Here is a 144,179-nt window from a genome sequence, read left to right as displayed (position 1 = left end):
AGTGGCTGGCTGTGTTAAGCTAGTGCAATGTCCATTGAATGCTATGCTGAGAAAGCAGGCTTTAAAAGGTGGGGAGAAAACAAAGGTACTCATCACACTTGCAGTGTGGAACTCAATAGTCTTGGAGTTACAGACGGCTGAGATGATATTTTACTAAATAATATATTTAAAGGAAGATGTATCTTTGATAAAAAAATGCAATTTTCACAAAACAGCATGCACCTCATAGTAAATCCATGTATTTCATAAGAAAACTTTCAAGATAACCAATAGGAAAAATATCACCTCTCAAACATAACTCACTAATGGTTAAAATAGATAGGCTATTTGAATATTTGATGACTAAATTCTACCCTAGAAGGCTCTCCTTCCATTTTTCATTTCCTTCCCTCTCACCGCCACCACCACCACAACCACCACCTTTTTCCATCCAAAGAAGAGGAGAGTGCTGGGAATAAAATGCTTAAGGTGCTTCCACTATATATTCTCTATACATTTCTTATACTTCACATCAACCCTTTAATTCTAGATTATTTTGTATCTTGTCATGTTTTGTCCTGTTGCAGTGCCTTCCACAGCAACTTCTGTGTGTAAGAATTAGAACATGTGATCTGTTTTCCTTTCCATCACAATTTTTTGTGATTAGAAAATGGGATCAGACAACATAATCTGATCAGTACCCTGTCCCCAGTCATTAATCATGGTGTTTCTTTTAACATCTCAGTGTCTGTGCAGGCTTCTTACTCCTGAAGAGGACAGACAGTCATGAGAGAGATTGTTTTACCACTCCTTAAAATTTAACCTGTAGTTAATAATGTACTCCTATGAGAGACCATGAAAATTAGTCTCTACGGTGGGATAAAACTGAAACCAGTTTTGAGTTTCAAAGTCACCAATGAATCAAGAAGAGTGAGAAAATACATTTGAGGAACCATTTCCTTCAAGTCTTGCTCTTGTACAGAAACTAGGTTTCTTAAAATATATCTGTAAGTTTTACTCCCTTGATAAAATTAATCAAAGCTCTTCACAGAAGCATTTTTCATACATTTATAGGTTGGGGGTTTTTTTGACTGCAACTTTTAGTGGGAAGAAAAAAATGGGAGACTAAATTTTCCTCAAGACTTTTCACAAAAGTTTTATTAATATAATTATCTTTATTAAAATTTTTGTCTACAATGTTAACTAAAATTAACCAATAACTTGTAGAAACATCTGTGGTAATGGATTCAGTTCAAAACTAACAGAAAATGCTTTAACATATTTTGTTAGTATCTCTAGTTTTGTGCACACTTCAAAAACTTGCATTGGCTCAAATGAAGCACTGGTATGTTATCTGAGCCTTACATAATACATGTGTTTCTTTTCCAAAGGGGAAAGTTGGTCTTATGGTTTGGGATTATTGATAAAGAAGTAGTACTTATTTTGGGCAACAGCTGGGGCTGGGCTATGTTGATAAGAAGTCTTTGTATAAGGGCAATGTATGATTTATTTGGATGTTGGGTGGGTTTTTTCTTTTCATTTTTAACTGCTGCTTATCCAGCTTCTTTAACGATAAGACTTCATCCATTCTGAATCCCAGAAAAGCATATTTTTGTCCAGGCTTCTTTTCTCTGTTGAGCGGCATGGAACAGCTGCTGGGGAATTCTAACCTAGAATAAAAGTGGCTTGCACTCCCTCCCTCCCTCCCTCCCTCCCTCCCTCTCTCTCCCTTATTCCCCCCAATAAGAACTACTTTGCTTTGAAAGCACACTAATTATTCTGGAATAAAGTAATATATATTCTATGATATAGTGTTCCCATGGGGGCGGAGGTATGCTGAAGTTATTACTGAAGAATACTGATACAGTTACTGCAGTTAGTTTACCTATTCAACTTTACTTGCTTTGGAAACAAACCCTTTCCCCCTTCCTTTTAGAGAAGAAAATAATTATGAGCAGGTGAAGAGGAGGGAAATGGAGGTCCTCAATTTTAACATGAAGCCTGGCAGTTTCGTGAGTTACATCTCATAAAAGTGGGAGTTACGAGTTTGCCTCAATTATGAACTTGACGGGTATTTTTCTTTTCTCAAGAAATATCAGCTCCTTATGATACAGTAAAGCAAGTGCAAGAGTGAGGAAATTAGTTGCCCAGCTGAACTGTTGGTCCAGAGAGCAAGATGAAAGATTTTGCTTCTTTGCAACTGGCTCTAGGTAGGGAAATCTTCTATAAAATCCTGACCCCTTCTCAACTGGTAAGAACAGTTACTGAAGTAATGAAGATGAGTCATGCAAAGCTGCCATATGGCATACTGAGTAGTTGAGGAAAAGGATTTCTATTATCTTATGAAAAAGCATCTTTTGTTTGGCCATGGTACCTTAAGCTCTTCTGAACCAGACCATGCTGATCTGTGCTCCCTGCAACAATCTGGCGTTTTGTAAGACATTGCATTTCAGCTGAAATCAGCACAGGTGCTACACGGTTTCTACTTATCCAATGTTAAATTCCAAGTTGTTGGGATCTTGGAAGTTTCCTAAATGTATTTTCGGGGAAAAAAAAAATAATTACATGTAGATGGCACGTGTCATCTTGCTGGGATATCGGAGGAGACAGGTTTCCTCCTTAGCACCTGCAATACATGGATGAAAACCACATCTTACTGGATCATATTTTGCAGGAATACACTGAGCTGGGAGAAACCACTGTCCTAGAAGAAGGATCCATTGAGATTTCTCACATCGCTTTTATTCTTTTTCTTCTCCATCTTCTTTCTCTCCGCACAAAGTTTAAAGATTTTTCCATTGATTCGAGAAAATAGTGGAACTGCTATGTACAAGCTTATAATATAAATTGAATAGGGAATTTGACACAATTTTTGTGTTAAATCCCACTCCTGAAATTGCTGTCTGATTCTGGTGGTGTGCTGGTATGTTTTCCACTAACTCCACTCCCTCTAAAAGGAGCTATCAGTATGAAATTGTGGAAGGGGTATCACAAAACCTCTTATGAGCATGGGCGCAAATAGTTTGTCTTTGCTAATTAATTTTTACAATTCCATGCCCTGAGGCTGATCCAAAAGATTGGAATAAACATCATAAATGAAATAATATTTTTTACTGACAAAACTGTTAAGCTTAGAGGACACATATCCTGCAGAACACTTGATCCCACAGAAGACTTCACAAATCCCATGCTTAGGATGATATGAGGCCAATGCTTTTGACTTCTAAATGCAAACCAATGGCAAGTAGCACACGCACCCTCTGAACAGCGTAGCAGAATTATGCAAAAATAAAAGATAAATGTGTGATAGCAGAAACAAATGGAATGAGGGCTCAGATGACTATAAGGGGAAAAGGCCAACTGTATTTTTTTATTGTTACAATTAACCTTTTATTATTTTAAAATATATCAGTTCTTATGTAAAGAAACCATAGGACATAGCATTAATAGGGCTGTAGGTCAAAGTCAGTTTTAAATTCAGAGTGTGATTTTTAGGTGTTGCCTGTTTCATTTTTCAAGGACTCACCTTCCAGCTTTTGTGCCACGACAGCACTAAAAGGTTTGGTGATGCCAGCACCACAAGATGGTGTTGATGGCTGGCTGTCTGGACACGTTATTTGGCTATGACAAAGATCAGATCAGACATGAGGACTTTTTATGCAGTCAGACATGCAAACTATGAGACAGAGATCAGCCAGAGGCCTTTAATACCTATGAGACCTTGACTGCATGAGCACTGAGGAGAAATTGCCAGGCAGACTTTGGAAGCAGAACTATTACCCATAATTTGATGAGTCTAGAAGATCCTTAACGTTGGCTCAAACTCAGGTAAGAAGCAGCAAGATATTAAAAAGCCTCTCAGTTACCAGAGCCAGAAGACTGTTTAATTACTCCCGTTTGGGGGTGGATTTTGATCACACTGTTGTGTTTCTACTGATCTCCATATATTTGTTTCTTTCTGTTCTTCCCAGACCTCCATAAGCTGGATTAAAGGCTAGTATGATTGATACATGCAAAAGGTTGAATTCATCAAGCACCAGATTGGGGTCAGAAGGAATTTCCATTAAAAGCAAACTGGAAATAACCTGAGGAAGCCTGGAGGAGGAGCTGAGGGGGAAGGAAGAGGGGGCTGAACAATGAAATATTTCTCCGGAGCATTTGGAACGGATCACTCTCATATTCAAACTATAAGCAAACCACTTTGACATTGCAATTTGGATGACTTTATTCCAATATAGTTTCTGAAGTACTCTGGTATTCTTTCTTAAGACATGTAATGCAGCATGGAGAGGCCATAATTTCAGGACTCGGTTTGCTAAGGGAAAGAAAATGTCAGGACCCAGAAATGTGCAGGGGAAATTAAGACAGAAGGCACCTATGTTTTATTCATTTCCACAAGAAGTAGAAAGCTCCAACCACTCCTTTTATTGGAGGGTGAAGGCAGGAAGGATTTGTTTTTCTTTATTTTTAGGTAATTGCTTTCATGGGTTTGTTTTTAATGGTTTTCTGTGATGTTTCACAGCTAAGTACTTTACAAATACCCCTTTAGCCAGGTAAGTCTTAAATAAAGATACAGCCTTTAACTGCAGTATTATTATATGGCACATTCATTTGAAAGAGTGATGCACAATCCCTTTAAAGCTCACTCACTGCTTTAATTTCCTTCATAGAAACTGTGCCTTAGACAGGAGACATATGTGGAGTGAGATACTGGACCATATGCCAAGCTGACCAAAACTAACATAACTCCATTGACTAACGATGCTAATGTAGTGTGCGCTAGATGAGAAAACAGCCATGAAATATGATTAAAACATTGTCAGAACTCTTTTCAATTCTCCATAGTCATCCTTACACCAGGTTCATGGCCAACTCTAGCAAATCAGCCAAGAAGGGGATTTCTCAGTATCGTGATCTAAAGTGGTCATTGTGGCTTAGTATCTGGAAATGCAGGAGAGCACAGTTGAGAACATAGCCTACGTGAGAACAAAGAGGCTCTGTTAAGGCCACTGAGTGAAAGAAATCTGTGAAGCTCTTGATGTGGTTCACTTTAAATCATAACCACAAAACATTAATAATAGATTTTTTTCCATTACCTTTTCTGTTGTCATTGGGGAATTTCAACCAGAATGCTTCCTGGATACTCCAGGGACCAGTTTTTGCTGGAAAGTCTACTCTATACTGCACAATATACGGCAAGCACTTTGTATGAATGGCCTTTTGCATCTGTAGCATGTGGAAGCAGGGTTAGAGATAAGTTAATACTTGTTTGATATTATCATCTGTGTTATCATCATCTGGTGTACAGTTAAGAAAGTACCTGAAATTATTCTGTTACCACCTGGCATTTTCTGGCACAGTAAAATGTTGAATTTGGTCAATACAAGAACTGCACAGAGAGGGTCTAAACATATTGTGAGATTCAACTGATGCTGCACGATCTGAAATGTCTTTGGTACTATGTATGTATCCCCACTGGAAAACCGGGGGGGGAGGAGAAATTTTGAAGAAATAGATTTAGAACTTCAAAAATTATCATTACTGGTTTTAATTTGTCTGCAGAAGTAATTTAAGTAAACAGAAACATAGTAAAAGTAAGAATTGAAAAAGATGCAGTACATTAAAACCAAGCAGTATCAAACATTGCCAGTTTTCTCTCAGAAATGCAATAAATCAGTGACTGATGAAACCAAAAAGCTCAGTTTACAGACCAGATTATGCAGTCCGTACAGATTTATTGCTTTTGGATTAAAAGTAATCACGCAACATTTGTAATCAACAGAAGAAAAAGAAAATGTGATGCTTGTAACCAGGAAGGAGCGGAATTAATTGCTACATATGTTTATGCACCCTCAGTGACACTAATCATTCCTGACACACAGGTATCAGGTCACAGATGTTATTTTTTTCCGGTATTTCTACACACACACACTTTTGTTTTTAAAGTGAAAAACTCCTTTCTGGCAAAGTTAGTATTGAAGAGAAAAAGCATAATGTTTCATTTTAAAGTCTGATAGGAAGCCAGTTTAGGGACATGACTGCAGCACGTTATGTTGTGAACTTGGAGACCTCAGCTGTGGAATGAATCAATCTGGATTCCTCAGCCCCCTGCTCAGCACAGGGGAAGGGCGGGACTCCATTGCTTCACTTGCAGCATCCCTGGCAAAGAGCTCCTGGAGCAGCCTTCCTTTTGGCTCTGGGGAAAAGGCCCTCGCAGTGTCAGCCTTTGGAGAAGAGGAGCAGTGCTCATCAAAATGCATAAGTTAAATAATCAAGTTAATAAGAAGCAGGGCTAATACAAAATGGGGAGATGATCACTGGCACAAGCAAGTGGCCATGCTACGCATCTTACAGACAAGGTGACACTGTGAGTCTCTTGATAGAGAGAAGTTTTCAAGGAGACTTACAGTCCTACACTTTGCTTTCGTAAGTCAATAGGTGTGATGTTTTTCATGGCCCTTGCTTGATCTCTGTTAATAGGGAGATATGCTGTGTAATAGAGACCAGTGTTGAATTTAGGGGGGGGAAATTAAAATTTTTTGTTTGTTTTGCTCAAAACAAAGGGGAGTGAATGAGGGAATAAGCTTATGTTAATATTGTATTAAAGTTAACTTTTTTCCACTGAGAGACTAGCAGACATAAACAAATGAGTTCTGCCTGAAATGAAATTCAGCAGGTGACTATTGGAGAGTTCAGGTTTTCCCACTGGGTTGCAACTTCTGTTATGGAAATTGAGAACATAAATGCATAACTGCTCCAGAATTCATGAATCTGATTTAACTCTGTGTGATTTATTAAGAGCTGGAAATTGAAACAATTCTGCTGACTGGCTTATTTTGATTCGTGGTGTGAAATTCCTTTCCTGGGTTTAAAAAGTATTTGAAAAATGTAAGGTAGAAAAAGAATAGCTCAAGCTTTGACAAGAAGCCCACTAAACTGTGATTCTGTACCAATAAAATTAGGATACACATCAAAAGCACTAAGTGAATTACCTTTTAAAATCAGTTTAATGTGTGAGAGAATGGTGTGTCACTGTCCAGAGCTACATGACCAGATCACTGGAGCCTGAGGGAAAAACCTTGTTTGAAATGTTTTCACTGAGGTGAATTACAGCTAGCTTGGAGAAAAATATCTGCTAACTTTTTTTGTTTTGTTTTTTTTTTACTCTGTTTCAATTGAAATCTCTGGCTTCCTTCACAAGGAATAGTAAAAACTCCAGAAACTTACCATGTGGAATACAGGACAACTTTTTGGTTTGACTTGGTTAATAAACTATGTAAAAAAAATACTGCTAGGAAGGAATTATGACCAGTGTATAAGTACCATGAAAGAGGATTTGAAGAAAAATTGAACCCCGATACTTGGGTATGAACCAGATCCTGTAACCCAGGTTACAGGATTCGCTTATGGACTGAAGCTTAGCTTGATGATGCAGCAGGTTCCTGGGAACTGCCCTCTAAAAAAACAAGACGGTCCTCTCTGTATCCCAGGAGCTCAGCAGGCACTTGCAAAACAGCAGAAACGGGAATTGTGCTGAAGTTGTGAAAGTAGAAAAGCTACTAAAAAGACCATAAGATGAATAGCAAAGTGATAGACACATTTTATTGTTTCCTTTTATGAGAAAATATCACAGAAATTATTTTCAGCTGATTTATGGGAGTTCACTGACACAGGCCAGAACAGTTAAGATAAATATGGACTTAAGGAGTATTATTGTTTGTTCATTCCCTGGCCTCAAGTATTCTGCCTGTTGATGGGTCCTCCACATAGAGATGGACAGTCTGTGGGTCTTGCAACTCTCAAACTATGGAGCTGGATTCTGCTACTGAAGTAGCACTCTGAAAAAAACAGGGAATGCAGCATTTATATATATATACACATAATATTACATAAAAATAATCCAGATCAAAACAGATGCAAGAAACAGCGCATACACGTTAATGGTTACAGTAGGTTTGCTGGCTTGGAAGTAAAATGGAATAACTGACCTTTTGTTTCCACATTTACATTTGTGGCAAGGTATTTGTATCAGCAGATGTAAAAGAAAAAGAAACTTGTTTTTATTAATATACTGATTAGAGCAAAAACCAGCATTTATTTGTGTTAGTGCATAGACACCCATGCTGATAGCCCATGACCTGCTGTGCTAGGAGCTGCACAAACACCTGCTGAAAGTCCCCGAAAGATCTATTTGGAAACATGTGGTTGGGGTTTTGTGGCTTTTCACCACAGTTTGTTTCAGAGACTGGAGGGAAGGCTGGAGCCCGCTTCATTTGTATGTGCTGTAACAACCAAATCCACTTCGGGAGATGTGCTGCTTCAAGTGGATTGGTAAGGTTAAGACAACTTAATTTGCGCATATAGAGAAGCCCAAGCCCAGTCCTGGATCCACAGACTTGGCTAGCTAAGGGTGCAAGATGGAAATGGGTGGGAGAAAGTGAACAACTGGTATCCACAGTTAACAGAGGAGAGCTGAGGAGAGGAGACTTGGCCTCAGTCTTTAACATTTAACTAGGTTACAGGCTGACCGGTTGAAATCCCAGGACTGCTCACAGCAGTGAAGCTAAGAATTTGCATAAGTGTTTTCAGGAATGGGGCCTGAGCTATCTACCCGGCATCAAGGAGGAAATCGGTAGCAGTGTTGTGAATTGAACCCAGATTTCCTGAACTTCCACTCAGTCCCTCAACCAGATGACTAGGCCTCCTCCTTCAGAAGGAAAACGTTACTTTAAAATAAATCCAGAATTTCATGTTGTTTAGCATTATATCAAGAATATTTTGAAAATTTGTTGAATCACAATTTTTTTCTTATGGACACTTTTACACTGTTTTCTACCAACAGAACGCTTCTTTAACCCTACAGTTGCATGGTTTCTGACCTAACATAACAAGAGGCAACATTGCTTGAAACTCTTTCATTAGCAGCTAGAGAGCAATGGCTTGCAACTCTCAGTCTTCCTGAAGAACTTCATTGAAGCAAGCTAACAAATATACTGAATAAAGAAGGGAAACATTTTGAAGATAAAATATTTCAAATACTAGCAGATTAAACACTTACTGTGAAAAAAGCAAAAGCCTTAGGAATAATAAAAAAAAAGATCCAGTTTGTTATATCATATTTATAATATTGCCTCGGAACAATCTATCTATTTTCTTTCTGAGAATATTTTCAAGCAGTTGTTTTTGAGCAATTTTCCTCATATGAATAATCAGTCTTTTGAAGCATGACTCCAGTGTAAGGTCAAAGTTGTTTTTTATATTCTCCAAGCAGCTGAATTGCTCTCTGCTTATGTAATACAGATGTCAAGCTGCTTGAAATACTTGTGCACTTTTATGAGTGCTAAGAAAAAGAAGGAAGTGCTCTCTACAGCATTAGATTTTGTTAATTTCAAATTTCATTTCTCGTTAAAAATGAATTTGTAAGTCTCACCAAGCTCATGCTTGTGCAAAAACTGCCTTCCTTACAAACAAAATGCAGTAATTGCTAAGCTTTTAGCAATGACCTTTTGTCAGGATTTAACTGTGCTTACAGTGGGGTGACAATGTTCTTCAATTTTTAGTGAGCAAATTTCAGGCAATTTGGAGTCTTCCCTGAAATACCCTTGAATCTGACAGACAATTGAAAGTTTGTTTTTCGCCTTGTAAAACACATCCCACTGAGCCTGTGTAGGCTTCGTACCATTGAGATTATGTAAGTTTTGTCTTTTAAAAGACATAATTATTACAAGATTAGGAGTAACAGGGATAGTGTACAGCATGTTTCAGCTGGGGCAGGTGGGAGAGGAGGGTCAGGTATCTGACTTTGTGTAAGCTTTGGAGTTTGCCTGTAATAGGCCAAGAACAAATTTACAGCACAGCTTCACAGGTGGGCTTGTACAGCCCATGTATGCTGGGGCAATGCAATGTCTACATGACCAAAAGGCTGAACCTAAGATAATCATCGCTATTGTTAGGGGTCCAGACCCAGCCTTTGGCAAATTGCCGTTTAATAGTGGTTAGACTGCTCCCAGTCACACAGGGCTATTCAGTATATCGCATGGAATTACTGGCTCAGATTTCCACTAGCTTTGCACAGTTGTCTGCTGTTCTGTGTAGATAACTCTAAGTTTTGCAGTGAGACAGTAAATATTTTCCCCCCTCTTCCCAAGTAATGAAATTCTAGAAAAACAGAACTAAGAAGCTTTGCAGAATCTCGTTGATATCACTGGTTAGAGCTGGGAACAGAAAACCAGTTTGCTGGTAAAGCCACAGAGCTTTCAGCTACACACAAAAAAATATGCTCCTTATTTTTCATGACTAGAATATGGGGTGTGTTGTGTGAACCTTACTTCCACATTAACAGCACCTTCACCTGTTTTGATTGTAACAATTTGATCTAAACAATGTAATTGTAAATTACACCTTCTCAAGAGGACCCAAGAGTCACCTTTTGCTAGAGATCTGTACATTTAATCTCATCGCAGAAATCAGAGTTGCTTTGGTAATCTGTTTTATTCATCTTTGCCTCATCTTCTTCTTAGCATGAGTTTGACTTTGACAGGAAAATAAGGAATTTGAATTGGAAACTGCTGCTGCCAAATTTCTCAGTGTTGTAATTTGGGTGGTTCCTGTCCTCTTTCTAGTTAATATTCAGCTCAAAACACATCTTCAGTAGTACACAAAATCTCCCTTTTACTTTGGGAAGTAATGCATGAGAAAAGTTTAATTTCATCACAAAGAATCTTATTTAGCAAGGTGTATACTCACAAAAAATGTCTACATTTGATAGCTGAACTGGAATTAAATCATAATATCTGAACCATATATCTCCACTTTGGACAAATTATAATCTTTTTTCATTTTTGTTTAAAGAACATTCTTTGGAAAGCAGATTTCTTCATAAACTAGCTTTCCTATCAAAAGGTTGCAGCTCTAACAGGAAAGCTATATTTGTATAACAGCCTAAAATATGGCTCATTTCTTAGCAGATGATGTACAGAAGGCAGTATCTGTCCATTCTGGGAAGTCCAAAGAAATAGAATCTGCCATAGCTGAATGTAGCCTTAAGGCTGTAGAAGGAAACTAACTTCAGGAACAGAAAATTGACCCAGCAGGGGCAATAACAAGATTACAGAAGAAACAAACTCACAACTTGAGAAAACAGCATTGTTGCCAAAAATAAATTAGAAAAATCAATTAGAGATGGAAGATAGGGACATATGGGTGGATATTCTGAAGGAATATCTAGAGACACAGGGAGAGAATCAAAATGGAAATAGAAAAAGGAGGTGTGATACTAACACTGCTTCATTTAGACCTTGAAATGAGATGTACCCACATTTAAGAGCCTGAATTCTGTATATGTCCAATACAAGGAACATTGAAATTGGCTGCCTAGGTAGTTGCCTAAAATAAGACTAAATATAGCCTGAAGTATCTCTGAAAAAGAGTCTTTGGGAGAGTCTGGTTGTGAGAAAGAAACATACTTATTCTATCAGCACTAATAGGCTGATGACGTAAACTGCTTAATGGTGTTTGGTTACTATAATCTTTGCACCTATGGAGGGAAACAGCAGAAGAACAGACTAAATAAAATCGAACAATCAGGAAAGAATTGATGAAAACTAAGGTGATAGAAATGAAAAAGAATATATTCTCAAGAGATTTAAAGGCAACAGAAATGACAGTTTAGGTGCTGATTTGAGAATTGTTGGGTTTAATAAAGCCATTTGGCAATATGAAGTGAGAAAGCAGACTCTGATGTTGCCAGAAACAAGAACAGAGAGAGCAGAAAAATTTAGGAGGGTAAAATGGAGGATGACATTTGAGTCAAACATCTCATTAAAAGAAGATAATTGGAAGGGGAAGGGAAACACAGACAGAAGTGTGTTTTTCTCTTCAAAGCAAACAAAAAGTTAATACAATATAAAGGAATAAAAAAAAACATGCTGAAGAAAGGCCAAAACTTTAAAGGGAAGTTATGTTCCCATATTTATGAGATTGTATCATGAATACAATTTGAGCAAGGATACTTCCCACTAAACCCAAAACTTTAAATGATAGTTCTTCAAAATGTTTTCCAGTGCTTTACATTTCCTGTAATGGAAAATGTTATCCTTCATTAAAGCCCAGCTAGACTGTCAGTATTTTCCATCATCCTCTATTTTCTACTAGGTCTATATTATAATTTAACAACATTCTTGATCTTCATTTTCCCATCAGTCCTGAAGAACTATACCAATTTTCCCTTCTATGTTTTCATCAGTATGGAAAAGACTCCTTTCCTCTATGTGGAGTCCAAACCCAGAATACTTGCCAAAACTCAAAGAAGTACGAAAAGGAGAGGTAAGGAATAGACATGACTCTTCTGTGCTTTACCCCCCTGCAAAAGTCAAACTGACAGTAGAAACACACGTCTTTCTGAAGTCTTTCCCTAAATATCTCTAGCTGTGACTATCATGTATTCTGTTACTGCTCATTAATCCTATTAAAATATCATCTCATAAGCCCTAGTTCATATGAATTCTACATTGACTTAAGCGCAAAGAGGTGTTTGCTTTGAGAAAGTCCCTTCTCCAGGCATTTTTAAGGAAACTACAGACAGAATGGGAAATTAAATTTAACAGTGACAGACTCCCAGGAATTACAGTGTGTGTATTGCCTCATAAAACCAGCCCCGATGCTTCAACGACATTAATTCTGGCTTTCCTTGAGCACAACGCTTTGCAATCAGCATACACGTTCTTCAGTAAACTGCCACTCTTTCTGCTACCTCGGCTGCTTAGCCACTGTACATCATCAGCACACGCATTTCTAATTTGTCACTCACAGAAAATGCATAGCACATGAAAACCACTCTCTCAGCCCTAACAGGGTCCAGAATATTACACACAAGTGGTAAATTATTCTGGCTGCTATAGTGGCTCCCTGACATAAGCATCTAGTTTGTATCTCAGTTTGGGGCATGAAGCAAAGCAGCGGTTCTGAAATGAGTTCATTATACCATCAACAGAGTTGCTTTTCGAGGGCCTTCAGTGGAAAACTCTGCTTGCTCAAGTTCAGGTACCTGTTGTAGGACAATCGACCTAAACTAATAGGTGGCAGATTCAAACACAAAACAAACCATAGCAAAGCAAAGCAAAACAAAACAAAAATACTATATTTCTTCATATATTACCTAGCTGAGTTGTGGAATTCTTTGGGGATCCTAAGAGTTTATATGGATTCAGAAAGCAACTGAGTAAAGTCCTAGAATAAAAAGCCCACTGAAGGCCATTAAGCATAAGAACATTAGCGAAGCATTAGGTGATTTCTCAGTTACAAATTGCCGGAGACTGAAAGACAGTCCTGGGGGGAAGTATCCCTACACACCCATTCTTAAGTTCTTTCCTACGCATTGGTCAGAATAAAAGACAGAGTTCTGGGCAAAGCTTTGCTGTCGTCTAGGAAGGCAATCGTTATGTAAGAGAACTTCTCCAAATGGTGAAAATTTGCATGAGGGGAAAATGCTAAATCAAGTAAATTGACCCCTTTCTCATCCTCTACTACATTTTATAATTGGCTGATTTCACACTATTCAATTTTCTAATACAGTTCCTTTAAAGTAATAAACAACTTTTTTGGTAACATTTAGAGTCAATGAACTGAAAATCATACGGGATTCCTTGTTTCTAGATTGGTATTTAAATGAGCCTTTTAGGGATACCAGCATCAAGCAGAACTGTGCCATCTGCTACTCTCTGACCAGCTTTCCTTTCCACTCTCTCATCTGCTCACTTGCCCCTGTTTCTGTCAAATGCCCATAAGCAAGCTGTCTAAAGGGGTGCATGTGAGCACAACAGGGTATAAAATCATAAATGACACAATCAGAGAGAAATGTAATATCAGCTCAGAAGAGAAGGTGCTGGCAAAAAGAGATTCTCACACTCCAATTTTCTTTTCCCTCTTTCATTCGTAGTATCTGTAGCCAAAGCTTGAAACAGGAATAGAATTCACCTCTGTTGGATATCCCCTTCACTTCATTCCTAAATTAGCTCAACTGTTTCATATATTATTCACACAGTTAATTGCAGGCATTTCCAAGACTTAGGTAGATTAGTCACCTGTGTTTGTGTGTTTGATTTACAGCTTCTACTCAGGTTTTACATAGCAAGACAAAAAATAAAAATCAATATTAGAAAGCATAATCCAGGAACTAAAAATAGGCTACAGCATGTATTAAGTTACAAGAACACTTCTATGGAGTTATAGGATTTCTATAAGTTGACATACATAAAGTGTGTTTGGCCTTTTGTCTTCTAGAGAGTTAACATGCTTAGGTAATCCATTTTATCTGGCATGCCTTTTCACTATTGAATCTGCATGAAATCTCCCTAAATTCTCTTTATGACTTTCCAAAAAATAATATGAGCTTTTTGAACGTGGCCTTTTTTAATGTCTGGAATGTGTTTTCATTTTCTAAGTGTTTTTCAAGGTTGCAATTCATTAACTAAGAAAGTTTTGGTTACAGAGACAAATCTCAAGAAATGAACCCAAGTGAGTAGAGTAAGGGTCCACGTATGGCATGTCCTTTTGAAATCAGAGATCTTTCTAACCAATTTCATTCTAGATGCTGTTTTTGAATCCTACAATGTGAACTTCTTCCCTTTGGCAAAGTCAAACCGATAAATGATGTCAGTGAAATGAAACTCCAGCACGTATGAGCATGGAATTTCTATTACTGCCCCCTTTAACTTAAAGGGGGGTTTTGCAGCAGAGCTAGGAATGGACCCACACGCAGTACAGGGGAAAGTTGAAGCTGTATGTTCTGCATTTGCTCCCATGAGCAGTTTTGTGCATGAAATTTTGTGATTAACGGCCAAATGGAGAATCTGGGTAAAAACTGGATAAGCTGGCCTCTAGCACATGCAATTCTCTCCTTGCTTGAAGTACTGCCTGTGAGAACAGACAGTGTGGGAACCGGCCGGGAAGAAGCTGGGAATCCTCACTGCAAGACTGGGGCACACCTTGCTGCCCTGCTGTTAGGCACAGTCACTCTGATCTCAGCTGTCCATCAACTCCTCCCATGGATCCTTTACCGTTGCAGAGTCAGCAGAGAAGAAATATGTGACTGTACTCCTATCTGCACATATCTACACATGCCCAGTTCACACTCTAGGTTATTAATTTTTAGCTGTGGTAAACATGGGTTTTCAGATAGAGGTGATGGGCAGATATCTGGGGAAGCAGAAGGCCTTAACCTCCTACAGCTCTTTGCATTGCTGAATTCGGGCTGGGGTCTTGAGCTTTTTGTTTCCTCACTGCAAGGTCCCATCCAGCCTACCAAGGCAGCAACTGAAGCAGTGTTTTGGTTAAAGTGTTTGGACAACAAACTTCCTTGTGGTACTCAGAAACCTTGTTATCGAGGACCAAACTGAAATACAAAAATATTAACAGGAACAGCGAAATAAAACTCCCAGCTTGCTAGTGAGTATATTCCCACTGAAGCAAAGTTGAGCTCCACAGCCACTGGGGGAAGAAGTAAGCTTAAACCAAGAACAGTGCCCTGAGGTCAAATCGAAGAGAATATTCAGCCACCCTCCTAGTAGAGCGTTGTCTAAACATGTCCAGTACTTTATAATACTGAACACACTGTATATTTTAAAAGAATACCCTAAAGCTTAAGTCTATGCATTCAAATGTTTGCTGAGCTTTTTATCTTTGCGTAGTTTTGAAGAACACCAGCAATAACTGTATTTCAGTAATGAATTTAGACGTAGCTAATCAGTCCATTATGCCGTAAACTTGGCATTTAAAACCCTTAAGTATGCCGGTCTAATTTTGGCAGTTAATTTTCCTCTTTAGCACATTTTTACAATTTCTTTTCAAACCAGCTTTCCAGATATACAAGTTCCCCAAATGCTACTTCCAGTGTAAATTATCAGCCTTTCCACATTTAGGCACTGGAGATCAAGCTTTGCAAAACAGCCCTACATAAAAGAAGGAGAAATAAAACTCTGGGAGTTGCAGAAAAGAAATGTTTAAACTTTATGTCTTAGCAGCATATTGGGGTTAAGCAACAAAATATTTTTGGAAACTTTTTTTGCTTGGAAACATAAAGAAACTCTCATTTCAGTAATACCTCAGGGAGGAAAGAGGAAAATTTCCTTCAAATATTCCTTTGGAAATTAGAAAATGCAATTTTCAAACTGTTCCTTATCATTCTCTAATGTCCATAGGAGACAACTTATATGCTGTGCTTTAAAACTGTTTTCCCCTTTTTTGGTGACTAGAAATAATTTCTGTAGCATAAAGATACTAGACTTCTCCATGGATGCATCTTGGTGGAGATGGCCACTTGCTTAAAGGCATGGGTGGCATTGTCCATACGAGATACAGATGGGTGTAAATGGAAGCCAGATTGGCCATGGAGATCATTTGGACCCAACAGAATGTTTTCTCATTTCCTTGTTTATTGTTTGGAGCACATAAGGAACATCTGTGTTTAGAGGAAGGTTGATCATAGTGCAATTAGTTCAAATATATATTTTTAATTTATCTTCCACCCTTTCTAGATGTCAAGAATAACATACAGATGATACTGATACAGTGTAATAATTCAGCTGAGGTGTAAACTCTTAGGAAAATGCTGTATGGGCTTAGACACTGTGTATTTAGAATTATCCTGATATTTATCATGGAATACTGTTACTTTGCTGGAAGCACTCAGGAGTAAAATGAAAAGTAAAAATACAGAAACTGTAATACATTTCCCTTCTTGGAGGATTTTTCCCCCAAAAAATGGTTTCAGATTTACATTTTATAATTCCACATAATAAGGTTTATCAGACTGTAAGTGCACTGCTATTTGGAGAATTGATACAATCATATATCCAGTACCTGAACCATCCCAAAATGGAAGTTATTTGTTGAAAACAAACTTCTTTTTAGCTATCTAGAATATTTACTTCAGGGGCTTGATTCAGTCACCCAGTGCCATTTGAGATGCTGTACAGCATCCATCAGCACTGGGCAGGCAGATGCCATATGGGGTTTGCAGGAGACCTCTGTCCTCGAGCACAACAGGATGCCATGAAGGATACCCTCTGGTACTGCGTACGCATGTGTAGGAAAGTGAGTGGAGCCCAGGGCATTCTTGTCCATTAGTAATTCACAGACTTGTAAACATATACGGTCAGATGTGTCTGTCCCAACATACCCTGTCCCAACTAAACTGGCCAGACGTAAACAAAAATGAGCAATGTTAGTCAATAAAAAAAAAAATCATCATTGCAGATTTCTGCAATAGGTTTCAGTGGCTCTTACAATTTCTGTGATTCCTGAGTCAGAGTGCTTTTTAAAAATTTGCATTTTTTCCTTTGCTGTCTTCCAAGAAAAAGTGATCCAAAATAAATCTCTTCAGATTACTTCAAAGTACTGATTTCTGCTGTATCTGAGCAGCTCTAGGGGCACAGAAAAGCACAGCAGAAGGCTTCAATGATAAAATGACTATTCAATTATCAGCATTTAAGTAGAGTATCTCCGTGTCCAAGAACAATTATGAAGAAAAAATGACAAAATGTTCATGGTTGGATAATATGTGTAGTGCTGCATCAATTTCTGTACTTCTTCTGTATGGGACAGAGTTTGGCTAGGAGTGCAAGTTCTCAAGGTTGGCTGAGATTTCTTCTTGTTCTGAGGGGAGAGTACTTATGCTAATAAAATGGTCTGGGAGAGGAAATAAGTTACTTTTGTCCTATTTAATCACCAATGCCGATCACCAAAACTGATCACCAAAATTTTTACTGCTTCTGTGTCAATTAGATGATAGTTAGATTTCTGCCATAAAGGCTCCCTGTGGTCTCCGAAGACTCATAATGACTCTGACTTTACCATGTTAATATCATGGCATTTCTCTGATCTGTGCTGGGAAGATCTTAATGGAAAGAAACAGTTATGTATCTGCGTAAGTTCCTCATCTTAATCTAGATTCAGTACACAAAAGCTTGTACTATAAATGCTGGAACAAAAAGGCAATGTTTTCATAATGGTGTTTCATCACTGTAAAGTAAGACATTTCCAGGAAGTCATTGCACTTACTCTTAGGTGGTACTGGCAAATGTGAAATCGAAAGTCCAGCTGGAGCACTGGAGCAGTGCATAGAGCCAGGTGGACGTTTAAACATGCCCTGCTGGAATCAGAGCAAGAAGAAAGAAAAGTAGCAGTTTAATATGCTGATCCAGTAATTTCCATGTTTGATTTGGCCACTACTTTACTCTGATAGGCTTCTTCTTTGCCTTATAGCTGAGACAATCTTCTACCATCCGTACAAGCATGGAAGCCATTCAGAACAGGCAAATGTAATTGGGTCAAGAAATCTAAGCCCTAACGCAGGATTTAGGCCCGAGTAAAAAGGAAGTTTGGCTGCGGTCTGCCACCATGAGGCCACGGCATTTTCAATTTGTAGTACAACTGCCACCGATTTTTTATTGTGTTGATTAGAGTTTTAATGTCTAGAAACAGTTGTATACATACAGATATACGAGATGAAGCATCATATTCCAAAAGAGCCAATACAGTTGAACCTGATGCTCTTTACAGTCTTAGTACTGCTCAAAGATATATTTCATTAAACCATTAAGGAGAATCCATCCAGTTCTACACTCTACAGCTTATGGAGAGCAAGGTTGTGAGGACCTGAGAAAGAGGACAAGAATTAGCTTGCTCAAAGTTCAGGCAGGTTTTTGCCAGCAGGTTTTGTATTTTGTGGGCTTTGAAGGCTGTTACAGCCTCTGTGCCTGTGCAGCTTCTACAAGGACAAAGTTAACTCCTATTCTTTCTATGCAAGGATCATCTTGTCAAGTGCACGTCTCATGTTTTTAGCCCCCCGTGCATTTTATTCCCATGCAGAGTGTGGGTCATCTGATACATGATTCAGATCTCTTCTGTAAGGAAAACAGGAGCAGTATCTGACGTTTGCAATATTCTGGTTGATCAACTGTTCCTAATTTCCCCAAATTGTTCCTTTTTCTAGCCCCTTTTTCCTTTGTTCTGTAATTAGGTCCACATGTTTCTATTTTTAACTCTTCTAGTCCTCAGGCCCAAAACATGTTTCTGTTTGTAGATGCTGCCCTTCTTTGAACTTTTGCCTCCCTGACTCAGCTGCTGAGTGTCCGAGCACTGAACTACCCTAGTGCCATGCGTGGCTTTGCCACACTCACTCTCTGCGAGCTGAATTCACCGTTTTGGGGCTTTGACCACCTCAGCACCCCATCACAGCCAGCAGGAGAGAAGGACAACGTACATGGGAGGGTGGATGGGACTGCAGTGATGGAGGCCGCTGTGTCCAACTGTCCATCGTTTTCACCTCATCAGTAGTTATCGCAGGGCTGATGTGAGCCAGGGCCTTCTCAGGAAGAACAGAGTTTCAGCTGTTTGCAGTCCTCTGACTCTTTATGTAGCATGCAAATGTTTTTGCTAGTATTTTACTGTGTAGCCATGAAAAGTGAATTTGAAAACAAACGGAGCTATTACAGGGTAACTTCGCAAAAGAGAAGAAGCACCTGACGGGAACAAGGTGAGGGTAACTGAAGAAAGAGAACAGGAGGAATTGCAGCAGAGGTGAGTGAATAAAGCAAAAGGGAGGTAAAAAGAGAAAGTGGGAAACAGTACAGCGAGGGGAAGAGAAGAAAGTACAAAGAGGGATAGCAGCACTACAGTGAGCACGGAACAAGCAAAGAGATACTGGGAAGAGAAAGGGAAAAGGAAAAAAAGATACCATGTAGGAAAAAGAGAGAGAAAAAATCAAGGGGAAATGGATACAAAGTGAGTGAAAGAAATCACTCTGCATGGTTTTTTTGGAGCAAACAAAATGCCTGAAAGATTTTCAGGCTGCTCACAAGGCTGTTCTAACAACGCTGCTAGCAGCACCCTCACGGGCTCCGATACCCCTCCAGGAGGTGCAGTCCCAGCCGTGATCACAGGTTAGATGTGCCCTTGTGCTGGGACACCTGGCTCAACAGCAGCTGATTTAGGAACCAGCAAGTACAGGATTGCATGGGAAGGATCTAACTATATGATCAGAAGTAGGAAAACTGAAAACAAAAGGGAAAGCGGAAAAGGAAACCCACAAGAGAGTTAATCCAGTCTCAGAAGCTGTGTGGCCCCGTGCTCAGCATTACTCATCAGCCTGTGGGAGGAGTGCTGAAGTTATATTTTTGTCTAAGAGGTTATTGGCTGGGCATTCTGTCACTCCAGCAAGGAGGCTGTGTGTGTGTGGAGCACGGGCTTGGGCCAGACCCTCCCGTCCCGTCCCATTCCGTTCCTGCTGCTCATCCAGCTGCTGTGATCTTCCTCGTAAACAAGTTGATTATTTGTTTTAGGGGATTTTTTTCCCTCTTGCTTGCTTCCAGATCCCCATTTCTTTTAACATAACAGGAAGGATATCAGACACCTTCAAGATTTGCATTTTTTCCAGTTAGCATGGTGTTTTTCCTACTTATTTTTCATAGAAGGTATAAGGAAGAAAATTTTCCAATTGCTTTTTCCTATTTCTTTTCATTAGTCACTGTGTCATTGCCTGTCTATAGCTGTCCATTACAGCCTTATTACTTGTCTCCAGCAGAGTGTAAATAGTCTCTGTTTACCTGGTTCCTACTTTTGTTCCTACTTAAAAAATTTCCAGTAACCTGAGGGATGTCTGCATTTCACTGTGGGTATCATACCTGTGTTACAAAGATTACTAATGGAAGACCACATAAAAAGAATCACTTTTGTTTCATCTTGTGGTGGTGTTCTGTGAGCAATTCCCTCATTGCTACCTTTCTAAGACGAGACAGAATATTTGTCATGAGTACATGACAGAGACAGAAAACACTCATACATTTTTCTTTGAGAGATTGTTTATTAAAGATTGCCTATAGCACTTGTCTCTACATTTAGCAAGTCAGACATACGCTTAAAGATTCTTTTAGGAAAAAATATATTAAATTAGAAAATAATTACAATTGTAGAAACTCATGAAAAGACAAAGTAAGCGGTAGTGGGGTATTTCAAGCAGAGAGAAACCACAGGAATGTAGTACCAGAGGGCAACTGTGAGGATCTCCATGGGATCTTCATTTTCCATATACATGGTATACACGTTTAGGTTCTATACATGGGAAGAAAAACAAGTGTTTGCTTAAGGCAAGCTGCAAGGCTTTTTTTGCAATTGTTTAACAGCATAAAACTGTGTTTAATATGACATCATTTCCATCTTTGCATTTCTGATGTCAAGTTAAGATCATATTGTACCGGTGTAACAAGCTGACTAGAAAGGACAAGACCTTTGCCTCATGCATCTTTGCATCATGATGCAGCATTGCCATGTCATGAAACCGAAAACACAACTGAGGAGGCTAATTTGAATTAAAGAGGTAGCAAATTTTAATAAGAATTATAGACAGGTTCAGATCCCACTCTGCCACCAGTGATGGAATCAGACCAATTCAAAGAGGATCTTAACTAGGGAAAGAAGATTTTCAGAGACAAACAGCTAATAGTTGCATAATTTCCAGCATATTTCAGTGATTGTTTTGTCCCTTCAAAAATTTTCCTGACTGGGTTCTGGAAAGGTACTATAATTCTAAAAGAATGTACAAATCTTTTTGTTAAGACATATTTTTCTCTAAGGTATGCATAGAGCAATTTTTGCTCATTATACTCATTATGTCCTTGTGAGGTAGGAAAAATCCTACCTAAAAAATGTCTTGTTTTCCTGTCTATAAATCCAAGGTAAAAAAGTGAGAGTAATAATACAACTGTGCAATGCCATGCAAAGAGAGAAAAAAAGAGATGGTAGTGCAGTGGTTTGCTCAGACTATACAGATATTATCCCAAGAAAAAAGTCATCACTTAAAAGTTTAAAACCCATCTTTTGTTCTAATACTTAGGCATAGTTCTTTAGTCATGTTTCCTGATAATAAGCTTACTCCAGCACGGTGAAGAAATGGGCCTGTGTATGAAGTGCTAAATGCAACCATGCACGAACCTATCGCTTGCAGCCTGGAAAGCCAACCGTATCCCGGGCTGCATCAAAAGAAGCGTGGCCAGCAGGTCGAGGGAGGTGATTCTGCCCCTCCACTCCGCTCTGGTGAGACCCCACCTGGAGTACTGTGTCCAGCTCTGGGACCCCCAACATAAGAAGGACATGGACCTGTTGGAGTGAGTCTAGAGGAGGCCACGAAGATGATGAGAGGGCTGGAGCACCTCTCCTGTGAAGGCAGGCTGAGAGAGTTGGGGTTGTTCAGCCTGGAGAAGAGAAGGCTTCGGGGAGACCTTATTGCAGCCTTCCAGTACCTGAAGGGGCCCATAAGAAAGCTGGAGAGGGACTTTTTACAAGGGCATGTGGTGATAGGACAAGGGGTAATGGCTTTAAACCGAAAGAGGGTAGATTTAGATTAGAAGGAAGAAATTCTTCACTATGAGGGTGGTGAGGCACTGGAACAGGTTGCCCAGAGAGGTTGTGGATGCCCCATCCCTGGAAGTGCTCAAGGCCAGGTTGGATGGGGCTTTGAGCAACCTGATCTAGTGGAAGGTGTCCCTGCCCATGGCAGGGGGGTTGGAACTAGATGATCTTTAAGGTCCTTTCCAACCCAAACCATTCTGTGATTCTATGATTGTGAAATAAAGAACAAAGAGTATAAGATTTTAAGTGGAGAAGAACTAGCAGGATAGAAACGTCATTGAAAATTCTTCCCTTTCCATTTAAAGGGGCGTTATAGAGAAGACAAAGTCCTAGCTGGACGTAAGGAAAGACTGCTTCACTATCAGAGTGGCCAAGCACTGGCACAGGTGCCTGGGGAGTCTCCATCCTCAGAGATTTTCAAAATTCAACTGGTCAAAGCCCTGTGTAAGTCTGCAATTAGCCTTACTTTAACTGGAGTTTCAACTACAGAACCTCCAGAGGTCCCTTCCAACCTATTTTTTTCTATGGTTTTGTGATTCTGGAATATCTCACTAAAATCAGTTCCTGAAGAATTCAAAGTAGCAATAGGTACAGGTTAAATCACAGACTACTGCGTGTGCTTTCCTTATGTTCCAACAGAGCCAAGAAATGAAGGGAGGGCAAGAAGGGTTAATATTTTACTGCCAGCAGCTGGCATTGTATAAAGAAGGGCAAAAGTGAATAGTTACTTTGGTTTGCCTAAATGAGTTGTTGGCATATGCAACTGCCCACTTTTAAAAACAGATGTATTTTGTGGGCACAATTTAACATCCATCTTACTCCATGGCTGTGTGTAATATTCTCATGGTCATGCTGTCACTGAAAAACCTTTAATGCTGGCAGTCTGATGCTGAAATACAGTATGGTTACCATGGAGGGACAGAGTCCTTCCTCACCCAGTTCAGGAGGGAGCCACTTTCCAGTGACAGTTGTGCTCTGCAGGGGCCCTCATATTTCCATCTCAGCTCACTGGGACTACTGAGCATTTGCTTCACAGATGGCCTGCACATGCATGACAAATCTAATGTATTCTGGACGTACTGTGCACATGCAGCAGCCATTTGTCCTGGACTTCTGGGTGTCAGGCAGCCTGGTTCAGCTATTGCCCCAGCTGGCCTGCCTGCCATCTGGAAACCCCCTGACACACAGCCAGACTCTTTTCCCTCTTTTCCCTACCCCCTTACTCCTTCCCTGCCCACCCTCTTTCGGTTAACTGTGCACCGAGGAAGCTTTGGAGGGGTGAGCTCTTCAATTCCAGAGCATGAATGGCCCGTGATCTTGGCACGCACGGGAGCCGGGCAAGGTTAGGGAAACAGGTCCATGTACCATTTCCCACAAGGCACAGCTGTATAAAGACTGGGCGAAACTTACTTCTGCACCACTGCTTAAAATAAGCAGTAGGCTGCTAGAGCAGGTGTTTGGGTTTTTTATTTAAGGTAAGCGTGATGTGGCTCGACTATAAATGAATGGCTGTTTCTTGAAAAGCACTGTTTTTCCAAAGGAGGGCGCTTATCTCTAGTAAACTGGTATGGGTAAACAGTCCATTTTAAATGAATTTTTCCTTACAGCAAATGATCCTAGTCACATAGTCTTGTGAGCATTTTCTGATCTTTTTGCACTAAGCAAAGGCCAAGCTTGGATCTCTGCAGTTGTTGACCCTCAGGCTAACAGTGTTACTCTATGATTATACTATTTAATGTAAAATATTGATGACTGAAGAAAGGTTCATTATCAAACCAAGGTCTATGCTGTCTTCTGTCAGCATGTACCCTGGCAAAGATCCCAGAGTCAATGTGAATTTCGTGCAATTACATCCAAAAGCGGCTAAATCCAAACATGTGGTGCCTTCTCAGCTTTTCTGTTGAGAGGAAGAGACGGAGAGAGGGGTTAAATTTCAAGTCCCAGAATTGTAGGATAAACAAAGCAGGAATCCTCTGATTGACTGTTCCATTTCTGGGGTCTTCTGGCAGCAGGCATAATTTACAGTGTCCTCTGAACTCATCAATGGAAAATTGGCATGTCTGCCATCTACACTTGTGCATCTGTTATTCCGTTTCTTTTGAGATCACTAACCACCATTAGGAATCTGGAATAAATATGTACCTAGGAGAAGTAAGAAAAATTACTTGCCAAGTCCTGACTGTTACTTGGAAACTTTTGCACATGTAACTAGAGAGAATATTACAAAATGATCATGGGTTGTTTTACAGATTTCAAAAGTGAAGAAAGCACTTGAGTCACCACCAAGAAAAGAAAAACAACCCAAGAGGAAAAGACCACCTACAACTGATGAGGGGCCAGACACCTGCCTTTAATTGAGTGCCTAAAGAAAACAGTATATGGCCACCCTTTAATTTGTAATGAGTTCTGACTTGCTTTGACACAAGCTGTGTGAACTGCCATGTGTGCTGTTAGTTGACGGTAAGAAGGAAATTCTTATGCTGGAGCATGTTGTGTATCTGTGCAGACCTGAAGCGTGGTCCAAAATGTGAAAATGAGAATAAAATCCTGCCTGGCTGAACACAAAATGTGAAAATGTGCAGTACAGGGTACACCGGACAGGTATACTAATCTTATTGGTTGAAGGGCAACAGTGTAAGTGCCTTTGTAACAAAACTGCTCATTCTGTGTCTTTCTCCTCCTTCCTGAAGCTAATGAGGGAGAAGATAGTGATTTTATGATCTGGAAATGTATTTTATGGAAAAATACATTACTTGCTTACCTGCTTGTAATTGAAGGAAACACAGATGCAAAAACAGAACAGGTCAACCTTAGCCCTGAATTTTTTTTAACTCAGGCTGCCTCCCTCCATCGTTTCCTACATCATTGTATTTCTGACACTTTCTCCGGAAGAGTTTATCCTAAATATATTGTGGCCAAGATCCTAGCCCGCTTTGCATCCCTACCTTTCTATCACTGCTAGAAATATTACTGCCCTTCTATCCTACTGAATTAGAAAAAAGCTGTCGTCTGTGACTGCTTTCTCCATCACCTCACACATCTAGCTCTTCTCCGCTCTCCTCTCAAGCTATTTCCAAGACCTTGTTCCACTGCTCGAACAGCTTTTCTCTCTTCCCTCATCTCTCCCCATCACAGCCTTCTCTCTTCTTCCTGAATGCATGAGCGCACACGCACTTTCTGCCAAAATCACCTTCATAGCTGCTCATTCTGCCTGTCAAACCTGCTTCCTCAGGCCCTTCATTGCCTTCCCCTTCACTACCTAATCTGCTTAAGCTCTTACTGAAAGCCAGTAAGGTCTCTCAGCTCTGCCTTCCTGCTCTGCTCCCGCAGATTCCCCTCTTGCCAGCCATGCAAACTGCCCTTTTAGCTGCCTCTCGCACTGGCTCGCCTGTTGCCATTAATGCTGCGCTCCTACACAAAGAATAACGGTTTTATCCTACTGTACAAAAGCCATGTTCTTGTCCTCCTCTAAAGGGACTAAAGAGTAGCTGGATGAATACTGCCAGTATCTGGTCTATTAATTAAATAATTTGCTATGGTTTGAAGAGTACACTACTTTTTAAGCCAGCGCCATCACATAATTCAGTCAGTGAACCTACTAATTCACGTTAACACCATTACTTCACTCATGGGCCTTTTCCAGTCCTCCTTTCTTGTGTTGCTACACATTTGGCATCTTGATCTTGAAAATATTTTCCTTTTACTTTGCTGTTGTAGTTATTGTTGTGCAGTATCTGCTACAGGTAGCTCGAGATAAAGAAGAGAGATGCAATTCCTGAGAGAAAAAAACACAACTCTAGAGTGAGCATAGCTCAGAGAGGAAACTTACCATCAGTTAATTGACTTTAGGCCAGGTATGGATTTATTTCCTTTGCAGTTTACTTTGTAAATCCAAAATCCCTGAAAGACTACAAGCTTTGATTTGATACAAGGATTTTTAAACCCAGACAATGATGTTACTTTATCATAATTTATGCTTACAGCCTCGTGTTAAATTGCTTTGGACTTACTTCAGAGAACAAATAATGTCAGCTGTTCATTGTACATTTTGCCTTACATAAGAAGGGTCTTGGCTAAATGCTGTCATGACATTTCTGGTCTAAATCTGCTCTTCCTTTAAATCAGAATCCATCAGATCATAGTAGTATGGGATCAGGATGAGGAACAAAAGTAGCCCTAGTTATGTGTAATTTTAGATCTGTAACAGTCACCAGATGACTCACTTGCATGTTGACATTGCTGAGTTAACAAATAAAGCCCTCAACCTTTCAATTACATCTGTTTGGGAAGATCCCTAGTACAAAGTTGCACTGGAGCCGGAGAAGTTATTCTTGCTATATATTTAGGTGTAAATTAAAGCATAGTTCATTTAAGGCTAAAGTTTGAGTGTATTTCCATACGAAGCGAGAAATATGAGCTTAGGTTTTTAGAGTGCTTTGTATTTGCAAGCTGCTCTCATAAAGGTAATTAGTTTGCAAGAGATCTCCTGCATGCTTGATATGAGAGACACGAACAGGTCTTTCATCATGCTCATTATACAAGAGTAATCTTTATATCAAGTACCAACTGATAATGTTAATAGTTACGATAAAACACAGTATAATGAGAAGTGCCTTCCAACAAAACTACAGTAAATCATGCAAAGCAATTGACTTAAAAGGGCTATTCTGAATCCTTTCATTATACTTTTACAAAGCAACATCACTGCAAGTTGGATTTTGTAGTAAGTGTACAGTGCAGGAGGCCTTGCGAAGGAGGAAAATTGGGCTTTGCATTCTGCTAGATGAAGACCGCTTAATCTTTCAGAACTTCCCAGCCATGGGCAGAGATATCATTTTACAGTGACTATTGTATGAGAACAAATGCAAAGGCTTTTAGATAGACCTCTGTGCAGCAGTGATGCCAGACACTATTTTCTTCTCATCTTACACATTAAAAGATGATGTAAAACAGGATGTAAATGATCTTGAATTTTCTGAACATACTAGAAGGTAATTTTATTTAAAGAGAAAGCATTATTTTAAAAACAAAGGATAGATTCAATCTTAAGAGTTACATGCCAGATTGGTCTAATTGAAAGATAGGAAAAATATTTTTAGGTTATCTTTAGTTTGATTCTTTGTTTGACTCTTTTTTAATAAAACATCAGTTTCTTCTGCTGCTGCTTTAGTATTTGGAGAACGGTCTCCAACAATTTCTTCTAAGCGTAAAATTGAATAGAAAAGAGTTTGTAGGTTCCAGAGTACGAGTAGAATAATAAAGGAGAGAGCTTGTAGGACAGGTCTACAGTTATGAAGTTTTCCCATTTTTGTTTCCATAAGACAGTCATGAAAAAGGAATTTTTTCAGTGTATGCATTCCATACACAAAAAATAGAAAAAGGGGCTCGAGGCAGATGGGTTTCAATGATTCAAAGTCCAGTGAACTCAACTGACAGACTGCTGCTGACTCCTGCAGAATTATTGTTATCATTTGTTTTAGATGAATTTCACATTTCATTTTTTAATTATTTTAATTTTTTAACTATAAGATACATTTTAAATCAAAATAAACACACTAAATCTCATAAAAATGCTATGTGGGGTTTTTTTTAATTACCACTATAGGCTTTGGGTATATCTCAGTGTCAAGAGAGGTTATTATTGTTCATTCTGAATGTTCTGAAAACAGAAAGGATAGGTAAAAAGAAAAGGAATGTACTTTTCTCCAGCTTCCACGCTGACGAGTTTTGTTGTACCAGATTCTTTTGTTAATGTTGTTCCCCTCTGCGTTATTTTCCATTCCCTGTTGCACAAATGCTGTATAGTCCAGATAATCTCCCAAAAAGAAGAACACTTTCTCACCTTCCAACTATTGAGAAAGAGGTATCGATACACAGAAGGAGGAATATACAATAATGAAAGACCCTTAAATTCAGACTTCTCAGCAGAAGAATCCTAGGAATAACTGAGACAACAAGGAGTCCTGAGATACCCTCTTCCTCTGTCCCACATTTCTCCAGCACATGCATTTCAGCTATTGTATGTCCGACCCCTCGGTTAGTTTCCTAGGATACTCTGACCACATACATGGAACTGTCTGGGCCCTGAGGGCACTGTTAGACCTGAATGTCCCTGCCCAGTCCCCTGGGGCTCCCCCCACCCTGCTCACAGCCCAGGACACCATCTCAGCTCCCTGGGGCCATCAGCCCCTGCCCCAGCGATGCCACAGAAGGGCTGGTCTCCAGCTCCCCGCAGCCCTGCCGGGCCCAGCCATGGGTCAAGCTGAGCCGGGCCCACGCATGGGCCCACGTCCCAGCCCATCCCCATCCCCAGGGCCCTGCCCATCAGTCTCTGGACCTGATCCTGGCCCTGACCTTGGATTGACTTCCCAGCTTGACCCCAGACCTGCCTCATCACCATGATACTGCCTTGTGGTCTGGACTTCTGGTTAGGTCTGGCCACCACCTCCAGGTCCATCCTGCTCCCTCGCTCAGGAGGGGCAGGCCCTGCCGGCCCTGGGGTCACTCCCAGCTGCCCTCCCTCAGGGAGCAGCCCTCTCTTACTGCTCTCTGGCAGTAATTTCCCCTCCATAAGGAACCTAAATATCCTTTTGCTGTGTGTTGAATTTCCACCTTCCTGAGCTGAGGCACCTACACAGTGACCCACCGTCAGCACGGCAGGAGCAGTGGCACGGCAGGCAGCGCAAGGCTGTCAGCACAGCCGGGAAAGCATGAGGCGGCGTGTACACCTTTGTCAGTGCTGGCCAAAGACCTTCAATGCCCACGCACGGCAGAGCAGGTTAAGAGACCCATCCAAATTAAAGCACATAGACCTCAAGAGACAGGAGGATAAAGAGTCATAGAATCATAGAATCATTAAGGTTGGAAAAGACCTCTAAGATCATCGAGTCCAACCATCAACCCAACACCACCATGCCCACTAAACCATGTCCCTAAGCGCCGCATCTACACGTCTTTTAAATACTTCCAGGGATGGGGACTCAACCACTTCCCTGGGCAGCCTCTTCCAATGTTTAACCACTCTTTCAGTAAAGAAATTTTTCCTCATGTCCAAAGGTAATCCTTCAAGGAACATGCTAGTGGAACGTTTATTGATGCTACATATGTTTCACAAAAGGTCCAGGGAGTCACTGTGAGAGGGAGTTATGTGCTTTAACGCCTAATAACCTGTGTTTTTTTCAAATGCACCTGCAAACTGCCAGAAAATCATCAAATATAAAAAATACATATATTCTCATAAAGAACAGTAGTCATTTGCACTGTAATTGGCAATTACAATGTCCCACAAGATTTTTTTTCCTCAGAAGATGACAGTGCTGTTCCTGACCAAGAAGTGAGTATTGTCTCAAGAAAAGCTAGGAAGGAAATGGGACATTTCTCAGAAAACTCTAACTCCCAGTTACCTTGCCGCTGGGACCCAGATTGTTCTTCTGTGGAGAAGGGAGCTGTGATGGGTGGCTAGAGCTGCCAGACTGGCTACCTTTGCACCGTGGAGGCTGTTGGACACCTTAACCTGAATTTTGAATGAAAGCAGCTGTAAAAAATGATGCTTGCAGGGAAAAGAAGAAAATCAAGACAACTAAAGCACGCTTCCAGACATTTCCAGGCTTTCCACTTTAACCAAGCTGACTGCCTTACCAACTACCATTCTCCCAGATTTCTGCTTTGAATATGTGCCTTAGTCAGTGTTAAAGACTGTTATTGTTAATTACATGTGGAAAGCCTAAAGCTTCAACTTTGAGAAACAGATGAAGTTTGTACCTGACTGAAACAAAATATCTATTCTAAGCAGAACTAAATGAAAATCAGGGATGTGTACAGAGCATAAAGTTTTTGCTAAAACTTCCATAAAACATGCAAGCTTTCCAGAAAACCATGTTCTAACACATTCAGTTCTTCTAAGTCTTGAGCTATACAAAGTCATGTTTAATCAGTATAGCACTAGTAGCTCCGTGTTGCAAAGACTTGTGGGGTTTTTTTAATGTTTCATATTGTAAGTTTTGCAATTTTTCTTTTTTTAAACTTGTATCTCCTAAAACCATGTATGTCCTGGAACATCAACAGTGAAAAAAGAAAAGTTTCCAAACATAATTATAGAGGGAAGCTAAAAAACACAGTAAGAATGTCTTAATACATTAGAAACAAAAACGAGAAATTAGAACAAGATTGCAAATCGCTTTTTATTAAGGATAATGATTTCAAAGAAGAAAGAAAGTTGATTTATATGTTTAAAATTCTGGTGAGACATCAACATGGTTTACCTATTCACTTTTCAGAGTAATTCTTTTCAGCCTGTGGAGACGAAAAACTGGTCCTTATCTCATTAACTCTATCAGCAGTGGCATCAGTGTAAGTTTAATCAGAGTCATGCCTCCTGGAATGGGAATGCTGCACTTCAGTACTGATTCAGTTGCCAAAACACAGGTGTTTAGGGACATTTGAGATGCCCTAGGGATCCCACCTGGCCTCTAACTGCTGATCCAGAAGGACACAAGTTTCCCATAGGACCTTTGCCAGTGCTGCCAAGCCTGCATGGATGTCACAGCTACTCCAAGGCATTTCCAGTGACACAGCGCTCTTCTGCCTAGGCAACTTAATCCTGCTGTTTTGGACTGACTCTGTACAGCACGAAGCCTTCTGAATTGCTGTTGTAATCAGCAAGTAAGAGCTGGGTTGCTTTTAGCTTTTCTACTTTTTGAGCCTTGAGGTTTTCTTTATGCAGATCACCTGCCTGTTTAGCTACAAGTAAAAAGGTCTCAGTGACCTTGAGTGGTGAAAAGAATTAGTAGATCTTTAAAATGAAGAAACATGCGAGCCAACAAAAGTTTTTTAAAGTGTGATATATGCTGCATACATCCTTATTTACGAAGGGCTGCATGAGGAAAAAACATGCAAATGTTTTATTGGTGAGGAAGGAAGCTGTTTAAGAGACTTGACACCCCACCCTTAAATAAAAGTCAGAAAAACATAGCTGATCTGTCTTAAAAGAGAAAAACAGCTCCATTTTATTGACATTTCTAAAAGCTTTTCATGAACTTCTCTAGGAAAGCACAGAAACACAAGCCTTGCACAGTGACTGCACGCACTCGGGAACCGAGGCAGGTACTCCTAAAGGGTTTTTTTAATTTTGAATGTCATTAATTGGTGTGTGAATTAAAACAGCTATGTGCATATAGCTTCCAGATGTTTTATTCTCCAGGTTTACATGGTTTTCTGCAGACCAGCTACTTCTGTGGGAAAAGAAAGCTTGGAAGGAGGAGTTCTGTATGACTTTGTTTCACTGAGCCAGTAAACCTCACTGGGACAGTGGCTAATGTTGGCCACTCTCCATCACAAGGAGGTCTACAATGACATTATAGACTTTTTACTTCACTGGTGGAGGGTGTAACTGCGTAGAAATCCACAGGAGAAAAAGAAGGAAAAGACAAGGAATAACAAGACAAGAACATTTGGAGCTGGAAGGTGTGGTGAGAGGAAAGGCTTCCAAAAGATAGAGAGGTAAAGCCAGAGAAATTACTCAATCCTTAGGCTGCTCTGGAAGGCATAAGGCAGAGCAAAGCCTCCCTCTCAGTCATTAGATGCCTGGTGCCACACAACTGCTTCGAGAAAATGTGCTAATGAATTGAACGCAGTGAAAGAAGACAAGGTGAATACATAGTAAAATGCACCTGTTGACAACTACTTTAGTTATGAGTATGAAAGTGCTTTATAAAGTAATAACTGTTCAGTAGCAAACTTAAAATAAAAATAATGGAGGTTTAATAAGAGTAATTATGTCATTGTTATTAAAGGTTTTAGCATGTTTTAAATTGAAAGCTTAAACTCCCCAGCAGAGACCAAATTATTTGGCCAATTCTGCAAATACATGTTTAACACTTTCTGGCTACTTTATGTTAGTTTGACACTGTAAGGGAAGATGGTGCTCAGTCCCCTACATGTACATTGTATGCAACATAGTGGTTTTACCTTGGACTAAATTTAGTCTGGGTTGCTGGACACACCACCCCCATCACATCTGAATCTGCCAAAAGGATGCATTGTTGCTCTGGGTTGTTGTCTCCATTAGGAGCTGGAATGCGTTTGGTGTGCAGCTGGAACAGACCATCTGCCTTAGGTGCCTCTGAAATGAAACCTGTTCAGAGGTCCTGAAACCACCCTGAGAACAGAAATGAAGTGCAGCAAGTGGGGGCAAGCAAGGGAGTTTGCTTCGAAGCTGTACTACTGCTCTGAACCGAAACAGAGCTGTAGAAAACCCTTTGCTCCTTTTCCGTACTAATTCCCTTATAGTCTGAGTGTGATCCAGTTTAGGTTACAAATGATCTGGAGAAAGAGCCATGCAAATTTATGACAATTTAGAATAGTTTAATAGCGTAAGGTATTCAGGATAATGCTTGTATCTCGTTGCCTTGTGAGACAGGCAGGACCGCATGGAGCTCTGGTCTTCTGCTGGTTACAGCTACAAACAAGCCATGGAGCCTGCTGTGGAAATAAAGGTGTGATGGTAAACCAACAGAGGGGAAAGCCATGAGGTGACAGACGCTTCATTAGAGGAGCTGGGTGAGAAGCTGGGATGTGGCAAAGCCATTCTTGCTGGGCTGATTCTGGTTCTCATGTATTTATCCTTACTTCTCCCTTCCTCTTTCCACTGGGAGAGAGAACAATAAATATGGAACAGATATGAGCAGGGCAGGAGAGAAAACTTTCGCTCTCTGCTGAAAACTACTGATGTTCACAAGAAAATTTTCGATTGAAAATGTTAACTGTTCGTTATAAAATCAAATTTAAGCTTTGAAAAAGAAATAAAAACAAGATGCTGGCAGCTATAAAGAAAACATCAACAGTTTAAATCTGCCAAAACTGTGAAAAAAAAATAGTTCTCAGCTGAAAGTATTTGGTTTTTTCAAAGAAATTTTTGTTATCTTTTAAAAAGGAAAGCACATGTTCACAGGGTCTGGGTGTTTTTCTGTGAAAACTCCCAACTTTCTGAAGGGATGGAGGTGTGGGAAACAAAAAAAAAAAAAGATGTGCTGGTAAATCTTGAGAAATTTCTCAGTGACCTATGTAAATGTTATCTTATACAGTTTTGTGACTACATTAGATGCTTTTGCTACATTTTTTTTCCCCAAAAAAGCTTAAGGAAGTAATTTTCAAGTCAGATTAAATATCAGGACTCATTCTTTGCTCTTGAACAGCCTCTTGCAAGGGTAACAGATTTGTTTGCAACCCACTGCAATGACTGGAAATTTCGAGGGTAAATTTGAGCAAGATATATGCTTATGTCTGTTTCCATTTAAATTTAAATATGTATTTCTGTGCTTGTTCTTACCCAGTACTGTGATGCTAAGCGGTTCTCCTGTCTACAGATGTCAGGAGTTACTTGATATATTGGGATATTTGTGATGTTCATCTTTAAAGAGTTGGATTCCAGCGCTCTCCCAGTAGTTCAAGCAGCGTCACAGCTTTGCAGGTACTGCTGCTTCAGCAGATGTCAGGAAGCTGTGTGCTTGTCAGGTACCATATGGAGATTCCCAGAAGAGGCTGAGCACTCTCAATTTTATTGCCTTCCCGGAGTTTCAGGTCACTGAGGACCATGCAAAACTTTAGCAGATTTAATAATGATTTTTTTTTTTTTTTTTTAATTATAGAGCCAAAAGAAGTAGCAACACGTGTGCTGGCTCCAATATTTCCATTTCAATCCAGCCCAGCTTCTGAGGATGTTAAGTGCGTGGCTTGTTTTGGACTTTGGAATTAAAAAGAGTATCTGAATAAAGCTTCCTTTTATTTGAGAAGAGAAGCATTCTTTTGAAACTGTCTCAAATATCATACTTGGCTGCCAGCACATTTTGGGAAAGACAGGTGAGAAGTGAAGCACATTCCTTCCATTATGCCTTTTGCCACAGTGTCCTGCTTTATCATCTGGGCAATTACATGTCTTTGAAAAAAAGCTCAAATACCATTACAGTTTTGACGTAAACCAAGACAGAAAAAAAAAAATTAAGCTTATTACATTAAAACTTTATCTCTGCTTCACTTTGGTAGGACTAGAATAGTATTTAAGGAAAGCAGCAGATATTTTATCACTATATGGGGCCTGATTTTTTCTTAGACCATGGGATGACTCTTAACACACCACAATTTCAGTACAAAAGGGTGAGAAATGGGAGCAATTTGTGGGGTCAGTTGAAGGTTGTTTCAAGTGTAAATAATTCCTTTAAATTTGTGAGTTACTTTCAACTGGCTTTTGCACATCAAAGAAGCTATTTCCTTTTATTATTAAAAGTATGAGATGGATACATGTGAAAAACCTCTGCATTGGAATGTGTTTTGGAACAATCTGGGCATATAGTACTTCTCCTAAATTGTTTACATCAGTATCCTATATTGAGGGCTCAGGTACCATAGTAATAGATGATTTCTGAAATGGCAGTGAACAACTGTGCTCAAGGAATAATGCCTGCCATCATAACTGCTGCATACACCTGGTCTGATTTTCTTTTCATACATTTAACTGATATTTTTCTTCAACAGTTATACACAGTTTTTAATAACTACCTAAATGAACACAGTCTCTATATGAAGTGTCTTGTGCACAAAATGCATTAAAGAGTCAAGCCTGCCTTTGGAGGAGTCTTACAGTCATACGATATTTCATCACAGTGCTGAAGATAGAGAGGGCCTTTAACAGCAGTGGAATCACTCCTACTATTCTACTTCACATATTTTGGGGTGGGTTTTTTTTACAGTTTGCTAGGTTTCACTATCACATGTAAGTTTTTTCATAGTCCTGTGCATGCTTCAGTTACCCTGTTTATGGTGCTCATGCTGTTTATGGTGCTCAGTGTCACAGCAGGGATTAACAGGCTCTTCATGAGGGTGTTCGTGTAAGGGGAGCAGACACAGGATTGTTATATGCTGGTTGAACAACGCTTACATTGCATGCCAGCTGTTCCTCAGGCTTTGCAAAGAGCTTATACCCATCTCAAACCCCACTTAAGCCCTACTTTGATTTTTTTCCCTACATCTCCAGCTAGGAAAAATTGACAGTGACATCTCTGTACAATAGCTGAAGATCTGAGAAATGCTAATACCTGTATAAGAAACTGACTTTTTAAGAGTTTGGGAAAGAAATGTAATAACCTCTGGGACACTGAAGTTAAGAACTGCTGTTATTGCAGTTTTTTTCAAAGCAGCCTTGTTGAACAAAATGCAAATAGTCTCCTCCCCCCTTACTTTTGCTAGTCCCCCCTCCACTTACATTTGCTGTTCTCCTGCTTATGTTACAGACCCCTTCCAGAGATAGTAAGTTCCTGGCTGCATTCTTCTTAATTACGACCTCATAACAACAGAAGACTCATCTTTTCTGGGGAAAGCTTCTTCTCAAATAAAAAATGAGTCTGTGGTGTGGAGTATCTGCTGCTTTTATACACCTACCCTTGAGAGCTGTTCCTGCTTTGCTTGTAAAACCAAGGCTTGTAAAACCAACTGGAAAAACTTCTGTGCTGTACTTGACAACAGAGTCAACGTGTCATAAGTAGGATTGGTGATTATAGTTTTCATAGTAAAATCCAGTTACTGAGTGGCAGTGTCCTATATTTTTCATTTTCAAGACAAATATTAACACTTTTTAAAGCTGTAGCTGTGCTCAGCACATGCTGTCTTCTCACAAGCTCTCCTCTCCCATCCACACCAGAGGAACTAGTTGTAGGTGAAACCAAGGGGATGAGAGGATTATGGGAGGTTGGAACTGTTAGGTTGTTTTCATTTGGCTGGGTTTTTATTTCAACTTACACTTATTCAGAAAAGCAATTAGACCCATACTCAGGGCCTGCCTTTTCTTGAATTGGGGCTTTAAAAACGTAATGTTCTTTTAGTCTGTAATCAGCTGTGTCTTCTTTAACTAAACTTTACTAAAGTTCTGTGAGTCATTTTGGAGGATCAGACCCTGGGCCTGTAGGATTTCTCCTGATTCTTGACAGATATTCGTGGTATAGTGTAATAATATCTCCAGGAATTTTCAAACCTCTACCTCCTTATGTCTGTCAACAAGTTGCCTGTGCACAAAAGCCCTTTGGCACATGCAGATGAAATAGTGAGTTTGAATGCCTGACTTTCAGTCACGCCTGCGTGTGCAGCTGTGTTCATTCCGTCCATAGACAATGCAGGGAAAACCTGGAAAAAATTGCCGTAACAGGGGAAAAAGTTTCCCTGACAGATTAAATTTAAGGTGAGAATGAATGAGAACAAACGGCAGGTCTACATTAGTTATGCCAGACTGGATACAAAGAGATAATGTTATTTCACCAAAGTACAGTGCAGCCACATAGCTGGCTAGTGGACAGATAAGAGAGGAGCCTGGGACATATGAGTTTTCCTGAATTTTATCAGTACATAGGAGAAGACCTTATTTCTTGTGCAATTAACTGAAAGGAGAGTATTTTCTTGTGCATACCTAGAGTCTCAGCTTGATACAGGCAGCCTTGAAAGAGAATCCCCTTGAAGAGACTTTGCTGAGAGGAGTTTATATTAGCTCCCACTTGAATTGAAAGCTATTCCACCTGCTATCTGGCAGAAAGGCAGTGTGCATAATTAAAAGCAGACATTTCAAAGACTATGAGTACCCAGCAGGGTTTTGAATACTGAGAGTAGTGAAGGGTTCTACCTCATCTACACACTGTTTCCACCCTTTAAGGACTCTGGAGAAATCAACTAGCAATATTTGGTTATTATTAATCCTTCTTACAATGGAAAGAGCACCTCAAATAATTTTTGATGCCAAGAATCTGTTGTTACAAGCAATTCACTAAGCAGGCTCAGACACTGTGAGTCCTCCCTAGTTAAAGCTTCTATGGTTTAATTTATTCCAGAGACTGGATCAGCAATGGTGGGGAGGTGAAAATTCTGTCTTTCAGGATTCAGTTTAGTGGGAGTGAGAAATTGTTTTTCTTTCCAGGCTCAGAAGAGAAGCCGATTGCCATAGAATAAGCTCTTCCTAGGGAAAAGGTTTTATTGGTATCACAGACAAATTTGTATTTAAGGTTACTAATTCCAAATTACTTTCTTTCAACAAAGCCATGTTATTAGATACTACAGATTTATAGTTTTTTCATCCCAGATGTAGTCTGTGTTTGCTCATAAATTATCTGCTCTGAATAACTGATAACATTGCTGAGCGAGGGAGTCTAACATATTCAAAGAATATCTTTTTTAATAGAATAAGTAGTAGCAATGAAACACAAATGAAAATATAATTACCTGCCCACTATAAGTTTTCCGTACTAGGATACCTAGTCAACAAAAATTATCTTTGGTTCAGAAATGGAAAACTGTTGTATACATTGAAAAAAAACCAAGTATTCAAAGAAATCACATGCTGATGACATCCCTTATTGGCCATATAGTACAGAACTGTCTTTTTCTTCTAAGAATGTGAGAACTAATCACCAACTAGTGAAAGTGTATTTTATGTTAATAAACTTAATTAACACCAGACAAAGTTTTCCTTTCATTCTTTCTCATTACAAGCCAGTCCTCAACAGAGACATGGACTAGATGACCACTTCACACCTCTCCAAGGCTTATTTTTACGCCTCCAAATTCAAGTGAACGATTTTTTTAAAGTATTCTCCCTTCACCTTAGAAATATTATATTTGGACTGCTTTCCCCACATGAAAGAAATTCATACATAGTCTCCCATTCGGTCATTTGAGCGTAAGTAATACTTTGCTGTCTTGACTATTTTGTCTGCAAACAATACTGTCTTTTTCTCAGAAGGTCTGATTCTGAAATGTATAAACCATGTAATAAAATAGCATTGATTTTAAACAGTCATTCATATGAACATATGTATTTCCATATGAATAGGGTTGTAGAATCAGGCCAGGATCATGCAAGTCACCCCGTAAGGATGTATTATAGGATTGGAGATGAATAACTGCATGAACCTGTAAACCCCATTGTATTCTTGACTGTATTTTGAATCTCCTTTTGTATTAAAGGTTCACAAGTTATAAAGACACCCTATGAGAATTGCCAGACAGTGCTTTAATAAACATAGATCCTGCCTGAGCAACCCTTCTACACACGCATAAAACCAGTTCATTTCCTCTAGTATCTGATTTCAGCTGACGTTGAAACCTGTCAGTGCAAGGAACTAGCTAGCTCCCTGCACAACCAGGACAAGAGCAATGAAACAAATTTTAGTTACTCTGTAAATGAATAAATACAACTATTCAGGTAATAATAGTGGATTACATCGGTGACATACCAGAACAGGACTTCCCTACTTCATCCTTTTTCTCTCCACCATCCTAGGTCACTTTCTACTACAGCCTTGTTTTTCTCCATACTGCCAACTTGGAGATCTCACATGCCTGAATACTCCCCAAAAAGCAGCGCAACTTTAAAACTTGCAGTGGTTCATTCCCTGCTCAACTGTTAGGGAGCTATGTAAGAGTGGTCAGTGGTGATGGAGAGAGGAGAGTTTATCCTGGCAATTCAGGGCTGCAGTGAGCACTGTAATCACTTGCAGAGGCTCTCCAACCTTGTTACCTCTGCTGCATGGTGCAACAGCACCAGGCAGTCAGCAGCCAGAGTAACCTTTGGCAGCCTAAATGCTCTTAGACATACCCAAATGAGAGACAATGTTTACGTAGCTGCACAAGTGGGGAGAGTCCTGATGTTTCTTTTATGGAGTACTTTAAATGCTGGGACTTACTGCAAGAGTGCTCTATGTCTTTAGATATGTGAATAATAGATTAGTTGTTTGTATATGGCAGTCAAAAATAGGTGGCTGGCTAACAGAAGAGTTCCTGAGTTTTATGAGATCAATAAAACTTGTTGTTGTACAGAGCACTTGGCTTTCACTAGTAGTCTCTTACATCAGCTTTAATCAGGTTTCTCCCTGCATCGTTGTGGGGGAGGCAGTATTATGAGTTTGTTCGGCAGCTGTTACAGAAAGTCCAATGTAAGTCCAGGCTTAATGGTCCACTGGAGTGAACGGGGCTTATGGATGCACTTGAGTGCTTTGCTGAACTGGGGCCAGCCTGGGTGACAACACCTCGCCAAGGAGCCAGGCACCCGGTCTCTCTTTCTTTGGAGACATTTCCATGGTGCGAGATTGGTTTTTTCCTTTCATGCGTTGTTTTTCTGTTGTTGTTTTTCAATCGGGAATAAGCTCTCCAGAATTAAAATGTGTGATATCCTCTTGTATATGGAAAACTTCATAAATAAGAACACATGCTTCTAGTGCAGAGGCATTAGAAAAGCATTTCTTTTGAAAACAGCAGTTAGAGACTCTTCATAACTCTCCTCTCTTTCTTGGATGATGAAATGGTTGCGCACTGAGACCTGAGGTGGGAAGGCCCACTAACCAGTTCCTTCCTCTATAAAATAGACACTAAAGAGGAATTTGATCCAGATCCTCTCTTCTGCACATTCCACCACACACCTTGGGTCTGAGCTCAAAACCACTGAGGTCATCTGGATGACTCCTCTGCAGTTCAGGGAATATTGTATCTGGTGCAGACTTGGAAAATGCCAAGGAGTCATTCCTGGTTTTGCTAAGCATGTGGGCTGTTCTCATTAATCATGGTCTTAGAAACAGACAATCAGTGCTACGTTTAAACTAAAAATTTAGAGAAAAATAGAAAAGAAGGTCAGAATAAACAATGGGCCCATTTGCATTCAGATCTCATTTTTCACATCACCAAAATATAAAGCAGGGCCTAAGAGGAAGAAAGATTTAGTGCTGGCTTCCTTCTAACAAAGCTGTGACTAATGGCATTATACTTTTTTATTTTATTTTTTAAACGAAAGCTAAAATGAGGGAACAGGAGAAAAAAAATCCTTACAAACAGAGCTTACATTATGCTCGTGGCCTCTCAGGCAGCCTGCACAATGGGTGCCTCCCTTAGCCCTTCCTCCTGTAGGATGGATCTCCTCCAGTTTCCCTGGTTCCTTGTTGTTAAAACAAAGACTGCTGTACGCTGTGCATCTTTTCACTGATGAGATTGTATTTTTTGCATTATTTGGGAACCTGGATACAAGTCCACACCTCCAGCAAAACAAACAAACAAAGGAAAAAACACAATGCTCATTTTGCAATGTCAGCCTAGATAAAACAACCTTTAGAGACATTTTACTCATCCTTTTGCTCTGAACAAAAACAGCAGAATGAGGTTCTGAACAGGCTGATCATATACCCATGCCATTTTAATTGGGTTTGAGTTGATGGGTAGCAAAATGAATTTATTTACTGCATTATAAAATAAAACATAGTTCAAGACTGAATGTAGCAAATTACCCTCCCTTTCACCAAAAGTAAAACTTATGTTTTGAAGTAAATTTGTTTTTGAAGTGAAAATTCTTCTTTTTAATGGTATATGACCGTTTAAATTACCTTATTTAGCTGGATAAAAACTGTTTTAGTTGAAACCCTGGCTTAGGTGAGTCAGTAAATATTTGTACAACTAACATCAGTAAAGGAAAAATTATGCAAGGCAAGTTTGCTTTTGTTTAGGCAAACAGAATGATAAAAATAAAATTGTGTCATGTAAAATTAATGCTTAGTGAAATCTTACTTTTTCAGGTACTGTTATAAGGCAAAGCTGTAGATCTGTCAGCATAGTCCTAATATCAAATGCATGAAATAGAACCTTTTCAGTATCATAGTAATAATATTAATAGATTCAAGAGGCACATGCTTTCCGAAATGTAATTTCATATGTAAGAAAACTGTTCTTGAATTGGTTGGGTACCAAAGAGTTCTTTTGTTCCAAGATTTGGGAACAAATTGAGGTAGAGATGCAGGAGAAGAAGATAAAATATGCTAGCTGAGATCTTCCAGGACAACTAAAAAGACTCACCTTTTCACAGGTTTTCCACAATCATCTCTGATTTGGAATGATAAATCCACATTGCTGGGATTTTCCAAAGCATACCATTCCAAGGGATTACTAAACATATTCCTAAATTATTTGGGGTTTTAGAAAACTCCATAGCCATTTCTCAGTGACTTTCAATGGCATTTAGGATTTCCAGAAAGGCCTCAGTCACTTACCTGGAATGTGAGTGTGAGAACCCGCGGAGAAGGTTTTGCTGCCATTTCCCAAAAGCTCTCATATAGGTAATTTGTAGGTACTCCAACTCCAGCTCATTGCAAGTTTGGATGCTTATGGAGTTTGGGTAAGGGTCTGCCATATTCAACACATCCTGAATAATCCCAAGAACTAAAACAAAAGAAAAGAAAATCTGAGTTCTGAAAGATTTCTCTTTTCCCTCAGTTTCAAGGCCCCTCAGTGTACTGTGGTTCAGCCAGGAGGTCCAGCTGACATGACACCAGCCTGCCTGCTCACTTCTTTGTGTGTGCATTGATCACCGGTGAATCTGCAAGCCAAGGGGCTTAAAACCTGACTCCAAACACAGTAAAAAAAAGAGAAGGACAAGGCCCTGAGGCAGTATGAAGTAAGGGGGGGGGTGGGGGGGTGTTCAATCAATGGTTAATGAGGGGGCCAGAAGATCCTTAGAGGCATCAACGTTGCCCCCTTCCCTGCTGACAGGCAGCTGTCCTGCATCTGCACCTGGGGTGCAGCAGGGTCTGCGCGGCGAGCAGGGTGACTGGAGGAGGTGGAGGGGCCAAGGCAGCTCCTCGCCAGCCCCAGCCTCAAGGACAGCGCTCCCGGCTCTCACAAATGCCTTGTCCAGGACTGCAGCCCAGTCTTCTCCTGTCTTACAGGCTGTCAGTAGGTTTCAGAGGAAACAATTTATTATAATGGGGGTCACTGTGTTCCCAGGTCAGTCTGATATATCCGTCCTCGGCTACTCACGGAGGTGACTTTCTGTCCCTGTTGAAATGAAAACAGCCTTGTTACTGGGCTCGCCTGGGCTCTAGGGGATTGTTCCTCCAGCCCAGGCTCTCCATGTGACTCCGGCCACAACACCTGATGTTACAATATCAGCTTTTCTCAGCTGCTTGACTTGGAAAGAAGAGTAAGATTAACTTCCCTGTGCTGCGGTGCCATGCAGCAAATGACTCTGAGAGTCTCAAATCCTCTGATAAAGAGGACCTTGGAGAAATAGATGCCATCCAGGCTCCTTGCCTGGTGTAAATCCCTTTATGAAGAATTTCACCTGTTATTAGTCTGATTTCATGTTTATCTACTGAATTTGCGTAGCTTCCTGCTGTGACTACTTGGTGGCCAGAGAAGGAGTAGAGAAATTTGCAATAAAAAAGCATAGCAGTGGCAGGGTATAAAAAAACCTAGCTTTTGAAAATGCTTATTTACCAAACACAGTGCTAAAACCAGAATGTCTACAGATTTTTATGTATATACAAGAGGCACTGGATATTTCAAGACCACTTTACTGCGGGCCTTCAGCTTGGAGAGTTGTCCAGTTTCCAGAAAATTTCTGATCAAGAGTTGCAGCCTCTTAAATCTATGGAAGCAGAAATTAGCCTTTCCAGGTACCAAATCTGTATTTATTTTCAGTTGAGGAACTTTTATTGTTGTTGTGCTAAACAACAAGAAAAGGTCGTAGCCCTTCAAAACCACAAATAACCTGTAGCCATTAAGCTGAAGGCAACTTCTTTATTTTGTGAAGTTATTTTTCAGCAATTGGTCTCCTGCTTTCCAACAACAAGTAGGCCTCATCTCATCCCTGCTCCCTCCACAGCTCTGTGGCAGTGAAGGGCTTCCAGGCAGAGCAACAAGTCAAACATGTCCTTCCCTGAGGGATGCTGCTGGAGGCAAACAGCCTCTTGGGCATCGGAAAGAGGTGGAAGGAACCAGTCGACCCACACAGCCAGGGCAGCATTTAAGACATTTTAAGAAAACAGCTGCCAGCTGGAGGTAGGAGATCTGGAAAGGGCAGGCTGTAACAAACGCACTGAAATGTCACAAAGACCTCCCGGCATTTTTGCAAAGGTTTTGCAAAAAGATCTCCCGGCCTTTCAGAAGGGTTTTCTTGCCTTCTTTAGTGGAGGCAGTCAGAGGCAAAAGAGAAAGCAAAGCAAATACAGGTTGAACATTCACAGTCACTGGATACTGTTAACAGTCATTAAGCGCTGTCGCCCAAGTCAGTAAAATACCAGTTGTCTCAGCCCCAGATTAAAACACTACCTAACAACCTTTTGGAGTACACCCTTTTACAGAAGAGAGGTTTCATTATTTCTGTTTTCATTTTGGCTGGTTTTCTCAAAGGTACAGACAGTATCAACATAATGTGAAAGACACAGTCGTCCATGGGTCTGACTTTTCAGAAAAAAACAGCAGAACAGTTATTCTGCACTGGTTTTTAAGTGTAACAAAATTTTCATAATCTTTCAGCAAACCTCCCATAGAAAGACTTCCCACTACCACTTTCCTCCTACTTCTGTAAAAGTGTTGTGAAAAAAGCTGGTAAATGATAACTTTAAATTGCATTTCAGTAAGGTAAGTAGGCTGCCAACAAGGAACTTCACCTAAAGTGTCTTTCTGAGTCTCAAACAAAACAAAGCCTATCTTATCTCCACATCAGTTTACATGTTGTAATCCAGAATGCTTCCACATTTCATTTTGTTTGAAGAAGTAAAAAAAAGGTTTTATAGGAATCTCCCTTATTTTAAAATGTCCTAATTAGTCCCAAAGTTTGCACAGATTTCAAACAAAAAATCAAGTGCAGTGAGACATAGCTGTTCTTTGCTTTGTTTACCCATCTGTTTCTCTGCATTTGGAGCAAGCAGGAAACGTGGCAGAACTATTTAATGCAAATGGTACTGAGAATATGGAACAAGTTACCAGTCTTGGGAGTTAGTGAAGAGCATACATGTGTTCAAATTACCGGAGATTTGTTTCTCTGGTAGGGAGGACTGAAGGATGAAAACGCAAAACCATGGGATTCAGCTAAACTAAACAAAGGAATTGATACTATATTTTGGACCGGATGCCTTTTTCCTGAAAAGACTTTGCTTCCAAATGATTCAGGTGCAAACTTGTTGCCTGCCGAGGCTGAGAGCCAAGAGCCCTTGGTATTGCTTCTGGGTGCGACACGTGACCACAGGCAGGGGATTTCTGGTTGTTTTTCTTCTGATGCAAGTCTTACTTTTTTTATCTGTAAAGTATGTGCACTAGGAAAGGAGTCCTACAGGCTTTGGCTGAGGACTGCATTTTGGCCAGGCCTGAGTGGGTACAAAGGAAGGGAGAGGAAGATGGGCCAGGGGTGGGGGTTGTTAGTAAGCTGATTCACGTTCAACATGGAGGCTGCTGGGTGCAAGGAGGCTCCCTGAAACTGGCTGTAGACTAAGCATCAGTTGTGCAGAAAAATCTGTTGAGCAAGAGCAATGGTTATGCCACATGCACGACAGAAAGCAGAAAAACACGTACTCCCTTACATGTTTTTCTTCTGAGGTAAAATTCCTCTGACATCCACAGAGGCAACGCAACTCTGAATCACCTGAGGACTGAGGTTTACCTACAAGGCATCATCTGAATCCAGACGATTGCAAGGGCTTTGATATTAGGTCAAACACAGAACTGAGCTAACATGTCTGCAGGACTTCTAAATTAGAGCTGGCTCACGTCCAGGCAGTTCGAAGCATAAGCAAAGGAGCCTCAGGTCTGTCTGAAATGTCCATATAGATGGATTCTCAGATAGGATGCTCTGAAGTGTTGCCTCTTGCGGTTACAGTTAGCATGTGGGTGGCTGAGTTCTCTGAATCACACATTGTAAAAACAGCAGTTTGACAGTTCCATTAACAATATAGATGGGTTTGGTTTCAGTATGAAAACCCTTCTTTTTGGAATTCCCCAGATCTGAGGAATGGGTTGAAGGAAAAAAAGAATCTGATTCAGAACTTGAAAGGAATTCACCTCTTTCCCACAACATTTATGACTGGGAAACATTACAAACTTTTACTATAAGAGCTTTTGACCAATAACTCTCCTAGTGTTTCCCTGGTAGCCCAGCAAAGTGTAAGTAGAGAGGCTGGAGGATGAAAGTGTTCTGCTTTCCGACATTAAAAAATAAAATAAAATCCCCACCATGTGCAGGCAAATATACATGTACACACAGTGCCTTCAAATCTGCAGAAAGAGTTTGAAATTCAAAATAATGGCAGAGCTTACTAAAATTCACCAGGCCATATGAACGGAGGGTACACACACCACAACATAATGAAAGCCATCAGAGCTCCAACTTCATGTGGCTTTCACGGACCCAGAGCGTCTGCTTGCTTTGTTTTGGAATTTTGCCTCTGCCCCATGAGAGTCACTGTTTCAAGAGAAATATGTAAAGGAGTCACTCTGGGTTTACAGAGCAGGAACAGCAGGAACATCTGAGCTGAACCGTTCCAGGTACTTGTTAAAACAGGTTTAGCCAAATGAGAGAGGAGAAAGGTCCGTGAGGGTTATACTGCAGAGAACAGAGAGTTTGATATGCCACTGCCTTGCATTTCATGCAGTCATTAATTTCCTCTTGTGCAAACTGGGAGCAAGACTCTGCTGCATCATAATTCCTTGGCTAGTTATAATGGGGACTTCTCCATATCACTGTAAATGAGCATACAGATTAAAAAAAACCCACCAGAATATAGGGCCTCACTCAGCCTTTACTTCCCAAGGAAAAGTACAGCTTATGCACAATGATATGCATTAAGGCTTTTTGTCAAGGACATGCAGTTTTTCCTCACCCACTAAATGTTTTCTCCTTAAAACCTAACAGTGAGACTGCTATATGGCTCTTCACTAGAAATTGGTCTGAACTGGACCAATGAGTGGAGTGATGGCGTAAAGATCACACAAAAGTATAGACAGATGTTCTAAGTAAGAAGAAAAAAAAAAAACTGTAATGAGAATTTACCAAGAAGAGTTCTTCAGAAGATGCAAACAGGGAAAGACAGGGGGGTTTATGTCTCTCTAAAGTACAGGAGGAAGGTGCTATCTGAGCCCTGTAAGTAGAAACATGTACAAGCAGACAAAACAGAGCTGGAGTGAGGTCACATCTTTGTCAGTGCCACTCAGGAAGCCTGATTTTGCTCTCTGGGACCTCAACAGCGATGTTCTTTGCTGGCTGAACATGAGCCGGCAGTGTGCCAATGGCATCCTGGCCCGTATCAGAAATAGTGTGGCCAGCAGGACTAGGGGAGTGATCGTGCCCCTGTACTCGGCCCTGGTGAGGCCGCACCTCGAATACTGTGTTCAGTTTTGGGCCCCTCACTACAAGAAGGACGTCGAGGTGCTGGAGCGTGTCCAGAGAAGGGCAACGAGGCTGGTGAGGGGTCTGGAGAACAAGTCTTATGAGGAGCGGCTGAGGGAACTGGGGTTGTTTAGCCTGGAGAAGAGGAGGCTGAGGGGAGACCTCATCGCTCTCTACAACTACCTGAAAGGAGGTTGTAGCGAGGTGGGTGTCGGTCTCTTCTCCCAAGTAACAAGCGATAGGATGAGAGGAAATGGCCTCAAGTTGCGCCAGGGGAGGTTTAGATTGGACGTGAGGAAAAACTTCTTTACTGAAAGAGTGGTGAAACATTGGAAGAGGCTGCCCAGGGAAGTGGTGGAGTCCCCATCTCTGGAAGTATTTAAAAGACGTGCAGATGCGGTGCTTAGGGACATGGTTTAGTGGGCATGGTGGTGTTGGGTTGATGGTTGGACTCGATGATCTTAGAGGTCTTTTCCAACCTTAATGATTCTATGATTCTATGATTCTAGACAGCAGCCCTGGGCCTGAATGACAAATGCTCCAGCAGGCAAAGGATAAGAAGAAGGAAGTGACTATGCGACAGAGAACTATTATTCAGCCTTATTACAGTGTAGTTGCTCAGTGTGGTTCATGTGGATTTGCCTAGGCATAGAAAATATGCAGCAAATGTTGACTGTATTGGAAACTGATAGACCTCAACATGTGATTGTAAAGAAGCGCTCATTATCAAGCAAGACTTTTCTGCTGCATACCAAAGAACACAATTCTTGGCACAACACAATTTAGTATTTTTATCAGTGACCTGGAAATAGACACAAAATCATAAAATAAGTTTGGGAGGCAGTCTAAGCTTTAAAATGGGCTGGACACTGACATGAAGAATTTAGGATCCTGAAGAATAAGTATTGAGCAAAGCAGTACATCTGGAAACAAAGGCTATAAGCCATTACCTTAGAAGAGGAACATTTTCTCCAGAGAAGCAGGGACTCTGCAAAAGCAAAGGGAGAAGCTGCTGCTGTTAATCAGCTAATGTGGGTTCCTAGTGTGGTGCTTTGCCCAACAGAGTCATGGCAAGTCAGGTTGTACGTGTATTTTACATTGGCATGAGCAGCATTGCTTTGTCCAGCTGCAACATCCACAGCTTAGAAAGAATTTTGAGAAATTGAAGGAGGCTACAAGGACCCTGAGAATGACTGAAATATTGAAAAACAGATCTTCACATAGGCACAAGGTCCTTATTGTGTTTTACCCTCCCAAAGAAAATGTTAGAGTGACATGGCTATTATCTATAATTTTACTAACCAGGAAAAAGAAGTAGCAGATTCTTCAGACTAGCAGGCAAAAGTTTAAGAAGGTGTGATGGCTGGGCACTGTGGCTAAATGAATTCAGACTAGAAGTCAGATGCAACTTTTTAACAGTTAAGGTTAATAAGCATTGGAACACCTTACCGAAGGCTGTCATCTCTTCCCTGGAAATATCAAAATCTTGGTTTTAATGAGTCAAGTGGGTCAAGCTGAGTATTTCGGGTGTGAACCGAACCTTCTCGAGCCAAACGTACATTGACTCCAAACTTTATGTGCACGCTCCTGCACATACACCTGGAGGCTCAGGTTTGAGAGCTTCCCAGCTGCAGCAGGGGAAGAGGCTCAAGCACAAACTACCCCTTAAAGTCCTTCTGCCTTCCCCCTGCCTTGCGCATAAGTCAGTGACCAAAGAAGAAGGTGGCAAGGCTGACAACAGGCTGACTTTCAGCTGCCAAACACAAACACGGTGCTAACACTCATCCTTCCTCACACAGCAGCAGCTGGAACCTTGTGGTAGACCAGGTGATTGCACTGGTTGGTTTTCCAGGATGAAAAGGGTGGGTTTTTGTTGGGAAGGGTCATGGGTGGGACATTGTTTTGTTATGTTTTCTTTTAAAACATGTCACCATATGGTTTATGTGTTTTGAAGTAGTGAACTCCTGCTCTGTGCAAAGGAGAATGGTTTTCCCACACAGGGGATGGGTGAGTTTTTATGAACCATGGAAAGTCATGCTGTTTGTTGGCAAGGGCTTGAGTACACACATTTTTCAGTTCATATTGGAGAATATAAAACCCAGCAAACGTCAGGGAGGAAAGAAGGTTGCCTGGTGTGGTTATGATCTGGACCATGACATGCACATTTCAAAATGTCCTCTTGGGAGAAAAAAAAAATCTCAAAATATTACAGACAAGGGAGCAGAGAAGCAGAAGGGTTTTGAGCAAGGGTAGGTAATTTGGGAAACAGTCTTGAGGCTATGATGAAATCTCTGTAACTCAGACTACATAGGAGAGCAAAAGTTTGGGTTCATTTAGAGGCTTCTTGCCCTGGTCTCCTAACACCGTGAAAGGTAGGCTGCCTCCATGGGTGCGTGTGTTTTGTATACTGCTTTGTAAATCTGTTCCAGGTCACAAGAGATAGGAATGACATTTTGTAGCATGATGTATAGTGGAGGTAAGGTTGTTGTCTAGTGGACCTGCTCTGTTTTTTCTTCTGCTGAAGATCATGATAGATGGATTTTGAAAGGACCAGTTGTTCAGATCAACTTAAGATCAAGCTATTCTCTGCTCTGTCCGTATGTTATATCTGCTAGGCACTTCATTTGTTTGGTTTTTTTTTTTGCAAATTTCTTTGCAACATGGCTGCTGAAGATTTTCAAGACTTATATTTGATGATATTCTGGGTGCCCAGTAAAGAGGGAAATAATTTCCTGCGGTACATCGCAGTATCATGTAATAGAGCTCCAGGGAGATTTACCCGTTCCTTTTAAACACACCCCCTCCCGGAACAATGGTGAAAATGGAGTCATGATACTTACAGATTTCCACTATTTAACTTCCTGAAATGGAAACGATAATGAAATACCGTGCACACTATAGTACCGTATGGTCAGGAAAACTAGACAAAGTCTTCCATTGTACCAGTCTGGTTGTTACAGGAGTGGATCTGCCTACTTTGGTGTAACAGGATGTACTGCATATTTTGTAGTTTTGCCCAGTGCTCCAATCCCTGTGGGCTAAACCTTTTCAACAACAGCAATAAAAGAAGAAAAAGTCTGAGGCCCTTCTCTTATACCACTTTTATTTTAAGGGGATATTAAATACAAAGAGTTTCACTCTCGGTGGAAATTGTCCAACTGACTCCAGGATACTGTGTAATCATTAGGAACTGGAAAAACTCAAACTGCCTGTCTGTAGTGGCTTGGATAAGACCTGCTGGGTGCATTCCAGAAATGAATATTGCAGCTGTGATGAGACTTATGTTTGGTCTCTTCTTTCAGGGTGAATTGTGCCCTTACGCCCAAGGCCAGCATAAGCCTTGTGCACCATTTAAGACTCATTTAAGCCCTTAAAATAAGACTAGCATAGCATTTAAATGTTACATGGACCTCCTGGCCCTTTTGACGGAAGCGCGTGCATTACAAGATATGTGCTAATCATTAAAATGTATGCTTTCCACTGTTAAAGGGAATAAAATATATACAGAAAACTACCTCCCTGTCTTACATATGTGTTCTCTTATCGTTTCTTCATATAGCATCCTAGCCTGCGAAAGTGTCTAAAACATTTGCATCTGAAAAGGAATATTGTGTAGCCTTCAGCTGACACTGCAGCCTGTTGGTGTTCTTCTGATATTCCTCAACAGTAGTAGCAGGACTGTCCGCCCTAGGAAGTAGTGCAGCTGGATAGGAGGAGATCTGGACAGCAGAACAGTTGGTGCTAAGGGTGTGACATCCACTCAGTACGCCTTTAGGTGGATTTATGTGGTCTAGCTCTAGTCTAGTCCTGTGCCTTTTATGCCGATGGGAGCATATCTTCTGGTTTAGTTTCATCCCAAAGGAATCCCGTTTGTGCGCTCCATGACCCCTACCTGGTGCAAACCAAAGCACAGCAAGTGGAGATGACAGGGAGAGTCACTCCAAAAGCACGTTCATGATCCTACCCTAGATGCACCCTGTGCGCACCTACATGCCTTCTTAGACAACATACAAGACAAAGAAGTGCTCACAAAATGCTCCTACTTGCATATTAATGTTACAGAAGTATCTGTGGGGAGAGCAAGTTGCAGGGTCTCCACGTTTCCCTTTCATGGCAAAGATTTCTATTTCGAGTGAGGACAAGCCAGATGAAGCTTTGTGCCAGGCAGTGGTGCCACCTGACAGTGCTCCCCCCTGGTCCTGCCTCAGAGGACCTGCAAAGTTCTCTCTCCCCGAGTTTCAGGGCAACCAGGATTCAAATGGAAAAACCTGTGCACACGGCAACCAGAACTTGATATCTTAAGTGGTGCAGCGTGTGTATTAATGCCAGGTGAGATCTGGCAAGTGAATGTTTGTTTTAAATTTCTCTTTAATCACTCTTACAGCTTTAACTTTGAAGTCTAGGGAAGTACATTTTCTGGTTTATGCCTCAGATGACATGGAAAAAGATATTCCACCTACAGTACTGGAATACCATTTATAGATGTGTAAATTCATAAAGCTATGCCTCTAGCAGTTTGCCCACATGGAACTATCCCAATCTGCAACAACTGAGAACTTGACTGAAAAAATAAAAGAACAACATTCGAGGCATTTCTTTTATTATAATTGCCCCAGTATTTCAGATCCAGCTATTTCAGAATATATGCAAGAACATATATCCAGCCTATGTGCAAAAAAGAACAAACAAGATTTGGGTAGAAGTGAGGGGAGGTTATTTGCCTGCTAAATCAGTATTGAATTAGTTTTTGTTTAGATGTGGCTCATCAAAAATTTTAAGGCACATAGCTGGCTGAAAGGGTAGATTCACGAATGGAGCTGGGAGGACAGGGAGAAGCTGAACGTACAAATCTTTGGAAAAATATTTAAAGAAATAATGATAAAAAGTGGTACGGTTTGGAGGGGTACATGTATACCTGGATTTATTCAAGTTCTGTTTTTCTACTACAGATGTTCTTCTAACTAGAACGGAGATGTTCAGAGACCACATATTGGCTGTAAAATTCTAGGACTGAGATTAATTAAATGTCTGCTGCTCCTCATGCAAACTAGACTCCAGAGTTTTTCAGGCCTTCTAGTCTTCTGAAAGAACAGCTGTAAAATACATCATGTGCATATCTTGCACTCTTAAAATGTATTTTTATAACAAGTGTCATTTTTTTATAAGGAAAGTTAAACATCTTACCCTTCCTCTGATTATCTTGCTGCTGTTCAGAAAAAAAAGGATAAGGGTCTGATACTTACTATACTAACATCTGATACTTCCTGCAGAGCACTGCCCCCACCCAACATGTGTTTTTAAACCAAATTCATAGTAGGTTCAATGGTCACAATTATTCACTTATGGTTTATATGAGTTCATTTCTTGCAATAGTTGTAGGGAGGTGAGGACCCCATTCCAGTCTATTCTCTAGGTCAATACCTAGGAAATATAATTTGTCATTTGCGCCTCCTTTTCATCCTGACTGGACAATGTCATAGCTTCTTTTGATCAGTAAACTCACCCCTCCTCTGGATCCTGCTATGCAGGCAAGAGGTATACTTTTGTTATGTGATATGTTTTTATATGTGATTAATCTTGCAGAAATCTCTTTTCCTCCTCCATAAGTGGATACCCTAACAATTTGATTTCTTGCCAGGCCTCAGACAGTTTCCTCTTTTAATTTGATACGGTACCCACAAATTCACAATATTCTTGTGTTGTTACACTAAAACAATACAGCTATTTAAACGGTGCCCAACCCAGCTTTAACACTATACCCCTTACGGCTGCCTCCTTAGCTCTTATAGAAAAATGAAGCTGATGTCAAATGTAAAATTTTCAGCCTGCTGGAACTGTTATATACTTGATACATTACTTACACATGCCACTTATAAAAACATAAACCCCAAGCCAAAGGCGTCTCCTTTGCTCCCACACGGCTGTAGTTGAAGAAGATGTCATTGACCATAAAGTAGCAAGTAAAACATTTTGCCTTAAAGCTACAGTGCTTCACACCAAAAAGACTTACACTTCTTACCAAATATGACTGCTTTAAGTTCATAATTTTATTGTAACTGAAGACATTTTTATTCTAAAACTGGCCAATTACGGCGACTACGGGTAGTGGTCATATGCAGTGGTGGCCTGTGAGGGGCACAAAGGTACAACCTGACAAATGCCATCCAGCAACTCACGCACTGAGGAACACCAGCCTGTGCTTTCACTGTGAAAATACTTTTTAATTGTTTGGGTTTCCCGAGGTAGATGTTAGTTGACCTTTAAATAAATAATTTAGGGCCTACAAAAACTATGGACTGGACTCCTTAGAAATGCCAGCTGTATGTGGAGGAAATGCCAGCCATGGAAATGAGAGAACGTGCAGCCCACAGCAAGCTTCCCGCTACTGCCTTTGCCACATGCAATATAAGAAGGATGAAGAAGTTAGCTCAGTCTCCAGAAGCACTCAGTTCCCGATGCATCTGGTAAGACTGGCAGGAAGGATACACCAATAACAGTGATGTTGGCTTAGTTATCAACCACAAACCTATCAACAAGCAAGTTAGAGTCAGTCGAAATGACTGCCAGCCGGTCTCCATCCGAATGGGTTTTCATAGCATTCAAGCCATGTAAAGACACGTAGTCCAAATAAGGGACAACGTTGACTATGCCGCTATCCTAGGGTGGGGGGCAAAGGCTGTATAATTTATTCCAAATGCCAGTATATCTAGTCCTTTCCAGAACACTAACCAAAAATATTCATCTTTAAGAGTTCTTTGCAAAATTACTTATAATGAGTATTTTATTTAATAATGACCACTTTAGAAATAAATGTCTTCAGTGGTTTTAATGCATCACCATAGGAAAGCTTTAACACTAATAGACTTGAACATTATAACCATAATGTTTGGATTGTTAAAACTGCTGACAAGACCAATAAACCATGGTGGATTTGAGAGGCAGCAAAGTATCACTGATAGATTTCTGGGGGATAAATATTTGAACAGCCTCCAGTTGCAGGTACGCTTGATCTTGCTGATATGCTATTGAAAATGTCCCATAAAGTTAACAGAGGCTTTTGATTCTCAAGTGAGACAAAGCTGTCCCATGTTAAGAAGTGTGTTGCTACAGGCAGCTTCTTGGATAGGAACTTACCCAAGCCTGGGTCCAGTTCGCAGCCATAGGCCTGTGTTGATCACAAGCTTATTAAAATGTTGTGTGGTTGATATTACTCCAGAACATGCTGAGCAGGCAATTTTCCTGGGTTTGATTGGATCTTCCTATAATTTTATAGAAAAAAAATATCTCCCATAGTAATTCCTATCTTCGCTGTGCAATTACATAGAAATGTCATACACTCTTAGCACCAGAACAATAAAAGCTAAACAGAATTTTTCTTAATTCCCAAGGAGGAAGAGTTAAGCTAACGGTGAAAGACAGACTGTGTTGGGTAGGAAATCTCAGCTAGGCCTTGACTACTATCAGGGGGCTGTAGGCAGACACAGGACTGATGTGTTGACACCTTGGATTCATGGTTTTATACCCCTAGTAATGTGACTGAGAATTGAAAAAGAGGTGATGTAAAACGGGACCCATCTATAAGACAGTTCGAAGGACATGTGGATAAAATGATTAGCAGCTTTGTCAGTATCTCCATGTCTCTCAAGCTGTTCCTTCATATGAGTGTTTATAATGCTTAGAGCAATATTTCTTATGTGGCTAAAATACTACATAATCAGGAATCCCCAGCTACCGAGGCTGTTACCTGAAGGATCCTAAAAGGTTTCATGGACAAACCCGGGGAGTGAAATACAACCTTAATGAAAGCAGTTTGCAGCTCCCAGAGACTCAAGAGGGCTGCGTCTTTTTACATCGGGATTGAATTTGGTCCAAAGTGTACAAAACCTGTGTTGTGCCTTAAAGCTAATTGAGAATTTGTGGCTCGCTATCTCTCAGTTGGGAAAGGTCGGCTTTGAGATTTCCAGGTCAGAACTGTTTGACAAGGATTTAGTGTCATCCACAACTTGGGACAGGCTAACAGGCTTTCTTGTTTAAAGGCAATGCTGTAACTGTACAAAGAGGCTAAGAGGGCAAAACTCGGAGGAAAAAAGATGATGATTTGTTTAAGTGATTTATCCTTACACTTCAAGACTCTCAGACAAGAAGAAGGTTCCTCTTGTATGAGGCATGACTGACCCATCTTTCCATTCTTGCACTGCTGAGTTATTACAGTTTTGAAATATAAATAGGAAAGACTTCATAATCTATGGGGTAATCTGCATGGGCTAATTCCTACCTTCCTGGAAAGCCTAGATCCTTGCTTGGTGAAACGGGGCACTGTGGAAGCTTAGGCAACTTTTCCTGTCATTTGGGAAATCAAAGACAGCACAAGAGACGAGCAGTGAGACGCACCATTTAATTACCGCTAACCCTTCTAAGCATTCCTGGTTTTCCTAGGCTATATGGCTGGACAGTTGGAATTACGCTGTAGCACAGGACATTGCACTGGCCTCTTGTGTACCATATGCCTTTTCGTTGACAAACTAACACTTTTTTAATGAGAGTTTCTGAGGTTGTTATCCAAACTACATTCCTTATCCCAGATCTCATCCTTAGCACCTCTCCCAGAGGTATCTGGGAGTTTGGACCCAGACATGTATGCGAATCCAGGGCTTGATCAGGTCCCAGTGAAGTCAATAAAAATATTGTTGGTGCTGAACAGATATCCACTGGGCTCAAATGAAAAGTAAAACCCATCCAAGAAAAAGTGGGAGACACATTACAGGTTCTTTTTTTAATCAAAATATGCCTTCTTCTCTCTCCCTCCCTCCCTTTAAATTTTTTTCGACTGTCTTACTTTATAACTAAAGTAACTGAGAAAATGTTTAATTTTTAAAATCTTGAATAATTCTGGACCAATGCCCAAAAAATATCATGCGACCTTCCTGATATACAACTCTTGATTTTGGAACTTACTGATTCCAGTCAAGAATTTTTGGTGATGCTAAAATACTGAAATGTAGAAAAAGAAGTATTAGGAGGTTGAGAAATGAACTTTTGTTTGCAGGTATCACCATTTCCGGAAAAATGGAAAAAGACGAACACCTGCAAAACTTTGGTGCGTTAAGTATTTCATAAGCATAACCTCAGGGTTATGTTAATGTAATCATTTACATGGGAATATTAATTTTTGAAACGTTCGTTGCATTAGTTAACCTGTTCTTTACAGAAGTGTTAGGCTTTCGAAGCAGCCTCTGGGAGCTACAGAGGCAGGTGCTGGTCTGCCATTCTCTGCACAGCCCACCACCACGGTCCTGATCCTGCGAAGCGTTACAGATGTGCACATCATTCCCTTGCAGATAGAGCGGCCGGGCTGAGATGCTGTTTGCAGGCTAGGACGGGACTGGAAAGCCACATCCCTTTTGGAGTCCTGCAGCTAGAGAGCACCTGTTCCTGGCACCCGCCTTGGGACGTGGAGAGGAAACACGAGATAAGAAGCACTTTCGTTTCCCACGCGTCCGTGTTTGACTCGGTGCAAGACAAGGCACCTGGTGATGCTGGGTCGCAGGAGGGAAGCCAGTGGAGTCGGACACCTCCGGGGTCCCGCTCCCCTCGCCTTCCCGGAGCCCAGGCTGCCTTCCAGCCCTTCACCTCGGCAGAGAGTGAGCTGTTTGCCAATCTCCTCTCACCCTGCGGGCAGTGCCAGGGCGGAAAGGGCAGATGAAGAAGTAAATGCAGACATCTGCCCGTTGCGGCGTCCCTGTCGGCGCACGAAGCGGGGGAAGGAAGGCGAGGGGACAGGGTGAGTGGCTGCGTGTGTCAGCCAGCGGGGGGATGATCCGAGTATCTGAAGTCATTCGAAAGGTCAAAGCAAGCATTAACTCTTCCCCGCCCTCTCTCCTCCTCGGGGGCTCGGGGGAAATCACAGTCCGCCCAAACTAGATGACAGCTTGCCGGGACTTAATGACAGGCTGGGTGCAGACGAGCCGCGGCCGCCCAGACAAAGGCAGGAAGTTTGGTGCTGCCGCCGACCCGAGGAAGGTGCAGGGGCAGGGGACGAGCCGGGACACGGGGGGCGGCGGCGGGGACGCGCCCCCCTGCCCGGCGCAGCCGCTCCGCTCCCCCCGGCCGCCCCCGGGGCGCTCCGCATCACCGGCGCTCTCGGAAAAGCCCCGGCCGCTTCCCCCCCCCTCCGAGAGCCAGGCGCGAACCTGCCTCCTCCACCGAACGTTGCAAAATGAACGGCAGCGTCAGGCAGGAGCGAGGGGGAAGCGGGCAGGACGCGAGGTAAGCGCAGCTTCACCGTCCCCGGCCGGCGGTGACATCGCAATCCCCGGGTGACTCTGTGGCTTTAAGCGGTTCGAGGGCAATCTTGTGTTTTTCACACACATTTTTTCTCCCGGTCTCTCTCCCCTCCCCGGCTTCCTCCCTCTCTTCCCCTCTCCTGCCTCCCTCTCCCCCGCTCCCTCTCCCTCCTTTTCTCCTCCCCCCCGCACCCCCCCCTTCCCCCCTCCCCTCAAGTTTCTCCCTCTGTCTGATTAAATGAGAAGGAAGTGTGGGAGTGGTGGTTTTGAAGCTCTCCCTTTAAGAGGCAGCCTGCAGTGACGAATTGTTGAAATTGCCATTGCAGGATGGCATTCCGCTATAAATTCATTGTTCCACCTCCTCTCATCTTCACATTTCTCTCCCTTCTCCTCTTGTTCACATCGACAGACTGGGGATAACAACAACAACAACAGAAAAGATACAGGGAGGGGGCTTTTACAAAAATCCGGGACGTTTTCCGCTTCTTGGGCTTTTTTTTTTTTTTTTTTTTTTCTTTTTAACCATCTCACCGGAGAGGATCGAGGCGGGTTTTGGTGCCTGAATTTCTTCTCTCCCCTTCTCCTCCTTCTCTTCAAAACAAAAGGGGGCAAAAGAAGGAAAGGGAGCCCACCGGAGCCCGAGAAAGTGCCGAATCGCAGCAGACCTGCCCCCTGCCCCTGCTGCTGCTGCTGCTGCTGCTGGTGATGATCCGGTGACTACAGCAGAGAAGTGGAAGAGGAGTGGGAAGTGCTCAAACTTCTCTACTTGCCGGGTCCGAGCCTCCTCTCCTCCTTTTTCCTCTCTCCCCCCCTTTGCCTCCCCAGCAGCAGTGATTTGGGATTTTTTGCCTCTCTCTCTCCTTCCATGTGCTCCCGGCTCTTCCCTGCAGAGAAACACAAAGTTCACACGCGAGCGGCTTTTGTTGACATTTTTTTCTCTCCCACTCACACTTGACTCGAGTTTGGGAGGGAGAACTTTCTTTTCCTTTTTTTTTTTTTTCTTTTTTCTCCCTCCTTCCCCCTTCTCTCTTTCCCTTAACTACGTTGCTGCGCTCCGCCGACCGGCTCTTTCCACCCCCCCTCCCCAACTATTATTATTATTATTATTATTATTATTATTATTATTATTATTATTATTATTACTGCTATTAATTATCACCACCACTGTGGCCGCTCCTGACGGCGAGGCAAGCATGCTCCTGAAGCTGGTCTCCCTGCTGCTGGCCGCCGAGCTGCACCTCGCTCTGGCCCAGCCGCCGGCACCTGCCGACGACGGAGCGCCGCCGCCCCCCGCCGCCGCCGCCGCCCCGCCGCCGCCCCGGCCCCGGCCCCGGCCCGGCCCTCCCCCCGGGCCGCCCCGCCGCCCCCCGCCGCCTCCCGGGGCCAGCGGCGTCGTGCAGCGCCTCGACCCGACCTACGCGGGGGGCGGCAAGGCGGGCTACGTCCTTTACGCCGGGGGCCAGCGCTTCCTCCTCGACCTGGAGCGCGACGAGGCGGTGGGGGCGCGGGCGCCGCGGGCAGGGGGGCCGCCCCGCTGCTACTACCGCGGCACGGTGGACGGCAGCCCGCGCTCCCTGGCCGTCTTCAACCTCTGCGGCGGCCTCGACGGCTTCTTCGCCGTGGGCCGCTCCCGCTACACCGTCAGGCCGGCGCGGCGCGGCGGGGAGGCGGCCGGCCCGCGGATCTACGGGGAGGGCCCGGCCCGCGCCCCGCACCTCTTCCGCAGGGACCGCTTCAGCTTCGAGACGGTGCCGGCCCGCACCAGCTGCGAGACCCGCGACCCGGCGGCGGCGGCGGCGGCGGCGGCGGGGGACGGCCGGCGGCGGCGGCGGCGTCGGCGTCGCTCCGTCTCCCGGGCCCGGCAGGTGGAGCTGCTGCTGGTGGCCGACGCCTCCATGGTCCGCAAGTACGGGAAGGGGCTGCAGCACTACCTGCTCACCTTGGCCTCCATCGCCTCCCGGCTCTACGCCCACGCCAGCCTGGAGAACCACGTCCGTCTGGCCGTGGTGAAGGTGGTGGCCCTGGGGGAGAAGGAGAAGGGGCTGGAGGTCAACAGGAACGCCGCCACCACCCTCAAGAACTTCTGCAAGTGGCAGCACCAGCACAACCGCCTCGACGATGACCACGACGAGCACTATGACGCTGCCATCCTCTTCACCCGTGAGGTAGGCATCACCCTGACCGACGGCGACTTGGTGTCCCTCGAACGATGTGTCGTGGGGTGGTTGGGCTGCGACGAGGCCGCCTTGGCAGCTCTCCAGCCACATTGCTCTGCTTTGCCCAGCCGTTGTCTCCCTGCTCATGCCTTCGGCCTTTCTGTTGCATTGCACTGCATCTCGGGGACACCCGGTACCCACGCACACAGCTGCCGCAGATGGAAGAGAGGTTGAAAACCCAACAAATTGTGTATGCAGTTGTGTGTGCCCCTTCCCCTGCGAGGTCATCCCCACTGCGGGTACACTGTTGTTCATGCCAGTGCGGTGCTGGGACTCCTGCCAGGGTGGAGAGGTGGTGATTTGCCTGATTGGGGGACTCGGCTGAGGCCACCTAACTTATCTCTGCTTGAGAGATGACGTTATTCCATCTTTCCCAGTGAGAAAGCCCCTCTCTCTCCAGGGAGGTGGTCCAGGCAAGGGGCTGATAGCGCTCCCTAGCCTAAATTAGTCCCCAAACAAACCTGCTAGTGAAAATGGTGAAGAACACCTTAAAAGTACACGCGACTTCCTTGTTGAGTGCGGTGAGATGCTATTTCCAGCAAGAATAGCTCCACCACACTGGAAGCCGGCAGCGCTTGTGGTTCAAGAGTAGGACGCAAATGCAAACCGCAGGTAAACAGAGCTGCAGAAGTTGAGTGAGTTGGGCTGGTGGTGAGGGGATGCAGTCTCTTTCTCGTCCCCCAAGTGAAAAATGGGTGTCCTGATCAACTGTGGGTCAGATCCGGCCGGTCTTACCCATGGAGAGCTGTGCCTTCCTCCCTGCCTGGTTGTTACTTAATTGCATTGCCAGAGGTCGTTAAGGGACATTGCTCTAGTAGACATGTGGCCGAGTTTATGCAATGAAGTTCTTCTGTAAGAATATCCCTTCAGCGGTTTGGGTTTGGTGTTTTCTTTTTTTCCCTTCCCCAAGTACGAAAAAAATAGCTGCATGACTTTCCGTTCGTTTGAGTTCTCCTGCTTTTCTACATCATAGGAGCCTGCCAAAAAGGATGCTTTGGATGGTTTGTGGAAGGAGTTGCTCCAGAAGGGGGGAAAAAAGCGCCTGGCTTGCTTTTATAGCTGTAAATAGTTGAAACATTAGGTTCTGTGTCAGTCGGGCATCACTTGTACAGCAGGAGCCTTTTTTAGCAGTTTAAAGCCCATCGGTCTAATTTGCAAGCTTTCATTTTTTTATCATTATAATCTGAATGAAAGCAGGCTACCTAGACTGGGTCAGGACGCTCTTGCTGTTTTCTATAAACATCCTTTCTAATGGCTTATTAATTGAGCCTGGGCCAGAATCCATCACTTTTCACTAGTGTTTTTCTCTGCCGGTATTCCCATTTATTTCCCTGGGATTTATTACAATTCAGAAACTCTTAGGGTGGCAGACTGTGAATCTTAATATCAATTATTAAGTTAATTTGGATTGAGGTAGGATGTGAATTTTAAGTGCACTTGCTTTACAGATGCTTATCTGTAATTCTTTGCGTGGATGCCCTCCTGCCAGAATAAGAGTGTGCTGCTAATCAGTAACCCACTTTCAAAGACTCCTGAGCAATGCATCTTCCATGCGTAGAGTAACTTCTTTTGGATGTAAGTAGTACCTAAACTAACCAAAACGTCACAGTTCCTGTGGTCTCCTTCCACTCTTAAGATGCAAATATGGCTTGCAGTGTTGCTTAAGGATGTAAATGCTTTGCAAGAAAAAAGCACAGGCTTCCGTTTTCTTGGTTTACATTTTAACACGTTTAACTATGGGATTAGCTCCTCCATGCAGTTCAGTATAACTTAATCTGCTTTAAGGATTTGCTGTGTGCACACGCACATTGTTTGGCATTACATTTCAGTATTTGACTCAGTAAGAACAAGACTGTAGCTTCCTGCTACATGTGTTCATCATGTTCTTTGCAGGGAGTATGTGTATGCTTACACTTGAAATGTCAACATGAATCTATTTGTTCCTCTTGGAATGTAAACGCGTAAAGGGTTAAAGGATGAAAAAGCATTAGAGATGTTTCCCGGAGAAAACAGCCCCACTTTGAACTAAAGAGAGATTTTTTCCAGTTTAGCTTTTCAATGAGAGGGCAGCAATTGGCAGGAGGATCCAACTTTTACAACTATGTTTTGAACGTATGAAGTACGTCGCTTAGCTACTAGACGCCAAGCCATGGCTGCATGTTTTGATGGGCTCTGAATACCGTCATGCTAATTTTTGAACATCCAGATGTCTTCTTCTAAATGGCTTGGTTTTTAGGCGTGGGGTAAATGTGTCAGGTACATTTTCCGTCCTTGTTTACTAACTGAGGCCACCTTGAACTTTGTGTTTCTGCGTCAACAGAATAATATTTGCAAATCGTTTGTCAGCTGAACGCATGTCCTCAGCTGTATGTAACTGTTTATGTGTAGTTAGAATCTAAATTATGCATGCCTGTTGCCATACAAGTCTCTAACATACTAATTATCTTCGTTCTGGAGTGACATTTACTTGGATGTTATTTTTGACACCAAAAGAGGCTCTCTGAAAAGCTGGTAGCTTTACTGGAGTTCCTTATAAAGGAAGAATCCTGTCAGAATTCAGCACCATCGCTTCCTCCTCTTTTGTTGTCATTACTTGTTTAAAGAGAAATTAATAAGCATTCATAGACTAAGAGTGTGCTGGCAGCTCTCCCTTTTTATAAAGTTAGTACTGACCGTTCAAATTAGTATCATCATCATTCATACTAGGAGGTACTTCCCATGAAAAAAGATTTTTAGGAGGAGATTTACTGATTCCGGATTAAAACATTCACTCGCTTTTGGTCATAATCTGTATTTAATTTTATAAGGGCTTTAAAGCAATCATGCTGCAGAGCATAGTAAGTAGTAAATAAATACGAACATGGGTTCAGTTCACAGGCAACTGGTGTTAAACCTATTTTAAGGCTCTATATTGCTTATCAGTGGCAGCAAGAACCATGTAACTATCCATTAGCTGCAGTGAATCCGTTTACTCTGTAACTGCAAGGAAAACTACAGCAACGTGTCTGGTCATTATTATCACCTGTGTAGGAAATGGTAAAAACCCTCAATGGGCACAGAAATTATCTATCACTAAATATTGCGGAAACGTAGTTGGGTTCCACAGTGATTATGTAAATTCCCAAAATCTAATAAGGAGAAGTATATTTTCCCAGTGGTCTCAATCTCTCATTTTGACTCACGATGGCCAGTATCAAGCCTGACAGAGGTCTGACTTGTCAGTACCAGGAGGTGGTAATTTTCTAATAAATCCTGTGAGAGCTCTCATTAAGGCGGTTTGGCCTTAACAGCCTTAGAGAATACATGGGTCCCCTGCTGTTCGACTGCTTAGTGGTTGAGTCCTTGACAGCAGCTGTAAATTTTTGGGCCTCCTGACAGCAACATGCATGCTCCTCAGAGCATCCTCCGTGGAATATGGTGATGCAAGGATTTGATCATCTGGTGGCCAGGTGAGTCCTCCGCCCCGCGCGGCGGTAAAGAAGCGGCTGTGTGGTGGGAAGGAGGAAGAGCTTGTAAAGCCCTCTTCCCCTGGAGATTAGCTCGCTTTGTTCTCAATGGCAGTGAAGTCAACAGCAAATTTAGAATTTAGTCCGTTTCAGGCTTTTTTATTGTGAACAGTTCTCGGAAGCTGGAAACAGGTTATCTTCAGCCTTCAGGTTTTTATGCGTGCAACAAAATACTTGCCAGATTATTTGTCACAGTAGAAAAACATACTAGACGTGACTTGCAAACTGCACTAGAACTCAGACTGTTCTTTTCCGAGGTCTAGCCTGCTCTGCAGTTATCCTCTAGAATTCATCCAGTCTATTTCATTAGTGACCCTTAGTTAAATTTCAAGTGAACTATTGAATGCATTTGGACAAAATCCAATTCTGTTCCTTTCCTTTTCCCCCAATTCTGAATCATGTGAAAATTAAAATAGATATTTCTCACAGTAGATACACGCAACAAGAGCAAGAAAAAATACTTTCCTAAGTGCTTGTTAGCATCATCCGTGATAGTACCATCATGCCGGGCTCTAACCAAAAGTTCATGCTAGAGCCAAAGGCCACTGTCCTGCCTTTTTCCACACAGTAATTACATGGGTCTTGTATGTGTGATTTAGTTTAACTGTCAATCTGACAGTGCTGTTGAAATTTAACAGCAAGCTTCAGATTATCTCAGCTCTATAGATGATAATTTCATTGCATGGAGCACATGCTTTCTTTGGCTCTAGTTCTTTCTTCTTTTTTTCTTTTCTATACTATCATCTTCCCACAATTATTATCCCATATTAGTAAACAGGTCACTGTACCAACGGTCAATAGAATATATTTCACTGATGTTTGTGACTACTACTCTGAAGAAATTATAATGTGATGTGTCTACCAGTTTCGTAGTGTTTTCACCAATTTTGTTGCAAATCTAATACATTTAGATAATGTCCCTGGGGAAAATGAAGTGGGACATAATTTGTGTGGGAGAAGTAGCGTGATTCACACTAATCTACAGAGACGGTGTGAAATTTCCCCACAGAGGAACTATGGGTTAGGCAAGTTAAATTGCACATTTTTCCTTGTTCACCAGCCACCAGTTTCATAACTGAAACTTTGTTTGCCCTTCCCCTCCCCATGCAGAGTCCAAATGCCTTATGTGCGTTTTGTCAATATTTTTAAATAATCTGTGGTTTGCATAATGCTGCTGCATTTTCTTTATGTGCTTTAGGAAAAAAAGTTGTTTTGTTAATATGTACATTCAGAGCATAAAAGCTTAACCCAGTTTAGGCTCTATTTCTAATACTTTGTTGCAGAGTGTCCTTGCATGACAAGTGCCTAGGGTCCCCATACCATACAAGGGGAGGGTAAGAACATGCCTAAATATCCAGTCCGGTGAGGAGGTAGTTTCTGAAGCCAGCAAGTATAGCATGCATGTGCTAAACTTAGCCCAACATTGGGTTTTCTTGAATTTCACCTTACCTAGAATTCAGAAACACAACTCTCTACATTTGAGATTCAAATGCCCAAAACTCAGGCCCCTATTTATCATATTAACATGAAAGGAAGACGACCTCAATTTTTAAGTTAAACTACTGGAGGAAAAGATGTGATTTTTGTTTTGGTAGGTATGGCAGGTATCACCACTCTGGTTTTCCTCGAACGGTAACAGGACTTTGGTCTTTCCTCTCAAAATATGGCCATGGGAGGGCAAAGTAGTCTCCCAGTGAGTCTGATGGGAGTCCTTCCTCGCTTCGCAGTGATGGCCAGGCCCTCTCCCTGGTGCCCTGACCTGGACATCCCCATGACAGAGACCCACCAGTGCCTCAGGAAGAGGAGTTTTCACAGCAGGCTTCCTCCAGGGCAGCCTTCCACCATTTTGGCTTGTAAAGCCTCTTTTTTAAGTGTCGTAGTATCAGTTGAGGGGTAAAATAGACCATGCCCTAATTCTTTTTTTCACCAGTTAGCCCTTATTTCCAGTATACCTTTTGCAGTCTGTCGATTTTGGTCTTGTGCTCCTTTTGCCTTCCAGACATCATGAGCTCTTTGGGTAATACCCGTAATCCTTTCTGTTTGGGTGAACCTTACTTTCCTCCACATGTGCCGTTCTGCGTTGCTGTGACATTAATAAACTTTCACCCACTTTGCAGAGGGGCGCGCAGGAGGGTGGATGCGTGGGTCCCAAATACCGCCTGACCCCACCCTCCCTTTACAGGGCTGTGGTGGGAACGCTGCTGCAGGAAGTCGGAAAGTCGTATTTAATTCCTTCCTCTGCTTGAGGGATTTTAGGTCTGTATCGCCCACCTCCCAGGAGAGGTCCTTAACCAGTAGGTTGTAAGCTGTTCCAGGTGTTAAGGAAACTTTCCACCCCTCTGACCAAAGCTATGTCACTGTTTAGCAAGTAATTCAAGATTCATATGGTGAGAAGGAGAGAAATCGTGACCTGAAGCCGCTGACTGGAGCGCACTGCTTAGAGCAAGGCGGTCTGGGTTCCCAAAGCACGGAGAGAAGACTGTTTCTGTAATTTACCAAAGGACTGCTCAGTGTAAAATACAGAAGCAGGCCAAGGAATAGGAACCAAAAATTAGGTCCCTTCACCAAGCGCTGTAAGCACTAACTGCAGCCTGGGCTAGGGAAACCTTTGGCACATGGGATGCAACAGGAGGAGCCACAACTCCCTGCACACACGGACACATGCAGACCTTCACTGTAGACCATAGTCTAGTGTAGACCATAGGGCGCTCTCCTAAGAAACATGCTTCTAAGTATCCTCATCCCTGAAAGGAATTTGAAGCTGGATCACCTTCTTACTGGGCAAAGGCTTTAGCTCATGAGCTGTTGTAAAGAAACCAGAAAAGCAAGCAAACACACAGAGATGTAAAAGCTGTTAGCTGTGATGTGCAGCTGTGCCTGATAGAAAGCCTAATCCTGTTGGTTTCCCGTACATCTGATCTGAGAACGTCTGTAGGCTTAGCTTCCCTCAGAGGCAAAGATGGAGAAACTTGAAGCATCTCAACCCCAATCAAGCTTTAGTATTAGCTAAGTGCTAAGCTGTTCAGGACTGTAAAACTGTGGCACTTTGGGGCCCATAAGGTCACAAACCGCAAGCCCTATGAAGGGTAGATAACTCAAAGACCAGAGGATGCGTGAGCCAATTTTGTTCTTCTCCCCTTACATTCCACCAAACTGTCCGCATTGGACAGTTAATCCTTAAATCCTGTTTTGGATCCGGTTCACGGGCTCTGGCCTAATACCAGGTTTCACTAAACAGTTTATTCTTGTTTTTAAGCCTACTGCACAAATCAAAGAATTTCAGGTAAGATAAATTAGTTGCTCCAGCAGGGTGCCACGGCAGTTATCTTCATTCACAACAATGCCACGTATACATGGCAAACAGCCAGCTGCTCTTGATGTACTTACGAATGCCAAGAAAATTTGGCCTTTAATAAGCTGCCTAATTAACTACTAGTCTTATGACGTACAGCTCAGTTTTCCTAAGTCATTCCTTTGCCAAAGCTTAACATCTATGGCCTCCTGTGTAGCAAATGCATTTCCTAGTCATTCTCCTATTTTGAAACTACTGTAATGCAGATCAAGGGCCAGACTCTGCATTCCTTCTTTAGAAATATCAAGAAACACTTATTCTTTGAAGCTTCTGCCATTATTTGCAGGCAATTACATGAGTACACAGATCTGAGTAAGCAATTAACTTTTTAAGTAGCAGCCACACACCAGAGCAAACTAATCATTGGAAACTGATTTTAAGTATCATGTGAGTCCCCGTTTTCTTAGTGCTTTAGCTGGAGTATGAAAAGTTCAGGAGACCCACACAGATTTTTTAGATTGCATCATTACAGCAGGGCCTGTTTTTAACAAAATTATTTTCAAGGGAAATAAAAACTTGTAATGTACTCCCAGAAACTTCACTTCATAAAAGTTTGAGACTGCTTTCCAAGACTGCCCAGGAAAACTAAAAATACAGCTATTGATGCTGGTAACAAATAATCCATGGCCAGTACAGCTACAGGAGGTTTAAGTCAAAAGAAATTTTGCCGTAAAGATGTAAATCAGTGGAAGTGTAAACAGGCGTGATTTTCAATAACGTCACTCAAAATCATGCTGTTGGGAAGGACGATGTAGCTAGGGAATGGTGAGTTGACCCGACAGCAAACTTTTCAGAATATTTGTCTCAGAGATGCCACTTGATAGGCTTCAATTATGGATATAGTATATACTATGTGATGCTATGAATAGAAATATATTAAAGTTCAAATCATGCAGAGGCAAGAGAAATAATAAATGAGACCATGAGTTGAGCACATAATGGAGCTGAGTCTTCAGTAATCTGCCTAAGTGGTTATTGACAATGTCAGCATTAGCTTAAAAAAAGCATCCTCATGCAGTCACTGAGGACTGAAGTCGGCAACGAAAACCAGAAGGCTCAGCACATGCTCTCTGTTCAAAGCGTAGCCAACACATGCCCTGCTCTAGCAGCAGACGGGCAACCCGTAGACATCCCTCCCCAATAACAGCTTCATACAAAGAAGCTAATGCCAGAAAATATTTCCTGTCCTTGTTTCCAAGATCCTTTACAAGCCTCCTCCAGCGCTGCCCAGCTGGGATTCGGTAGGCGGCTGCAGCGCTCCCCACACCGCCTGGCTCAGACTGCTGGGGAGGCAGCGTGGATGTGGTCACGGAGCTGGCTGAAGGGAATGCGGCTTTACTGAATCACTGTCCACTGCTTTCTGACTACAGTGCGGTCGCTCTCCTCTCTTCCTCTTCACGGGGATCATTGGTCCCACACCATCTGAGGACAGCTGTTTTCCAGCTGTCCGTGGGGTGTGGGAGGAGCTAGACAATTTTACAGATAAGCAATTTTCAGAATCACTTATTTTCTCCTGGGGGATTTCCTAGGAGCAACTTTTAACTAATACAGCCCTTCAAGAAATTCATTTTGTCTGACCTGAAGTTAAGGTATTTCATAAAGAAAGCCTGCTTTGTTTTGTCTAGACAACTGTTATGCAAATGAGCACTGCCTTGAAAGTTACCAGTGGGATGCTGAGATACGTGGATATGTGTCATACTCTGGGAAATGATGGAAATGGAGGAACAGCGGTTTGATGAAGTGACTGGATTTGAGAAAAACCCAGGCATGCAGCGTGGTGTGATGTCAGTAACATGTAACATGAAAAGTAACCAAACATTGCTATGTCCGTTAGTGCTTGCATACGTACATAGCTATTTTTCTGATGTCTAATGAAGGTGGTGTAATGCAATCGTATGCATAGCTTTCAAAATTTTGAGGGCTGCTTACGGTTAACATCCCTGTCATAATTTTCCATACTCCACACATCCCATCAGAAGTAACTCTTAAGGAAGTTTATGAGATTGCCTGCTTAGAACAATTGTATTCTTTTAATTATACTTGTGTCATCAAATCCAGAGAATCATTGTGAGGTCTGGTTGCATCTGCTGGTATAGCTTCATAGCCATATCACTGGCATAGCTTCTTTTTGTGTGCAAATGGAAATAAATCATGCACTGGCATAAGACATTTGTGTGCCGATATAATTGTGCCCGCACTGGAAGCAGTACTGATGTAAGTATCTACGTAATAATGACACCTAAATACAAGAAAAGACCAAATGACACAGAATCTGCCTGCAGAGACAAGGCCTGAATTAATGCATTTTATACTATTATTGGCACTGTCAACCTGAGAGTAATTTAGACCTCCTCCAGTAAGCTGCTTTCTGTCTGATCTATGTGCTTTTTGGTACTTGTGTAAGAATTCCAGTTCAACTGCTTGTGTGGATTCAATTCAAATTGCACTAATATGAAGGTATCTTACTTCCTATACAGCTTACACTCATTTATTTAGACCAATTATATCACCATGAAAAGTTATTTTTATTGGTACTATGCACATGCATTTTTTCTGAGTTTTGTTACTCATGCTGCTGTAGGTAAACCACTTACAGTTACATTTACATAGAGTTTACTCTATGTAAAATGCACCCTTAGACTGAGAGGGCGAGATTCAGAAGTGATACATAAAGGCCTAAATGGATATGAACCCAAGCAAAAGTAATAGGAGTTTAAGGATTATATCTTCCTTGTTGAATATGCCCCAGATGTTTGATGCTATAGTAACATGACCTCACTTAGGGCCTCTTCCAACATTGGTCCCGAGATGCTGAAAATGATATGAAGTTTATTTGCCTAAATAAAACCAGAAAAAAATTGCCTTTCTTTTAAAGTACTTGAAAATGGGCGTCCTTATTCTGTACCTTCCCATAACCCATGCAGTGCCAGAAGCAAAGTCTGGGGAGCTAATTGGATGTCAGGGGTGGGAGCCAGTGGGTTAGAGAGAAAATTGTCTGCATATTATCTGCATTGCTACAGAATAGAAGTTTTTCTTAAACCATGCATTATACCTGTGAAAATTTGGGAATTGAAATACTTCTGAACTTTATTCCTTCTCTTCTTGTGAGGCTGTTTTGTTCATTGGTACTGCGGCATTTAAATCTTGACATTAAGTAGCACCAAGAGTGCACTTAACGAAAAGAGTTCCCAGACACCTGGAAGCCAGAACTGATCCCGAAATTCTCGCTCCGTATATGTAATACTGCTATGTAGCTTGAAAAATTCTTTATTTCATCTTGGGGGGAAAAAATACACTTTTGTTTGGTAAAGAGATGCTCTGTCACAGTATCTGTGAACTCAGTGTGTTTTTCTTTGACTTCAGTGGGATTTGAATCCTGTGTATTTTCAAGTTTGCCTAAATTTGAAACTATCATAATCAGTGAACATTGTTGACCTGAAGCCTCATAAAGGATATCTGTTATTCAGATGGCTTAATTGTGAAAGGCTTCATAAAAGAAAGTCATTATAAAAGGAGATCTGAATGGAAGAAGAGAGTCTTAAAAATGAAGGGGAAAAAGATACTCTTTGATCATTTTGATAATAACATTTGATAATACTGTCATGCCTTGAAACCGACAATTTCATTCAACCACAATGAAATGTTGAAGTGTTCAAAATAACATGGTACCTACTTTTCCTTCTCAACCAAAAAAGCATATATACGTACATTCAGACTAGTATTCTTCCCTCTGCTTCAGCAGAAGCACTGAAAAGTTACTGCTGATGATTAAAACACTATGTCTGATCAAAGCTGCCTTCATCATTAGCATTAGCATTAGCATTAGCATCATTATCATCCTGGAATGGAAAGAAAAAACCTGATGCTACCTGCATGGTTTTTGGAGACACCCCATACCTACAAGTAGGAAACATGATCAAGTTGTTGCGCTAGTAAGACTAGGAATCAAGGGATTTTTACACTCTGCCATATCACTGACTCTTTAAGCAATCTCTGAGAATTGCTTAAATACTTGGTATATTGGGTAATACATTATTAATCATTGTACTGCTTGACAGATGTGACATGAGGTTTAATATATTACAATCTAATTTCTTTAAGTGCAAGTATAAGACTTGCCTTTGGAAAAGAATGGTGATCTCTGGTTCAAGGACTGATCAGGAACCTGAAGCGTTCTCTCTGTGCCTTGGTTCACCTTCTGTAAATAAAGAGAATATTCTATTTTTATTGTCAATGAAGAAATGCTTCTACAGCATGTATTTTGAATACCTCACTCAATGCAAGTTTGAGCGTCTGTATGCAGTGCAGAAATACAAATTTAACTAACAATAATCAATTACAGAACGTATCCAAATTCCCTTAAAGTCAATGAAAATACTCCCACTGACTTTACCAGGGGTGGGATTGGGTCATCGTGCTTTTAAACTGCATTGACATCTTTAGATGGAAGCTTATACTGATGTTTTTATCCAGGTTCTGCTGTTCGCAAAGGGCTGGTGACTTTAACCTGTTGTTACCTACGGGTGTAAAAATTTATTTTAATGATTTTTTTTTTCCCTTCCTGGGCAGGATTTATGTGGGCACCATTCATGTGATACTCTGGGAATGGCAGACGTTGGGACCATATGCTCTCCTGAGCGCAGCTGTGCAGTGATTGAAGATGACGGCCTCCATGCAGCTTTTACAGTGGCTCACGAAATTGGTATGCAGTGCCTTTTCTGTTCGCTTGCCAAATCAAACACTTGTAACAGCTGCATTAGTAACCAAAATACTTCGCAATTAATTCCAGATTTCCCCTGGTCCAGATACTCACTTGGGGATTAAGGCTGTATACATATGCACTTCAGGGTTAACTAATAAGGGATCAGAAGGCAAGTGAAGGCGCACAGTAGGTGTTTCCTTTCTGACAGTGTTGTTTCTAAGCAGTAGTTGAAGTGAAAATTCAAAGGCTGCTGCTACTGTCCAAAGATGTCAATACGTGTCCCTCCTGAGAAAGCATTTGGCCCGTCTATTGTAATTCGCATGCATTTAGTGCATGCACAGTGGAAAATAACTCACCTTTTTGAACTACTTGCATGCTCTACTGTTACGAAACTTTTTCTTGGGACAATGTGTTACCTGCAGAGGAGGGCTTTTGTGGAAAAAACAGAATTCTAATCTCTTTCTAAGGGTATGAAAATTCCACCTTTATGGTAAAATATGGTACTAATGTGAACCCTGAAATAAGTGAAATAGTATTTAGGTGATAAAGGTTTGGTCAAAAAAGCTGTTTAACTTTGTTTCAGTTTCCACCTCAGTGGACAGCAGTTTAATGTAGGAGCCTTACATGCACCGTTCAGAAGGATTTAACGTAGAATTAGTGACAGAAGAAAGTTCATATTCTGGGATATTGCGTCTGTCATGATACATTCCTTCGGAGAGACTGCTGCCATCTTGATTATTTTTAATTTACTAATGCTTTGTGAGCTGTGTTCACTGGAAATACATTTGGTGTGAGGGCTATTCACTTCGGTGAGTGAACAGCAATTTAAAAGTGGAGATCATTCTTTTTTTAACATTCTTGGAAGGAAATAACAAGGAAAGGAGGACTTTCAGAGAGAGCCAATTTCTGAATTGCCTTGTACCTCATGCCAAACCAAAGTAAAGTTTCCTTTGGGAATATCATTGCAGTAGTTCAATTTTCAAGTAGCTAGCAGGTAGAGCCCAAGAGCTGTGTGCCTTATATATACATCTGGCTCAGCAACTGGAGGTCACCAAGTATGAAAAAGCAGCTGGCATGTCACTGACCTGACCCTTCAACGATTAGTGAACCTAACCCTACTGCTTTTATGGTGCTACAAAGAAATGAAGTAGTAGTGGCTGGAGAGGGATCATGTGGTGCATGAAAACATAAAATGTTGTGGCACAATGAGTCCCCAAAACAGAAATTTTATTTTAATAAACAAGAATATAATTATAAAGAAAAAGCCCTCTGAAATCACTAATTCAGAGCATTTGGAGATAAGTACAGCAATACATCAAATACCACTTCACATCAGGTGAGTTTAGTGGCATCAAACCTGGATGCTGTGAAGCTAATGACCCGTCGCGAATCTGGTCTAGAACTGGGACAAGTAGATAGATTGGCAAACTTAGCCTATCACTCCAAGGCCAGTCTGCTAGAGGGACTGCTTGTATTTTCTTGCCTCCAGAAGTCATGCTTACTGCTGAAGGTTAGTGGGCATTGGCGAGGCTGGATGAGGGACCTTCTTGTGATGCCAGTGTTGATGTATCTGGTGTGTGAAGAGGTGAGTAATGTGTCTCGACTACCATTTTATCAGCAATAAATACATGTTTAGATAGATTAAAAATGAAAGAACGTAGATCAGTAAAGATAGGGATGAGCGGTAAATATACATATTATTACCTTGAATTCCACACAAAGAAAATGTAAACAAAAGTGAATTATTTTTAGTGATCTAGAAGCACATTTTTGAAAAAGAGCCATTTTCATACCTAGACATTTACAGGAATCTGTAAAAGGTATAATTTTCAATGTAAAAAAGGCATGAATTGAAACGAATAAATAAGTACCCTAATGGACAAAAAAACTCTAGTTTGAGGTTGTTTAAAACAACATCCCCTTTTTTTTCTCCTCACCATAAGATTTTAAGAAAGGAGGGGTGTCAAGTCACAGAATGATCTTTGTGTGTGTGGCCTGAAGTGGGAGAAGTTGAGAAGAAAACACAGCTAAAATTGCTTGAGTACTTACATTAAATTAAAGGTCAAAAAAGGATGAAAAATAAAAGTGTGGCATGGATACCCTTTAGTTAAGCACTTTGGGGAAAACCTTGCTTTATTTTATTTGGAGACCAGATTTCTTCCTACAATTCAGAAGTCTTAAAGTTCCCCCTGTCCTGTGGGTAGGGTGTAGCTTTAATTTTACAGCAGCTTAGTTACTTGCTGGCATTTACCTGGCAGCATTAGGAGATGCCCTGCAAGACAGAGGGGATGCTAAGGGCTCTAAGCCTAAGATGCTCCTTTCTGTCAGTAGGAAGAGCAAGGTGAGCCGCTAAGTGAATCAGAGTCACCGTCTGCAGTTTTTTAAATAACCCTGCTGCGTGTGCATGTGCAGCAGATGCAGCATCATTAACACGGACTTGAGCTGGAGAATGGCTGTGTGTCCTCACTTTGACTTCCACGGGGATCTGAATGCTCTTGTTTCCTCTCTGAAGGTTCCAAAAGCATTTTTGAGGAGCAGATTCTTTCTCTGGAAGGCAACCAAAGTAAATGGAACGGCAGCTCGACCAAACAGGACGATGCACAGCCCAGGGGCTCAGGTTGGATACATGCTTAGGAAGCCAAAAAGCAGCCTGCTACAGAATAAAGCCTGCTGCTTCTGTTGCCAGGGTTTCTACTACATTATGTGTTAGATGTTTATTTTATTTCTTTCAGATAAAATAGATGGATTTTGACCAGTGGTTTTTAAGGGGGAGAGTATGAATGAGCAGCAATAACAGGCAAAATCTCCAAAGGGCTGTAAACAAGAGCACAGAAAGAAGGAGATGCAACCAAATTCTTAGTACAACTGATTAGCTGACAATAAGAGGTGGAGATCCATACATAAAGATTGACAAGGTAGGACCTGAATCTTGTCCTACTTGTATGTAGGAAAATCAGGAATAATTTATCTCCAATGTCAAATGCAGAAAATAAGGATAATGCAACAAAGAACAGGAGGAAACCTTGTGACTTTGAACGTGATAATCCAGTTTGTCCTCAGAATAAAGGGAAGAGGTGCTAATAGCATAAATGTTATTTTTAAATCATAGCCTGTCAAGACACCCAGCCACTAATGGTAAATCCATATACCGTTATTTTCTAGCAAGGGGACATGCTGCTATCAGTCTGGACAGCAGTAGCTTTGCTGTCAGAAAAACAGTCTTCTGGATTCTTGCCTGAAATCATCAATTCAGCTCCATGTTGTGGCATATGGATGTCTTTTTTGACTTTAAGCAACTCCTTCAGCTATGCCTCCATAGCTTTGCAGGGATATCTGAGCTAGCTTAGGCACAGTATGTAGACATTCTCCAAGTCTTTGTTATCATCAGCCTATTGTCTGTAAAAAAATGATGTTTCCTTATTTCATGCACTTCCCTGCTTCGCAGAGACATCTGGAGAAAAGCATTAAAGAACCTATGATTGCTCATAATCTCAAAATTTATTTAATGTTTTTCATAGGTCAGCACTTGCATATTGCTTCTCCATATATCCCTTATTAAAATAGCCATCAGGAAACAAGACTAACTAGATTCTGACTCTAATACTCTGGACTTTTGGGTTGGAGATTTGTTGCTTTTACAGTGTTGAATTATAAGCCAACCTGTGCATCCCCTGAAGATAAGCATCATCCAACATCACCAACAGACACAGTCAATCAATTTGAAGTTACGTTTAACATCTCTTGCGATGGGATATATCCAATAGATGACAATTCCTTGTTTAGTAGACTGGTGTTGCATTTTGTGATGCAGTCATGGTCAGAAGTTTCTGCTGACTTTGGCTTTTCCTATGCTGGAGTCCCGCATGCTTCGGTACAGACAGCCCACCATCCTAAAGGGTTTATCATCATCTACAAAAACAAAATGAGAAGAGTTCAAGAGAAAATAAGTGGAGCTACTGCTCATTTTATCAGTAGGTAATTTCCCGAAATCACAAAGGAAGTCTCAAGGAAAGCCAAGGATTAAACTTCTCCCTTGAGTTTCGATCTAGTCCTTAAATACTGAAGCATCCTTCCTGCAGTCTTTAAGCAGGCAAAGCTCCAGTTTAGTTCAATGAGAGTTACATGGGTCTAGTAACTTAAATTATATGTATCTTTATTCTTTCCATCAATCTTGAAGAACTTTTCTATTTTCTTTTTTTTTTTCTTAAGAGGAGATACAGAGAAAGCACTGCCTTTTTGCTCAGTGGTAATGTTCATTTGACCTTTTGCAAAGTTTCTATTTCTCTGTTATGCAACCACACTGGCATGCTATTACTCCTTCTATCCTCCTGAGTAATATGGTTTACTGATGTTCTTTCCAAGTATTTTATTTTTAGAATATAGCTTTAAAATTGCTACATGGAACTAATTAAACCTCTGTTCATTAGTTTTCTTTTATCTTTTACATGTGACTTTAGAGAAGGGAAGGCCAAAGGAGGGCATAAAAGCAGTCTTCAAATATATTAAAAAAAATTGTTGCGAAAATTTACGTAATAAATCATTCTCCGTGTCCACCTGGGACAGCACAAGGGGTAATGGTCTTAAATTGCAGCAAGGGAGATTTACTTTAAGCATTAGCCAAAATCATCTAACCAGAAGGACAGTTAAGGGCAGGAATGAATTGCTTGGGGAGGCTGTGAAATCTCCCTTACTGGAGGTTCACAGGAGCCGGCTGGCTAAAACAGCTGTGGCTTAGGGGATGCTGATCCTACCCTAGGGTGGAGGGATGCACAAGATGGCTTTTCAGGATCTCCCCTCAGCCTCATTTTCTATGGTTATGTGAAGTTATCACAACTTCCTCCACAGCTATACTGTGTAACACCTAAAATGAAGGAACTGTACAGAAACTAAAACTAGAAAATAACGTGTTTAATACCAAATCTTTTTCAGCATGCCGTCATTCTGTGGCATCCGCCACCACTGAGGACAGAAATATCACGAGCGCGGTCAGCAAAGTGTAGTGCTTTATTAGAGAGCATAGTTTTATGTAAAGAAGCCATTTTAGAGGTGAGGTATCACTCCTGGGGTCCCTACTCAGGTGGTTCACTGGAATACATCAAAATACCATTTTGCTGAATTCTGAGTGGATTGAAAGTATTCAGAGCCTGAGCCTGTATGTGAGTTGTAAGCTTCTGTAGAAAGAGAACCATGTCTACCATGTCTAACCTAGTAACCTTTATAGCAAACTGTATGATTCTGACCATTCTTCAGAAAAAACACAAACCAAGAACAATGTGTATGATATTTAAATGGTAGTCTTGCTTTTGATGTCCATAGAAGAGTAAAAAAATACTCTCATTCCATATTTTACCACGTGCTCATTTTATATACACTCAGAAGTAACTAAATACAGTCATTTCTTCTTTTCCACTGCTGAACATGTAGCCCTTTGATTTCAAGGCTGTCAAGGTAAAGCAGATAAAGACAAGCTTCAGACCTGACAGGTACAAATCTTTTGTAGCCTTTCATTTCAAGGGGGATACGTTGCCAGGGGCACAGAATCTCATAGGCACATGAAAAATGGTGAAGGTTGTCTAACTTTTGTATTATATTTCCTTCATGAGAGATGAAGTTTAGGCAAATATCCAGGTAATCATAATTAGGCAGATTTGCTTTCTTAAAACAACAAAAAAGAGAGAGAGAGTACACTCATCCAAGTCTTCTCTGATGACATACATCAGGAAAATCGCTTGATTCCTTCTCTTTGAACATTTTTCAAAGTTCTGTCTAAACTTCTGCTTATAAAAGCTCTTGAATTAAGCGCTCATGGACATATCCTCTTTGGTTAAGAGAAAAGATGGGCAGTCAAAGTTAAGCCTTCACAAGAGGTGAAGAGTGGGGCAGAAAATTTAACTGATGCTTCGAAAAACTAGTATCAGTTGTACAAAAGGTTGCTGGTTAAAATTTTGGGTAAAAATTCTTGGCTTGCCCAACAATTTTTTGGTTAACTTATAATGTTATATGTAATATATAATTGTTCCACCTGCAGCACACATGGTGCTTAAAACAAACCTTTTTTAGTGAAGCTGAGACAGTTTGTATGGAAAAGTGGAGAGACAGAAGGGGGAAATTTATATGATGTAGAAAAATTGAATCCTCAGGTTCTGAATATGCTTGAGCTTTTCTTTATCTACCACGTACTTTTAAGTCTGAGTAGACTGGGGATCTTTGCCTTCTTAATGTCTGTGAAGCGATTCTGACAGAGCAGTGAGGAGATGGAGGGCCAAGTTCTCAACCAGAGGCTTCAGGAAGTGACTCAGACACAGCACTAACATTGCCCAAGTTTTCAGAGGTTTTCTGGAGTTGTGCTGATCTTTGTGTACATGTAACCTCATGAAGAATTACATTAAACAAGTGCTATGCTTTGAAAAGCTGCTACGGATCCTGAAACATCATAACTTAAAGCCAAATATATAGAGTGAAATATCAGTATCTCTGCAACCATAAGAGAATTGAGAATGAAACTGTGTTTTGCCTAGTGTTTCAGAACAATCATTGTCAAAAAATATTTCAAGGACATGGCTTAGTGGTGGACTTGGCAGTGTTAGGTTGGACTCAATGATCTTAAGGGTCTTTTCCAACCTAAATGATTCTATGATTCTAAAAAAAGTCCACTTCAGCTGTGTGTGCCTGAAGCCCCAGCTTTCCAGATTGCAGGGGAAAGTAGGGATTACTTTCCTCCTTGGCAGGTAAATACTACCGATATGATCATGTAGGTTTTGTGCGGAAAGTACTTCTGGTACAGAGAGGAAGGCAGAATTACCCAATAAACAGGCAGTTGGCAATGCAATTTTTACATTCTTCCACTGTCTACTCTCCCAGACATTCACTTACCATGAGCTACCATGGTAAGCTACATTCTTTGCGAGTTACTCTGAGTTGGACAGATGTGAAATGGGTGTCACCATCTCCACTTTGTCATTAAAATTAATATTTATCTTCTACATGCCCCATTAATTAGTATAGCAGATGTAGAGTGGACCTCCAAGACCAGATCTTTTTAATGATTATTTGAGTCTATGTGGACACGGTGGTTTCGGATTGCCCAGTCCACATTGCCTGGACAGAATCTTGCCTGCAAATTTTCTGTCTGATGGGGGTGATGCATCTGTGATCTCCCACGGAAGTCTGTTATAACAAGCCGTTTCAGTAGAAGTTTGTTTTGTGTGAACTCTGCAGGACTGGTGCATGAATGTCTGATTGTGCCTTTTTTTTATGTCTGCTCCTGAAAAGAAGCTGCACTTCAGACTATTGTTTCATTCAGTCTGAAGAACTCTTTTAAGCCAGAAATATTAAAAACTGCCTCTGGGCTAGAGATTTAGAAGAGAGGGGGATTTTTTTTTTTTCTTTTTTCTTTCATAAGTGATGGATAGCAGTCAAAGAAAAGAAAATTGGAAGGAAAGTTCAAGTATGAAGAAAGAGGAATAGCCAGTTTTATATTCTATGCAAGTTTTTTGTAAGCTTGTGTAATTCAAAACACTTCTGTTTTATAAAAACTTTATTAATCATTATTGCTTAGGTCCATCATTTTTTATGCAACATTTCCATGACTTCAAGAGGATTTCTGAGTGATATCAGTATGCAGTTCTTAACGAGGAGTCAAGTACTCGCACAAGTTAGAAAAACAGTACATGCAGAAAGAAGTGGTTTTATTTTAAAAGAGTCACCGCATGCAATCTTTGTTTAGCAAAGGAGAGAGTGAGAGGCTCGTGCAGAAGGTATGGCTGGTGGTTAGACCAAGGAATGTTGAGCCAGGAGGTTCCTGAATCCTGATCCCGTGAGAGCCAGTGACTCACTGTGTAACCTTGGGCAAATCACTTGACCTTCTTTTGTACCCCTGTCATCCCCACTGAAAATTAGGTGAAAGGCATGACCTCACTGAAAAACACATGCTTCATCAGAACTGAGCATTTCTAAGAAAACAAATTACAATGCCTGTAGCATTTTTTAGCATGCTGTGTCACTTTGCATGTGTCCTGTGGTCAAATTCAGTGCAAGAGCCGTACTTTGACATGCTGTTCAGTTCAAGCACTAGAGATCTGTGTATGTCCATAAACTAGGTTATTGGGTTTTTTTCCAGAAGAGCCACCATGATATGTGTTTTAGCAAAAGCTGGGTTTTACTTGGTGTACACTGGGGACACTTTTTGTTTTCTTTATTCCTATGCTTGAGATACCAGTGGAAAATAAATGAGATTAGAGTAATTTTTGCACGCTGTTCGCTCAGAGAACCTCTACAGATAGTCTGGCAACATATTTTAAGAAAATTCAGAAATATCCAAACTTCTGTTTTGCTTCCCAGCGCTCCTCAGAAGAAAATAGCTGCAGTGCAATGTGCTTCACCACACACCCAACATAGCTCTGATGCGCTCCTGATTTACCTGCAGAGCTCTTTGTGTCCTGATATTTAGAGAGGATGTAAGTTTTAGCTGACTTGTCATAATTGCTTTGGAGTATTCCCACCTTATATTAGGAACATACACCCCATTCCTACAAGGTGTAGGAATTCTTTCTGAACCCATTGGGGATATTATTTCCTGTTGGGCTGTAAAGGGTGTTGGCCTTCAGTAGTTGTTTGGGTAGGGAAGCTTGTGCAGTGCAAGGTCCACTATCAGGAATGCAGACAGTGCAGGTGAACTGGGATCCAGGGGCTGATGACTGCTGTTGACTCCTTCATTTCTTGCTTCAGGATCTAAACAGACTGAGCTGTGTCAAGAGCCCCCTGCAGATGATGTTCCAACACTCGTTAGGGTTCAAAGTCTGCAGGTTGCTTTCATGCTGCTTTCAACAGTTTACTGATGTAGTCACACCTTCTCTCACCTCAAGGGGAGAAGGAAGGCTGTGTAGAAAGGCTGTCAGTCCATTTAGCTGGTTGGTCTTTTTGCCGTTTGGGAAGGAACCAATTTACAGGAAGGCTAGCTCCTCTTCACTTGCACGAGGGTAAACCCTGCCTCCTCGCCATCTGTTTCTTTTACCATTTTGTGCATTCCTACAGCATAACTTAACTAAACACCATCCTGCTGGTAAAATTACATTATGTCATTTTCACTCAGTGGGAACTGTCAACACCAGTAAGATGCTTCATTAAGTAGAAAACATCAGATGATCTACTAACCCATTCTCAATCAGTCATCATTTTACACAGCTGCTGGGAGCCTTTGTTTTTTTCTTTTTTCAATAGCCTGGTTTGAAGTTCATAGTAGTACAAAATGTTGTGGTGCTAAAATTGGCATAGTTTTTAAAAGCCTTCATTATAAGATTTGTGTTCGTTAAGTCTTTGCTTTTGCCCAAAGTTTTTGCTGGAATTATGCTTACGTACAGGATCACTTGAAGGATCACCTGTCACTTTTTCACATTGGTTCTTATGAAAGGAAGCACCTCACCGGTAAATGCCAGAAGCCACTCTAACGTCCTGAGCAATATCTGGTAATACCAGCATGTTCATGCATGCGAGGGGTGGTGGGGCGGTGACTTTTCAAATAGCAAGGGAAGTGTCCCTTCTTTAGTTCTTGGATGCAAAAGGATGAAGAGTGCAGGTGTAGGAGTACTTTGTTGTTCCCACCTCTGTGCTAAAAAGAGCATACATTAGCTAGACAGTATTTAGAGATTACAGATCACTGTGAGATTTTGAGTTTTGATTATTTTTAATGAAAGGCAAAACCAGTTTTAAGAGTCATTGGAAGTTTGTCATATATTTTGATCTGTTTTAAGCCTGGTCAGAATGCCTTAAAAGCCAAAACTAGGATGGAGAGAGATTTAGGTTGTGATAAGTATTAGGAATTTTGGTCCCATAAAATTCTTTGAAAGTTGCATTCAGAGTGTTTGTAAGCATACGTATGAAGTTAACTGGCACATCAGTATGGACAGATAGAATCCATATATTTAATGCCATGAACAGATATTACCCTCACTGATGTCACTGGTGGTTAATTTAGAAGCTCAAATACTGACAATCAGAATTACATATTTTGGAAATTATTCGCTACTTACTACTTCTTTCCCTGTCATGATTTTTTAAAATTATTTTTGAAAAATTTAAAAATAACGAGAGATTCACAAATAGTTTGGGAAGCTTCTCCTCGAGAAGCTGAAGTTTGCCAAGTAAGTGACTCAGTCCTCGTCATGCATTAGAACAATGGCCTGATTTAATATGACAAAGTAGAAACTGTTAATGAGGTATGTCTTCTGTTTACCCCATTTATCATTGTAAAGTATAGAAGTTATGCTGCACTCTTAATTAAAGGTGAAGCCAGTAGCTTGACACTTTCCAGAAGATGACCCTGTTTCAGTTTCCTGTACTTTTGCCAAAGTATTTGGGATGAAATGTTCTGTGCTGAATAGTCGCCTGAGAAGCATTTCATTTTATTTATTTACTCTGAACTTCTCCACAGAGACTGTCCCGCCATTTCTGAGAGGGAGACTAATTTGCAATCATTTTATGGAAAAATTTGCAATCTCTCTGTTCAAAGTTAAGAGCTTGAGATTTGGCTGCGAGCTTTCTCATATCTGAAGGATATTCTTTTTTAGTATATATGGAGGAGGAAAAAAGAAAAGAAGAAGAACAACTTCAATCCACAGCTCAGCAGTTACATTCTCCGCAGAGTCAGTGCGTCTCTCAGAGTGGAGAGGGAAGGAAACTATACCATCTTTAGGCAGGGAAGCCAGGAGCAAGCTAAAGCACAATATACGCCCCGCTCCAGGAGCATTCGCATTGCTCAGCTGTAGGATTTCCATAGTTTAATGTGGTGTGACTGCATTGCTCTGACAGTAAGTAGTCTAAGCTGAGGCTGCTTACAAATCGCACTGCAGGAGGAGCCGGGCTGAAAAACGCACGTAGGAAAGACAAAGAGGTCTTTCCGAAGCCAGGACTGATGAAGTTGGTGCAAGGAGGAACTCAACACACAAAAACTGTGTTAAAAGAATGTCATAGGTAGCAGAGAAACTCAGAGGTGTCCAAGTTGCACACTCAGAAGCATCAGCGTTAACAGGGCCTGTGCGTATCTGTACTGTATTGTCATTTATTATGTGCTCATGTGGGATGTCTATTACGTAAGATGAACAAAGTTACGAAAGGTGAAGTATGGTTATGCAAGAAAGGGATTCGTATAGAGACCAAAGTTGTATCTTAAGCAGGTGGAGCATTGCAGAGCGGTATCAGAGGGTGTTAAGGTTAAGAAACTTGAATTAAGACTGAATCCGTCACATCACAGGGTTTTTGGTAGTTCTGAATGGTGCTATACAATGTTGAGCACTCCGAAAAATTAAGTTCTCAAATTGCTAGTTTGCACCCAAGTATTATTCATATCCTACACTGAACATGCATTGTGTGCCATCTGATGTTATTTAGCCGAACTTTTTGAACAATCCTCCAGCTTTTGTTATTCACCCAGAGCTATTTAGTACCTTAGAAATGAAAACTCCTTTTCCACTGACAGAACCTCATTACCTTATTTCACAAGCATGCTGCAGTGAAGTCATTTCTTGCAGCGTTAGCAACTGTGAGCAGTCTTGGGACATTAAATACAAAAGCATCGTTCCTGCAATCTTTAAGCATACAAGTTGTCTCAGAGAACGTTGCTATAGTGAGACTTAGGTCAACCAGCACGGTGTTTTCGTGCTTGCTGGGCTAATTTTTTACAAATATTTCTGTATAATTGGTTGGTAATATATACATATTCAAGTGCACAGATTCAAGTAAAGTACAAGAAACTGGCTGAAACTCCTGAACAGCTCTGCAAAGCAGCGTGTGTGCGGTCCAGATTTAAATGGGGAACTGCGCCGCATATTGAGGGTACGTCAACAAAAGCTAGGGGATGGGGCTAAAGCCCCCTCTAGTAAATGTTTGCTTAAGTTAGCAGAACACTGGTGAAATGTGCTACAAGGAGTTATTTAATGTCATCAGAAAATGGTTCTAGTTACATTACTACTAGGCATGTGTTGACGTTCATTAACCTGTCAGCTCTGCTCCTAGTTCTCAGGCAGGAGGTGTGACCTGGTGCCATTCAGTGCATTAGCACGAACACAAGCGTAGCGATAACATTGTCTAGAATGGCAGCCAAAAATAACACCATCCTTGCATTTCCTGAAGATGCTTGTTGTCAGTGTCTAGACTTTGGCACAGTCAGAGGTAGTCCTCATTGGCACAGTAGGCTGCTGAGTCATTAAACTCTTAGCCTGTGACACCTCCACAGAATTTGCTCTATAGGTTAGAAGGGATGTACTGACTATTTGGTTACTCTTAGAGAAATGTGTCTGCTTGAAATCATAATGTTACTAGTGAATTGTTTTGCTCAACACCAGCATTTGGCTGAAATAAAACAAAGATGATGTCATATCTTCAGAACAAGTGCTTATATTGTGCTGTATCAGATTGAAACTTGACACATACCTACTGACACTCAGTTGTGTCTCAGCGCAAAAAATAGCATTATCTGGCCCATATATAATAAGTATTGCCAAAGGAAAGTGGTTTTACCTATCAGAAAAAAATAAGCCCAAATCTTGCACATAAAACACACCAGTAATTAGACATGCCTTCAGTATGAAAGTTTGATTCATTATGTTTTTGCAGCAGCGTACTTGTAATACAGCATTGCAATAGCAATTAGCAACAGTAGTAACAGGGAAAGGAGTATTAACTCTCATCAGTGTTAGCCCAGGTTCCTTGAATAAATTCCTACTAGCATTTGTAATACTACAGGGCCTTTTATTCAAACAGTAGCTATATCTGAATGATGTTGGTAAATGCGTGCACATCAGGGGAAGAGAGAAAAAAAGAGAAATGCCCTCTTCATTCTCTTTCCCACCTCCCCTCCAGTGGGAGTTCAGTAGCTGCAGAAGACAGACGGGCTGTTCTCAGTCATCACTGGTACAACTAGAAGTCATAGATCAAGGTCCTCTTGTCACTTTTCCTGAAGCTCCATCCTTAGGTCAGGAACCCAGCATGTGAGTAATGCTGCCAGATGATACCTTGGCTTCTCTCACAGGACAGAAACCCTGATTTCTGATCTCCTGCAGCCTTAACACAGACTTCTGGTCAGGTAGCTACTTTCCTAATCTCAGATACAGATCGGCAGTGAGTGCTGCCTCCATGTCTTTCCTCTTGGCTTTGCCCCCAAAGCAGATGAAAACAACTCAACAGCAAGTTTATATAAGGCAAATAGGTAAAATTTGCTGATTTTCTTCTTTTCCAGCCTCTGTTGTAGGTATTATTATTGTTATTGCTATTGTCATGCCCATTACTATGGATATCAGAATATGATACCCTGCCATCAGTGTTCCTACTTGTGTCACCTAACAGCTAGTCTACAGCAGTTATACCAAAACGTGAAGCCGATGGTATGTAGAAGGCTTTTCGTTATTGCAGAATAATACAGTCTGCCTCTTCAGCTGCTATTTGAGGGCATCAGGTTTATGTCTCTGCAGTGGCTTTGATGGGTGGTCTTTGTCCATATCATTGAAGCACTCTTGGTCTAGCCCTGGATGTCTGATTAATCATCTCCTGGCCTAGGTTGAAGACTGTGAATGTTAAGTTCATGCTTGAGCTCCTTGCAGCTTTGTTCCCATTCAGTCTTCTACCTCTTGGATAGTATGTTGGCTGTGAAGTAATCCAGTGGGGCATGGAAATTAAAGTTAAACCTGATGTTTACAGAGGGAACAAAGTGTGTTGCCTGCAATCTATTATTGTTGCCCAGAGACTAGGGAAGATGGGGATCACTGATGTACAGAAAAGGTTGTTGTCGCACTTGTAAGAACTCACCTAGGACTGGACTGAACTCCCCTGGACATTAAGGATTTTTGCGAGTTCCATCATGTGCTGCTTTGTGTGCACATTATTTTGTGTTCTGGAGTATAAATATGCAATACCATATACATTTAAAAATAAAAACCAGCAAAACTAAAACCCTAACTAAAACAATACTAAAAAGCACCCTCCCACAAAACAAGACTCTTTACATGGAAGAGACTATTTGAAAACGTCATTCAGATTCTTTGATGCATTGTAGAAGGTATTCGCACTTCAGCAAGGAGTGCACTTTAAGAATTTACCTACAGTTTGTTTAATTGCTCCATAAGTACTAGCATTTTTGTCCATTTAGAAAGTTATTGTAGCACCATTCTAGACAGTTGCAGAACAGAGTGAAGTATTAGTCTTTCTTGCTGAAGAAATCATCTTTGGATGATTTCTGATTTGGAAAAACAGTAGGAGCTAAATTGTTGACTAATATAAATGAGTACAGTTCACTTTAGTCTTCATCAGGTTTCAGTTAGTACAGTTCGACGACCTGTCAGCTGATGGCATTACTTCCTTGCTATATGTAATGGTGTAAACTGTCACAGCTTGTTTGTCTTCAGGCAGAGATAGCACATTTCAAGTGGCCTGCTTTGGGCTGCTGTTCAAACTTGGAGAATGAATTATAGAATTCATTTTACCTTGACTGTGAGCTCCAGCTGGTAAACTCTGTTATGGATAGTCATATCATTTTAATTATTTGTTTCATTTCTGTAGGGCACTTGCTTGGGCTTTCCCATGATGACTCCAAATTTTGTGAGGAGAACTTTGGCTCCATGGAAGATAAGCGCCTGATGTCCTCCATTCTGACTAGCATCGATGCTTCGAAACCCTGGTCCAAATGCACTTCAGCAACTATAACAGAGTTTTTCGATGATGGTCATGGTATGTATTACCACACCTTGTGTCAGCTACATGTTAGTTTTTACTGTGATCTGTTTTTTCGATAAGAACATTTTATACCAGCTTGTTCATTCCTTGCTCATCTTCAGGACTATCTTGGAAGTGCTTGCAAAACAAGGCAAAGGTCTAAAAGCCAGGCAGAGTCTCACCCTCCCTCTGCATGGTTCAAATGCAAAAGAGAAGAAAGAGTTGATGGAGTGTGTGTTGGCAATAATTTGGTCTGGAGCATGGAGGGTTTTTTAAAAGCATGAAATTAGTCTTGTCTTCCCAAATGCCACAGCTACGAGCTCAGAGAGTACTTTAAACAGAGGACACAAGGAAAAGGCTTTTTCCTCACAGAAATTAAAATGGGTGATATGGTCTACTTAGCGTTAGACTACAGGTATGAGCAGAGTGTATGTGTTCTCATTACCATTAATGACATTTATTATGTTTATAATGCCATTATATTTATTACATTTATAATGCCATTGTATTTATTATGTTTATGTAGAGGGGCTGGAAGCAAGAATTAAGACTCCTCTGTGCTGTATATGATGAAAGATTACTTCTGCCCCAGGAGCTTACATTCCAAGTCATGTAACTAATATTTATTAAATATGTCATTTACCCTTTGGAGAATAAGTGCAAAAGTTTCATTTTCCAAAAGTAGTAATAAAAAAGCATAGTCTTCACTCTTTAATGCATTTTAAAGTCTTCATTGTGCTCCCAAAGCAACTGCAGTTCTTAAACAAACCATTCAAATTCCAAAATGCTGAGATAAAAATGACATAATTGAGTGAATGGATCAAGTTGTTATGGTAACCAAAATGCTTATGGATAAAAAGTATGGTATGTCTGCTGAATGTAAAGGTTTTTTTGCTTTTAAATATTTTGTCGGCTAATTTCCGTGCTCTCTGAAATATTTTCTCCTGTTTTCCTCTATTGGAGAATGACTTCATTTTTTCTCTCTGTCTTATTAGATCCATTAATCTGTACTGTCCTGTTTTATGGTCCATATTGCTCTGGCATTGACTTAGTATTACCAAGTTAGTTTCCACATATGAAGAGAACTTTCCTTTTTGAGTTTAGTTACTGAGGTACAGTACCGTTCACTGGGGTAAAAAAAAAGGGACCTCCCTTGCCATCCATGAGTGACTTCTTAGAGAGCACAAGGAACTCTGAACTACATTTCTTCTTCTGTTCCTCTCCTGCTGCAGGCGAGTAGAAAGGTTGTTCTCATTTTTTCCCTTTTTTTGTGACCTGACTTCTTTCCTGTACTATGCATCCAGCTAGCTGCTCTCTCCAACAATAAAGAAAGCAAAGAGAGCATTTCTCCCACCGGAGAGCATTTCTCCCACCCACCTCACCTTTGGCTTGTTTGTACCTGGGGGGATGCTTGAAATTTGGACCCTTATCTCTGAGGTCCAGTCTCAATGTGGAAGTAAGAAGGGGCTGTAACAATCAGTCCTACAGGTCTAAGAATATAAGTCTGCCAGTTTTTTTCAGTAAAAGTAGGTAGGAGCTTCAGGTCCTTCAGAGCTGCATTATGGTCTCCTTGTTCAGCCTGAGGGCTGTTTTCCTGTACACAAAGCTTAGCAGTCCTCAACTGCTGACGATTTTCACAAAGTCATGTATTCTTTGCTGCATGTAAAGGGCTTAGGATCTGTCAGTCTGTTAACGGATAGGTTAGGGTACATTGCCCTTTCTAATACTCATGAGTAGTTATCATTCAGGCATGTAGTCCCAAAGTTATCAATGTGATGAAATAATTCACAGAAAATTTGAACCTCTCGCCATAGATTTCCATAGTCCTCTGGAAATTAATTTTATTACTGATGCTATTGGTGTGATTTCAAATATACAATGTTTAGGGAATCTCTTTTCTTGATAGATCAGGCCTTCAGAGACCTTTTCTAAGTAACAGTCTCCCTTTTCTGTTGAAGTTCATAATTTTTCAGTTACTTATCTTAAATCAAAGATTTGTCTTAACAGAACACAAATACTATCTATGAAGTAAAAATGAAGTCAATGATTTCAGTTGCAGTTTCTTCAAATTATTGTGCTGAAAGGACACGCGTTATTTGAGGAAGGGAACTTCTGGTTTTGTTTTCTTCTTCCAGACAGTGAATGAATACATTTGTAATGTACGCTGAGTGTACCAGAAACCACAGGATCCTAGTAGAGCATGACACTGCCTTTCAGACTGCTTTGGGCTGATAATAAAACAGTGCAAACGTGCCATATTTCCGTGTTTCGTTCAGAATAAGCATGTGTCTGCTTTTCGGGTTGCTCATTTCTTTCCTTAGCTGGGGCAGATGTACTGTCGTGTAGTTGCAGTGTTTTCCCTCCCTTTTTGTTTTCAAGAAGGTGCTCCCCTGCAATCTTCCCATAGAAAGAAGAAAATCCTATCTCTCTCGAGTGCTGCTAGGCAGAGAAAAAAAAACTTAACCATTCAGGTGTAATTTTGAGCAGTGCTGCAGGCATAATGTAGACGAGGAAGGCACAAAATAGCAGTTGCAACGAAAGAATACAAATATTCGTATGCCAGGCTGTCTTTTAGGATGTTTGTGACCAGATTTTGCATAGTCACAGGAAGCTTATGTGGGAAACACTGAACAAGAGGAGACTCTTCCATTCTCTAATAGGCAGCATAAGCAGTTTGCACCAGGCTTTTGGTCTGAGCGGGCATGAGCTTATGAATTGTGACACTTTGTGACAAACGGGGCATGGCAGCATTGGTGTGGGGAAATAAACTGCTTCATCTGCTGCTCCTTATGGCTAAGCATAATGAAATGTGAATGAAGTCCCGAAGTTTGGATCTGTGAGCAGTATTCTACTACAAAAGAACAGTAAATGTCTTATCAAAGCTTTCAAGTAAGTTTCCCATATAGATTTAGATGTTCACCCCATACTGCTGTAACAGCAAACATCACAGTCTTGACTCTAATTCCTTAATATCACTTTATCAAGTACTGGTGTTCCTATTTTCTAAATTTGGAAAGCAATGTTGGGGAGCGGACTCATCTTATAAAATGTGGGTATTTACTATGTAGGTAGCTACTCCTAAACTGGGTATTTAAGTTCCCATTGTAGTGCAGAGGGGTCTAATCAATGGCATCAATGATTTGACTGATCTCATGAGTTGCATTAGTAGTGCTGAATTACACCATAAACTCATTTGCGTGAGCAGTGAAACATGTGACAGCTGACTGAATTGCAGATACCAGCATTACATACAGTTAAAGTCAGCTAAATAAATCCAAATATAAATGTCTTGTCCAAGGTCAACCAGGAGGTCTGGGGAGGATCAAGGTGCTGATTCCCTGTCTCCTGAGGCCCACTCTGAGAGCTATAAACATCATTGTCATGATGTCACCGTTTGTTTTACACTCATGAGATGACCCCAGACAGCAGTTTGACATTTAGGAAGAAAAGGCTGAGTTAGTGTCCAGAAGACAGTGACGTTTATTTCCATCTGCTTTTAGCCAACCCTCTCCTAAGGTACTAATTGCCTTTATTGTCATGCCAACCACTAGGCTGTGGTATGATTGCCTGCGATTTATTGTGTTTGTCAGAGTGCTCGGTGCTCTGTGCAACTGAAACAAGGACTATTTCTATTTTAATTAATTTATATCCTGGTTATCTGCTTCCTGCACAGATCTTATTCTGCCTTTTTTTCCCAAGATATATTGCACATAACATTGAGGAGATATAATGAGATGGCTTAATTAACACTGTCGTCAGACAACAATGTTGCTCTATTCTAGGGCACACAGATGTTCTTTGGTACTCGGGAGAAAAAATGGGAATAGCAGTATATACATGCTCTGTATGTTGCAATGTAATGTAGTGAATTGAAGCTCTCTCTGCCCCTCTCAACTAGGGGGCCCAGGGCAAACCGTTCTCCAACTTCTTAACTCTGTCTTTTCTGACCATTACAAGTAGGAGATTGGACCAGCTGGTGGTGAAAACACCTGCACTTCGTTGCAACTTGTCTAAACATAGATTACCACTGCTACTATCTATAAACGTAAAGATTCCCCCCCCCCCCCCCCCCCCCCCCCCCCCCGTGGGGAAGCCTTAGGGGCCTTTCCTATCTTCAGTTTTGAATTTATCATGTGAGATCAGCTGGAACACCTAGCTTTATAGACATTATATGTGTTTCCTCAGAGCAGTATCGGTTAAGGAGAACTTTGGATCTCATTCCCCTGTATTCTGAAGGGGAAAAAATGTTATATTTGCTATGTAAGCTTGTGAAACCTGTTATTCACATGTGAAAGATATTCAAATGGATGTTAACTAAAATGATTGACAAATGAAGTATATGCAAGGATGTGACTTTGTTTTTCTTTTTTCTCTAAGTTTATATTTCCAGTCATGGTAGATCTCAGTGATGGGCAGCAGTGTCTGTCCTGGCAAAATTGTGTTATTACGATGTTTTAAAATACTGAATAATGGTTGCACTTTGGGAGTTTGATAAATGCTGCAGTATGTATATAATAGTAGTGTATACCGCTAAACGTTGACATTCTAGTGCCTTCCCATCACCACCCTAACACTGTATGTACTCGCTTCCTCCCCCATCACAAGGTATATGAAGTAGGACTTCCGCTGTTCTTTGCTTTTAGAGAGTGTATTTTTGACAGCAACTTTTGCCAATGATGTCCTTCTCAGAAACCCAGAAAAAAAGATCTGTGCTTCCTCACTCTTGACCATGACTTTGTATTTTACACTACAACAGGCTTTGAACACTAGGGTACTTTTAATTATCTTTATCGCGTGGCACTCAGCTCATCCGTTAGCATTGGCACACCTTGTCTTCATTTAAAAAGTCAGCATAATCCAGATTAAAGATAAGGCTAGGGTAAATCAGGGTCAGCAAAGGACAAACGGAACAAGTTTAACAAGACAGAGAGTTTTTTGGTAGTAAGTGATGATGCAGAAAGAATTTTTGGCTGATTTGGCTAATTGGCTTTAGTCTTCAGAGGAAAAAAAGAACAGCTGCAGTAAGTGTGTGTTCTGGAGGGAAAATACAACTCATTGAGAGATGGGGTATTTGGCTTGTTTAAATTCACTACCATAGCTTGAAATTCTATTCCATTTTTGTGTAAATAGTGAGGATTTTATAGATAGCCTTTTTTCGCCCGTGATCCAACTGAAGAACACTGGTGTAGGTTCCAAAGTGAGGTAAATTGTGGTAAGTTATTTTGGCTAAGGATAAGTGAAGCTTGCCCAGACCACATATCCCTTTCATGAAGTGTAGAAGAGGTTACTCTGAATAAATAATTCTGCATGTTAACAAGTAAGTTTTTCAATAGTAAAAAAAAATCTATCAGTAGATCCTCTAGAACCTAAATGTGAATTCTCATTTTTAGAGTGTGCCAGACAAATCTTGGCCTCTGCAATGTATCTCAAAACACATATTCAATTATTTATGTTTATGCTATTTTTTTCTTTTCTTTCTGTTATTTATGTATTTTTGTATAAAATGGATAGCCCTTTTCAAACTAATTCCAGAAGCAGCCAAGTATCATTCCTTACAAGGAAAGCCTAGTCCAGATTTACTGCCAACACTAGTTTTGATACGCAGCTTATATTTTTCCTTTGATCTGTTGGGGTTTTTTTCTTTTTTTTCTTTTAAGTGCCTCATTGGCTACAAGTCTGTTTTTTGTGATTTTTCGGGCATCCCTTTAGAAGCTTTACCATTTCTGACATTCTGTCTCAAAATTCAAATGACAACTTTGCTTACTTTGCCATGATTCTTGAGCATTCCTTAAATCGCAAACAGATAAATAGAGTGGAATGTGTTCAGAGTAAATTCAAATAAAGGAAACCAGGATGAAAGGCCAAAGGGACCTGAGTAAAACTCATTTACACCCTCACGTTGGAAATAGCAGCTCGACACCTGGTGTGCTGCTGGGTGAGAACACAGTTGCAATAGTATTGCTTTGTCCAAAACCTGATGACACCTCAGAGAGCCTTTCCATTCACGTCAGCATCCTTTGAATGAGGCTCGCTGTCATTATCGTTCTGCCTAACTAGAATGACAGATTTACAGAACTGCAGAGAAAACTAGGAAATGAGTAACAATAGGTTGGTTTGCTCTTTTAGGTAACTGTTTGCTGGACCAACCGAGAAAGCAGATCCTGGGCCCCGAGGAGCTTCCGGGACAAACCTACGATGCCATTCGTCAGTGCAAACTGGCGTTTGGACCCGAATACACAGTGTGTCCCGGTATGGATGTGTGCTCTCGCCTCTGGTGTGCAGTTGTGCGCCAAGGTCAGATGGTTTGTCTGACTAAGAAGCTGCCTGCTGTGGAGGGAACACCATGTGGAAAAGGGAGGATCTGCCTCCAGGGAAAATGTGTTGACAAAACCAAGAAGAAATACTACTCAGTAAGTTACCAGCTGTGACCCTAGGGAATTTTAGAAGGCACGAGCCTCAAAGGCGCTGATTTTTGTGGGAGTGAAAGGGACTTTATGGAAGTCAGATTGAAAGCTGCCTTATTTGTTAGTACGTAATTGGAGTTTTATTGTTGAGGGATATAGGAAAAACGCTGCTGAGTTTCAGGAAGCATGTTTTCTTCTTGAAGTATGAAAGCCTTCATTCCTGGAAAACTGGGAGCATCTCTTCAGAGTAGAGGATTTGCCCATTCAGTAAGTCAGGTCTCAGGACATATGGAAAGATTGTCAAGGACCTATTCTTAGTTTCCTGACTTCTTGGCAATGGACGGTGAGGTAAATTAAATCTGTAAATTTAATTTACAGCCCTCATCTGAAAGGCCCCAGGGCCCTAACCCTAGTGAAGAGAAAGGTGGATGAAGTTCATCCAGAATATAATTTCTGGAGCAGAAAAGTTTGTACCTCCAGTGACAGAGTCCCCTCTGTCAACTTTATACATCTGAAGAGTCCCCAGGCTCATGAGAACTGTCAACTGCACAGTTCAGATACTTCTAAATTTACTGGGTAGACAGTAGCACTGCCCCTTCTGTTATACCCACAAAAGAGGTATGGGCTTGTAGAGCTTTGTGAAGATATTTGCAAACTATGAGAGTCATTCAAATCAAGCTACAGCCCTTATAACACCCTTTTTTATGAAATGATGTACTTCTGCATGCTGTTGCAATACTCCTTCTAGGTAGCTAATTTAGCAGAGTTGCAAACTATATCTGACAACTCCATCTCTTGCCAGTAATTCAGAGCAATACCTACACATCACAATAATTGCATTTAATTAATTATAGATTATCCTTATGAACATATTCTGGGAGCCAAACCCCCTGGAGCTACTTTAAGGGGCCCTATTGGTAGGAATAGCAAAAAATAAGAGAGCAGCAATGAGACTATGGGCACCGTTTCTGGTGCACGGGTGTCTTCCATGAAACAGGCTGAAGGCAGCTGTGCAGAGCAAGGCCTAGTATTGCCTTTGCATGCACAGTGCCAAATGAGATGTCATCAACGTGCAGATAAAAGACAGAAGTTAACTCTGCTGGGAGAAAGAGGCTCCTAAGACCCATTATCCCTGATTAAAATGATCAAGGAATTGCCTTCAGTTGAGGAAAACATTAGCACTGTCTTTGAGATGTAGCACCTTTATTCACACTTGGATGATGTCCTTACCTCCCACTGTTCCATCTATTTCAGGCTTCAAGCCATGGTAACTGGGGGTCCTGGGGACCTTGGGGGCAGTGTTCCCGTACCTGTGGCGGAGGAGTTCAGTTTGCTTATCGTCACTGCAATAACCCAGCTCCTAGAAACAACGGCCGGTACTGCACCGGCAAGAGGGCCATCTACCGCTCCTGCAACATCACACCATGCCCAGCAAATGGTAAGTGCCTTTGTGCCGAAGTGCCTTCGTGCTCCAGCCTCTGTGTTCATAGATAGTAAATATTGAACATCTACTGTGAAAGGAAACAACAAAGGTGTCCATTGTAGTTTCTCCAAAATGTATTTACCAAGGCAAGACATTCATCGTTAATACAATACCATAATTCTTCCCCCATCCCCACCCTGACGCCGTACAGAAAGGACACTTGAATGAAAAGAAATTTCAGTCCTGGAAAATGAACCGTAACGCAAACTTTAGTCCTTTAATGCTTATTATGTCATGGGAAGATTTCCAAGCTAAAACAGTTGAAGGATGTGAAGGCCAGTTCTAAGTAAAGAGGTGAAGTGACATAACTTAAAAATTATGTAAAAAAGAAATTGGAGTAATAGATGGGCATAATGATATTTGCAGCATCGTCTGAAATAGTCACTAATGATGTGAATAATTCTACAGCTAAATCTTTTCGACAAGAGCAGTGTGAAGCAAGGAATGGTTATCAGTCTGACGCAAAGGGTGTCAAGACATTTGTTGAATGGGTCCCCAAGTATGCTGGAGTGCTTCCCGGAGACGTTTGCAAGCTCACCTGCCGAGCCAAAGGAACTGGCTATTATGTGGTGTTTTCTCAGAAGGTAATGGCATCTCCAATCATGATTTCATGCTCCAGTTTAGAAGTGTGCTGTATCTTAGAAATCTTTCCTACAACAAGGGAAAAGAAGTTAATCATATGATTCAAAGATTTAACTGTGTGATTGGATTTAATGGCTTGATCCACTGGTTATACATTAGGACCAGAATTAGCTTCCAACATGAAGTAAGTTTTTCCACATCTCAATATGTGGATTCATGAAAAATACGGGCCTCTTAGTGCGCTCTGCACTAGTTTGTTTTCAGTAGTGGATAAAGGGGTTTTTGCCTGGAGAGTCATCTGTCATTCTGGGGTTTTCTGGAGGAGAAAGAGTAGTATGAGTAAAAGAATAAGTTTTACCCTGAATTATGTTAAGGGAGTCCAGAGTAACTCTTATGGAGCCAATTAATATAGAATAATTAGCCAATTAGTATAGATGTGACTTGTGGTCAGTTTGTTACATCAGATGCAATTCGAACTGACTTGTCTCCCACACTTATACTTGCAGTTTTCTGCCTCTAAATGTTATGAAGGTAACATTTAGATGTAGATAGCTCAAATGCAAGGCTATCTACAAGTACTGTTATTGTTATTATTAATAAGCTGTGAGATCATCATTAAAGCCACGGTCATTTTAGTGTCTTACGGTGGAGTTACCTGTCGCTGCTTTTCAGCCCTTTGCTAACTGTCATCTGCTTTTGTGCTGGGAATGTTAGAGAAACTCAGTCTGGTCTGTCAGGGTGGGCGCTCTGTTCTGAGTAGGTGACATAAATAAGTCACTGGGTTTTGCCAGTCAGATTCACAAAAGCAAATCTTTTCCATGGTAGTTTTAACTAACGGTCATTTGATTGCCTAGGTAACTGATGGTACTGAATGTCGACCGTACAGTAATTCAGTCTGCGTCCGGGGAAAATGCGTCCGCACTGGTTGCGATGGCATCATCGGCTCAAAGCTCCAATATGACAAATGCGGGGTGTGTGGAGGAGACAATTCCAGCTGCACAAAAGTCATGGGAACCTTTACCAAAAAGAGGTATTGATCTTGAGTATTAGTAAATGTATCTCGTTGTGCAAATAGTAACTCTGCTATGTGCTTGCTTTCTTTCTGTCTCGAAATGCAATTTACTTTCACAAGAAGGTTAAGCAAAAAAGTACATTGCCTGTGCTTTATTGCACTTTCCAGATGTTTACAGCCGGCCTCTTAGCATTACCCCAAAACGGGCAGTTAATCAACTGGCAAAACACTCTACCCAGTTCATTTCTGACACAAAGTGCCAGTGATACAGGTGAGCACCCCATTAATAGGAAGTCTGCCTAGAATAAGGCATAGCATCTTGTGCTACTTGCTAATCTTCCTGTGTCAGATGGATTGTGGTTTCTAGAGGAGAAAGGAAAGGGAAGAGAGGAGTGAATCAGAAGGTTGTTGGGGTCAGAATAATCTGGGTATCTCTGAAACTCTGCATTTCCCAGATGATGCTGTGTTAGCAAGTTACACACTGCGAACGTGTTTCATCTCATCTGACTTTGAATGACGAGGACATCCCACCTGATTTAGTGACACGGATTCCTTGTGTAGTTAGTGGAGAGAAGCAGGCAGCATTAGAGCACAGCTGTGAAAGTCTTCCTTAATAGCTGAGAGGGATTATAACCTGGAAATACCTTTTCACACTGCTGAGTATATGCGGAGCTTAGATGACTAAATGAGATGTCAGAAGTAAACATAGGCTTAAGCATGGCATTTGCTATATCCCTTCACGTCCCTTGGCATAATATCGATCTCCAGATGGGCTTTTTTTTAAGTCAAAATATTTATAGCAGTTATCCATAAGACATTTTTCTGTCAGAGTTCAGCTTTTAACTGTAACAAAACTTAATACAAGTAAAATAAAAGGAACCGCCGCCATGGTTTTCCCTGACCACATTGAGGGCAGCACTAAGCTTTGTACTGAGATACCAATGTCAAGTCAGTCTGCTTTCTGTCTGAACTCGTTTCCCTCCCTCTTCAAGTCTTAAGGTTCATAGAAAAATGAGGATTTTTAATTATCATTTATATAGATTCCAAGGTCTCAAAAGACTGCTGTAGTGATCTACTCTTAGAAACTTTCAGTTGACAATTTCTACTCGGTATCTGTGACTGCATTAGTGTACCATCTTTCAAAATGTACATAAACTTGATTTTGTTTTACATCTTCCCAATTCTTACATAGCATTTTGAAAGCTACCAGGAGTTGCATTCTGACTCCTGAAACGACCTTTTATTTCTATACATTTCGACATACTGATTAATAGCAGTCAAAAATGGCTTTGAGAATGAATTTATTCTAAAAATAAACATAACGAATCTTCCTCCTGGTAAACCAATGATTACTCACCTAAGGATGCCAGAACACCTCTGCCAAAAAGAATGACTTTTCATCTAAATTAGTACTTATATAAACTAAATCTTTTCCAATTTTTAAATATTGAAATATCTGGGATGTCTAAATGAAGAAGACAGTGTGACATACACTTCATGTGATTCAGTAATGATCCTTGTGCTGGAATCCAGGCTCCAGCAAAAATGTTAAAGGGGCTCCATGAATTTCAGTGAGGCCAGATTTGTAGCATAGATATGCTTGGAAACGGAGAGATTCTATTATAATTATTCCTATGAAGTTACCATCTTACTCCTCAAATCATACCTTTAACTTAAATGAGACTGGTCAGAGAGTAAAATATTAATTCAACCTCAATGCATTCAAAAAGTTGCCCCATTTAGAAAGTAATAGTCAACCTGTAAGTAACAAGTATGTTCTAACTTGATTTTGATTGAATTTTGGAGTGATGAGGATTTATTTTTTTACTGGAAATACTGTTTGAGACAATTCCCTTATGCAAGTAATTGACTTTAAAATAAGCCCCTCATTAAAATAGTGAAATCTTAATTGTCTGTAAACTGTTTTTACATATGAAAGGGCAGTGGCTGTAGTAAAATTATCTTTTCTCCACTGAAAAATAGCAGCTCCTGCATTGTTGTCCATTATAATCCAAACCATAGCAATCTGTACATTAAATGTACAGGGAAACTATTAAATGTACAAGGGAAAACTAGTATTTCCCATTGCGGACAACTGCCGTAACAACATTTGTTTGTACTTTTTTCTTTTAAAGCAGTCATAACATAATCTTCTGGAAAACTTGCTTCCTAAGAACGTTTTTTAAAAGGCTGTAAAGCCAAATTGTCAGAAGTTAGGAAAGAGGAGAATTAAGGCTGCACGTGTTTCTTTGTGCCATGGGGTGTTACAATTCTTTGTGCAGACAACTTGAATTCTCTAGCATTGCTTTTAGTTTTTGAACAAATGACTTTGTAACTTTAATAACATGTTTTAACATGTAAAAATATTTGTGCAGTGCTGTAGAGCAGAGTCCCCCCCAGCCTGTTTTTCGCACCATATTCCTTCAGCTTTATGGAGGTGCTAAATCAATAGAGTTTTAGTCATCGTCCCGTAACTCCTGGAAATAGCAGGGGAGTAGCACGAGCGTTTAATCTGTAGTCTGTGCAGTCTCTACTCGTGCAGCCAAAAATTCTAGAAATTAGCAGTCTGTTCCTTAAACAATCCCAAAGGATGCCCGCCTTCACTTTTATATATTTTTAGTGTATTTTCTCATTCCTTTTTTTCTAGAAGTTTCAGCACTAAACTTTTCAGATATGAGGTACTTGCAGAATGGTTTTATCACAGGTTTAGAAATGAAAATACATGTCTCCAGAGTCCAGCTGGTGGCTTATAGCTATGCATAGTCTTGAGATTTTTTCTATATATCAGTAAAGTTAAAATAAATAACATACTTGAGATAGTGATAAGTTCCAGCACACTTTGAATGCTTGTCACTTTCAGTAGAAGAGTTAAATATCTTTTTCTAAATCTGAATTAAGATACTTCATAAGTAGTAACAGAAAGAACTCTGTGATGGTACAAAATAAACATATGGGCGCACCTCATATTAGACACTTGACAATTAATCTTCGGCTTTATGAATTTCAAAGTAAACAAATTTTTTCTCAGTGATCAAGATTATTTTTAAATGTTCCCAAGGTACCTCTACCCAGCTGTTACTCTGCTTATGCTTTCCTTAATCATCATTATAGCAAAGACAGCGAGAAACAGCTGTAACCAATGCATATCTCATTATCTTTTCCTTGGCAGGCAAAGCGTGCATCATATTTCATATCTCCCACCCTTTGCTGAAATATATAAGCTATCTGTTATTTTTCGTTCCTCTTGTATCTGACTCACGTAAAATCATTACTAAAGCTAAAGATTCAGCAATTTGAAATAAGTGCAGTAGAAATTTCTTCAAGACATGAAGAACGATACAATAGACAAACAGTGGAACCTGGTTAAATTAATCTTAGATGAGCCTCAAGCCAAAGGGATTCAGGGCCTGAACTATAACGAAGCAAGGTGTGTCATGCCAGTGTCTTCATTAGGTGTTGCAGTAAGACTTGAGCCTTATTTCACGCTAGCTACTGAATACTCTTTTTTTTTAACTTCACTCAGCAAGGGCTACACAGATGTAGTGAAAATCCCAGAAGGGGCAACCCACATCAAAGTTCGGCAGTTCAAGACTAAGGACCAGAGCAGGTTCACTGCCTACCTGGCCCTGAAAAAGAAAAACGGTGAGTACCTTGTCAATGGAAAATATATGATCTCCACTTCAGAAACAATCATTGACATCAACGGGACTGTCATGAACTACAGCGGCTGGAGTCACAGAGATGATTTCTTGCACGCAATGGGACACTCTGCCACGAAAGAGGTTCTTATTGTGCAGATACTTGCGACTGATCCAACTCAATCAGTGGATGTCCGCTATAGTTTCTTTGTGCCAAAGAAGCAAGGGCAAATGACTAACTCTGTCACCAGCAGCGGCAGCGGCAGCAGCAAAGTAACTCCCCAGCTCATGCAACCCCGCTGGGTTACGGGGCCGTGGCTTTCTTGTTCTCGAACATGCGACACAGGATGGCACACCAGGACTGTCCAGTGCAAAGACGGGCATGGAAAATTAGCTAAGGGATGTCTTCTCTCTCAGAGACCGTCAGCATTTAAACAGTGCTTGTTGAAAAAGTGTTAACCTGTGGTTGTGATCTTCTTTAAAAGAGGTTTGATTAAGCCATTGTTGACATACCGGTATTAGGTCTGCCCAGACAGAGAGAAGCAAAGGCTTCAATATACTTACATACAGTCTCAAATTATGGGCAGAATCTGCCTATTTGGACCAAATGAAGATGTGCACTGTTTTAAATAATAGTAGGATGATCTTAATATGTCAAAAACCTAAGCATTAAAGTTGTTATAAGCCCTCTGTGTCTGCAAAAATATAAAATAAAATAATGCAAAAGAAGAAAAACTAGTGAATGGAGGATCCTGGGATATTTGAAGGTTACAGAATCATCTCCCCTTTTTCACCTACCTCTAACACAGTATGTCCTTAGAAAACGTCACATGTACCTGTGATACCACAGTAGCTTATTTTATACTGTTTTGTAAATATCTTTCACTTGGTATGTCACTTTATATCACTTGGTTCTATTAAAAAATCAAAAGACAAACTCCATAAGCAAAGTGATCGACCAAAGTATATCTGCAGCCCTTGTGGACTTGGTCCATTCTTCAGAAAGGGCCGCAGATGTTTTACTGGAAAATGAAGAGCTTGCTGCTGGTTTTAAAAAGTAATACATTTTGGTTTTGACAAAAGGAAACACATTTTCATGCTAGGAATTTCCTGATGGCAGATGATTATTCTATGACAAATACTGTGTTTCCACCAAGAAGGAGCATTGCAGCAGCTTGCAGACCAGGGATCCCCACATGTGCATTGCTCAAATACCAGCACCATCAGCGACTCCTCACCATGTGTATGTCAGACACACAGAAGGAGGATTTGGCTGCTAGGAGGAATCTGTGTACACTTTGCTTGTAAACCTTCCACTAGTTCCAGCTGTGTCACACCTCGGGGTCCTTGTTGTCGATGAACAATAGCTGCTAGCTTCTTCTTTCCATAAAACAAAGGCATACTGTATTTTGTAGAAACTAGTTAGAGAACCAAAAATTACAGGTAAGATAATCAAGTGTCTTCTAACTCAGATATTCTGAGGCTGTGTTCAACTGCTTTCTCTGTTATTTTCTCTATGGCTTCCACCTTGAATCTAACAATGTGTAATGTACCTACATCTTTTGAAGAGGCTATAAAGGTCAAAAAAACACAGCAAGCAGTTAATATTTTATCACTGTTTTGTCCATCATGTCTAACTCTGGTATTCATCTTACCAGCAAAAGTTTGTAACTATTTGTCTTTTTTGATTGTTTTGTGTGTGGTTTTGGGTTTTTTTAAAGCTATAGAAGGCATTCATGTTTTGTATATCTACCACATTTGGGAGGAAGAGGGGTCACTAGGAAGTCAAACCACATCAGGATGTGGAGGACTTGCCCAGTATCAATAAGACTGTTTCCACAGTACAGGCAGTAGCTGGTAGGAGTTTTCATTGGCAGCAACTTCTGAATCCCATTATTGTCTGGTGGAAGTTCTGTGACCGAGGATGGGCATTTCACCTTATGCAGGTAACAGGTGGAGGCCCGATAGCAGCCCTGTTAAAATTGCTTCCTTTTATATCAGCAGGCCTTGATCTGAGCCCTAGGATAACAGGTACTGAAAGAAATGGTTATAATACGCTGATGAGAATAGAATCCCATCTGTCTTTAATTCCTTCGTTCATCCACGCAGGAGAGTATGAGACTGCAGGAGGATTTTCAGACAAGCCTCACAGCTGTAAGTCAGTGGTATTTGAGCACTGAAACACCCCAGGCTCTTCTGAAAATCCCAATCATGAAATCAGTAGAGAAAACTTGTTGGCGAGTGTAGCAAGGGCAGGTCTCACTCCAGGCTGACACAAACATGTTTTTGCAACTGTGGCATGTTTGTATGAACTCTAAGAAAGCATGTGATGATTTCAAAACAGCATAGAATTGCTACATCTACAAGTATGAAACCTGGGGAGGTATCTATTTTTGTACCCTGTTCTAAATAAACAGTAATAGGGGCAGGGCCTCCTCCTCTGTCAAAGTGAATTACCAACGAACATTACTAGTCATCTTCAGCTTTCAAGAATGGCATGGCCTTCTTATTAGGAGTAGTCCTATGCAAAATTGTGGAGCTTGAGGAAAATTCTCCACTTAATCTGTGATCCCACCCGAAGAACTGAGATCAAGGCTCTGAATATTTGCAGAGTTCTGGAAAGTTAAGATTTATGCCTTCTCTGCCTATTAACATAAGATCACTTAGAAGTGTCTTATTTTCCTTTCAAGTAATCTTATTTTTATACTTATATATGTATTACACATGTTCTAGAACCTCTCAAAAAAGTTCATAACAAAGAGAAACCATCACGAGAAGAAAAATAAGGAGACTTAATGCGTGTCAGCGTAGTCTTAACATTTGTCTCTGCATTCAGCTGCTGTATTGTGGCATTTGTTTTTCCTGTGTTTTATCATAATAGAGACAGAACGTGCAAGTATTTGTGTTTGCATCATAGTAATAATTTATTATATATTCAACAGGATGAGTAAAGCTTTTGGATGCTATTCAGGCTCCAGAAGAGTAATACCATACGCGAGTATAAATTTAAAGCTTCCTTAGATCAAGAGTATCTTTTTTCATAGAAAGAGTTTATTTATAAAAAATAAATAAGTATGAGAACAAACCACTATAGTGATTTTTCCCTTTTCACCAGTGTAGTAATGAAGCAAGTTGGCATGAGCAAAAAGCAGTCGCCTTTATGTGGTGAGAGGGGCAAAGGGGACAGACCAAGGAAGCAACCCTGAAAGTGTAAGATAAACTAGGTCAGCCTGCCCTAGTTAACACTTGCCTTTCAGCTGTTCTTTGTCATCGGACTCCAATTCCAGACCTTGCTTTTGTCAGTCAGAGCTATCTCATGTAACTGATGAACGAAAAATTGGTGCAAGGTATGTGACACTGTCATTTCAACTTCTGTTCTCAACTAAATTCCTTGTCGCTCACACTGTTACGTCATTGTTTACATTACTACCGAGAGTTGCTAAACGGGATTTGTAAAAGGCATCTAGGGGATAGAAACCCGGAGTATTGCTCTTTGCATAGAAAGAAACAATCCTCAGTGTTAAACTCACTGCTGCCTTTTTGGGACACATCTCCAGTGCCCTTACATGGAGTTGGACCCCTCAGCATCGGTGTTTTTTAGAGCATCTGCTTTTCAAATAAGGCATTCTCATTAGGAAAAAGCCTGTCATCTTTGGTTTGACTGTATACAGAAATTAAGTTTAGCTGCCCTCCTGCGGAAACAGTTTTATCACAAGGGGGAGAGGGAATAATCTCGTGGATTGATCACAATTGTTAAAAAAAAAAAAAAGCAACACAGCACTGAAAAAAATAAAATAATTTATTGTTTTTACAACTGGTATGTGAACGGATGTAATGAATTTATTTATTCTTATTTAACAAAAATACCAATTGTGCAAATTCTATATTTAAAATGTTTTGCTATCGTCTCTGTCTCTCTCTTTCTCGCTCTCTTTTAATTTATGCTTCAAATTTATGTTGAAAGTACGCCTTGTGAGTTTACATAATGTATGGCACTGGTTATTTTTTGTATGTTTTTATTTAGAAAGCTTTCTGCATGAAACAGGAGTATATGTGTATACATGTGTGCACACTGTATAGATGTATATTCTTTTTCTGCTACCGCCTTTTTCTTAGAGAAGTTGTAGATTTTTGATTTTGTGACACCTCACGCTCAAAGCTCCTTTTTACACTTCACTTCAAAAATCTCTCCACTGGCAAGTCATAAAGGTCTGCGGACCAAAAAAAAACCCCATACTAGCTCCTAAAGAAGTCAGACAAGAGGCTGGCTTTGCAGAGGTGCGTGCAGTTCATGCTGCAAGCCTCGGTGATTTACCACCGAAGCTGGTAGGAGTCTCACCCTCCGCTTCAATGGGAGCAAGTTCGGGCTTGTAGTAAATGAGAGTCCTCTATACGTGAATGAAGTTTCTCTGAGTTGTCAGGGTGGCAAGTGAGTCTGCTCTCATGCAGCTTCTTATGTTTAAGTGAAAACATGACAGAGAAACTCTTGTGTGCCTCTTTAAAAATATAGCTGAAACAATGTATGATTTGGTTTATGAAGACTGAACCATTGAAAAAGCTGCTTTTTCAGTCTTTCCACCATTTATATACATACATAAATATGTATATATGGCTATAAATAGTCAAAAGCCCAATTTGGAAGGCTTTGCAATGTTTTACTTCATTGTATTCTAGCTCTTTGCACCACATCAGGCAAAGTTAGACGCAAAAAAGCCAGCAAAGCACGCATTCCCAGTGTTTCCTTGAAAATAACAATATCCATTTGCTTCCACTTTTCATCCAGTCCAACTACTGCTGAACTCAAGGGAACTTGTATTGGGGCCAGCGTAAGGAAAAAAATGCAATATAGAAAACCTACAGCTTTTCTACAGTCGGTTTATTTAACAATACAAATCACTTCTGTAGCCACCTCACCGTAAGGGCAGTACTACAGACTGCATATAATCTATTTCAAACTGTTGAAAGTTATCTTGCTTATCAGTGCCCACATTCACACAAGTTAAATTCCAGCTCAGCCTCTTTGCCCGGTGTCTCCTGCCGTCCAGGCACTACCAAAGACCCAGAGCCAGCCACAAGGCTTTAGATGAATTTGTGATGGCCAGTGGGCGATGCTTCCTCACTTAAGACCCACTCCAAAATGCCAGGGAATGACTATAAGCCTTGACTTTGACAATCTTTAGGGCAGGCTTTAAACAGGATTTGTAAGGATGGAACATTAATAATTGTGGGCTTTCAGCAGTACGTTTAGGTGAGTGTTTCTCCTCGTGCTAATGAATGCCGTGCTGTTCTTTGTCACTGAGGAAGATGGAGCCTGTGGCAAGAGCCAAAATTAGACGCTCTGAGCATGGGCTGCAGTTTTCAGGAAAAAGCTGCTGGTTTGGAGGGGTTTGTTGCTTTTTTTAATTAAGTGATTAGTTTTTATAGAGTTGCCAGAGTGCATCATTGCATTCGTACTTGTCATTGGTAACATTTTCAAGAGGGTTTTTTACTGTGGGTACACTGATACTAGCTTGTATAGTAAAGCTAGTTCAACATTTTTGTTTTGAATAACATTGCAAATGCAAATATTTCTGGTTTATCACGTGTACCGGTAATGACTCTTAACGTGAGAGAAATTGTCAGGTCCTCAGCTGGCACCACAAAATGTAGCTTTGGGGTTTATAAGACTTTATTACAAGTGTAAGTTTTCAGTGATACCATACAAGATTTGAAACGCCCCAAATGTATTCTTAGTCTGCCAGGTGAGTGGTGTAAGAACTTATCTCCAGACACGCCGTACCAAACGCCTTGATACTATCCTGCTGCTCTGCACACTGCGGAGTTGCAGGTCGAAAACAAAACTCACAATGTCATTTGCCCTGAAAGTTGTCTGTAGAGGCTCACGGTCACTCTAAGGACACTAAAATAATTTCCACGTACATCAGCCTTGCATAGTCCGTGTTGAAACACATACGTGGGCACATGTAGAACTTAACCGTGGCTAAATGCAAATGCATATTTTGTGTGTGTGCATGTGTATACTTGTGTATATATAAGCACATACATGTACATATATACACAAACAAGTATTTGGGTCTCCATTACTCCCTCTCACAGGGCAAAATAGTTACACCGGTTTTAGTTATACCTATGTAAATTCAGAGTAACTTCATTACATCATCTGGCTTTGCAGGAGCTGCTTCAGACTTATACCACTTTAAGTGACGGCATAATTTGTCTTTTAATTTATAGGAACTGGTTTACACAATTTATCATATGAACTGTGAAATTTTCAGGTAGTTTATCATATGAAACATACTCATTGACAGTCAAGCATATATGCATTGTTAAAATCCCATCAGATACAGGAAATAATATACTGAATTCAAGTAAGTTGGAGGCGGTGTAATACTCCTGTACAGCAATAAATCCATCTAATTTCTGTTGCCAGGTCATCTGCCTAACCTCAGAGAAGATAAAACGAGAGGGGTATTGTAGGGAAGACTAATGGGAAAGCACAACGTTTAGTTTGGCTTAGTTTATTTCATGTGCCTCTTTACACACTCCATTGGCGTCAGCATATTCTGGGAAGTGTCACTTTGTGCATTACAGATAACTTGGCTGAAATACCAGTACCCTTTGAAAAACGAAGATGTGTCACAAAACTTTTTTCATCCTAGCACGTGTCTAATCGAAGAGAGTTAACATTTTTAGAGCACTACTATGTCAGCCAGTTTACATCACAAATAATATGTTATGCAAAATATAAATTCATTTGAACTGAATTGTACAAGGTCTACACTGTACTATGACACATTGAAGGCCAATATTTTGCTTTGTAAACTATTACATATGTATAATTTACCAGTTGTAATCTTAAAACATTTGATTCTGTGATTTCAGTAAAAGTAATAAATACAAACTGTATCATAGGTCCAAAATACTTGTTCTATATGGTATATTTGTGGGCTACTGTTTGCCATTTGTGCCCCACTAGAGACAGACGAGCAAAAAAAGACTGAGCTGATCCCTACATTAAGGCATAAACATCCCCACTTCAGTTGTGGTGGGATGGGGTTCTGTCAGAGTGTTTCTGCGAGTCATGAAATACAACAGGAAAGTGCAGAAAGCGGCATTCGGTGCCTCTCCAGAGCCTTAGACAAAGTTCCTATTTGCTGCTGTCCAGAAAGATGGTATATACCGGTGATCTCCTGAGCCTCCCCAAAGGGCCCATGAAATCCATGGGATCTGTCCAAAAGCAACGCCCTGCAGAATTCATGGATTAGATATTCAGCATGAGATTCATAATTAGGCATATAAACCAATCTAAGAGCAGTAGAAACCTGCCAGAATGGGTAACGGGAGTGTACGATGTGTGCAGCAGTGGCAGTACAGCCTGTGTCAAAGGAAAGATAAAAGCAGTAATTAGGGGATTGGGCTGGTGAGACGGAGTTGTATACACACTCCGGCTGAAGTGTGGCTCTTAAGATGCGTTATTACCAAGATTTACTTTTCTAATAGAACCATATTATTATGCATTATAATTCCATTTTCATGCTGATTTCTTACTTATCCTTTCTCATTCCACAACACTAAGTTGGAGTTTTTCTTGTTCCCGAAAACGATGCTTTCTTTCCAAAAGTGAAAGCAAACTCATCCTGTCTAAATCTTACCCCATGTGCCTGTCTAATCTGTTGATTGCTGGCATTTTTATGAATTTTGGATTTTGCCTTTTTCCTAATGTGGAGTTTTTGCTTTATTTTGTTTTACAAATTGTAAATGAAACTGATTCTTATTTACAGAAACAATTTATATATGCCTAGGAATAGCTCTTCTTCCTAGGTTTTCAAACAACGGCAGTGAAGCTTTACAGAGCTGCCAGTACCTGTTAGAGAGGCCCAAGGTCTTCAGAAAAATTTGTCTAATAATCTGTTACATTCACATATAAATCCACTTGAACCACATTACAAGAGAGCTGTCCTGCTAGAGTTTGGTACAGTATATGTCTCTATATATGCACAATATTATGTATTTGTAATATTACTATTACATAGTCTATATGTATATAAAGATGTTTCAGAAAACCTTGCTTGTACATTTACACTAGATGGTTATAAGGCTGGTGGCTGCCCATCAGAAAGAACACAGCGGTCAACATCAGTGAAGGGTGCAGTGAAAAACCTGGGCTAGAAGGCAGTTTTACCATTTATCCTGCCTGAAGGGTGCAGGGAGATGTCACCTGCTACACTCTTCAGTAAAAATTGACTAACAGGTTTTCATCTCTCCCTGCATCTTTCCTCAGCCAGGATGCTGGGGCAGAGCAAAACCTCCACCAACTCCTTGCCTCCTCCTGCCCACCTGCCCGTAGAAATAGCAGACATGCAAACTGTGCCACAACTTTGTCCTCTACTTTTAGATATTTTTTGTCTCTTGGAGAACTCCACAAGTGTTACCACCTCAGAGATACTTCAGTACCTCCTCTGTATTTTTGTCTGCATAGCAAGCTGCAATGTCACTGAGTGATTATGGCAGGTCCTATCTTCCCAAAACTCCATTTTTATTTCCCATTTTAGAGTTGCTCAGAGAAAGCCATTACTGGGAACGGAAATCCATTCCTATACAAATCAAATAGAGCAGAGACAGCAGTATAGACTTTTTCAAGTGTCCAACGCTGTCATAATCCCATTACTGTGCAGGGACTGTTCTGTATCAGGAAGATGAACTCATTCTCTCTTAATGTATTTTCCATCTCTTCATAATGTGACATTTCACCTCTTCAGAAACTGTACGTAATTACATGTGAGGAGGGAGACTTCTATTCCCAAGACTCTGAACTTGTAGACTCAAATCTCATTTTTAGGTGGGGATGCAAGATGGATTTGATCCAATTTCAGTCCTCTAGCCAAACTGATCTTTTAAAAAAAAACATAAGTTTTGGAAACCTCAAAATATATCCAATAATTAAACTAGAAAATGTTCAAGTCTTTCCACATTGCTTACACCGTTACCTCACTCTCCTTATGCTGTGCTCTGAGAAGTTTAAAGTAATAAATTCATCATACTTAGACCACTCGGCATTCTAAGCTGACCTAAGGATAGGTTTGAAGAGAACATGTGTGGGAAAAATAATTTAACAAAAGCCAAGGAAACAATACTATTTTCCATGCTTGGAGGACCAGGGCAGCAATCTCTTTGCTTTCCCTTGATTATTCTGGGAAAAATATGTCTAAGTGAAAGCACACAGGCATTTTCTTAAGCAGCTGCTCAAGAAAGCTTTGTTGTAGCAATCGTGCAACCTAAGGATGAGTTTATTAAAACAGCCATTGTGGCCATTGCCACCATAGTCTCACTGCTCCAAGTGTTGCTAAACAAATACAGTTAGACAGGATAGTCGGATGAAATTCTGGAGAACACGTGCATTTAGGTATGGGAGAGAGAGGGGTGCCTCAGAAGGCGTAAGGGGTAAGAAGTGTTGCATTCTGTAATCTTTATTAGCTTCAATGCATTTTGCCACAGGAAGCTTGTAAGCATGCATTTTTGTCTACCTGTAATTTGGTTCACTGGTGTGTCTTTATTTTATTTCTTCCATCTATTCCTCTGTCTCAGTAAAACTTTACCTAAAGGACCCAAATCTGTAGAACTAAAGCCAACCCCTCCCGCACGTCTCTGACTGCGTAAGCCTGAGTTCTGCTAAACAGACTCACATTAGTAGTAACGCTTCCCAGTAAATCGTGACTGCTGCCAGACGGGCGCTAAAGGAACGGCTTCCCCTGCCCTTGCAGCTGCCAGGAGAAGAGGAGGGTCAGGGGGGGAGCCCGGCAGCGCCGCGCGAGAGCCCTGCTGGCATCAACTCTCAGACTGTCCTGAGGGGTGAAGCCGGCTGAACTTTCAGATCGTGCGTATGTGCAAGGACGTGCCTATCTCTAGCTCATCTGAGCGCTTCGCACAGGTGTGCATCAGAAATTAATTCTTTTTATAGCGCCAGCTCTGCTAGTCACCTTTTTCCCCCTTACACATTTGTGGTGTTATTTCAAGAGAGTGCAGTCAAAATGGATTTTACATTTTTTGCTCTGGAGGCACTGAGGCACTTACTCCTTCTAAGCTTTGAGTTGCTGCGGTAGCAGGTGGTGTGCCTGGGCCCTCGCTGATGGGGGCCGGGTGTTCTCATGCCCATTGGCAATTTTGCTTATCTGCTGTAATGATCGAAGGCCGTACGCCCTGGTGAGGTTTGCAGATGTAAATTCTGCTCTAGCAGTGCCGGTAACCACAGAAGGGCCGTACGCAGGTGTTAGTGCACATAAAGTGCACATCCTTGCAAAAAACTGCGCAAATTGCCCTCGACTGGCAGTCCGGCAGAGGCCCGTTGGAAACCGACCCCGTGCAGCCATAAAGCCGTGGAGGTACCACAGGGAAACATCTGCTTGGTAAGCAGGAAGGCACCAGCGCGGTGAACATCGCTACGGTCCCGTAGTGCCTGAGAGCATCAGGTAACTCACATCTTGAAATAGTTGAAAGCTGGCAGCAGGCCACCTAGGCAATTGCTAGGATGGCAGCTACCCAACGGGTTGGCAAACAAGCTTAGTTACCTAGTAAAGGTGGTCTGTAACTAAAGGGTAACGAAAATTATACTGGAAACTTTCAGAGCACTTTAAAGTGGTCAATTTAAGACAGGGCCCTGCCCACTGGAAGTGGTCCTTTGCTGAAGGCCTCGCTGTACTAGGGCTGGTTTTGTCCAGAAAAAACAGTGTTAGATGCGTTCTGTGTGGGCTGGGAGGAATGTTTTCACACTGATATTTATGTGGCATGCTAAGATCTGACAGCCATCCAGAGGGGTTCCGGCCAATATTTCATTTTAAATATATGCTGCACACAACCGAATAAAAGCACGTGAAATGGCATTGCTTCTGAGGGGTAAACCGAATGGCAGAGCGGCCGCAGAGAGCAGAGACAGACTCCGTATGGTAAACCAGCAGCTACGGAGATATAGGTTCTTTCGACAGGAATTTGAGCTATGAAAGGATTTAAGGGGAAATTACCAACCAGTCTGGCATTCAAATGCCAAAATACACAGTCAGACTCTTGGCCGTACAGGCACGCTGTAATGCTCTTCAGCTTCACTTCTAAGGGAGAAGGAAAGTTGCAGGACTTCTCTGTGTAAACCTCAGCCTCTTCATGTATGCAGGACATTACCATCAAAATGCTAGCCCTTCATCGGGTTAAAATGGAACGGTGAACTGAAGTATTATATATGAAGAACTTTTCCTTCAGAGGAGAGGAGAAAGAAGCAAAGGATGTTTTGTTTCCCTCCCCCTCAAAATAATTATTATTTTGGGATGAGTTCATTGTCTATTTTTGGCTATTTTTTTTCCCCCAAAATAGTTTCTTAAGGCAAGGCAGAGACAGAGGCAGAACCTAAGACAGGTTGTGAGGTTACTGTGGAACAACTTTGCCTCCAAAAGGTCTCTGCCTGCCTCAGCCTGCTGAAGGCCTTTCCAGTCTGACTCCAGTCTCGGGCTCCTGTTCCCCAGAGCCTGCACCTTCTACCCCAGGAGCCATTTCCTTTGGCTGTATTCATAACATTTATTTAAATCATCACCTGGTTTGTTTTCAGAGCTAGTCAGATTTCTAGAAATATGTAAAAGAGGATGATAATGAACTAGTAGATTAGAAAAAAAAAGACATTGGCAAAAAAGTTAGGAGACGTAGTTACTTCTCATTTACAACTACAAAAGAAAAAAGAGGGGGGGAAAAAGCTCTAAGAAGGAACAGGATTGATGAACAGTATCTCTTCTATCTTGAATCTGAATGTAAGCCATAACCAGGCAGCATCCAAAAACTTTGGAAAATTCGGGGAGTTAATTTGGACTCGTAGAAATCCATATATAGGGCTAAACTTTAAAATATAAAGCAGAACAGCTACAATAAGAGAATGGAGTAGCGATAGAGGAAAAAACGCTTTACTTTTCAGTTAGATACAGCGAGGGACAAGAAGTAACTAAGAAGGGAGCTCAGACGGTTTAGGACAATTTCATACAAGATTAAACTTATCAGATAAATGTAAGGAACAAAAATTTTTGATTCTCTAAGGATAAACATGGCTTTCCATTAGAACTAGTAGCTGAAGACTTCATAGCCCAATTATTTATGAGAATGTGGATATTATTACTAAAAAACCTGAAGATTGCAGCCCAGATCGTTTTATCATTTTAAGGCTTTTTAAAGCTTGAAATAAAGTCGTAGTTGATTTATTTAATTAGATATGCCAGGAGGTTCCTCCTCTTGCATGGAAGCAATTGTAGCTGTTATACATTACAACTCACAAAGGGGTGGGAGTGAATCAGTCATTCCTAATGTACTTCCTAATGTAATACTTGCATTTAAAGCAAAGGGTTAGTAGGTAGACTAGAAAGTTTCTTCGATACACGTGCTCAGGTCAGTAAGATGTACCATAGGAAACGCACCTCACAGACAAGGGATTTAGGCTGTAGCTTGATTAACAAATACCCCAAGGGCTCTTGGTGTCGTTACACAAGAGAAAGCCGCTGGCTGAACGAAACGGGAACACGGGAGCACTTCTCCTCTCCGTGGGACCAGAGTAAGCATCCCGGCTGAAGGTGCACCATGACCATGGGTTGCAAAGGCTCGTTGAGGGACAGTCTCATAGGTGCTGACCCCAGAAATTTGTGAGAATGAAGGGATAAATCCTGCCTGGGAGCCAGTGTTTAAGCAGGGGTATGAGTCCAATTCACCTGACTAGTTCAGTAAAGGTCCCGTGAGTAAATAAATAGCCTGGTCATTTGGAACACATCTCAAAGCACTGCAGGAAAGTAGCTAGAAGACCACAAAAACTACGTTGGTATCCATATGGCAATAGACAGGGGTTATTTTAGCAGTATGAAATGTTTTCTGATTCCAACAGCACACAAAAAAAGTGCCAAAGCAATTTGCCAGTGACAATAATGCGTGGTGTAATGTTGAGGATGAAAAACCTTCGGCTGGGTTTGACCCAATATAAACCATCCCTGGGTCTACTCCAGTAATACTCAGTGTTAACCAACTATATCTGGGCTTTTTATCTGCGTAGTATCTGTCACTTGAAAATAGATAAATATTAAATTATGTCTACACTTAAGTCAGAGTCCTTAATGTTGACTTAAAGTGTAACTCATGTTTCTAAATCATTTCAGTAAATTTGTAAATCCTATCCCTAAAGTTTTTGAAAAATGTATATTATTATTCTTTTAGTCTGCTATTTAACACCATAGCGTGATTCTAGCCAAGCCCTGAAATCCCACGCAAGGCAGATTATGTTCGGTTCTCTGGCTGTCTACGTATTTTCCTCCCCTATGTACCTTACAAGCCAATGCCTGAATTAGCCCTAAAATCATATCCTTAGTGTACACCCAAGAGACCACATTCAGTATCCTGTCACCCATCATATTGAACTGATTGATTCTACCAGGATTGTTAATAAAAGCATAACTTCAAAAATGTCTTTTTACTTAAAGCCTTTTTTTTTTTTTAATTGTATAGTAGTTATGGCAACTGCTTCCTGCCACCTCTGCTGCCAAAAGCCACAATCCATCCATGAAAAAGAGCTCCTCCATCCAAACACATTTTTCAGTGGACAGCAGCATTCCCTGGCTAGAGCACACTCTTCCCTTCCCTTCTGGCAAACTGGAAGCCAAACAAAATCTGTAACAAATGTGAGCTCAGAGTGAGGAATTAAGTGAAATTCTTTCAAATGACTTTGTATTTTTACACGTACATGCAAGAAAAAAGAAAAAAAAACTCTCGGGGAGGGGCAGGCGGGAGAAAAAGCCAGCCGCCCCCCAGGGCTGTTCAATGAAAGAAAATGTTTTCCCCTCTTAGAATGCACATTTGGGATTCAAACTCTCTTAAAAGTCTTGGCATAATAGTAATTAAAAAATTGGTGAGTTATTTCCCCTTCTCTCTTAGTTTTATTCTACCTAGAGGTCAGTGGCAGGATTTCTTAAGTCTGGTGTATTTCCGGCATGATGATCAAAGTTTGCTTTACAAATTTGAAAATAAAATGTCCCTATTCTTTGCTAGTACCAAAACTCTGCTTCTATGAGTAAGCCTTTCTGGTCTTGACACAAAATAATTCTTAAATTTCCTGTTTGACAACATGGTAAAGCTTTTAGAAAAGCTTTGCAATTATTTTTATGGACTGTATTCATAAATATTTTTTCCCTCCCTAGGCTTAATCCCAATGCACAGTTATATGGAACTTGCTTGTCTTTCCTTTGCCCCGTTGGCTGTGATACTTTTACCCACTCAGAAAGTAATTAGTACATTTTCCAGCAGATAGTTGGATGATTTCATGCTTTCTTATTGTGAGAAAACATTGTAACAGACCACTTCGGCAAACAGTCTAATGTGCTGCTCTTTCAAGCCCCTTTATAGTGAATGAATACAAATGTACAAGAACGTCAAAAAATTGAATGAATCAAGAATTGTGATAACAATGAGATGAACAGCCACTTATAAAGCAGGACTTCTCTTATAGACTGAATTGGGAAGTTTTATTAAAATGCAACACAACCATCATGATACAAGTCACTTGGAGATTTTTGGCTGGGTGTGAGAAGAAGATAAGGCTCGAGTTCCAGTACTAATTAGGCATTGCACACATTGTGAGCATTAATAATTTCCACCACAGTAGCTTCAGCCTACAAGATATTTTGCAAACAAATTGCAGAAACACGGTGTAGACAGTGTAAGCACCCAAAAGCACATACAGCACACAAGCCTGAAATTATGAAAAATAGAGGGGAAGGGAAAGTAACAGCAGAGACACAGGTCCAATCCAAAATTGTGAGGCCGATATTACTACGGTTTTGCTTCCAAGCTCAGCAATGGGACCGCATCGCCTAGCATTCTGTGTTAAGGCAGTTCTCACTGATTAAAACCCTTTTGCTACCCATGACGTACCTACCTTACCGAGATTTTTGCCTTCAAAGTGATTTTCACTGCCTCCATGCAAGTGATGTATTATATAGCTATGTCAGGCATTTTAGCTTCTTTTATACGATAAACAGAGAGCTATTGCAATAGCTCTTCAGAGTACTTAGAAGTCCCTTCCCACCGGTTAACTTAATGGCAGGAGTCATCAAGTGGCCCCCTCACACGTGTTCTTAGTGTGCAATTGAGTTGCGTGGCTAATGGTGGAGCTAGACGAGCCCTCTCTGCAGAGCAGTTCCAAAAAAGAGGAAGGCTGTATACCAACATGGATGTCTGCTCCCTGCTTTTGTCTCCAGTTCTCAAACTTGAGCCAGCATGCATTGCAGCAACAGGAGAATAAAAAGAAATGAGAAGAAAAGGCAAAGCATATACGTACGATGCCGCAAAATAAAATGAAGTTTGCATAGAATCATAGAATCATAAAGGTTGGAAAAGACGTCTAAGATCATCGAGTCCAAGGATTCACTGATTAATTCATTGCTTGGATTTTCTCCTAAACAAGTTATGCTGGGTTGATCCGGGACTAAGCTAGCTAAAAGAAAATGTCACCATTTGAGGCATAATCCTAATCAAATATCCCCAAGTTTCCCTTAACTGTGAAGTTGAGCTGCAAGATTTCAGAATTTGCCTATGCTTACACAGGTCAAATGAAGTGATGACAAAGAGGCACCAGAAGATATCCTTACCCCTGTTTCCCAGCTGAAGAAACTGGAAGACATAAAAGTCATAATTATCTTGTTTTAAGTGAGCAGAAGCACAGCCAGGAACATACTGTGGGCTTCTAGGCTCCAAAATAGCGATAGAAAACAACTGTTCACCTTTTACCAGGAATTTTACAGCTGCTTTCGGCATCAGGTTGACATTCTCAGTTATTTTTTTCATTCAAGTCCCCTCTTGCAGCTGCATCCACAGAAGCAGTTCCCCACTGCAGACAGAAGCACTGGTCCTGCCCACAGCAACTCTTGAAGTGCCTTTAATTAGGCAGCCCAGGCACCTTTGCTAATTGACAGAGAAAAGTAGGCACTTGAAAGGTACAAGACTTGTGGCTTTTGCCATTGACCTTAGGATAAGATGAGTTGAGCCCCGCAGGCTCTTGTTTCTCTCCATTGACTATAAAGGGGGTGGAGAGTGTCTAGGTCATTAGATGTGGAGAAGGCTTCCACCTTTGACCAGACAAATCCATCCCTGGCCTCAGACCGCTCTACAGACTGCTTTATGGTACAACGGTTGACTTCTGTGCAAGTTGGTCTATGAAGACAAACACTGCTGTCATAAATTATGCCAAGAGTTCATTACACAGTTCCTCTTAGTAATTTTTTTAAGTCTAAATACATAAAACTGTAGCAACTGTTTCATAGTTTTTCAAAAATGTAAAAAAAAAATTTTGACACTGGGGAAGGGTTTCCTCTCGTGGGCTTTCGAATCTGCATCTGAAACAGTCTTTATAGGTGCCTTTTAGATTCAACAGAGAGAAAATGGGCACTTCACTCATGCTATTCATTTCACCCTACAGTAGACATCCATAATAGGTTAGATGAATTGCACATTACAAATGTGTGTTTCTTTCCAGTGACAAAGGGATGTAGGGTTCAGATGTAGACAGCTACAGTGCAGATGTCTGAGGCTGAGTGAGATGAATCTCATTCCAGGTCTCAAAAGGGCTGAAAGTGCTTGGGAACAGTATCCTGTTTCCAAAGAGTTTTCAAGTAAAAACTCAGTTCCAAATGGCTGTACTTCTTTCCAGAAATTGACTGGATGAAGGCAGGTTTGTTCTGCAGCGTTTTTTTTTTCTCACTGAGCTACCACTGTGAGAATTAGTGATGTTCCAGTTCAGACTGTCTCCCTCCCTATCATCCCTCCCCGTTACATCCTCCAGCTCTTACTTCATTGCAAAGTTATCTTTAAGCTTGTGTAAGAAACTATACATCCTCTTTGGTACAGAAAATGGCTGTGGTGAATTCAAAACCCCTCAGAATGTGAAGGTTACACGTATTGCAATGATTGTCAGAAAAATGCTTTGCTCCCCTCCCCCCGCCCAAAATATATTCCTGTGGAGTGATCTAATTTTTATGCTAAGACTTATTTGCAGATCTTTTTACTAATATGAAGTTGTTTAAAATCAAATTATGAATGCCTTGGAGAGATGAGAAAGTATTTGTTTCACTTAGCCTTGATACACAACATTAAAATTGTACATTACTACAGAGCTTTTAAAGTTAACTATTGAATTATATATTAGTACTGGTTATTACAACTCGGTATCCCTATTACACATCTAATATTGGTAAGCCTTTAGCTTCAACAAGCTGTGACAGTGAGATCCAAAATGTAACCGTGAAATATACGGCGGCTTTGAATGCTATGCATTGTGCAGAATCTCTTCGTGAGTAGATCTCGTTGCTGTGCTACAAGCACAAAGAGAACCCAGCTCCTCGCCCATTCATTGTGTGTATACTTCCACTATCTCTTCTTTTTTGCCTTCTTTACCCCATGGTGAATAAACGTCATCAAGCCAGCTGGTGCTTCCATGTCTGTGCACAGTTTTTCCACAGGTGCCACTAAATTCTCTTGAATATCCTCCAGCTCATTCCCCGAATAAAACCCTGAGATCCAAGTTTCTTTTTTTGATTATAACCAAGTAGTGGTTATAATATAACGATATTATAACCAAATTACTGTATGAGCCAAATGCCTTACCTGAGCTGTCAAAAAAAATGAAAAAGATAAAAAAAACCTCCCCAAATGTAAAACCTTGACTCCCTTTTCTGAGCTGATACAGTTGATTTAAATGCCTTTAATTTCATGAGTGCATAGAGCTATAGAGAGCTCAACACTCCATATGCATCCATGCTGGCTGTGGCAGTAAGAAAGGCAGAAGTGAGCAAATAGAAGTGAGCTTGTCTCCTCGTTGAGAGGACAAGCTTTGGAGAAAGTGGTGAAAGAAGTTTTTGTACCCAGGCAGACTTTACACTGCTCGATTCCCACTACATCTCTCCCAGTTCCTGGGAAGCTTCTTTTTATCCTCCTACTTTAGCTGTAGGTTTTCAGGCAACCACATTCAAAAGAGAAGCCTCATAATACAGGGAAATCAAACATTTGTGGAAGGCATCAGATCTCTCAACTCCTTTTGGTACCCAAATGATTTCTTCTCTAAGCAAAGGTGGTGTTCTTTCATTTGTATCGTTTATTATTAACACGTGGTATTTGATTAAGATCATGAAACTGAAGTCATAGTAAAAAATGACTCCTGCAGGATCTGAGGACTCCTCCTCCAGCACTTTTTGTGAACGCTCTCATCTTAAGGGTTTATCATAAATTAGATCCCATTACTGAGTTTTCAGAGGTTATAAATATGAAAGGGATTTTTTTCCCCCTTCAACTATTCCATCATAAAATGGAAGGTGACTAGTAGAAAAGTGTCTTGTTCTTCCCATCGCAGACAACTAAGCTAATTAAAAAATCAAAATAATTGGCCCTACCTGTTAAAAAAGTTAGTGACAACAGGCCAGAGCTTCCCCTTGCTAACACTTGTCATTCCATGTAGCTCTGTGGGCATTGGTGGAATGACTCCACGTTGCACCCACATAAATAAAAGCACTTTTGGCCCAATAACCACAGATTTACAAAGGTCAGTGTATAGCAATGGCATCAGTAGCTCCTAAAGAAACAAATATTTTAAGTGCAGTGCCTAACTCCTGAGTAATTTTAACACATTTGCGCTGCTCACCAAATGTCATGTTGTCATGTTTACAAAAATATGAATGCTTTCATGTGGGTCTAGAAAAGTAATATTTACAGTACAAAGTTTATCTACTTATATAAAAGTGTCTGTCCTCAGTTTTCCTGTTGGTCTAACATAGAATTATCTAAGATGACTTCTACTTTTGCACACAAAATTACAGAATTAAGCTAGTGAACTATTTCTTTGAGTATTATTAGCAAATTTTGTGTGTGCGTGTGTGTGTGTGTGTGTGCGACTAAAGGTTGTTTAGTGCCATCTTTTGGGTGGTCCTAATACTACAGAACAGCTTAATCAAACCTATTAGACATTTGCCATCATTCACGTGGCTAGGAAGCCATGAGTTACTAGTTCCCTAAACTTGCTTCTAGGGAGTTTGGGGGTTTTATCCTAGATTACAACTCTCCGCAAGTTTTTGCTTTCTAACATGTATGAGCTCTCTAAAGAACAAATGGGCAGAGATGAAGGGGGCTGCGCTGGTTTCAGGCTGTGCTAGTCGGGATGCAGGAGCAGGGACACTATTTGCCACCGTGGGACCAACCTGGCAGAATCAGTGGAACGAAGGCAAGGAGATACAACCGGTGACAGCAGGTGTAATCACACCATAGAGGCAGACTGATGCTCGACAGCCGGGTGAGAAAATAGACGTTTAGGCTTCTTGCTCGGCGCAAGGCTGTTGTGGGGAGCTGCTGGGGGTGGGAAGTGTCTGTATCAATCTCGTACCAACTTTGAGAATTGAAGGGAAAATGGGTCAGAGGAGCCTTGCCCGCAGTAGCTCTTTGAAATAGGCCAGATACTGCAGCTTCTACAAGCTCCTTCAGGGCACTCCTATAGTGCAGGAGTATATGTGCATCTTCATAAAATCAATACAATTTCACCCTCTGCTTACGCTGTTCAGTTCATGATAACTGCAAATTACCTTGATAGGCAGCAGACACCTATGTAACAGCTCAGGTCTCCTGCATTTTTATTTTTTTTTAGTTTTTCAGGGGAAATTTTTTTAAAAGGTATGTGCCTTTAATTATGAGATTTCAGTTTTCTTCCAGCATCAAAATGCTTCCAGCCCTCCCCACAGCCACAGTTAAGTGAAGACCGTACACGGCTGAGTGGCAGTAGTCAGATGACAAAGAAACTCAATGTGAGGATGAATTGCTGGGAGTGTTTCCATGCTGCATAAAGAAATCCCCCAGCCCTTTCTTAGCACACAAATCCCCAAATCCCCAGCAGCAAAATATTTTCCTATTTAGAAACGCTGGTTTTTTCCAACTTTGGCCAATATTCATGCTATTTTATAAGATAATCATCTATGTATCCCAGTCACGCCAAATTTCTTTCTTCTGGCTCCTAAGACCCAACAGTAAACTCATTAAATTAATTGTTTATATTTTGTCTTTATTCCGTATTCCTTGCTAGCTCTAAAAACAGTTCATATGTCAAAAACAAAAAAACCCCCAAGCATCCAAAAATCCAACTTAACACCTACACTGATGCCATAGAATTAAAAGCGTACATGAAACACTATACCCATGGTACCTGGTACATGGTAACTAATAACCAAATCTAGCCATAAACCCCTGCATTTTCCACAGATGGTCTAAAATAGGATTAGATGACAATGTCCCTTTGAAAAGGTCGATGGTCAACTGGTTGCATCTTAGGCAAGAACAAATTCAGTGTAGTGAAGTAGGTAACGCTTTCAGCAGGGTTTCCTTTTCCCTTAATGAGATGAGAGGCCTTTCTGCCCCTTATCCCATTCTACCCCGGGACAAACAAGCTATTTCCCATAGCAAAGCCTAATTTCACCTGTGATACGGAGAGTACAGGGCTTGGAGGTAGCTGGGCTTTGGATATCCCCTTGCCAGCCATATAGGCCCAAAAAAAGCAGGTCAAGGTTCGTACTGTGCTCCCTGACTCATGGTCCCAGAGACAGCGCAGACAGAGCCAAAGGAATTACTCATGTGTGGAACAGCATTTATTGTAGATATTTACAGCATTTGGCCTTGAAGTCTAGAGCACCAGCTGATCCTTTTTTGCTAGCTGTTAGGCTTGAAATGACATATGCACACACTGCAAAATTTTGGACAAGGCAGCCTCCCCAACAAAATGCTGATGTCTGCAATTAAACTTATGTCTGTGTGGAAATGTTCCCCAGGCACCACTTCCTAGTCCAAGTGCTTGTTGGAGGCTTTTTGGAGGTGTCAGAAGGTTTGCATTCCCCTACTCTTGGATAATCAAACACTGCTCGCAAGCTTGTTCGGATGTTGAAATGAGCCCAAGCAGGGAGTTTACGCATGTACGGTTTGCAGCAATTTTAGGGACATCAGTCTGGAAGGTACTTCCTTCATCGGTGTCTCCATTCCTCTGCTGTGGTAGGAGATAGATTCCTACCACAATTCCTACCAATTCAGTTCAGAAATTCATCAAGTTCAGTTTTACAGCCATTGTGCCCTTTGTCTGCATCCCTCCTGTTGGAAAGCAGGTCTACCCATGTGCACCTACAGCAGGCCTTGCGATGAAACTGCACCTGTGAGAGGCCACATAGGCCATGGATGCGGCGGTCTCCAGCATCAATAATGTGGTCTCTTTTCATTGGCACTAATAATTAAATGCCTGGCTTGTGGACAACCACCATTTGTATTGCTCACAGCTAGAGCTTTTGGTACTTCTCACAGACATAAAACTGTACAATCAAACGATCTAATGGGAGTTAAGCGCACAACGTATTTCCATAGTTCTTTGCAGAGTTGGAGTAGTCAAGAAGAATTGCACTGTGCTAAGAAAGCGGCAGGTGTGTGCCGGCATGCTGCTGTAGACGGAAGCTAAGAAGAGACTTCCAGCCACACAGATCAAAGCCCTCGAACACAAAAGAGATGCTCAAATGACATGAAGTCAATGGGCCTCTGTTCAAGCGCAGCTGTCCGCCGATATGTGAAAAATACTGTGGGATTGGGGCCACAGAGATTAACATAAAGCAACAAATGCTGGCAGTTTTAGCAGCCGATGCCCTCACCTTAATTGACTTTTGCTTTTCTGCCCTCCCTGAAGCAAACAGCACAAGTTAATGTTGTCACTTCTTACAGTTTCCGAGCTTTTAGTGTCTTATGTCATAGCTTGAGTGTTTATAGTTTTTCAGCTTGTTTCCGATACTATGTTTGAGTTTGAATTCTTTTGAAAAGGTAAAAAGAGAACATTTTTCTTGGAGAGCCTTGAAATCCACATTAATAAAGCTGGCAGGGCCCTCTCAGTTAAATTTGGTTTCACTTTTTTGTCTTATTAGCAATTTCTTTACACAACCTATTTTAGCTCATGTATTTACCGTATAAAGCAATGACAGCTCAGTTGGCATCACTAGAATTATATAAATGTATGGGTTTATAAAGTGGAATTTTTTTACCTCTCTGTTTGCTAAAATACCTGATGATGCTTTGGTTTTAAAAGGTGCGTTACATGTGACAGCTGTGCGTATTTGCGCTGTAGCTAGGATTTTTATACTACACCCAGTTCATAAATGTTATTGAGCAACAACCTCTGAGATTTTTAAATAATGAAGAAAGAAGATGTTGGTGAGAGAAGCAGCACAGAAAAACACTGATTTTCTTCTTTCCAGCTGATTAGGAATTGTGCTGTTCTACTTTGTAAGTGTACGAACAAGTCCAGGCTCAGAAGGACCCCTCCTATGGGACCTTGGAGGTCCCTAGCAGTCCCTAGCTGCTTTCGCTTATGCCTTTGAAGCCACATAGTATGTAACCAGACCTTGGGATGTCAGCCTCAGAAGCCCAGAAAGTCTCCTCCAGTCCACGTTCCTCATTAACTCCCATGGGATTATCCCGGGCTGCCCCTGGACCAGCCCAGCGCCGCCCTGCTCTTGCCAATGCACCACTCAAGAGCAGCCCATCAGCGGCCACATGACTTTGGCCAGCAGCTCTACCGAGCCCGAAACAGCCTGGATCAGCCACAGGTAGCTGGAGGAGACTCGCGCGCCTCTTCACCCACTTGCATTTCACAAGGGGCACGCAGATGTCCCTCTGCCCAGGCTTCAGCGTGCAGCTGAGGCAAGCAGAGGCGACTGCAACCCAAAGAATTTGGGGTTGCCTCAGCTGTACTCCCTGCGGATCCTAGGGAGCCGGCGGCCAAACTAGGCATCAGACCCAGGCCCCTTTCACAACAGGAGAGGGCATGGCCAGCGGATAAGGGTATATGATGCCTGCCTTCCAGTTATGCCCGGCTTATGATCAGCAATGACGGCTGAGTTTGTGCAGGCAATAAAATTACTTATTCAGCTAAAAAAAATGATCCCATGTGAAACTATGATGCATTTTTCTGTCCGCAATATTTTAATCACATATTTAGATATATTTTGAATTAAAACTTATAATCCTCTAAATAACAGAAGGTGGAACTCAACAATAAGAGAATGAGTCAAAATACTGAGATTAATTGGTAGATATAATAATATCAGGAAAAGCTTTCCCCATGCCTACTTTACCCCTTCCCTCTCTTCTTAGGCCCACATATTCCTAGAAGACTCAAGACATTTCAAAACCTGTGATTTTTTTTCCTTGATCAACCTTAATCATATACCCAAACCTCTACTTTTGCCTTAAGTATAGCTTTTAACTTTAAAGCATGCATTTGGCAATCTGAACCATTCAGTCAAATACGCTGTGACTTCCCCATGACGCTCACGGAAATAAGACTGAATGAAAAGGTTTCATGAACATCCCATGCTCCCCGATTTTAGTTCTTTATCACCCAACACAGTAACATATCTTGTGCCACCCTATGCAAAAAAGAGTTGGTGGAGTAACGAAGGCAGCACATCAACAGGGGTCCCAAGCATCTCTTGCAAACGTGTTCACATGCTTAACTTCATATCCACTGGAAATCAAAGAGCCTGTCTACACCACGACAGCGAAGGCTTTGCATAAGGGTTTGCGTATTAAAGCCAAGAGGAGAAATTTAGCGATGATAAATGGAAGTTAAAAAAGAAGGTTTGGTTGACTGGCTTTTTGGTGTTTGGTCTTAAGCAGGAATGCTGCTTTTTCAGAAGACCTACCGGTAACAGGAGTGAACATACAAATTCAGGTATTGGTTTACTAGAGTCTGTTTATTTCTTGCCGTGCTCTTTTACAGTGTCTATGGTATAAACTGACACGGAGGATGGATGGAAGGGTGTTTCGCTTTAAAAATTTCATTTCTTGTATAAGCCATTGCACATGCTTCCTCTTGATACAATTTGTAAACAGAATATTTTAGCCAACTTTTTATTAAGTTTTCAATCCTGCAAACACTCGAGGGGTTAGCAAGATGCTAGAAGTCAAGCCTAACTATAAATATTTCCAGGACTGGGGCCTACGTGTCTGCTCCAGTTCTCTTTTTTAACATTATGTGATTGAGCTACGTGTTACATTGCTGCAACGAGGGTTGCTCACATGGGCAAAGTGTATTAATAATCTTAATATGGAGTTGTGCAAGCGAGGTTATATGCCAGAGGAGTGGCTTACATGAGCTGCTCCAGATCGGCCGGGGAGATAGGGAGCACAACTCTGCAGTGAACTATGACAGCGATTTAAAATCTTCCAAAAACTGGAGGGAGCAGCAAAGGGAGGCCCACACTGCCCTTGTGCTCACACTCTTCCTGCTGACAGCCACCGGTCTGATCCAGCCCCTTGATGGCAGAAAGCAGCACGTGCATATGCACGGAGAGAAGCAGAGGGCAGCAAGAGGCCTCCTCACCTTACCTGCCCTCCTCAGAGAGGAGCAGAGGAAGCGTCAGCAAGGGACAGCCAAAAATGGGATATCATCAATCCGAGCCTAGTAAAAACGGTTTGATCGATTTCGTCAAGCATTTAACTCCTGAACAGAGAGCCTGGTATTAGATTTTTGCATGGCTTGGGAAAATCTTATGCTGTGAATAGGCAGGCGAGAAAAGCTGAGGATATTAGTTTCTGTGACAGCGGCAAACATGACACCACTGCAGTGATCTTTGTCCCTGCTTCTGCTGCCGCCTCCTTGGTGCCCCGGGCTAGAAGGGGAAAGGCAGAGGGAAAAGACCAAGGGGAAGGGTAGCAGGTGACAGCGACAGTGAAGTCAGGCAAAAAGACAATCAGTTAGAAAGTGAAAACTACAGGATATCATTCTGCATCACCTTTCTGCAGCGTTTTTAATCAGAGTACCTGTACCGGCTGCAGGTGCCCAGGCGCTGGCATGGGGGGGCTGCAGGGCGGCCTCTGTGAGGAGCGGCTGGCGCCCAGGGGGAAGCCTGGGTAAGAAAGGGCAAAACACTGCCTGGCAGTGAGGGGTGAGGGGAAAAGTGTGAGAAACAGCCCTGCGAGCACCCAGGGGAGAGGGGGAGGAGGTCCTCCAGGCACCCCAGGAGGGATCCCCTGCAGCCCCTGGAGAGACCACGCTGGAGCAGGTTTGCTCTGAAGGACTGCAGCCCATGGAGAGGCCCCATGCTAAAGCAGGGACAATATCTGAGGAGGAAGGAGCAGCAAAGAGGAACTGTCATGAACTTACCACAACCCTCCATTCCCCATCCTCCTGCGCCGCTTGTGAGAGGCAGAGGAGTCGGAAGTGAAGTTGAGCCTAGGAAAAAAAAGTAGGGGGAAGAGGGGGTTAGATTTTGTCTTTGTTTCTCACCATCCTACTCTATTTTAATTGGCAATAAATTAAATCAATTTTTCCCAAGCCAAGTTTGGTTTGCTCATGACAGTAACTGGTAAGTGATCTCTCTGCCTTTATCTCGATCCATGAGCTTTTCTATCTTATTTTCTTTCCCCTGTACTGCTGAGGAGGAGGAATGAGGGAGCAGCTGGGTGGGCAGCTGGCAGCCAGCCACGGTCAACCCACCACGTTACCCCATAGTTCTTTGCCTAAGATTAGTGTTACAACCTTTTATTTTACTCATTTCATCAATAAAATGGAGATATTAGGCATCCCAACGTGTCAGGCAAAATCTGTGATGAAGTCTTGCATCCAGCTCAGCTGACCTTGTGATTAAAACAACGTGTCAGCGTTGACGTACAGATATATTCAGAACTGAGGGAGACCTTTTAGGTGTCTGTTCTATCCCAAGACACCTAAACAAGTCTTACTGACTTATATGCCCTTGAACCTGGGAGCAAACAAGGATTTCTCATTTACTTTTTCCCTAACATTAAAGAAGTGCAAAGAAGCAATCTGAAGTTCCAGCCTAATATTAGAAAACAAGGGCGTTTGAAAGCAGAAAAAAGTAAGAGGTAGCCATCCCATGTCCTGTTCAAAATGTGGATAAAACTATCAAAAAGCAAGAACAGATTAGCAACATCATGACCCCTGTCCTGAAATAGCTGAAACAAGTTATGGCAGAGCTAGAGGCTCTGCAAATATCTATGAATTGCATTGACGTAACAAAAGTATTCTGTCTTATTGCTAATAAATTCCTGAATCTCTTTGTACTTCAGTTTTCTACCTGTTAAATAAGGATAACACTTGCTAGGGGCTTTTGAGGAGATAGTCCTTAATGACTGCAAGTTGCTCATTTGAGAGCCATATAAGCACAATGAGGGAGTCAAAAACATAATGCTTAGAAGGAGGTAATTAATGAGGACTCTTGAAAGCCAACAAGCTTTTAAAAAATAGTTGACCCAGCTACTGGATTCAGTAACTGATTTTTACATATTTATGACCTTTGTTGGACCTAAGCTTAGGTGATTTGCTCCTCATCTCAAAAGGAGCCTGTAGCACAGCTAAGTATCCCAAAAGCTACAGAGACATCTTACCCTATTTTGGTATACAGCAAATACTGAAGGAAAAAACCATAGAACTGTACTTAAAACCATGACTTTGCATTACAATCTCTTGCAGCATTTCTGAAATATTTGCTTAGGTCACAGGATAAATTGATGAATGCATGGATTAAAGCATCTAAATAAAGATCCTAATGCAAATCCCCAAATTTGCTGTTAAGTGAAACTGCCTTTTAAGGTTCTCTCTCCTGAGGTATGTATTACTGAGATTTTTACTTGCTTACATGTTATTTCCATCAGTTCTGAATAAAAGAGATGCAGGAAAGAGTATTTCACGCTTGGCTGGCTAGCACTTTCTCCACTTGTGATACAGGTCCAGCTTGGCAGCAAGATAGAAGCTAACAGATGATCTCCGTTACAATTACTTGCAGGTAGTGCAGAGGTTAGTGAAAACACGGGGACTAGCAACCCTTTTGGCCTTAAAAAAGTTGCACTGACATAACAAAATCCCTCTCTTTACAAGAGGAAAGCTCAGAGCTGTTGAGGCTTATTATTCAACCGCTGGATGCAGAAATGCGTAACTGTTGCTCGATTCTGTACCCTTTTTTCCCCAAAGTTTCACTCTGCTTTTTGAGTAATAAAGGCATTTCTCCATTTGCTTCTCAAACGGCTACTGTTGCATGTTGGTTTGAAGCCCCAGACTTCAGAGAAAGAACCCCAACGGTAAGCTGAGGAGACTATAAATGCCATTTTCCATTTGTGATGCAACTCTCATGGAAGTCAGTGGCTGCTCAGCCAATATAAGCTCTTACTTAAAATCAAAGCAGGATTTAAGATGGCAAACACCAACCATGACCTAGTATGTAAGAGTACATACTAAAATATATGTAAAAAAGGTTAAGACTGCTCATAACATCCACCTCTGTGCCAACACTGACAGAAAGAGTAGCATCTTCTGGTCCCACACAGTCTACAGATACTCTGGTCATAGCGATCCAGATGTCAGACCACAGAGACAGAAAGACATTGTCACTTTATCAAAAGGCAAAGGAAGCAAAGTCGGTGCCTCAGTAAGGTGGCAGAGGGCTTCTGGCCTGCTCGTATAGCAAAATCTACCGTTGGCTGTACTGAGCAGGGCTTTAACTATGTGTCAGACACCAACGTGGCACAAGTTGGGCATTATTTAGTGTCAGCAAAGGTGACAGAGTGATCTAAGATATTTGGATGTTAAAATGCAAGGCATCTAACTTTTATAAAGGATACCAAATACCCCCAGGACTGGTGTCTGGGGAATTCCCTTTCATTATAGAAGTGCAGAAAAACATTTCACAAGGTGTGGAAAGGCAAGACCCCTGTCTAAAGAAAAAGAAAAGGGGAAAAATTGCAATCTATCATTTTCAACACTACCTTGATTATTGCAATTAATGCAATATCTCTGTCATAGGTGATGGAGAACCTGATAATGAATACAAGTCTGTACTTTAAACTGTGTTTTTAGGTAACCTCAAGCAGTGTGTTGGACTATAATAGAGAGCAGACAATACACTGACCCCCCATACACGAATTTATAACCACAGTTAGAAAGGGTCTAACTTTCTTCCCTAGATGCCATGGTTATTCAAGAGGGAGAAAAAGCTGTGCCAGGCAAAAAGAAAGTTTTCACATGAGTGCTACAACAAAGGCCATTTATCCAGCAGCGGCCATCTTCAGACACACATAGAAAAGGTGAGGCTTTTTGGAAAGGGAGAGGGAGGAAAAGAGGAACCCTCTCAGAACAAGTAAACAAACCGAGACCCAGAGGAGCCCCAAGAACTGCAGTTCGAGAGGGCCAGCCCCATCCCTGCAAACCAAGAGGAAACCCCATCTAATCCAGCTTTTAGCAAAGCATAGATTAGATGAGTCTAAACATGTACATAAATTGTTTGGGGAGTGGAGAGTGGTTAATCACTTTCCTTAATGTTTTTTGCCCTTCGTCAAATACACTTACTGCCAGCTCTTAATTATCCAGCATAACAGGGAGGAAAGGTGGGGTAAGAGGGGATGAAACAAAAATAAGGATAAGGTGAAGCATGCAAATGAGGCTATTGAAATCACATAGGGAGAACGTGAAGAAGAAAAGGAAGGTTAGTAAAATGGATCCTCATATTAGTACACCCTCATGCATGTTAAGTTCAGTACAATACAATGTGTACGTGGCAGCTTAGGTCTGGAAGCAGTATTGCAACGAGCTAATAGACCCAGTAACGGCAGGACAGCAACACCAGTTCAGAGGGTTTCCTGCCCTTCCCCTGCCTGCCAGGCTGAGCTGCCCGTTTCCAGCACTTGCTGCGCTGCATCACACCCTCCGCTAAGCCGACACCATTGTTTGTGTGGCTGTGCTAGAACTAGGGTGAGGGGACTGCCCAGCTTGAAATTTAACTCCACCAGAAATGTTTGTCGTTTATGTTCAAATTTCTGGACACTTTTTATAAGGAGTATCAGCATTATATAGGCTCTGGTCACAAAGAATGACCAGCATATGTCTGGGTAGACCAGGAGAGCAGTAAGCAGAGCACTGTCTAGCAAGATGGAAATCTCTTTGGAATCAGCATGGCCAATGCCCACATCTGCTAAGTGATGGGAATTGTCTCCTACATCACACAGACGTCTCGAAGGCAAGAAATTATTAATAGGGAGAGTGATGAGTTTTCATTATGGAAAACTGTAACACTTCTTCCAATATTTGTGAAATCCTCTGTCCAAAGTACACGGAGAAAGTGTGGTATCTGTTGAAATCGCAGTGTGATAAAAATATCAAAATGTCATGGAGCTCAGGGTATGCATGAATGTGCTCCTTGCCAGTTGCCAAGGGACTTTGCAGCCAACATTACAGTTATATTTAACTTCTGAAACACTTTTGCAGACATGCTATAATGCAACATTTTGTTTTGCCTGATTGCTTTTATTTGATCCCTCCTTTCCAGGGAGATTTTTTGTATATTTGACACTAGCAGTTGTTTTGACCATGAAAATTTGGATTTAGGTCAGCTGTTCACAAGCAATTTAGATGGTGACACAAATTCCTCAGTAGGAATACTTCTAGCACCAGAAAGTGAGACACACTTGTCAGACGTGAACAGTCTTTTAAACCACTTGCCTGTGGATTTATCTGTGATACAGTCATTTCTGAATTCACGTTCTTATGCAAACCTCCCTCTTCAGACTTACCGTGCTGTGGTAACAGACTTTTGCTACGGTGTGTGACTGATAATAGCTGGGGGGAGAGGTTAACATAAAACTAAACGCTAGGCCGTCCCCTAGGTGTTGATCTAGCCAGAAAACTAGTATTAAATATATGCACAGCTTTGCCTCCACTACTCTTAGAACATATCACTTAAAACGCATTAGCTCACAGGTTCTAACAAGCACATCAATCAACAAACAGCCAGGAGGTGCTAACAGCCTTTGATGTCTCGGATCAGATAGGGATACTACAGTAGACAGTTATATACGTGGTTATGAATGTGGCCAACTCCTGGTCAAAACCGAGGCCGCAGTCCCCCGCAGAGCCGATTCAGCTCAGGTGCGTCGGCCAGTGTCGGCTATTAGCGATGCACTGCCTCCGCCTTTGGATGCAGGCAGCTGCAGAAGGAAAGGCGCTGCACAGCAGTCCCAGCACGACCCACACCACCATCTTCATCACTGGATCTGTCCTACTATTAGTGTCAGGAGAAGACTATGACTCGTGTCTGTAAGGAAACGTTAAGACCCACGGCTGCAGTCCCTAGGCTCTGTAACTGACTTTTGCCCTCCCTGTTTCTCATTTCCCTCCACTCCTGCCCAATGATAAAACGGTTGAAAACATTTTATCATGGACAAAACTCAGTATGTTTTTCACCATGCTTATTTCAGGAGCAAACAGATAAACCAGATGTAAAAACTTGTATGAAGAAGCCACAAGAAAAATTCAGCTGAAAGATAGTTTGACAGCTGACAACACGGTCTTTAGGAGACGTGTAAGGTGACCTGGGTTACATATGCTCTTACCTGTGCCCAATAAAAAATTGTTAAAGAGAGAAATTATGCCACAGTTATAATGCCTGTAATTGTATTAAAATCATAGGAGTAGTATTACATTAGTCAGTGCAAAATATCTACAGAAAATTTCTTTGTGGTCTAAATAAGGACCGACACCAAATAAACGGATTCTTATTCCTACAAGTGTTGTTGAGTTTAAACTAAATCAAGCTTCCTGGCTGCCCTTACCTTTATAAATTGAACTAACCTAAATCCTGAACACCAAAGTCCGGTGCATTATATTTGCTGAATAACAAAATGTTTGACTCATGCAGCCAGAGGTAGACCAAGTTCCCATTGAATCCAATTTTGATAGAAGTTTACTAATGGAAAGCAGAAAGAATTGGTGGTGCTTCATTTTGAGTGCGTACAGGCCTATATAGGCTATTTAGGAATAAAACGTGGGGGCTCCCAAAATCTCTGCATCTATTTTTTTCAGCAACTTTGATAATTAGCTCACGTAAAAGCAAAAATTATGGGGAAACAGATAACCACGTTAAATCACGATTCTCCTCCTCCAAAAAAAAAAAAAAGTATACTTCTCGTTAAGGTGATGATGGACATTGTTTTGCTTTTTCCCATTACTGCTGATTATCAAAATACTTAGACGAAATTAGAGGTTTTCTCTCTTATCCCTGTTATCCTGCTTAACAAAAACCAACTGTTAATGACATCAAAATCAATCATAAATGGAAAAAATAACAAGCTAATCATGCATATCACAAAAGACGTCATAGAGGAACGATCTCCATAAATAATCTTGTTTGGTACAGTCATTTGCCCTGAATGACAACCTTCCTCTGCACGAAGCCAACCCACTCACGCTGCTCAACAACTACTAAGCGAGTGCTTAGAATAGAAGTGTTGATTGCGGGTGAACCTTTCAGTAGTCACAAGCAGCGATGGGAAAAGACTTCTGCAAAATCAGATGAATTTCCGACCAAAAAAAAAAAAAAGGCTTATGGCTATCGGAAGTGTTCTCCTGAGGATTTTTTTAACAGCATCAGGTCTTTAATCCCCTATTCAGTGGGCCTAATGTGCCACCTGCTGTTTTAATTCTGAATTATAACAGTCTTTGAAGGAAGCTATCGTTCCGCAGCATTTAAACGAACAGGCTGAAAAAGTGAGGGTTTGGGTTTTTTTCATTTTGGGAACAGCAGTTTATACAAACCCTGGCAAGGAAATTTAAGCGTCACCTTTGTTAATGCTGCTCAGGTACTGACAACGCAGGTCTAAGCCTTAAAAAGCTGTTCCTGCGCTGTAGCCTAAAATAGGATGATCTGTTAGCTCCATCTGGTGGCTTACTTTGCATTACAAGTTTCTGGCGCCTTTCCTTGACGGTTTTTTCCCCCAAGAAGCACTAGAAATTTATTAAAACGGCGAGTTTTGCGCCTTCTCTGGGTTTTTATCCCACTGAGGGCAATGCTGCAGAAGTTCAGTACGCGTCGCTTGCCAAATCGTGATTTACGCAGCGCGTGACTGGAGTTGCTGCGGAGCAGCTTAGGGCGCGGGTGGCCAACGGGCGCGCGCCTGCCTTCTGGTCTCGAACAAACCCAGCGAAACTCCCCGGGGCCATTCGCCGGAGCAGGTTTAGGCGCTTGCAAGACCCCGCGCCTGGTGCGCGGCGGCGTTTGTCTTTTGGGAAGCAAGCCCCCCCCCTGCAAAAGCTCCTTCACGGCGCGGTTCGCGCTGGCGTAGCGCGGAAGCGCCGGTGCGGCGGCCGGCCGGCCCGCCCGTTCACAGCCGCGCACCGCGCGGCTAGGGGAAAAGCAAGGCAGCTGCCCAGCCCCTTGCTGAAACACCTTCTTGGACACTCGAGAAAGGCCAGGAAAACTGCCGTCTTCGTCACGGGACTATTTAGGAGAACGGTACTAAAACGTAAGCCTTTCCGCCCGAGCACGGTTTGAAACCCGGGAGAGGAACCCCGGGACACCCTCCGAGAAAAATTTTTTATAGGCGAGTGCCACCTGGTGGAACATCGGGAAGACTTGTCGCACCAAAAAAAGGCTGTTTTAAGGTGGTCGGGACCTTTTCCAATCAGAGATTTTTAAAGCAAAAGCTAACAGCAAAATACTACCGCAAAGGTGCAGCTGGCAGCTGGGTGGACGTGTCCTGGGTGGACGTGTCCTGGGTGGACACCGAAGTGGCCTAGCTCTGGTCCCCGCCGATCTATGCGTTACACCGATTATGCTGACAGACTAGGAGGTTTTCGTATTTTTAATTAGCGTCTTTGCAAGCCTAACTATCTTGAACGAATGTAAGTTCAAAAATAAACTATAAAAATGCTTCCCTTTCAATTCTGTGTTTTACATACCGTATCTCTAGACTTTTAGACTAGTGATTCCCTAAATAGTCAAAACACGTACAACCGCTAGGTACGTCTCACATGCAAAACAAAATTCAGAGTACGAACAAACCGTACCTTTGTTGTGAGTTTTCTATCCTAGGAAAAGCATGACAGAGTTGGGTACACGTTACCCGATCTCAAAGATAAGGCTAGAGATTGGCACGCCTCTCCGACTAGAGCAAAAAATTAGGCCTCTGTTGTAACTGAATGGGTATTTCCGCTCCTAACTTACTGATGGGCAGCAGTCGCAGCCTCTCAAAGCCAAGTCTCTGCTCAAAAAGTCCAGCATTTCCTGCTGTATACCAAGGAAAATCCCTCATTTGAGGCCCAGTTCTGGTTTTGCTCATCACTATGTTGCACAACAGCACTTTTGTGGAATAAGGAACTGGAAAATTGGGTTCATCTTTTCAGATGTTTTTTGCACAGCTTCAAAAAAAGTGTGTTTCTACGCTTGTATGGTTTACAGAACACCATGGGAAATAAATGCATTACTGGAACGTAGCAGGCGATCGGACTGTGCGATTGACACAGAAGCGTGGCTCCAAGTTTATCTGACATGGTTTAAATTGGAAAGAAAACCCTTCGGTTTAGGTTTAGTGGCATGAATGGGACACTCCATCCTAAGAGAACAGTGGATACCGAGAATTTTAGAAATGTTCGCTCTGTCACAAGGATGATATACTTTGCTACTTCTGTTTTCAGCCTCTGAGATTTACGCTTGTGTAAAACGCAGTGTCGACTGACACTGAAGCATCTTTTGTTTAATTTGGAAGTCCAGGAGCTGTCACCAACAGGTACGCTGCTTCGGTTTTCATTCACGCATTTGCTCACCACTTCTTCGCCCTCATCCTCCAAAAAGGCCTCAACAAGAAGGCAGCATTACTCGGGCTGCGCACATCGCATGCGTGTTGCATATAAAGATTCAAGAGGATTAGCCGTACCACTATGGTTGGTTGTGGCTTCAAAGGAACATATTGGCTGCACCTACGCAAATGCCGCTGTTTAAGTGATTGAAAAGGAACCATTTCCCAGAAGTACAGGTGCACCGCTGGCTGTAGCTATCAGGGCCGTCAAAGGGCAAGAATTGCTTTCAAAAAAAAAAAAAAAAAAAAAAAAGAGAAAAGCAAAAACCACGAACACGACCAGGGATCTCCCCCCCTCCCCCCCCCAGCAGCTCCGGGCCGTCCACCTGCCGCTCCCCAGCCCCGGGCGGAGACCCCAGCCCCCGGCCGGCGGCCGCGCACGGCCCGTCCAGGCGCTCCAGCGAGCGACGTGCGCCCCCGCGGAGCGCGGCGCAGCGGAGCGCGGGCTGACGGCAGGGGCGGGGGCGACGGCGGCGCACCCCTCCCGGCCCGCACAGATCCCGGGCCGAGCCCGGCTGCCCGCGGGGACCGGGGCTGAAGGACACCCCCGCCGCCGGGCGGGCCCCGGGGAGGGGGAGCCGCGGGGGCGGGGGAAGGGGCCGCGCCGCGGCAGTGCGCAGCCCGCCCCGCGCCCGGCAGCCAAGGGCCGACCCCGGGCTCTGCCCGCCGCGCCGCGCCGCGCCCCGTCCCGCCCCGTCGGGGGCGGTGGGGGGGAAGGGAAGGGAAGGGGGGGCGGGGGCCGCCCGCGGCCGCGTTACGCACGCAGTGAGCTCAGCGGCCCGGGGCCGAGGGGCGGCGCGGCGGGGGGCGGCGGGCCGCGCCGGGGGTGGGGGCGGCCCGGGCAAACCCCATAAAGGGCGGCAACGGCCGCCCCGGCTGCCGCAGTCACCCCGCACGGCGGAGGCGCCCGGACCGCAGCGGAGGGGGCCCGGCCGGCCTGGCGCGGAGGGCCGGGGGTGGCGTTCGCTCCGTTTTCTGCTCCGCTCTGCAAGGACGGGAGGCTTCTCGGCGCTCGCCTACCCCCGCCCCGCGGGGCTGTGGAAGTGCAGGCGAGACCGTCCCGGGGCTGCCGGAGGGGCGAGCGGAGACTCGCCGGAGCTTTCTCCCCGACCGCTGCTGCTGAGGAGCGCTGAGGAGGCGGCGGGAAGGAGGAACGGCAGCGAGAGAAAGAGGACCGACAGACGGAGAGACAGACGGGGGGAACGGCTGCTCCCCTGGCAGACCCTCACTCCCTGCCGCCGCGCCCCGGCCATGGGGAAGCCGACGCCGCCTCTGCAGTGACCGCGGGACCCGGCGCCCGCCCGCCCCTCCCCGCCCAACAGAGAGAAACTAAGAGACCCCCAAAACCTGAAAGCAAAAAATCCAAACTATATATATATATATATAAAAACAAATAAAGAAATAAAAAGGGCTCCGCCGAGCCAGCGGCCGCAGCAGCAAGCCTCCCCCGCCCCGAGCTCGGCGGCCGCGATGAGGACCGGGGGGCGCCTGCCCGTGCCGGTGCTGGTGCCGGTGCTGGCGGCGCTGCTGGGGCTGTGCAGCGCCGAGCGCCCCGCCGAGCGGCAGGCGCTGGTGGTGCCGCGGCGCCTGGGCGCTGCCGGCGGCCGGGAGCGCTTCCGCCTGGAGGCCTTCGGGGAGCGGCTGACGCTGGAGCTGGAGCCCGACAGCAGCTTCCTGGCCCCGGACTTCACCCTGCAGTACCTGGGCGGGCCGCCGCCGCCGCCGGAGGACGACCTCTCCCGCTGCTTCTACTCCGGCACCGTCAACCGGGACCCCAGCTCCGCCGCCGCCCTCAGCCTCTGCGCGGGGATGCGCGGCGCCTTCTCCCTGCGGGGCCGCCAGTACCTCATCCAGCCGGCCCCCGGCACCGCGCACCGCCGCGGCGCCCACCTCCTCCGCCTCCGCGGGACCCTGCGGGCCGCCCCCGCCGCCCGCTGCGCCGTGGCCGAGACGGGGGCGGAGGCGGAGGCGGCGGGGCCGGAGCCCGCCGGGCACGCAGGTACGGCCGGGGCGCCGCGCCGCCCTCCGCGGGGACGGGGAGGGGAGGAGAGGGGGGGATCTGCCTCAACCTGCGCCCACCCGCGCCCCCGCCCCGAAGGGGGCTGACGGCGGGGCCCCGGCCGGTGCTTCCGCCTCATCCCCACCCCGAGGGGCGGCGGGGGGCTGCTCCCGCCTAGATGCGGGTCCGGGTATCGCCCCTCTGCCCGGCGGCGACTCAGGGGGGTTATTCAGCCGAGGCTGCCGAAGTTTGGGGGCGGGAGCCGGGCGCGGCGCCGTGGGGTACACCCCTTAGGTGCAAATCTGGAGTATCGGTGGGTTTTGGGTTCCTTACGGTGGTCTCTTGCAGCGGTGTTTCTCTTGTTGTGCTAACCTGCGCTTTCCCTCCCTCTCCCTCTCTCTTTTTAATGTAGAAACGAGAAGCAGAAGGAAGAAAAGGTTCGTGTCCAGCCCCCGCTATGTGGAGACCATGCTGGTAGCCGACCAGTCCATGGCCGAGTTCCACGGCAGCGGGCTGAAGCACTATCTCCTGACGCTGCTCTCCGTGGCGGCCAAGCTGTACAAGCACCCCAGCATCCGCAACTCCATCAGCCTCGTGGTGGTGAAAATCATGGTCATTTACGAGGAGCGGAAGGGACCCGATATCTCTTCCAATGCAGCCCTGACTTTGAGAAACTTCTGCAGCTGGCAGAAGCAGCACAACCCGCCCAGTGACCGGCACGCCGAACACTACGACACGGCAATCCTCTTCACCAGGCAGGTGAGGGACACAGAGGTCAAATCCATCCCCACGCCCATTGCTCCCTACCCCCGGAGACCCCCTCTGCCAGGAGACCTCCAAAAAAGTGTTCAGAGGCGGTCTTGTGTCATCACAGCTTCAGCAAAGTAGGCTAAAAATGAAATGAACTGCTTTTTAGTTAGTCGTTTATTTTGCTGTTTGCGCCGTCTCAGGTGAAACTCACAGCATGTGCAACGTATTTCTGCCTCATATATTTTTAGCAGATTTAGTATGGAAATTATGCGTTTTATTTCTACGTGTAACCCTTGTGTATGTTCCAAAGACAGATTTTTGCCATCATACCCATTGAAGTGCTGAGTATTTATGCTCTTTCCATAAGTAAAGGCAAACTGCCAGGGCTGGATGTTTCTTGCCAAGGTTAAGTCTCTGATCTGATTAATAATGAAACTGCCTTTTTTTACAGGACCTCTGCGGTGCCAAGACATGTGATACTCTTGGGATGGCTGATGTGGGAACAGTTTGTGATCTAAACCGCAGTTGCTCTATCATAGAAGACGATGGTTTACAGGCTGCCTTTACAACAGCCCACGAACTAGGTACTCGAAACTTTGAAAGGCGATTTCACGTGATTAATTGAAGCCAGCTCGATGCCGTAAAGCAAAGAGCTGCCCAGACGGCACCACAGGCCCGCCCTGAGGGGCACGGAGCACCCTGCGCTGCCCGGTGCAGTCCGGAGGAGGCAAAGCTTTGCCATGTAGCAGGGTTGAACAGGGTTGAAAGCAAATCCGATCTGCACGGCATTGTCTGCAGGAGCTGTGTACTTGACCGATTGCAGAAAAAAAGCATGTGAGAAGCCTGTGAGGGGAGCGAAGATACAGTGCCATCTGCTTAAAGTTTGGCAGTACTCAGATTCAGGCTATTACTTAAAGACCAGGCTATGAGCAGCTCTAGAGTAATATTTAATATAGTATTGGTAATGCATAGGACAGACTTCCTAAAATCCCACACTTTCCTTCTTTTTTTTTTTAAGGCCACGTGTTTAACATGCCTCATGACGATGCAAAGCAGTGTGCTGGTATTAATGGCATAAGCCGGGATTTCCACATGATGGCATCTATGCTTTCCAATCTGGATCGCAGCCAGCCTTGGTCTCCATGCAGTGCCTACATGATTACAACGTTTTTGGATAACGGTCATGGTAAGATTATTAGGCTTTCCATTCATGTGGCGTTTAAGCTCTTGTGTTGGGCTGCTTTGCTTTTTTTTTTTCTTTCTTAACAGAGTGCTTTCTGCTACAGCATAGGATTAACCTTTTACGTCCTGCAAATGAATTTAGAAGACCCTTAGTTCTACAAAAACGGTGGCACAAATTGGCTCAAAGACTTATGTTACAAAGCAAATGCAGTTCCAGAGATGGAAATACATTTTTCCCTTTGGAAACCGACCTCACTGACAGCATCGTCTGCTTTTTTTTTTTTCTTTTTTCTTCCTTTTCAGGTGAGTGTTTGTTGGACAAGCCCCACAAACCAATCCAGCTTCCTTCTGACTTGCCTGGCACGTTGTACGACGCCAACAGACAGTGCCAGTTTACATTTGGAGATGAGTCCAAGCACTGCCCCGATGCAGCCAGTACGTGTACGACGCTGTGGTGTACTGGCACTTCTGGAGGACTGCTCGTGTGCCAAACCAAACACTTCCCTTGGGCAGACGGCACCAGTTGCGGGGAAGGGAAGTGGTGCATGAATGGCAAGTGTGTGAATAAAACTGAGAAGAAGCATTATGATGTAAGTATTAAAAGAGAAATCGGAATATATCCTGGGTTGCAGAGTAGCACAGATAATGCTTCAGTGGGAGCGATCAGTTAAAAGGGCTTGAATAAATGGCGGCAGATAGCTAATAAAACAAACCTGGAGCTTTTTTTTTTGCAAGTGGCTTAGGTAAAAATGAGCACGGTTGTGGTTTTTGTGGTTTGGTTTTGCTTTGCTTTTACTGTATTAACTTTTTTGTTCTGCTTTTGCTTGTCATTCCAGACACCGGTGCATGGGAGCTGGGGGGCATGGGGGGCATGGGGAGAGTGCTCCCGGACCTGCGGCGGTGGAGTGCAGTACTCCTTCAGGGAGTGCGACAACCCCGTCCCGAGGAACGGGGGGAAATACTGTGAAGGGAAGCGGGTGCAATACAGATCATGTAACATCGAGGACTGTCCGGACAATGACGGTAATCTTTTCCCCATTTTTGAGGCGGAGGAAGGGTATCTTGTGGAGGAGGAGCATGTACAGAAGATGATCTAATGTCCACCTGTCTTTCCTCTGCCTGCAGGCAAAACCTTTAGGGAGGAACAATGTGAAAAGCACAACGAGTTTTCCAAGTCTCCCTTTGGAAGCGGACCCGCAGTGGAGTGGACGCCCAAGTTTGCCGGTGTCTCTCCAAAAGACAGATGCAAGCTGGTCTGCCGAGCAAAAGGAACAGGATACTTCTTTGTTTTACAGCCAAAGGTATTTCAAAACTATACCTCTTCCATCTAATCATGAATAAGATTTTTATTTCCTCTAACTCTTTATGTGAAGTTAAGAGTCAAGCAGTGTAGAAATCTGAAATTACGTCTTTCTCGTATTTAAGCTAGATTCTTCCTTCTCCTCTGCCTACATGTACAGCCTGATCAGTGGAAGCATGCTTTAAATATTCTGACACAGCCCTTCCAGTTATTTCACACGTACCGCCTCTTCTACCCACTCCACCCTAGTTTCCTTTCCTCTCCTTCCACCAGTTTGATTACATTGAGATATGTTTGGAAAACTGTGGGGGTTCTTTGCCAAAACATTGGTGCTTTCTCATACCAGTTACTGATACGCTGACAGCTTAAAATAAACAGAAGGAAAACTGTTCCTCTTGCGTAGCTACTTGAACTCACTGTCATAAGAAGTTGAGAGCCAATAACTACCAGGGCGATGACACAGATGTTTTTTTGTAGAGCAGTACTCCTAGAAATAAAAGATACATTGAACACCATCGAAAGCAACTTTGGTCCTGTACTTTAAGGACACGACTACCTTGTAGTGACATTAGAAAACAACATTCTTTCTTTATATGAAATGAGTAAAACAGTTTTGTGGGTGGAGGGGTTTGAGGGGAGTGCTAATAGAAAATGAAATCGGTTGTTTTCTCCTGCCACCATGGCATCATTTTTGCGAGTGAGATGAAGTAGCACTACATACCTCCAACTATCTATGGGCTGCTTTGGTTTTTGGTTTCAAAAGCCTTGAAAATACAGGTGCTGCGGGTCTTCCACCTGTCCGTATTTTGTATGTGTCTGTATTACACAATTTCAAAGCAGCGTGCATCTTCTAATCAAATGCCCTACCGCTTCTTTCCTGCAAAGGTTGTGGATGGTACCCCGTGTAGCCCCGATTCCACCTCCGTCTGCGTCCAGGGACAGTGCGTAAAGGCTGGCTGCGACCGTATGATAGGATCCAATAAGAAGTTTGACAAATGCGGTATCTGCGGTGGCAATGGATCCACTTGCAAGAAAGTGTCTGGCACGCTTGTTAGAGCAAAGTGAGTGTATAACTGCTGCTATTATTTTGTTCTGGTGAACATCTTGTGGGTGTAAGCTTTGGGTTTCCACGTCAGTGAGGTGTTGCCCCAGTTTATTGTTGGAACTGAGATCTGATCTGTCAGAGCCATCGGACTGAAGATAACTTACAGTGAGATCCCAGCGAAAGGAAGCCCCTTCCACATGGGCACGCCTCTGCCGTAGCAATAACGTGGGATGTGACTTTGCAAATCCCTCAGTCCATTAATTCAGTTAGGTCGGCGGCTCATGAGTTTAACGCTTTGGGTTCAAATGAAATTCAGTCTTGTGCTGGGCAGCTTCTTCCCTTTTGCAGGGAAGAGCGGAGGACTCAGTCTTTCTCTTTTCTCTTGGGCAGACCTGGCTACCACGACGTCGTCACCATTCCAGCCGGGGCGACGAACATCGAGGTGAAGCAGCGAAACCACAGGGGCGCGAGGCACGACGGCAGCTTCCTCGCCATCAAAGCCGCAGATGGCACCTACGTCCTCAACGGCGATTACACCCTGTCGACGCTGGAGCAGGACATCACCTACAAGGGCAGCGTGCTGAGGTACAGCGGCTCCTCCGCCGCCCTGGAGAGGATCCGCAGTTTCAGCCCTCTGAAGGAGCCTCTGACCATCCAGGTTCTCACGGTGGGGGACCTGCCGCAGCCCAAGATCAAGTTCACCTATTTCGTGAAGAAGCCCCCGCAGTCTGGGTTGGAGAAGGCGCCCAGTAGAAAGAAAGAGTCCTTCAACGCCATCAGGGAGATCATCTCCTCCGAGTGGGTCATCGAGGAGTGGGGCGAGTGCTCCAAGTCGTGTGGCTCAGGCTGGCAGCGGCGGGCGGTGGAGTGCCGGGACCCCCGGGGGCGGCCGGCCGCCGACTGCGCCCAGGAGCTGAAGCCCAGCGACGTCCGTCCTTGCGCCGACATGCCCTGCCCGCAGTGGCAGCTGGGGGACTGGTCGCCCTGCTCTAAGACGTGCGGGAAAGGTTTCAAGAAGAGATTGTTGAAATGTATTTCTTACGACGGCAGCGTGCTGCCGCAAGAAAGCTGTGAGCCTTCCAAGAAACCAAAACACCTAATAGACTTCTGCAATGTTACAGACTGCAGTTAAATAGTATAAGTTGGGAAAGCTAAATTTTTTTTATTATTTTATTTTTTTCCTTCAGAACAGTGCACTGAAAAAAAGAGGGCTAGAGGCAGCGCATGTGTTTTTGCGTACAAAATTCATGGTGAGGATCCATTGAGGTGGGACAGTGCAAATAGCTTTAGTTGGCGTTGCATCCTAAAAATACCCTGCCAACTGAAAATTTGATAGGATAGCAGACCCATGTCACTCACTCGTCTTCAGCAGATAAGGCCCGAGGGCATTATAATTGCCTTTTTTTAAGTCTGTTACAAATTACATAAAACATAAGCAGTGGCCAAAACATGTTTAAGCAAACATTTTGGGGTTCGGTTATTTCTCCCTTCTTTTGGATTTATATTGTGGTACTGATCAAGTCCCCACGTGCAGGAAGGGGAGGGAAAGGGGAGTGGAAAAGATACCTTAAAGTAATTGGTCAAGGCTTACCTACCTCACGAAGGGCAAAAAACAGGATTGGAAAAGGAGCTTTAACTGCATCATTCATGGCTGCTATTGTTTCAGAGAATAGTTTTATATAAAAATAAAGCCATATTCTCTACCTGTAAAGAGTAAGAAATATAAAGAACAGTCAGTCAACTCCACAAATAACTAGAATGTCATTTTTTTAAAAGTATCTTTATGTCATCGCAATGTGCCTGTCCATTTCTCTCGTCCACTCTGATGCCGTTGTGGTGACATATGTAATCCAGAGGCTAGAAAAAGTGGAAATCTTCATGGAGCAGGTAGCATCTCTGAGTAGTTGCTCCTTGTGCCTTCTGCGTAGCTTCCACTGGCTTTTCTGATTCGAGCTTGGTCCTACCATCCTGTCAACCAGACTGATGGCATTTGTGAGCATTTGAGTCATGCTTTCACATGCAAGTCTTTTACCTTACCCCAGCCAATGGAAATTATTTGCATTTGGGTAAAAAAAAAGATCAAAGAAATCCCGCTATGAATGGGAACCTCTCCTATGTGGCCTCTGATGGGTTTGTAATGCTCAAATCACTGATAAGGCGGGAAGACAAAGCTGAAGGATAGCAGGTCCATCCACAGCAGTACGCCAACGTTCGCATAATTAAAGTTTGTGCCAGTCCATAGACAATGAGAGAATATGGCTTTCCATATGTATATAGTAAAATATATTACTATAGATTTTATATACTTTATAAGTATTTTATATTTCTTTCCCTTCTGGGAAGGGTTATAATTTGTAATAAATGCATATAATGAGCGTATTTATTTTTATACTTCTTGTCTAATGTGATCTTCTAAGTTATCGCTTTTTTAAAAGGACATATAACAAGGATAGAGTATTTATACAGTATAATATGTTACTAGAGGTAATAAATGAACCCTATAAATTTTGGAAATGGAGCGTCTTTATTTCACTGGAGTAAAACTAGCCCATCGAGTGGAAAGAGCTTGGAATCTAAGGCAATGTTACGAAAAAAGCTAACCCACTTTTTTCAAAATGACTGGTAGCTTAGGCTACTAATTGACTGTGTTAGTGAAGGGGTTTGGAAAACTCTACCCATAATGTCATATACCACGTTAAAAGGGGTAATTTTGTATTTTATTACTTAACCACTAACAGGGTGCTCGGCACTGTTGTTTCATCTTTTAAAAAAAATGGAGTGCAACTAGACTGATGCCACTGGTTTTAATAACTGCTTACAGAGGGAGTATTGCTGTCAGTGGTGTTTATAACCACCAAAATATGTCCAAAAGTGGCAGTTTTACCTGCTCCACTTAACCTTACCCTACTGGGAAAGAAGCAGTCAAAATTCAAAACCATTAACTAGCAGTCAGAGGTTTCCCTCACAAATTTCTGGAGGGCCTCCTGATCATGCTTTTCTAATTAGAAGTACTGTATGAATGAACTGTTCTAACGCTGTTGGTAACACGTTTTGTAATGTTAAAATACATACTAAGCATCAAGAAACTGATTTTTGCTCCCTCATTTCTGATCTCATGACCACTGCAGTCGAGGGAAAATCTTCTGTTGAACTCGGTAGGATTTTTGCCATGGAATTTGAGACATCAGTCATTTATGAATACTTCTGGCTTTGTGTCATGTAAAAATCTATTAAAACTTCCTTTGCCAATGTTTGGACTCTGTCTTGCAGAAATAGTTCCCACTTTATTCCATGGATAAAATCCTGGCCCCTCTAAAGCACACAGAAAAATTCTCATCACATCACACTTCATTGAGCACTACTTTGTCTTTGACATGCAAAAATACTGGGGAACATTTTACTTCTAGCATTATTTAGGAGGGAGCCAATCACTTTCTGTTTTTATAAATTCTTAAAAGTATTTATAAATACAACAAATAATACTTTCATTGTATGTATGTTATACAATATACACGTATATTTTACTACAGCAGGTTAAAATGAGGAATTTTCAAGAGAAAAAAATGCATTTTTATTTTCATTTTCTGCTGTTGCTCCTTCTCCTTGTAGACTTCATATCCTAACACGTAGCTGTCGGTTGGTGTTGCCTGAAACACTCTCCGTTTAAGGGCCCAAGGAGCTACCGTCCTGAAACTGCAAGACCCTGCCATATCTACAGAAGTGGCGAGATCCCCCGACTTCTGGGTGATGGTGATTGCCCAAATTTGCTCTCATCAACCTAGAAGAAATATTCAAGGCAAAGCTAAGAAAGCCCTGCGGAGGAAACGGCTTCTCCCGGACCTACCCGTATCAATTAAAGCAAGCCCAAGGTGCTGACATACTCTCACTTCTTGCAGTAGCGCTTAAGGAGGCTCTTGGGAGAGAAAAACGGTGTTTCACAGGCACCGCCTTTCATGCTGAAGGGAACTTGGATCCAATCAAATGCAGCAAATTCCCCCTTTTTTGACAAAAGGTGCTGAAGTGTTCTGCATTTCCAAAACGCTTCGGCCCGCATTACCTAGATTAGATCAGTCGGCCCCATGGTTAACTAGAGCTAAGTGAGGAGTCAGAGGGGGTGAAGGAAATCAAACACATTCAGTATTTTACAGTAACAAATGGCAATAACAACTTTTTTTTTTTAACACTCTTGCAAACGACTGCATAATAAAATGAGTGATGGACTAATAAAAAGTTATGATATAATGGCAGCCTATTTGCTATGGTGGCATTCATTTCTTTAGAGCATAAACATAGCAGCAGAAGGTCAGCTGGTCACCTGTATTTGTAGCGCAGTTGACCAAGACTGCATTTCCCAGTCATAGTTTACTGACTACGTATTTTTCTTTGACTAGATCGTGACTTGTCAGCAGTTGCATCTGTTATACAGTGATATGGTTCATGAAATTATATCCTATTTGCAATAGAGCTGGGTTATAGAGAACGTGCTCCAAATAATGTATTAATTAAGCAATGCAATCAACTGCTCCCTTCCAAAGCGCCCTTTAGTTACAAGAAAGACTGCTGCTCTGGGTGACCCAGCAAAGGGAAACAACCAAAAACAATGGAGCATAGTTTAGCTGTGTAGCAATCAAGATCACGATTAAACACATCCCCTGCACCAAGAGTCTGGCAATTTACAGGTTTTATTACAAAGGACTGGATAGTTAAGTGCTTTCTGTGTGCACGTTCGTTACTGTGAGCAGGAATCGCAACACTTCATTACTGACTCATAAGGCACGCTCTTGGGAGCAGGAGGGGCACTGAAGCTTGTGTTGGGATGGGTGTAAGAGCTGGTGCTTTCTGCCAGCCCAGGCTCTCTCTCCTTGGGCCAGGGCCACTGGTTCCACTGACGCCCAAATGGGCTCCAGACCCTGGACGAAGATTGTTGTTTTCAACCAGGTTGTCTCAGCTGTCCAGCTTGACAGGTTGGGTGGGAGGTTTCCAGTGGCCAGCATTTCAGCTGAGGACAACCTCACTCCAGCTTGGAGCCAAATTTGTCCAGCTTCCTCCCAGGTTCAGAGAAGCCAGATGCTATAGCCTGTTTTTTTAACATTTTGGTGTCATAAGATAAATGGGTTTAGCTGAGTAGTGTGGGCTTGGTAGATGAAATCTGTATCTTCAAGTATTTTCAGAGGTGTGGGGAGAGGCAGGTGTCTATATGAATGAAAAGTGTCTTCCTTAATCACCCTTGGTTTCATTGCTTTCAAAGCTGAGTGATCCTCCAGTTCTTGGTAAGGCTAAAATCTCTCTGTTGGCAGAGTGGGGCAAATGAAAGCAACATAGTGAGTAGTTCTTTGCCATTTTAGGCATCATGAGACTGAGGAAAAACTCTTTCCAGCCTTTCAGTGGCCTTAAAGAGCTTGGCATTGGCACAGAAGTCCAATCTGAGGGCTAGATCTCCAGAACCCAATCTTCAAACTTCACCATCCAAGTTAGAAAATAACTGGAAGTTCAAAGAGGAAAATAGTTATGCTGGAGAACTACCTTCCAGGCTGATTAGATGTAAAATTGTGGTATCTATGCTGGGTAAGCACTGTAAATGGTGCTACTAGAAAATTTGGAGTAGCTGTTTTCCTGTGACACTGTTAAAATCATAAATAATATGATTTACTGCTTGAAATTGTATTAACAGTAAACAGGAAAAAAAAAAAAACAGTATGTGATAGAGTTCTTAAGCTGCCGCGTTCCCCTCTCTTTAGTCCAATTGTTGTTGTAAAAACAAGAGATGTTGGTGT

At 42.1% G+C, this 144,179-nt stretch overlaps 2 protein-coding genes across 2 annotated transcripts; both read left to right on the top strand.

Annotated features, from left to right (window-relative positions):
* Nucleotides 1-58,028: 58,028 nt before the first annotated feature.
* ADAMTS5 (ADAM metallopeptidase with thrombospondin type 1 motif 5) lies at nucleotides 58,029-105,340 on the top strand. The gene is made up of 8 exons (XM_076352481.1): nucleotides 58,029-59,000; nucleotides 70,479-70,611; nucleotides 85,159-85,326; nucleotides 91,438-91,721; nucleotides 92,970-93,153; nucleotides 93,607-93,782; nucleotides 94,635-94,810; nucleotides 98,316-105,340. Exons 1-8 carry the CDS (start codon nucleotides 58,029-58,031, stop codon nucleotides 98,887-98,889), a joined length of 2,667 nt encoding a protein of 888 aa, XP_076208596.1. The 3' UTR covers nucleotides 98,890-105,340.
* A 27,676-nt stretch (nucleotides 105,341-133,016) lies between these two features.
* On the top strand, nucleotides 133,017-141,655 carry ADAMTS1 (ADAM metallopeptidase with thrombospondin type 1 motif 1). Its single transcript, XM_076352466.1, has 9 exons — nucleotides 133,017-134,128; nucleotides 134,541-134,887; nucleotides 135,330-135,462; nucleotides 135,897-136,064; nucleotides 136,364-136,650; nucleotides 136,897-137,083; nucleotides 137,186-137,361; nucleotides 138,246-138,421; nucleotides 138,796-141,655. Exons 1-9 carry the CDS (start codon nucleotides 133,600-133,602, stop codon nucleotides 139,535-139,537), a joined length of 2,745 nt encoding a protein of 914 aa, XP_076208581.1. The 5' UTR covers nucleotides 133,017-133,599; the 3' UTR covers nucleotides 139,538-141,655.
* The last annotated feature ends 2,524 nt before the right edge of the window (nucleotides 141,656-144,179 follow it).

Source organism: Aptenodytes patagonicus, chromosome 1, assembly GCF_965638725.1.
Source record: "Aptenodytes patagonicus chromosome 1, bAptPat1.pri.cur, whole genome shotgun sequence".
Lineage (NCBI taxonomy): Eukaryota > Metazoa > Chordata > Aves > Sphenisciformes > Spheniscidae > Aptenodytes > Aptenodytes patagonicus.
The sequence above is the reverse complement of the archived record's forward strand: the minus strand, read 5'-3'. Positions and strand labels throughout refer to the sequence as shown.

Coding starts and splice junctions, on each gene's coding strand:
- ADAMTS5 (XM_076352481.1), top strand. CDS start 58,029: ATGCTCCTGAAGCTGGTCTCCCTGCTGCTGGCCGCCGAGCTGCACCTC. Junction 93,154..93,606: donor CACACCATGCCCAGCAAATG/GTAAGTGCCTTT, acceptor ATAATTCTACAG/CTAAATCTTTTCGACAAGAG. Junction 94,811..98,315: donor GGAACCTTTACCAAAAAGAG/GTATTGATCTTG, acceptor AACTTCACTCAG/CAAGGGCTACACAGATGTAG.
- ADAMTS1 (XM_076352466.1), top strand. CDS start 133,600: ATGAGGACCGGGGGGCGCCTGCCCGTGCCGGTGCTGGTGCCGGTGCTG. Junction 134,129..134,540: donor GGAGCCCGCCGGGCACGCAG/GTACGGCCGGGG, acceptor TTTTTAATGTAG/AAACGAGAAGCAGAAGGAAG. Junction 138,422..138,795: donor GGCACGCTTGTTAGAGCAAA/GTGAGTGTATAA, acceptor TCTCTTGGGCAG/ACCTGGCTACCACGACGTCG.